At 44.6% G+C, this 144,179-nt stretch overlaps 1 protein-coding gene and 1 long non-coding RNA gene across 11 annotated transcripts; both read left to right on the plus strand.

The window, feature by feature from the left end:
* The first annotated feature begins 362 nt into the window (after positions 1-362).
* On the plus strand, positions 363-24,061 carry LOC131398568 (uncharacterized). Of its 2 annotated transcripts, none has more exons than XR_009216944.1 (3): positions 363-514; positions 16,700-16,821; positions 23,763-24,061. It is a non-coding gene; the product is annotated as an uncharacterized LOC131398568 (long non-coding RNA). The 2 variants fall into 2 exon arrangements; XR_009216945.1 differs by lacking the exon at positions 363-514 and adding an exon at positions 16,422-16,452.
* A 1,239-nt stretch (positions 24,062-25,300) lies between these two features.
* LOC131398566 (ral guanine nucleotide dissociation stimulator-like) lies at positions 25,301-37,820 on the plus strand. Of its 9 annotated transcripts, none has more exons than XR_009216931.1 (4): positions 25,301-25,536; positions 26,034-26,103; positions 26,228-26,591; positions 27,645-27,683. XR_009216931.1 is itself a non-coding variant. In XM_058532233.1 (4 exons), the coding sequence occupies exons 2-4, from the start codon at positions 26,309-26,311 to the stop codon at positions 28,438-28,440; spliced, it is 237 nt and encodes a 78-aa protein (XP_058388216.1). In that variant the 5' UTR covers positions 25,775-26,103; positions 26,228-26,308; the 3' UTR covers positions 28,441-28,605. The 9 variants fall into 9 exon arrangements, 1 of the variants encoding a protein (XP_058388216.1); XR_009216937.1 differs by lacking the exons at positions 25,301-25,536; positions 27,645-27,683 and adding exons at positions 27,866-27,937; positions 37,729-37,820 and having other exon boundaries at positions 25,775-26,103; positions 26,228-26,377; XR_009216936.1 differs by lacking the exons at positions 25,301-25,536; positions 27,645-27,683 and adding exons at positions 27,866-27,937; positions 28,044-28,168 and having other exon boundaries at positions 25,775-26,103; positions 26,228-26,377.
* The last annotated feature ends 106,359 nt before the right edge of the window (positions 37,821-144,179 follow it).

The raw sequence follows: 144,179 nt of genomic DNA on the forward strand, positions 1-144,179 counted from the left end.
GCATCCTTCTTACAGTTTCTCCTCAGCACACACTCAAGAGAGGCCATCTGTCCCTCGAGAGGCTGTTGACCGAAAGAGGCTGAAGAGAGATGTGGAGCCCACCTACAGTGGGGCCAGCCTTGGGCCTGATGAGAGCTTGGCCCAGAGCCCCCACGTTCATCATTCACAATGATGCCTCAGAAACTCTCCCAGAGCCCCTTCACCCTCCAACAGATGTCACCCCGGAGCCAGCCGTGGAAGATGTGCAGGATGAACACAGCAACACCGGCCCCAGGTCCCTCAGCGGGGTCATCCTGTCAGCGCTGGGGCCTAAGAACTCCTGGACTCGCTGCACTCCTACTGCTTCTGGTCCCGGGGGAACAGGAGCACGGGTGCCGCCTGCAGGAGCAGGTGGAGAAGGACAGCGAGCTGAAGAGGGGCAGCTGCCGACAGCCAGGTGCACACGCTGCAGGAGGAGCTGGACGAGCTGAAGGGAGGGGCTCCCTAACTGAGCAGCCTGCTGCCCCCAGCCGAGGTCAGTCCTGGGGCTCAGGGCTCCCCCACTGCCTGCTCCTCATGAGGAGTTTCCTGCTCCACAGCAGACGGCCCCTGAGCACCTCTGTGTGCAGCATGCCTGCTGCTGTCTTGGGAGAAGGCTCTGCTGGTAGCCGCCCCTTGCACACAGGGAGCCCAGGCTGCAGAGCTCACCCCGCTCGCTCTAGGGTGCTCAAGAGGCACCGGTAGTTGTCAGGGTTTAGCAGGTGGGGAAGGAGGCATTGCAGGTCAGCTGGGAAAGCCAGACCTACTCAATGAATGGTGCCTGGATAGTTGGTTTTCCACTTGAACAGGAGAAAATCAGCTTCTGTTGCATCCCTCACACAAATGTAAATTCCAATGAGTTAGGATCTAAATGTGAAATAAAATCGACATAGTAAACTATTGGAAAAGTTATAGGAGACTCTTAACATTATGGGGAGGTGCTTTCCATACATGTTTTAATGAATATCCTTGAACTGAAGTCATTTTGAACATTTTAATAATTTCTTTAAAATTTGAAACATCTTTTTGAGTAGAATACATTCTCTTTTGTAAAAATTAAAACACTAGAGAAATACATAAGCTAAGAAGTGGTAAAAACTCCTATTTCTCACCTACCTCCCAACTTTTATTCCTTGTCGGTAGTAAAATTTGGTGTGTAATCTCCTCCACTGTTTCCTGTGCTTTACCTACATATTTCTCCACCTGTACAAATAGGTTGGATATATTTTTGGTGTGTTTCTTTGCTATGTTTCTGATTTTCCTGCTCTCTTACAGTTTAGTAGTTGTAAACATTGGTTTCTCAATATTCCTTACATATTGAGGGTACCATCTTTTCCCTGTTATACATCCATGGAAAACATTTTCCTACCACATTGCTCATTTAATCTGGATCAGTGCTTGTCTTCCCAGATGTCAGTAACACTTCAAGAGGGAAACGGGTCTATGTGACAGGCTATTCAGGATCTCCGGGACCCCTGGGGCAACAACCAGTAGGACAACCCAAAACAAGAAACAAAACCCATCCCGCATGTTTCCAGATGCATCCTATGGGAAGGACGGCTCCAGTTGAGGACCACTGATGTCCTGGTCAGAGTTATCCACTATGTTCTCCTATCACGTTAAAGCTGTTTCTGTAGTTTCTCGTACCTGATGGTACAATTTGGTGCCTTTGTCTGTTCCTCTTGGTGCCTTTGTCTGTTCTTCTTGGTCAGACTGCCCAAGGTTTCTCACTGTTACAGGTCTTTCCAGACAGCCAGCCCTTGACTCCATTGCTCAGGTCTATGTTGTTGTTCCTGTCTGGTGAATTCTCCCTTCATTCTGCTGTCATTGGTTTTATTGTGGTGTTGTTCTGGCTCTTGGAGGGAAGTGCTCAGCTTGCTGTACAGGTGATATTCCCTGATACCTGCAGTGGAGGCTGTGTCCCTTCTTCCGTCCCCTTGTCCCCACGTCATGGATTTGCCTCATGCTGCTCTCATTGCTGTTCATTTCTAAAGAGTTTCTCCTGTCTGTCTGGATTCCCTCTTTAACCTGAGAGATTTAGAAGGGTGTGGACAGATTTTCAAGTGGCTATGTTGGGGGAGGGGAGCCAATATTTTGTGATTATTTTTTACTTTTATTGCTTTAAGTTCCAGTAATATAGTCACTTATAGATTTCTGCTTTTTGGACTCTTTAGAGATTTCATTGTGGCTTAGCACACAGTCCATTGTGGTGACTGTTTCATCGTGGTTTGAGGAGAATGTTCGCTCTCCACTAGATGCTTACGTTGTCCCTGGGGCTGAGGCTAGATCTAGCTTTTTTGTGTTTGTCAGCAGATCTGTTTCCTAACTTACTGTATCACTTGACCTGTGGCTTTTTAAGAGAGGTAAGGTAGGTTTCCCTGTGGAAAGGGAAGGCACCTCCCTTGGGGTGCCTGTGTCTTCTTGTTTGTCCAGTTTTGCTTTATGTTTCAAGACCATATTGTTAGGTGCATAAGTGTCCCTGACAGTTATCAACACAGAGAACCCCTTTTTGTCCCATTTAAAGTCTTATTTCTTTATCTCCTTATTTTCAACCATATTATATCCCTTTATTTTATAACAATATTTTAACTCAACTTGAGAACCTTCATGTTTTTATAGAGCAATTTGATCTATTTACAATTGTGATTATTGATAAATTGGAATGTGAGTCTACCATTTAATTTAATTTTTAATTTGTTAGGTTTTCTCATGATTTTTCTATTCCTTTAGTGGGTGTCTTTCAGCTTTTAGGAACAACCATTTCTGCCTCTCTTTCTGTAAATGCTTAGAGTTGATCAGTTCCTGTGTTTTACACTCCCAACTCATCACCTTCCGGTCCCCGGCTTGAGAATATCTGATCTTAGTTCTGTGTTCTTATTTTCCCCATCAAGCAACCAGGATTGGATGTAAGTATACGTTTTATTGGTTACTTTGTTCACAACTGTTTATTGTATCCAAATTTTTCCTCCTTTTGGAAAGATTTGATGTTATTTTGGAACTCATATGACAGTGAAATTTTGAGATGAATCGAGTCTGAGATACTCCTTAGGTGCTGATGCTGGGGACCTAGCACCTAAACTCTTAAAGTTGCATTGGTGTGTCAGCAGAGTCGGGATGAGGTCAGAGATGTTTAAAACCGTGGAATTGAATGAGGTTTCCTGGAGACACTGTAGCTGTAGAAGGGACCAGGGCCCAGCCTAGGAGCAGGCAGTGTTTGCAGAGGTGCAGCTGAAGAGGGTCCAGGAAAGGGGACTGAAATCGTGGAGCATGAAGTTGCAGGACCCATGAGGGGAAAGGGTATTGCAGAAAGGAGGGGTGCTCAGCTGGGTGGGATACAGCTCTGATCAGAATGGAGAAAAGATGGCTGGACTCGGCCATGTGGCATCACTGGTGACCTCAGTCTCCTTGAGAGGGTGGGAATGAAGCTGGGTCTAGAGTGAGTGTAGGGGGTCCATGGGAGGGCAGTATGTATAAGGCACTTTATTTAAGAGGTTTAGCCATGAAGGGGAGTTGGGAAAGTGGACAGTAGCCAAAAGAGAGCCTGGGTCCAAGGGAGAGTTTTGTTTGTAAGGTGGAGATGAGCTAGCAGGTGTCTGTGCTGCAGGTAGGACCAGATGGAGAGGAAGAGTGTGCTGGGCCCTGAGGAGGTGCCGGGCTGGGCTCCTGTTATGAGAGGTTTGGGGATTCAATTGTAGATGTAAAAGAAACTTTCCACTCCAAACAAATGGGTTGAAGGTATATTTTATTATAGAGAGGATGGTAAAGGTGATAGTCCGCAAACAGATCTGAATAGGTCAAATAATAAGAGGGAAAAAACACCAGCTCGACTGGAATGGGAAAACATCCACATCAGCTGAGATAGCGGCACATTTGAATAGGTCATATAATAAGAGGGAAAAACATCAGTTCTATCGGATAGGGAAACACCAGATCGACTGAAGGGAAATGACACAAATCAACCAGAAAGAGAAACGCCAGGTTAACTGAAAAGAGAACACATCAGATCAATTACTTCACAATAAATCAATTACTCACAACATCCACGTCCCACTGCCGGGAGAGTCCTGTCAATTGTTTCGGCTGGGCGGAAATCACACGTCCTGGGCAAGGCGTCCCTTCCACAGGTGGAACTCTCACCGGGTCTCAGTCTCCAGCAATTTATATAAGCAGTTACAGAGTTTACAGAGAAAGCATTCAGTGTTCCCATGCACAAATGGTTATCAGTGGCGTACATGCACTGAGCCCCACACTCTGGCTATCGTCTCAGCCCAGTAGTTGTGTACGTGCATTGTTTACCCTGCTTATCCTCCCAGCCCAGCTCAGATGGCTAGTCTGCCCCAGGCTGCAGTGCCCGAAGGGCCTTGAATTTTTTACACATTGCAACTATCTCCATGGGAGAAGGGCCGGTTCCCACCACGCAGAAAGCAGCTTTTATATTTCTTTTTGTGCTGGTGGCTGTAGGTCAATGGAGCAGCCAAACATGGCTGTACTCATGTCACGACAGCTCTGCTGCCTGGCGCCGTGCAGAGAGAAAGAGGACGAGCTGTGCTCGTGGAAAGGGCGCCCTGTGCCTCTGCTCCTGTATTCCTGGAGCATGAGGTTGGCAGTGGCTGGGAGTGGAGGGACGATGCAGAAGGTGTTAGGTGAACGACAGGGGGAGGAGGGAGAGGGAGAGAGGACACCCTGGCTTGGTCTTCATGGCTCACACGGAGTTCCCCACTGGGATCTCTGATCACCAGCTCTTGACTCTCTTTGATGTTTTCATCAAAATGTCGGCTCTCTTGATGGTTCCCAAGGCTATTATGAATTTGTTCATCAATGAAGGAAACTTTGGGTCATGTTTAAGGGATTCTATGTCAAAGGGGCTCTACATGTGTTTATTCAGTCCATCATCTTTACCCAATCTCTTTGTTTTTGGACAGGTTCCATACAACAGAGCAGCCGGGCCAGTGGCCTGCAGGTTCCAGGGTTTGGGAGATTTGCCCTCCAGAAAGCCGGTGCTGATTGGCATTCTCACAGGACGTGGTGCTCTGTCCCAGAGCCCGCTCTAATTCTGGGTGTCATGACATTGTAAATCCTGGGGCAGTTCTGTCAGGGCCCATCGTTGGCATTTCTGTGATCAGTGAGGGCAAACATTTTTCTGTGATCATTATCTGTCACTTCCCTGACTGTTTTGTTGCCTGCCTTGCTCACTGAGCTCTGAACCTTCCTGGTGGAACCAGGACGTTCACTCTTTATCCAGTGTGATTGCACGTTCCCTCAGTGTGCCCCTTGAGTACTTGCTTCAAAAATATCTGTTTTCTTTGCATTCTTTGATTCCTTGTACATATAATCTAGATTTAATCTGGAGCTTTAAAAATGTTTTATTGTGGAAAACCTTGAACATACACAAATTAAACAGAGAAGTGCGATAGCCCCCCATGTCTCTATTACCCAGCTTCAACATTTATTAATATTCTGATATTCCTGTTTCGTCCATATTTCTACCCACTCCCTACTTTCCATTGATTATTTTTTAATTAATAGATTTTTTTTAGGAAAGTTTTAGATGAACAGAGAAATTCAGCAGAGAGAGCAGAGCATTTCTCCCTCTTCCCCCACAGTTTCCCCTATGGTTAACATCTTGCGTGACCACCCGTGTTAGTGCGCTTCATTCCTTACAAGTGAGGAGCTGATGCTGCTATAGTGTTCGTAAGCAAGTCCGTAGTTTACATTAAGGTTCATTGTCTTGCTGTCATGTACTTGGATTTTGACAAATGCATAATCTCATGTATCCACCACGACAGTATCCTACGGAAGAGTTGGATTGCCCTAAAATCCCTGTGCTTTACCTCTTCGTCCCTTGCCCCCCAACTCCTGGCAACACTGATCTTTATACTGTTTCTATAGTTTTGCCTTTTCTGGAATGTCGTGTAATTGGAATATATGAAAACTATGGAACAGTGTATATAGCCTTTTCCAGTTGGCTTCCTTCACTTAGCAATATGTGTTTAAGTGTCCACTATGTCTTTTTGTGACTTGATAGCTCATTTCTTTTTTTTTTCTTTTTGTATATTGAGTCATAATATACATAGCAAAAAATGTTTCATCTTAACCATTTTTAAGTGTACACTTCAATGGCGTTCAATACATTTCCACAGTTGTACAGTCATCACCACCATTCATCCCCATAACTCTTATAAATCTGAAACTCTATACCTATCAAACAATAACCCTCCCTTCTCCCCTCCCCCCAGCCCTTGGCAGCCACCATTCTACTTACTGTCTCTATGATTTGACTACTCTCAGTTCATACAGTATTCGTCTTTTTGTGACTGGCTTATTTCAGTTAGCATAATGTCTCCAAGGTTAATCCATGTATAGCGTATTGGAGAATATGCTTAATTTTTAAGGCTGAATAATATTCCATTGTATGGATATACTACATTTTGTGTATCCACTCATGTGTCAATGGACACTTGGGTTGCTTCCACGTTTTAGCTGTTGTAAATAATACCGCTATGAACATGGATGTACAAATATCTCTTCAAGGCTCTGTTTTCAGATCTTTTGGGTGTATATGCAGAAGAGGAATTGCTGGATCACATGATAATTCTATGTTCAATTTTTTGGAGGAACATCAATACTGTTTTCCATAGCAGCTGCATCATTTTACATTCCTATCAACAGTGTACAAGGGTTCCCATTTCGCTGCATCTTGGCCAACACTTGCTGTTTTCTGTCTTTTCAATAACACTCATCTTACTGGGTGTGAGGTGGTGTCTCATTGTGGTTTTGATGTGCATTTCCCTAATGATTAGTGGTGTTGAGCATCTTTTCATGTGCTTATGTGCCATTTCTAAGTCCTCTTTCGCAAAGGAGTCTTCAAGTCCCTGCCCATTTTTGAATTGGCTTGTTTTTAGTTGCTTAATTTAGGACTTCTCTGTATATTCTGGATACCAGTCTCTTGTCAGAAATACGATTTGCGAATATTTTGTCCCATTCTGTGGGTGCCTCTTGATGTATCAACTTATAAAATTTTCGTGGAGTCCAATTTTTCCATTGTTTTTCTTTTGTTACCTGCGCCTTTGGTGTCATATCCAAGAAATCATTGCCAAGTCTGGTGTCATGAATATTTGATCTTATGTTTTCTTCTAAGAGTTTTCTTGTTTGAGGTCTTACATTTATGTCCTTGATCCATTTTGAGTTAATTTTTGTATATAGCGTTGGATGGGGTCCAGCTTCAAGCTTTTGCATGGGGATATCCAGTTTTCCCAGCACCATTTGTTGAAAAGAAACCTTTCTCCATTCCATGGTCTTGGCACCCTTGTCAAAAATTACTTGACCATATATGTGAGGGTTTGTTTCTGGGCTCGCTATTCTATGCCATTGGTCTCTATGTCTGTCTTTATGACAATACCATACTATTGATTACTGTGGCTTTGTAGTAAGTTTTGAAATCAGAAAGTGTGAGTCCTCCAGTTTTGTTCTTCTTTTGCAAGATTCTTTTGGCTATTCTGAGTCCCTTGAGATTCCATGTGAATTTTAGGACGGGTTTTTCTATTTCTGCAAAAAACATCCTTAGGATTTGACTAGGGAATACATTGAATCTATAGATTGTTTTGGGTAATACTGACTCTTTAACAATAGTAAGCCTTCCAATCCATGAACATGGGATGTGTGTCCATTTATGAATGTCTTCTTTAATTTCTTTCTGAAATGTTTTGTAGTTTTTATGATGTAAGCCTTTCATCTCCTTGGTTAAGTTAATTCCTAAGCCTGTTATTCTTTCTGATACTATTATAAATGAATTGTTTTTGTAATTTCCTTTCCAGAGAACTCATGGTTCGTGTCTAGAAATGCTGCTGATTTTTGTGTGTTGATTTTGTATCCTGCTACTTTTCTGAATTCATTTGTTAGATCAAACGGCTTTTTTGTGGAGTCTTTTGGATTTTCTACATACGACATGATATCATCTTCAAACAGAGACCATTTTACTTATTTCTTTCCAATTTAGATGCCTTTTATTTATTTATTTTTATTGCCTCATGGGTCTGGCTTGAACTTTCAATACTGTGTTGAATAGAAGTGGTGAAAGTGGGCATCCTTGCCTTGTTCCTGGTCTTAGAGGAAAAGCTTTCAGTCTTCCATCATTGAGTATTATGTTTGCTGTGTGTTTTTCATATATGGATTTTTTTATGTTGAGGCACTCTCCTTCTATTCCTAGTTTGTTGAGTTTTTTATCATGAAAGGGCATTGAATTTTGTCAAATGGTTTTCTGCATCAATTGAGTTGGTCATTTTTTCCCCTTCATTTTCTTGATGTGGCTTATTACATTGATCAATTTTTGTATATCGAACTCCCCTTGTATACCAGGAATAAATTTCACTTGGTGGTAGAGTATAATTCTTTTAACATGCTGTTGAATTCAGTTTGCTAGTATTTTGTTGAGGATTTTTGCATCCATGTTCATCAGGGATAATGGTCTGTAATTTTATTTTCTTTTAGTGTCCTTGTCTAGTGTTGGTATCAGGGTAATGCTGGCCTCGTAAAGTGAGCTTGGAAGTGTTCCCTCTTTTTCAATATTTGACAGAGTGTAAGAAGTCTTGTTTTTAATACTTATTTATATGTTTGGTAGAATTCACCAGTGCAGTCATCTGGTCCTGGGTTTTACTTTGTTAAGAGATTTTTTTTTTTAGATTTCTTTAAATATTGGTGACATATAACATAGGTAAGTTTTAGGTGTTCAAGATGATGATTTGTGAAAGGATTACCACAATACGGTGAGTTAACACCTCCATTCCCTCACATAATTAACTTGGTTTTTCTAGTGATCACTTTCAAGATCTACTCTCTTAACAACTTTCAAGTCTATAAGAATATAGTATTGTTAATTATGGTCACCATGCTGTACATTAGATCCCCAAAACTTGTTCATTTTACAGCTAGAAATTTGTGCAATTTGACTCACATCTCCCCATTTCCCCCAACCCCGCGACCCTGGGAAACCCATTTTTGTCTCTATTCCTTTGAGTTGGGCTTTTTTAGATTTCACATATGAGTGAGAATATATAGTATTTGTCTTTCTCCGTCTGACTTATATCATTTAGCGCAATGCCTCAAGGTCCATCCATGTTGTCGCAAAATGCAGGATTTCATTCTCCTGCATGGCTGAATAATATTCCATTATATATTACATGTATACATATATCTCACATTTTCTTTATCTATTTATCCATTGATGGACACCTGGATTGTGTCCATGTTCTCTGTGAATAATGTTGAAATGAACATGGGGGTGCAGATATCTCTTCAGAATAGTGACTTCAATTCCTTTGGGTATACAGCCAGAAGTGGAATTGCTCATTTATATATATTTCTATTTTTATTTTTTTGAGAAAATTCCATATTTTTTCCATAGTGACTGTAGCAATTTACATTCATACCATCGGTGCACAGGGTTCTCTTTTCTACACAGCCTCGCCAACACTTGTTGTCTGTTGTCTCTTTGAGAATAACCATTCTAGCAGGTGTGAGGTGATATCTCATTGTAGTTTTGATTTCATTTCCCTGATGGTGAGTGATTACGAGCATCTTCTCAGGTACCTGTTGACCATTTTTATGTCTTCTTTGAAAAAGTATCTATTCAGGTCCTTTGACCATTTTCATATTGTTTTGTTGGTTTCTTTGCTGTTGAGTTGTAACAGTTTCTTATATACTGTGGATATTAGCCCCTTTAGTTTGCCAATTGTTTCATTTGCTATGCAGAAGCTTTTTAGATTGAAGTCATCACACTTGTTAAGTTTTGCATTTGTTGCTTGCACTTTTGATATTATATCCAAAAAAATCTTTGTCAAGACCAGTTTCATGGGGCTTTTTTCTCTATATTTTCTTCTAGTTGTTTTATATTTGGTGTCTTACATTTAAGTCTTTAATTCAATTTGAGATCATTTATAGAGTGGTGTAAAATAGGAGTCCAATTTCAGTTTTCTGTATGTGGTTATCCAGTTTTCCCAGCACCATTTGTTGTAGAAACTATCCATTCCCCATGGAGTCTTCTTAGCTGACTTGTCAACTGTTAGCAAACTGTATGTGTGTGGTTTTATTTCTGGATCCTTGATTCTGTTCCATTGGTCTAGGTGTCTCATTTTATACCTGTATCATACTGTTTTTATTACTATAGATTTGTAATAAAGTTTGAAATCAGAAATTGTGATGCCTTCAGCTTTTTCTTTCTCGGGGTTCCTTTGGTTATTGGAGGTCTTTTGTGGATCCACATGAATATTAGGATTATTTGTCCTATTTCTCTGAAAAATGCCATGGGAATTTTAATAGGAATTGCATTGAATCTTGAGATGGCATTGAGTAGCATGAACATTTTCAAAATATTAATTCTTCTGATCCATGATCATAAGATATCTTTTCATTTCTTTGTGTCTTTAAGTTCTTTCATCTGTGTCTTATAGTTGTCAGTTTCTAGATCTTTCACCTTCTTGGTTAAATTTATTCATGAGTATTTTACTGTTTTTGATGGTATTGTAACTAGGATTTTTTTCTTTATATCATTTTTAGATAGTTCATTGTTAGTGTAGAGAAAGGCAACCGATGTCTATATGTTGATTTTGTCTCCTGCAGCTTGAGTGAATTTGTTTATTAGTCCTAACAGTTTGGGGAGGAGTCTTTAGGTATTTCTCTACATAAAATCATATCTGCAAACAGAGACCACTTTGTTCCTTCATTTCCAATTTAGATGCTTTATATTTCTTTCTCTGGCCAAATGTCTCTGGGTGAGACTTACAGCAGTGTGTTGAAGAGTGGTGTTGAGACTGGGCACCCTTGTCTTGTTCTTTGTCTTAGCAAGAAAGCTTTCAACCTTTCACTGTTCAATATGATGTTAGCTGTGGGTTTGTTATGTAAACCTTTTATTATGTTCAGGTATGTTCCTTCTGTAACCCTTTCTTGAGAGTTTTTATCATGAGGTGGCGTTGAATTTTGTCAAACTGCTTTTTCTGCATTGAAAGATTATTTTAGGATTTTTATCTTTCATTCTATCAATGCGGTGTATCACATTCATTGATTTGCATCATGTTGAACTTGATCATGTTGTTTGATCCTTTTTTTTGAGTTTAGATAGTTTTGTTCTAATGTGTCTTGGAGAAGAAAGTTTTAGTTTGAAATTTTAGGGTGACCAATCGGCATCAGGACCTTGGATGTCTACATCTCTCCCCAGATTTGGGAAGGTGTCAGCTGCTACTTTTTTAAGTCAACTTTCTTTTCCTTTCTCCCTGTCTTCTCCTCTGGTACTTTAATAATGCTTATCTATTTCTTTTCAAGGTATCCCATAATTCATACTACCTTTCCCCAATCCTATCCGTTCCTTTTTTTCTTTTTGCTCCTTTGACTGGATGATTTCAAATGACACATCTTCTAGTGCACTAATTATTTCTTGTACATGGTTGAATCTGATTTAGAAGGTCTCTATTGAATTCTTCAGTTCAGTCATTGTGTTCTTCAACTCTAGGATTTCTGTTTGTCTTTCCTTAATGCTTTCTGTTTCTATGTTGAACTTCTCACTTGTTCATGCACTATTTCCTTATTTCATTTAGTAGTCTGTCTGTGTTTCCTTAGAGTTTTATGAATTTCTCAAAGAGCATTGTTCTGAAGTCTTTGTCACATAGTTCCTATATCTCCATTTCTTGGTCGGTCATTGGAGTTTTATTCTTTTTCTTTGGTGGTGTCATGGATCTTTGATTATTCATGATCCTTGTGGCCTTCCGTTGGTGTCTGCAAATTTGAGGAAGTAGACACCTCTTCCACTCATTACAGACTGGCTTTAGTAAACCAAAGCCTTCACATTCAGCCCATCTAGGGGTCCTGGGTGGGCCATCTGGTGGTGTCCAGGGGCAGGCTTGCTGCTGGAGCCCTTGAGCAACCTGGTACTGGGGTGAGTGGAAAGCTTGCGTCCACAGTATTGTGTCTGGCCCTGGGCAAAACTGGGACCCTGAGATCATGAGTAGCCCCACTGGAGCCTGTTTTGGCAGGTCCTCATTGAGATCCTGTGACCACAGTAGTCATCCAGGGCCATGAGAGTTGGCCAGTGCTGGGATGATCTGAGAGTCTTGGCTCACGGGAGCCTGCCAGGAGCCTGTGCCATGAAAGACAGTTTGTGCTGGTGTAGGCCAGAAGTCTAGATTCCTGGGAACCTGGGGCCACAGGAGCTACCTGAGATTGCAGGAGCCAGCAGGCGCTGGGTCAAGATGGAAGCCTGGGTTCATGGGAACCTGCCGGTGCCTGGTGCCATGGGAGCTGCCTGGGGCCGCCTGAGTCAGCAAGCACCTGGGTGGGCTGGGGGTTTGGTTCTGTAGAAGCCTGTCGGAAGCCTGGTTCCATGAGAGCTGTCTACGGCTGCTGGAACTGGCAGGTGGTGTGGTGAGCCATGGGCCTGTGTTCCTAGTAGCCCCCGGGGAGCATGGAGCCATGGAATCTACCTGGGGTTGTTGGAGCCAGTAAATGCTAGAGTGACCTGGGGTCCTGGGTTTGTGAGAGCCCAATGGGTGCCCTGTTATGGAAGCAGCCTGTGGCTGTGGGTGCTGCCTGTGGCTGCCTGGAGTAGGCAGAAACTTGGGGAAGCCAGGGTCTGAATTCATCAGAGTCCACCAGGAGCCTGGTGCCAATGACACCACTTGTGGTCACAGGAGCCACCTTGGGCTGCTGAAGATCGCAGCCCCTAGGCTGATATGGGGGCCTGTGTTTCCAGGAGCCTGATGGGAACCTGGTGTCAAGGATGCTGCTTGGGGCCGCCAGAGCTGGCATGCTCCAGGGTGAGCCAGGGGCCCGGATTTGCAGAAGCCTGCAGGGAGCCAGCTAGGTCCACAGGAGTCAGCCTGGGGCTGGGGCAGGCTGGCTCAGGGATTTGTGGTGAAGTCGAGCATTCACTTTACTCTCCTTTCGTTGGGAGGTTTTTGATTACTGATTCAGTCTGCTTGTTTGTTACTGGTCTGTTCAAGATTTCTGTTTCTTCATGATTCAGCCTTCATAGATTGTTTCTAGGAATTTATCTATTTTGTCTAGGTTACCCAATTTGTGAATGTACAGTAGTTCAGAATAGTCTCTTCTGGTCTTTTTCTTTCTGAAGCATCAGTTGTAATGCCTCCTCTTTCATTTCTGATTTACTTTATTTGAGTCATCTCTCTTTTTTTCCCTAGATATTGTATCTAAGGGTTTGTCAATTTTATTTTTTCAAAAAATCAACTCTTACTTTTATTGATATTTCATACTGTCTTTCATTTTTTCCCACTCTCCTCTTGGTGACTTCCATCCTTCTGCTAACTTTGGGTTTCATTTTTTCTTTTTCTAATGCTGTGTGTTGTAAATCAGGTTGTTTCTTTGACATCCTTCTTCTCTTATAATGTACAAGTTTATCACTACAAAGTTTCCTCTTAGTACTACTTTTGCTGCATCCTATAAGATTTGGTGTTTTTATTTTTTCTTTTTGTATGTCTTGAGCTATTTTCTAATTTCCCTTTTGATTTCTTCTTTGATCTAGTGGCTGTTTAAGAGTTTGTTGTTGAACTTCCATGTATTATGAATATCCCAGTTTTCCATCTGTTATTGACTTTTGGTTTCATGCCATTGTCTTTGGAAAAGATACTTGGTATGATTTCAGTCTTCTTAATTTACTTAAGACTTGTTTTGTGACCTAACACGTGATCTGTTCTGGAAAATAATGTGTGCCCTTGAGAAAAGACTGCATTTTGTTGCTGTTCAGTAAAATGTTCTGTGTATGTCTGATAAGTCCATTAATGTTTTCATGTCTGCTGTTTCCTAATTTTCTATCTGGATATTCTATCCATTGTTAAAAGTGGGGTACAGAAGTCCCCTACTATTTGCAAGTTATATAACTGAGAATGCTCTAATATTGAGACTATATAAAGATCTCTTAGAACTCAATTATAAAAAACAAAGAAGTTTGAAATGAAACTTCATTCAAAGAAGTTTGAAATGAAACCATTTTCATTGGTTACCCAATGAAAATGGGTAACTAGCTGCAATGGACATGTCTCCAGGAGAAACATAGATGGCCAATAAGCACTAGATAGATGTTCAGTATCATAAATTATTAGGAAAATGTAAATTCAAAGCATAGTGTAATACTATTTCACACTCAAAATGAAGGCTATACTCAACATAATGGAAAGTAACAAGTGTTAGTAAAGATATGGAGAATGGGAAACCCACATACATTACTGGTGGGAAAGTAAAATGATGCAGCCACTGCAGAAAACAGTTTGCCATTTTTAAAAATCTTAAACCTAGAATTCCCATGGACCAGGAGAGTCACAAGGTAGGTATGTCCAAAAGACCATTGGAAACATATGTTCAAAGAAAAACTTTTCCATGGATATTCAAAGCAACATTATTCACAATGGTCCAAAAGTGGAACAAACCCAAATTTCTATCCAGTTATGACTGCATAAACCAAATGTGCTCTATTCATAATATAGGACATTATAGAGCCATAAAAAGGAATAAGCTACTGCTACATGCTCGGCCATGGATGAACCTTGAAACATGTGTGCTCACTGAAGTCGCCCACAAAGGCCACAGATAGCATGATGCCATTTGAATGAACTGTCCAGAATAGGCAAACCAATAGGGAGAGAAAACAGATGAGTTGTTTTCATGGGCTTGGGTTAGGAGAAAATAGTGTGAATGAGTATGGGTTTGTTTGGGGGTGTTGAAAATGTTCTGGAATTAGATAGTGGTGATAACCACACGACATAATCATTGTACTAAATGGCACTGAACTGTATACTTTAAATGCTTACAACAGTGTATTCTGTGTTAAGCAGATTCTCCATAAAATTTTTGAATTTTTTAAATTAATCAGGGTAATGATTAATTTTAATTTAGTTAATTTAAAGTTGGTTGGGATAGTTAATAAGGGTAATTAATAGAGTTATTAGGGGTAGGGCACATTGTAGCCAAGAGAGTAAATATCCGATGATGGCTATAGTAACAGATCCTATAATTGTACAAGCAACAGTCTAAAATCCAGTCTGTTTCCATTGTCCCCAACTTGGAGAGACCAGCCATGAAAATATGTCAGTGATCTCGTGGGCCTTGGGTATCTTTTAAAAGATTTAGGTAACATTACACAATATTTTAACCTCTTGGGCCATCTGGTGGAGGTAGGTTTGAACTTGTGAGTTGATGTACATTCAGCAAGTGGTTCTAAGAAAGGCAAAAACCCCTCCTTCGTTGGTTGGTATAGACAGTCTAGGGACAGGCCATTCTCTAAAACCATTTAGGCAAGAGACTCATGAGACTGTTCCACAAGGGCTAGGATAGGGTCTTATGGAGTTGTTGTCGATGTTGGGTTAAGGTTTTCGATACTTCTTGGTTGCCTCAGTTACCTGATTTTGTGTGGGTAGGGCCACCGCACCTGTGCCCAGTCCAGTCAGTCAGTCCTAGTAGAAATCAACACCCAGTCCTATAGGACTGACAGTGTCTCTATGGGTTGGTGGTAGCCAGTCAGGGCAGGAACCTCGGGGGACCCGCAACCTGAGGGAAGCAGGCTGAGATAGACACAATGATGCATTGCAGAATATAGCCTGGAGAAATCTGCTCAGAGGGCTGGGGAAGAGAGAGCCTCACTGGGTGAGAGCCTTGTGATATCAGCCTACAGTAAAACCCAAAAGTGGATGCTCCTGGTGTGAAATATTCATTAGGGCCCTTGGAAGTAAAACCAGTAATTTGCACCCATTCACTAGTTACTTATGCTATATGATTTCAGGGGGTATGGTTAAAGTGTTTGTTGGCCAAGAGCTGTTTGGGCCTGGGCACAAAATCACCAAGGTGGCCTCGAAGGCTACCCCAAAATGACCCCTCCAGGAGCAGTTGGGGCAGAAAGTGGGTGGAGCATTTTGAAGGAAGCCTGGGGCAAAGATGTTGTGCGATTGAGTTGGGTACAACTGAGTGTCTCCGCAGGGTAAGCCCTTCAGCTGGGGTACAATAGATGATTGGAGGCCAAATGACAGACCCTGTGACTCCTGATTCCCAGTGCACGGGCAGGCCTCTCAGCCCATTGGACATAAATGGTGGTGGTGTTGTGAAGCATCTTGATGGCAGTGTGGAAAGTATAGGGGACATGTGGTGGGAGACGTCATGATAGTGTCGGGAGGAGCTGTATGTGAGATTACGGTGTTGAAGGGAAAGGACTGGAAGCAGGTGCAGTGGGTGTGTGACCAACAATGGTCAGTGAAGGGACAGCCGGGGTGTAACTGGGGAAAGCAGGGACCAGCAGAAGTCATGTGTTTAAAACAAGACACCAGGCCCAAATGGAGCCGCTTAGGCTATGCCTCACATAAACAAGTCGAGACTTAATTAGACTTTTGGCCCTCCCAGGAATAGAATCTTAAAGCAGTCAATCAGGAATCACCTGATGCGCAGCAGGTAGCTCATCTTCCTGATAGAGCCCTGCCATCCTCTAAGGAAGGTAACCTTGCAGTAACCAACCCGCTTTTTTATCTAGTGTAACTTCCTTGTTCTTGCTCCCTTCTGCCTATAAAATCCTTCATTTTGTAGAACTCCTTGGAGTGCCTTTCTCTCTGCTAGACTGGATGCTGCCTGATTCATGAACTGTTGAATAAAGCCAATAAGATGTTTAAAATTTGCTCAATTTTATTTTGTTTTGTACCAGTTTGGTGGCAGCAGTGGGATCCAAAGGAGACACCTGATGGCTTCGAGGATGAGAAACACAGTCATTGGTACCCTCAAAACCTTTGAGTTCTCCATCTTTTTCACTGTTTCTGAGGGCTGTGGGTAAGTTCCTCTTGGATATGAGATCCACTCTGTTTGCCGTGAGCTCCTGATCTAACTGGCTTTCCAGTCCAGGGTGAGTGGGTCAGTCTAGACTGACAGGATGCTCTAAGAGAGCATCAGTCTTAGCATTTGGTTAGTCAGCAGTGCCAGGCAAAGGCTTAGCGGTTCAGCTTGAGCTGCCAGATGGTTCTGCCAGGAACCCGAGTCCCTGGCCCTTAATTAGTCCACAGTCCCCATTTGTTGGGGTCTGCTGGTTGAGTCTGCAGTCTCCATGTGTTAGGGTCTGCTGCTTCAGTCTGTGGTTCTTGCTAATGGAGAGGAGTGGAAGAAATGTGTGCTCCATGCACACCCAGTCTTTGAAAACTTCCCACGTGCATTTTACATGCATTTTACCCTCTGTTGACTGTAGATGCGTTCTAAGGAAATGGTGAAGGCACAGTGAGGAGGAACTGTGGGTTTCTGCAAGACTACCTCGAGGAGTGCCGCCCCCTCAACCTGAACAGCCACCTGGCACTAGTAGAAATGAAAGACATCCCATCACCGTGGATAGGAAGACTCCTTATTGTGCCGGTGTCAACATTATCCAAAGAGATCAACAAATGCAGTGTAGTCCTTATCAAAATTCCAAGGGCGTTTTGTGCTGAAATAGAAAAAAACCTAACCTAAGATTCTTATGGAGTCTCAAATAAGCCCAGATACCAAAAATAATCTTGAAAGGAGATACTAAGTTGGAGGACTGATTCTTCCTGATTGAAAACTTACTATAAATCTACAGTATCAAAACAGCATTGTCATGGCATAAAGACAGACATATTGACCAATGGAAACAGAATTGAGAGCCCAGAAATTAACCCTCACCCATGTGATCAAATGATGTTTGACAAGGGTGCCAAGATTATTCAATGGGGAAAAGTCTTTTCAACAAGTTGTGCTGGAAAAAGTGGATATCTACATGCAAAAGAATCAACTTGGACATTTACCTAACACTGTACGCAAAACTTGATTCCCAGTGAATCAAATACCTAAGTGTAAGAGCTAATGCTATAATACCCTTAGAAGAAAACATAAGGCAAAACTTGACAAGATAGGATTTGGTAATGATTTCATGGTTCTGACACCCAAGAGCAGCCAATAAAATAGGAAAATACATATGCTGGACTTCATGGATATTAAAAAGTTTTGTGCCTCAAAAGTCATTATCAACAGAGTAAAAGCACAGCCCACAGGATGGGCGACCATATTTGCAAACCATGTATCTGACAAAGGCTTAATATCCAGAATAGATAGAGAACTCCTAAATTCGACAACAAAAAACAAACAACTCAAATCAAAATTGAACAAAGTATATGAGTAGACATTTGCTCAAAGAAGATCTGCAAATAACCAATAAGCATATGAAAAGATGCTCATCATCAGTAATCATTAGGGAAATGCAAATCAGAAACACAGTGAGAGACCACCTCACATTCATTAGGATGGCATCTATCAAAAAAAAAAAAAAAAAGAAGAAGAAAAAGAATAGAATCACTGTTGGCCAAGATGTGGAGAAGTTGGAACCCTTGTGTACTGTGGTGGGAATATATAGTTGCTGTAGAAACCAGTATAACAATTCCTAAAAAAAAATAAAAATATAATTATATAGGACCCAGCAATTCCTCTTCTGGGTGTATACCCCACCAAGGAGTTGAAAGCATGTTCTCAAAGACACATTGCAACACCCATGTTCATGGCATCATTATTCATAATAGCTAAAACATGGAAGCCACCCAAGTATTGTAATCGAGGAAGGGCTCACAGCCCAATGCACCCCTTAGCCAAACGGGATACCCACTCTTGTAGAAGGGAAAAAAGCTTTATTAGGAGGTTGGCCAGCAAGGAGACAAAGGTTAAATCTTTCTCCCCAATGGGCTGTTGAAAAGGGCTTTTCAAGGGCAAAGGAGTGGGTGCAGTAAGTTTGGGAGCAGTCCTAGGTATTTTGTGTAAGCACAGATTTTCATGTTCTGTCACACATCCCACGTTCAAAAGGCAGTGTCCTTAACATGATTAGCTGGGGAGTTCTTGGTCCCCCAGTTCATCCTCCAGTCACTTATGCAGTTGCAGTTTGAGTCTTGCAAGCCATCTTGTTGTCTCATTGGCTCAAAGTAGTTGAAACTTGCTTAAGGAAGAGAAATGGAGTTTCTGAAAAGCAACTCACGGCCCAAGATTAGATCCTTAGTAAATATCATATGGGATATGGCTTAAGAAAGTAGTCTGCAAGGTACTGTTGAGAAAAATCTGGCTGGAGCCCCATTTTATTTTGGGCTTGGTTGTGGGCCTTGCTATGGTATCTGTCCAGGGATGTATGGATGAGCAAAATGTGCTATATACATACAATGGCATATTATTCATCCTTGAAAAATGAAGGAAAGTCTAAGATACGGCACACCATGGATGAACCTTCAAGATATTACTCTAAATGAAATAAGCTAGTCACAAAAATACAACCCTGTGTGATTTCCCTTCTATGAGGTTCCTGAAATCACCAGATTCAGAGAGACAGAAAGTAGAATGGTGTTTGCCAGTGGCTGGGAGGAGGGGGAATGGGGAGTAATTCATGAATGGGTATAGAGTTTCAGTTTTGCAAGATGAGAAGTGTGAAGATGGATCGTGGTGATGATTGCACAGCAATATTAATGTCTTCAATACACTTAAAACATACTTAATGTATCTATGGGGCCTGATGACTTGTCCTGGCTGAGCACATGCTTGTGCTGTTGCACATCTTACCCCTCACTGTACATTTGGGAAACTGGCCTAGAAAGAAGCAGATACCGTCCCAGACCACAGGACGTCGTCAGAGTCCTGAAGACTAGAGAGAGCTCCAGCTTACTTGGCCGAGGCTCCACCCCTTCCCTCAGGTTTCCTTTGGTAATGAGAGGCGTTAAGATCCTAGAGGATTGCTGCCCACCCCTTTCCATATGGGGTCATTTTCCTCTCCTCATCATCACATGTGCACAGGCACACTCACTCACACTTGAATTCTCATATGGAGAACTCGGAGGTGCAGTCAAAAAAGAGCCAACACTGGGCAAGTGACAAGAGGCATGAGGGAGAGAGGTTGGAGGCAGCTCTCCCACGGGGCAGTAGCATCCATTCTCCTCGATTCGTGCGCAGGGGCCCAGAGATGGGAAGAGGAATCCCTAAGGTTCCTAGGTGTCTACCTATTCCAGATCCATCCCTGGCCCAGCCTGGGGATCACAGGACTGGGGTCCTGCAGTCCACCTCTGTGGGCACTCAGAACTGTCATGAGCCCATCCTCCCCTTGTGTAGGCATTGGGAACAGGAGAGAATACTTCAGTGAGGGTCCTCCTGTATAAAGTGGAGTGCATCCAGCGAGTGACTCCAAGTGTTCCATGCACTCACAACATGTCTGTTGGACTAGGTTCTCTGTTGATGACCTACTGTGCTCTGAAACCCTGAGAAAATGATTTCCAGCCCCTGGAGATCCTTTAGAACTGAGGATGCTAGGGGGCTTGGGTGGATGAGAACTGAGGATAAGGAAGAAGATGCCAGAGCACTGGACACCAAGTCTAGAGTCCAGGGAGAAGACTAATCCTTGTTGGACCCTTGCGGTCCTCATCTGGAGGTAAGGGGAACCATTGTCATGGCAGCAGTTAGGATGCGTTAGGAGTGAAGAGGACACCTGGTGGGGAACAGCAAGAGGGGGGCACGGTAGGCTCCCAAGACTCCTCCCACTCCCTCGAAGCTGACAGGTCCTGCTGCTTTACCCCTGGGATCCTGGAGAGCCTCTGCCTTGAGGACACCTGAAGAAAGGTTGCTTTCTGTTTGGAGTTCCTGCCTGGGCAACAGTGCTAGTGCTGGCCACGAGGGGGCGGGCAGCCTCTTGTGTCAGTGGTGGCCAGTGAGTTTTTGTTTTTATTTTTTTTCAGTTGTATTGAGATATACTTGATATACAACACTAAGTTAACATTGCTGTGTGGTATATTTGAAACTTGCTAAGAGATAGATCCTAAAACTTCTCATCATCAGGAAACAATCTTTTATTTCTGTTTGGTGATTGATGTTAACTAAACTTATTTTGGTAACCATTACATAATATATATATATCAAGTCATTCTGCTGTAAACCTGGAATTTACTCGGTGTCCACTGAACTTTTCTTGAGCTCCTGGAGCAGCGAAGAGTCAACCAGAGGTCTTTCTGGCTGTCCCCCTGCCTCAGAAACAACTTGTACCTCCTATTAATAGTGTTCATCTCCAAAATGAAAGTTGGTCAAAAGCAGGGGGCGAGGTGCAAGATCTACCCATGTACTCATTCAGCAGCTGTGCCCTGAGCGCTCATCCTGTGCCAGGTGCCCTGGTGGGCTGAAGTGAAGGATGAAAATGACCAAGTGGTCCCTGCCTGCTGGGAGCTCACAGTCTAGATGGGAAATGGACAAAAGCAAAGACATGAGAAAGAAAAGAGCAAATGCTGTAGAGAAACACATCAGGGGGCTGTGAGGGAGGGCTGGGCATCACTGGGTAGGAGGGTCTGAAAGACCTCACTAGGGTGACTATTTCTGGTACCAGAATGAAAAGAAGGAGCCTGCCCTGCACAAGTCTGGGAGCAGTGTGTCAGGGAAATGGCACCTGAGCTCACAGGCAGAAGTGAGTTTGGCCAGAGGAGGTTAGAAAGGTGGCCAGTGCAGCTGGAGGGAGGCTGGGAGGAGAGAACAGGAGCTGGGGTGGAAGGTAGGGCCAGGGCCTGGTAGGCTGTGTTCGTTACTTTTCCCTCTCTGACTTCATTGCCCCTAACCTTGCATTTCAAAACATCAAATGTTGACAATCTCACAATTTTTGTGGATCAGCAATCAGGCATGTTTTAGCTGGGTGCCTCTGTCTCAGTGAGTTGAACAGATTGGGGCTGTGGCCTCAACTGAGGCTCGACTGGGGGAGGACTGGCCCACAAGGTCACTCTCAGCCTTCAGGATTCATTTTGGATTGAGAGCCTGAGTTCCTTTCTGTCTGTTGGCCCAGGCACTCCCTTGCTTCTCTCCTCAATGTGCCTCACACATTGGGCAGCCCCAATACACCGGTATTTGATTCCTCACTTCCAGGGATTTGACAGAATGAGAGAGAGAGAGATGGCACATGAGAGAGGGAGCAAGAGGAAGTGAGAGACATTTTTAGTTAAAATTTAGACAAGACATCCCATCACTTTGGCTCTTATTATGTTCAGAAGCCAGTTACTAACCACTTTGTGGTTCCACGGGGATGTGTATAATATGGGTGGGGCTTACTGAGTACCACTGTGGAGGCTGCCCACCTCATAGACCAAGATGAGACACTTGGGTCTCATTCTCCATAAAACAGGAAACAATCGAATGGTTTTATGTCACACGATGGCAATATCTGAATTTCCATTAGTTGCAACCCCCTCATGGTGCTGACCTGAAAATGAGGCCAAGTTGGAAATGACTGTCCCAATATCACATTCTTGGAGCCCAGGCCTGTTTTGAGTGGTGTTCTGTACTACATCCCACCCTTCCTTGTTATTCTTCCATCTCTAAGTTTGTGCCTTAGGTACATGTGACACCAGCCCACAGGGGTAATAGATATTATCTCATATACACCGGGTGATGTCCCTAGGAAGTAGATTCTAGGCTGATCCCCATGGTGCAGGTTTAGAGACTGGGGAGGACCTGAGAGGCACAGGGACTATCCCAGGATGAAGAACTAGTAAGGAAAAGGAGGTCTGCATTCATCTCTGTCTCCTTAAAGCTAGGTCCCTAGTTAGGTTTCCAGGGAGCTGTGGGTAGGGCTGTGTAGGCTCATTGTGTACAGTTCAGGAGATGACGTGGGGTCATAGACCTCAACAGATCTTAGAACTCAGGTAACCACGCACCCACAGCACCCCATCCAGCTCACTTGATTGGAGACAGTCAGCAGGCAAAGATGTTTTGTTGTTGTTTCCCAACTTTTGGAGGATCTGGGCTCAAAAAATCCCAGAAAGAGAATCTTTTTGGTAGTTGGCAATGTTGGCTCAGCCCTCATTCTTCACGCCTCTGGGTGTCTGGCAGGAGGCAGTGAAAGGTAACACGCGACAGCCCAGGAAAGGCTAGTGCAGGCCAGGACACAGCTGTGATCCCACCTGATCAGCCCCACACCCCTTGCCCCTCTTTGTGTGTGTGTGTGTGTCTGCATGTGTCTGTGAGGAGGGGAGAAGTCAGGACATAAGGGTCGGGTCATTCCTGAGCAGGAGCTGGTTGTTAGGTGTCGGAAACCTGGTGAGTCTGTCATGTTCATACCCCAGGCCATGCCTGGCAGCATGAGAAGGTGAGCTCCTCTAATCATGATACCGAGCATTAGAGGATTCATCTCCTTCCCTCCCTGACCACAGTTCTTTGCAGGGATGCCCCTCTGTGCGTGAACTGAGCAGCAGACTTTCTCTTGGGGGTCGGCCCCAGTGGCAGTGTGCATGCAGCCCCTGATTCCTTCTGGCCCAGCTCCCAGGCAGTCTTTGCAGAACTCCACTCAAGAGGTTGTCGAGTAGTTGCCCAGTGGTTTCAACTCCACCTACTCACTAGACAAGGGGCAGGTACATGAGGCCACCCACACTTTCCAGTGTTGCTCTGAGATGAGAGCAGGAGCAGAGGGTCTCCACACTCAGAAGCTTGAGATGACGGGGTTGGACTAGAACTAGGGCGGAACCAGACTGGGGCTGTCCCTTTTTCAAGCTAAAGCGGATGTACATGAATGTCACCTTGCCTGGTTAGGAGAGGAGCTGCCGTGACCCTCTTACCCTTGTCCAGTGTGAGCTTCTGGAGGCCACTGAGGCAGAGCCAGAGGGTAAGGGGGACTGCAGGCTGGGTATTCCTGGAAGGGAGGGGGATCTTTCCTGTGTTTAGAAGGACACATGGAAAGTCAGCTATGTGGGTGAACCTTTCTCTTTATCCCGCTCCAGCGTCAGCTGCAGAGCTCCAGCCAGCGGCAGAAGCAGAGCAGTGGGCAGTGGTGGAGGTAGAGCTGGCTCCAGCTCCGTTGACACCTCCTCCTCTAGCGCTGGAGTCAGCGTCCCCTCCATCAGCAGTGGTGGAGCTGGAGCAAGGGCCAACATGGGCTCCAGCAGGAGTGGGAGCTGCTGAGCTGGAGTCACCTGGACCATCATTTCTAGTGAGAAGTCCATCTCCACCTGTGGCTCTTAAGGAGGGTGAGAAGCTTAATCTCACGGCCTTCCCTCTTAAGCTGGTGATGGAGCTGTTGACCGTGATGGATCCGGTGAGCAGCTGGGCTTTCAGGGCGGGATGGGGCAGGCCTTCCCTCTGCCATCGTTGCCCCAGACCTGATCCAGACTGCTATGATCTGGGCCCAAATCCAGGCTCCACCCTTTACCAACCATAAGACCTGGGCAACTTTCTGAACACCCAAGCCTTTGCTGTCCACCTGCAGACCGTGGAGGTGGACATTAAGAGGACCTGCTGCACAGAGTGACTGTGCCAACTCCATGAGGTAGAAGAGATGGAAAGCTGGGTGGGCCCTGGCTCATCTGTGCAGGGAGAGGCTCACTGTGTACAGCCCGGTCCCTGGTGGCCCAACCGGCTGCTCAGGAGGCTCAACAGCCTCAGGACTTATTAGACATCTGATGTGTATTTCACTACAAGGGAGACAGACAAGGCCTGTGGTTGTAGCTGCCACAGGGGGATGTGCATCAGAATGTGGAGTGGGACCAGAGAGGGGATCAGGGTATTGGAAGATGCCCCCTTGGGATGAGCCGAGTTGAGCCACCGTCTGGAGCTTGGAGTTAGCCAGGACGGGCTGGGTCAAAAGCCCCTCTCCCTTCCCTGCCAGTATTGGGTCCTGGGTCATCCTGTGCTGGGTGTCCTCGGGGGACAGAGAAGAAAAGCCAGGGACTGTCACAAGGCTCAGGCCACATCCTGAGCTTTCTGAGCTCCAGCTCTAAACTGTGACTCCTGTGTGGGACTTTGGGGGCTGTGGACACAGACCTGGGGTGTGGCAGGGCTGGGTGACACTCCCCCTGTTCTCCAGGACCTCTTCCGGAAGGTGGTGCCCTCTCCGTGCCTGGGCTCCACCTGGGGCAAGAGGAGCAAGCCCGAAATGAACACCAGACACCTACCGTCCAGGCCACCATCGACCACGTCAGAAGGGTGGCCAGCTTCGTCATCACCCCCTGCCTCAGGGACCCGAGCATGACAGCCCAGGACAGGGTGAGGGTGGTGGAGTGCTGGATCCAGGTGGCCCAGGTGTGCTGTGGGAGGCCCAGTGGAGTCCCTCTCTGAAGCCTTGGGAACTGCCTCTCCACCTTTATCAGCTCCCAGGATTGCAGTGTGTGGTCTAAGCCCTTGCACAGTCCCTAGGCCCTTCCTGCTAGGGGCCCGCTGACTTTGACTCCAGGTCCCAGTGAGAGGATGCTCACTTCCTACCTGGCTCCTTCCCTGGGTTGAGCTAAAATCCTGTTCCCTGTGAGTGTTACTCTTTGGGTCCTAAATGTGCCCTTCTGGGACTCCCTGAGCATCTGTCTCATCCAGGAGGGGAGATTTAAATAGAAGGGGACTGAAGCTAGAGCAAGTGGGGCTACAGTGCCCCACCTCACAGCTCATTCTCTTCCCTTCCCCAGGAGTGCGAGAACCTGAAGAACTTCTCCTCGCCCTGCACTGTCATCTCTGCTCTGCAGAAAACCTCCACAAGCCACCTGAAGAACACACGGGGGAAGTTTCCCGGTGGGTAGGCCTCTCTCCATAGGAGGACCAGGGTGGATGGGGGATCTCCTGTATGTCTGCCATTGGCCCCTCAGTCAGCTGGGAACTCCTGGGAGGTAGCAAATGCTGGGGACCGGGCCTGGGCCTCGGCAGGGGGTCTCTAAACCTCCCGGGGTCCTTAGTGCACCAGTTCTGCTTCAGGACTCGGTTTCCCTAAGTGTCAGGTACTAAGTTGAGCCAAATTGGGCATTTTCAGGTGTTTATAGCAACAAAACTCTATGCCCATTTGAAACTCAAAGCAGTCAAAACAGAGCTGCTCAGTAGATCTGGGGAGTGGAGACCCCAGTGACCAACAGGAGAGCCCCCTCCCAGTACCATGAGACCTTAGCGCTCAGAGGAGCCCAGTGAGAACACTTCTCCAGGCCATTTGAATCTCGGGTTTGCAAAGAAAAGGGATTTGCATTTAGACCCCTCACATTATTCCTAAATTTATCCCTCGTTCTTTCCCCTCCCCTGAGAGAGAGCCCTGAAAATCTTCAGGAACTCAATAGTCAAGACAAGTCCTTGAGCAGAGACCTGATGATCAAGGTAGAGTGGAGGCTGGGGGTCTGGAAAGAGAGGAGGGGTGCGGAGGAGGGGCAATAGGCAGGCTGTGGTTTTGATAGTTTCTCACTTGAACTTTCTCTGAAACATTCCCGTTTATTTCATCCAGGTTAACAAGCAGAGGGATCTGTTCTGCCCATGAGCAGGTGGGGTGCCGTTTGTGGGCAGGAGGCCCTGGTCATGAGACACAATGGTGTTGGCTGGGCTGTTCCAGGAGGAGTTGCCGAGCTGGCGCCATCAACAGGTCTCTGGCTTCCATGTATGTCCATCCTGCAGGATGTAGCTTCTTCCATGCTGTTGGGTGATTGGTGTGGGTTTAGCCCTCAGCCTAAAACTATCCTCAGGAAGCCAGGACCCCGCTGCTCCTTCTATCTTCACCACATCTCCAAGGGGCTGCAGCCTGCCTGCCCCAGGGATGCGCATGGCAGAGGATTCCCATGGCCCAGGTGGACAAACAGGCTGCTCATCCTTAGGTGGCAGATGTGTGTGCATTCTGGGACTCCCCCCTGGACCCCTAGAGCAGTCACTTGAGTGAACCACAGGAGTCTAACCTGAGTGCCTGGTTGGCAATGACATATGCCCCCGGTGGCTTATGAGAAGCGTCTAGGCAACTGATGGATTCTTAGTGGATCCTGCTGAAAGGAAGTTAGGAGTCTCATGTAAACAGGGAATCAAAATGTCCTGTCATCCCCTTCCCTGTTGATCAGAGGTGGCACCTTGGGGGTCCAGTTCCTGAGTGGATAAAGAAAGAGTTCAGGGGCCTGCCCAGTGGCGCAAGTGGTTAATTGCGCGCACTCCGCTGCAGCGGCTGAGGGTTCACCGGTTCGGGTCCCATGCGCGCACCGACGCACCGTTTGTCGACCTATGATGTGGCAGCGTCCCATATAAAGTGGAGGAAGATGGGCATGGATTTTAGCCCAGGGCCAGTCTTCCTCAGCAAAAAAAGAGGAGGATTGGCAGATGTTAGCACAAGGCTGATCTCCTCACAAAAAAAAAAAAAAGGATTCAGTGCAGGGGAATGTCCTGAGGTGTTCCTTGGGGAGGAGAAGGCTTTGGCTTGGCCTCTGGCCCAGCCTGGGTGCCAGACACTCCACGGGACTGGGGCAGGCAGGAGCCACTCTACCAGACTCCCAAGACACCACATCCTCTCCATCCATGACTCGGCCCAGGACCAAGCTTTGAGAGGTCAGGGGACAGGACTGTTTTCAGTGGTGGGGCTGGGGGTTAGGCGAGGATGTTGGAACAGGGCCTCTGGCTGAGAGGGGCAAGCGGCCTCTCCTCTGTGGGCCCCTGAGCAACTCTCTGCCCATGTTTGGGCCTTTGTCTCCTATTGAGGGAAATGGAGGGATGGTGATTGTGTGGTGCAGGCCTCACAGGGTGGTGTTGAGATAAGAGGGAGGAAAGAAATGTGGGAGCTTTCTGCCTGCTCCACCTGGAGGGGTGAGGGCCAGAACAAGGATGACAGTCTTGTGACACTGAGTCCTCATGAGAACCTGTGTGGTAGCTGGAGTTCTCACACTTTCCAGATGAGGAAACAGGCTCAAGGAGGCCAGGCCACGAGCCCAAGCTCACACCCAGAATGAAAGTTGGAGCTGGGCTTGTTCTGGAATCACAAGACCTTGGAGGATGGAATGACATTGGTACCAGTTGACTCAAGTCAGATGTCCAGTGTCGGAGGCCAGTGGTGCTGGAGAGAAATGGGGTGAGGGGAGTATCGCCTCGCTGACACTGTCCTCGACCCTGACAGGAGGGGCCCTTCACGTTTGCCCCCCCAGAGAGCAACCCCCAGAGAGTGCAGGAGAAGCAGCAGCAGCAGCAGGTGAGTGTGCCTGTGGGGGAGGGGCTCTGCGCTCCCAGCTGGAGGCCTCAAATCAAGAGAGGAGGGTCCTTTCTCTTGGTGCCACAGTGCCCAAATCCCCTAGTAGAAGTGACCAAGAGGAGGGCCTGGAAGAGCTGGTGCAGGATGGGTTGTTTTGGGGAGGGCCAGGGAAGGCACACCCTGTGATTTGCCAGAAGCCGGCCCTGGGAGGTGAGGAGGAGGACTGTGGTGTTCTTGGGGTGTGAAGGGAGTAGGAATTGACGGGAGGCTGCTGAGGGTCCTAGGCTGCTCCTCATGGGAACCCTGTGGTGGGCCAGGAGGCTGAGGGTGGGGACTTTTCAGGAGAGGGTCTACATGGGGTCTACTTGAGAGCAAGGGCTCATCCCACCTGCACCCCGATGTCACAGGGTGTCTTCCCCTATCTTGGCAATCTGCTCAGTGACCTGCTGATGCTGCACCTGGCGATGGGTGACTATCTCGAGGTGGGTGAACCTGAGGACTAGGCAGGAAGGACCAGGATTCTGAGCCTTGGGATGTGGGAGCCCCCAAACTGAGCTCTGAGTTCTCAGCACTTGGCACATCTACTCTCATGAGAGCCTCGCAGCTGCTCCTGGGAGCTGGGGCATCAGGCCCATCTTAGGGATGAGTGTAAAGAGGCTCTGCCAGAGACACCCGTTCCAGTTCCCCAGGCTGGGGAAGCTCAGAGCTGCCTGATGGCACAGCTGCGTGAGGTTTTATCTGAGCTGGACTCAGCCTCTAACTCCTATGCTGCCCATGGAGGGACAGAGAAGTCGGGCGCCCCCAACTCAGGCAGCACATAAGTTGCTGAGCAGTCCCCTCTGCCTGAGGCCTCAGCCTCCAAGTCTGTCATCAGAGTTGTGCTGCCAGGTACCTCAGTCTCACTCCCATGTCCTCCTAATCTGGAGCCCAGAGCCCGGCCTAGGTACAAGTCCTGTTTTCTCTGCATGCCTGGCCCCCTCTGGGGACCTGGCAATAGTGCAACACGAGAAGGGGTGGGCATAGGGGGTAGTCAGGCTAGGGGGCTTTGTCTGATGGACTCTGGCTGTCTACCTTCCAGGGGAATGAGATCAGCCTTGAGAAGAGGACTGAGGAGCAGCTGTGGCACTCCCTGCAGGGGAGGAGAAGGAGGTGGAAATCAGAGACCTTCTGGGCAGAACAGTGCCTGGCTTCACCTCCTGTATCTTACATTGTGTGGAAGAGTTTGATAACAGAGCAGTGGGAGACCCATCCAATTGGCGGGTGGGTTGAGGGGAGGATGGCATCAAGGATATCTTCCTGGAGGAGGGGCTGATTATTCCCATTCTGAGAACTGGTAGATCCTGGATGGAACTGGAGGGAAGGATGGTTTCCAGGACTGGTCCCCTGCCCCACTCCTCACCTCCAACAAGGCCCCTGCAGCATCCCCCACCCAGGCCCTGTGTGCATCCTCTCCTTCCCTCTGGTCCCAGGAATACCGAGTCATGAGGAAGATCCTGCTGCTCCAGGAGGCTGCCAAGAATTACAACCTAGAACCCGAGGGAGCGATTTGCGGCCTGGTTCCAAGACATGGAGTTGCTCAACGAGAATGAGAAGTGAGGCTGGGCAGGAGTTGGGTGAGGGCAGGGGTGGACTCTCCCTGTTGGCCAGTCCAGAGAGCCTGTCTCCATGGTCCCCCACTCATCCCCCGGCCTTATTACATGGCGACATCTGGGACACCCAGACTCCAGCTGCTGGGCAGGCAGTGGGGCGACACCTGAGGTGTGGTTCCTGGTAGGCTCACAGATGCCTCTCTGTCCTGTAGCTACAACCTGTCCTGCCAGCCAGAACCCTAGACCTAGTTGGCCTGCAAAATACGCAAGGCCAAGAAGAACCGGCCATCATCAAGGTCTGGGGTGAGTGAGTGTCTGGGCCGGGGTGACTGACTCCTGGGGGTTCAGTAAGGCTTCGGGCTAAGCGTGGCCTTGGGGAGTTGGATAGCTGGCACTGGGATCCCAGCTCCACTATTGACCAGTCCTGCGACTGGGGTGACTCTCTTCAGCTTCCTGAGACTCCGTTTCCCCCTCTGTGAAATAGGTGATACTAAATGATCGCTCACGTGGCAGGGACGAATGGGGTACTGGTGGCTGACAGCACTGAGCACAGGGTCTGAAGCACCCAGTGCAGTGGGGACAGGGTGGGGGGCCATGATTCAGAGGGAGGCCGCAGAAGATAACCCGACTCTTCTACTCAGCCCCCAGGCCCCAACGCCGAACCCCGTACCAGTGGCTGATCACAGCCCCATCCTCAGCAGCAGGGACACAGTTGGGATGCTTGCGATGCACCAGGCCAGCTCCTCCCACTTGATGGGAAGGGGAGCATTGTAAGCTGATTCCTGGGGTCCCCTGAAGCCCAAGAGAGAAGGGACGACCCCATCCCAGCTCCCTGACATCTCTACCTCAGCACCTACTCACCCATTGGGGAGGGCCAGTGGTTATTTGTTGTAAATAATAAATGACATATTTGAATATTATATTAAAGTCCTGTTCCCTTTATAGCTTGGGAGTTGTGGTGTGGTTCTGTCGCTTTCTGTAGGCATGTGAGTGAGACACAGAATCTCACATTTCTCCTTGAATCAAGAACTCTTCTGGGTCATCAGCTTATTTTATGTGGGAGAAGGGAGAAGGGCCAGCCCCTTTTTTGGCTAGTGACATCACTCCCAATTCCCCCTAACTCCCAGGACAAGTTCATTTCAGTATCATTCAGCTGCTCCAGGGGCAGACACGGCCCCCCGCCCGTTCTCTTGGGATTTAAAGGTTGATGGTACTTTCAAAGGCAAAGCAACAACCACTGAAATGTGGGTGTCTTGAAAACAGCACTACCCAGGACCAGGTCGTGCCATAGGCAGGGGGTGCCTTTCTACATTCTGGAGGAAGAGGGAATGTTTTCTGCTTCTCTTGTTGAGGTTTCTTTTGACCAAATTTTAGGAACTTGTAGTTTTCTAGTTCAATCTCTGGAATTGCATCAGCTCTAAGCTGGGAAAACAATGTAAAAAGATCAAAACATGCACTTGGAGAGGACAAGGCCCGAAAAGGTGATTTGCAAATGGACTAAAGGCAGACAGGACTTTCCCTCCTGAGACCCCTCTAGTGCCTCCGTGTTCACTACTGACCTAGAATTGAATCCTGCTGGGATCCTTGTCCAGGACTCTGAATTCTGTTTCCTGCTTGTTTTGTATCCAATGGGAAAGATCTGTGACGCAGCTTTAAGTCTACCACTGGGCCTCATTCCATAAACACGACTGCTCTCTGTGAACCAGGATTTCCAGCACACCTGCCTTCCGTATGCCATTCACTTTAGGGCAGAAATTCCCTAGAAGGCTCCTCCCTGGCTTGGCCTGATGGATCCCGGGTGAGCTCTACTTTACCAGGATAAGGGACCATAATCCTGACCAGTGAGTGACCCCACACTGTCCCTTGCTGTCCAAGGTGATATTTGAGGCCGTGTCATTCTGAGGTCCACGGTCTTGGACAGTCCTCCAGTTTACACACTCAGTGTTGATGTTGCCAACTTGTCCAAATGGGGCAATTGGGCCCGAGCCATTAAAGTGTGTCACTCCTGGGTGGTTGTGTTTTTTTCCCCAGTCTTGTGCTGTGGTTACATTACAACCACCCGATGGGGTGTGAACCTGTTTGGAGCTTTGAAAGATGAGGCATGACAAGGGTGTGGGGTGGTCCAGCAGGAAATGCCACAGAACTGATGATCCATGGTCATGTATGAACACAGCTTTACCAATTAAAATACTGAAATGCTTCCCATCTGGTGGTGAATAGATACTGCTCTGAGCTCACACTGAGAACCCACCCCACGACAAGGGCTTTCAAAGGGTTACCAAGTGGCATTTTGAACCTCATCCCTTGGAAACACCATGTAAGACAAGGGCCAGATGAATCACTTGGCACTTGTGAGTTATCGCCTCCTGTCTGATGGCTGCAAGTGTCACCCAGACACACAGGCTGGACTCTGCCAGGGAAGCCTTCTTAGGACAGCTAGAAACTGAGGATGACTCCTGGTTCCCGGCATCCCAGGCCCTTCCTGACATGGCACAGCCACCCAGGAAAGTGGTTTGGTAATGGAAAGACTGGGAAGGCAATACTTCGCCTCCAAAGAGAAAGAGAAGTGCCAATAGCGAAAGCTTGATCCCTCAACTAGTCAATTAAATCTCAACAAGCAGTGAGTTCTTGTCAGATTACTGATGTCGAAATGGTCTCTTTTGATAATAGCATGATCCCCCAGCTGCCATGTCCATCTTCATGAATCAAATTTCCAACACATATGGATCTAAAAAACTGAGGGACATCTGGTATTTCCTTAGATGCAACTCTGAAGTAGCATGCAAGAAGGAACACAAAAATGGAGACCAAAAGTAAATATCTAATTTGAGAACATAGACATCGAAGTGCTTTTGAAATAATATTTTGGAATCTATTGGAATATTACACAAAAAGAATAATCCACTTTAAGTAGGTTTTACTGTGACTGTATGGGGCAAAACTGAATCATCCCGTGACGTTGATAACTCGCTGCTGACTTGAAAGTACAAATAAATAACATACATAGTAAAGGAAAATGAGAGAACAGCATGAAAAAGGAAGATCTTTCTCTCCTCACTTGAAACTCAACCTCTCACCTCAGAAAGAAATCACTGTGTATATTTTCTGTCACGCAGCAGAGTTTAATAAAAGAAACATATTGGTATATTTCAAAGTTTCAGGAGCTCAAAGCAAGGAAACATTAGGGACGCTGCCAAGAGACCTCACTGAGGTGCCTGCTCCATTTTGTCTGCTGTCAAGACGGCCTTCTTGGCCCCTCACTTTCTCTCCCTCGCTAGCAAGTCTGTCCGCCATCAGTGCTATCACCAGTCTCTCTCCTGTTCTCTTCACTGCCCTTTCCTCCTTCCTGATACCTTCCTCAGTCGCCAGAAATTGTTGGCAGTGGAACTGTGGAATGCCCAGATCAGCTCCTGGAATCATCTCTGCCAAATCTGAAGACCGGCAGGAGTGGGCATGGAACCTAGAGTGTAGACCACCTGCGAGCACACCTGGCAGGGATTCACCTGTATGACTAGGTGCAAGTGTTTCCAACGCTTTGGCAAGACTGAAAGGATTTACTAGTTGTCCTGCACTTCTGCAGGCCTTGAGTCCTTGTGGTCTCTTGGGCCAGCAGACCTGGTGGGGCTCATCCAAGGTGTCCTCCCAGAGACCCTTCATTGCCAGGATGGGATGGAATTCTAGTAACTGGCCTCTTGAATATGTCACTAGACATCCTCAAAGGGATGGAGATGTTTAAACCAGGCTTTGGTTTGGACTGGTTCCCACAGTTATGCTGCTTCCTCTGTGAAGACTTGGCTATCATCTTTCTTTTCCTCTTACCCTACAAAAATAAATCATGAAATTGGGTCAAATGATAAAGGAAGCCTGCCTTTTTAGGACAATTATCCTGGCTGTTTTGTACTTCCACCCTCCCTCGATCCCCTGGGGATAGATCTGACCTGTGTCCTGGGATGTCATCAGGCAGATTTGCATCAAGAACAGAAAGCTCAAGGTCAAAACTCAAGGCTACTCCAGATCATTTCTCCCCCTCCATCCTGTTAAAACCCCCTCCTTGTTTGAGTGTGTTTCTATTCTCTTCTTGTCCTTGTCACTCTCAACCTCATAAGTCCTGGCACTCCCTCTCAGGACAATCGGTCCCCAGTCCTTTACTAGTTCCCAAATCCTACCATTTCTGTGTTTTCTGACTACTCATTTGCTTAATCCATTGACCACTTGGTGTTCATAGAAGTTAAATCAATAGTGACATTATCAACCACCCCCTGTTAGCGACTTACTCCCATATCCCAGATGTTCACATAATCCAAATGGTTACGTTCAAAAGTAAATAATTCAGAAAACATATTCACCCACCACAAATTCCTGATCTCTAATATTTTTATTCAAACACTCATACAGTAGATACCTGTGCCTCATGATCAGAAGTAATGCTAGATCACCGATCCTCACCTTAATTTCCTCCTACACCTATCAATCTTGGATTCCATGGACTATGATCTCAATAATTTCCTTGGAATAATAAAAAATTCATTACCACTCATTTATGTTGTAAACCTCCAAACCCAGAAGATCCCAATTATCTGCCATGCCGCAGCTACTGCTGGTGTTATAACAAGCTGAATAAAAAGCATGAAACATGATCTTTTGGTACCACTGTAAATATAAAACCATCTGCATCAACTGGGAAACATCCATAATGCCTGGAAATTTTGTTCTCTTTTTTTGTGTTGGCTCAATAACAAGAAGACAAATCAATTTAAAAAACGGGCAAGGGACCCGAGTAGACTTTTTCTAATGAAGACATACAAGTGGCCAACAGGTGTATGAAAAGGTGTTCAGCATCACTAATTATCAGGGAATGCAAATCAAAACCACAATGAGCTATCACTTCACACCTGTTAAGATGGCCACTATCAAAAAAACTAAAGATGGCAAATGTTGGTGAGGATGTGGAGAAAAGGAACCCTTGTGGGAATGTAAACCAGTACAGCCATTATGGAAAACAGTATGGAGGTTCCTCCAAAAATGAAAACTAACATATGATCCAGCAATCCCACTTCTGGTATATGCCCACAGGATTGAACTCAAGGTCTCAAAGAAATACCTGCACTCTAATGTTCATTGTAGCTAATTCACAATAGCTAAGATATGGAAGTAATCTAAGTGTCACTGATGGATGAATGGATAAAGAAATGGAATATTAGTCAACCTTGAAAAAAGAAGGAGATCCTACCACTTTTGACAACATTGATGGACCTAGAAGACATTATGCTAAGCGAAATAAGGCAGACAGAGAAAGGCAAATACTCACTTATATGTGGAATCTTAAATAGTCACACTCATACAAGCAGAGGTTAGAATGGTGGTTGCCAGGGGTTGAGGGGATGGAGAAATGGGGAGCTGATGGTCAAAGGATACAGAGTTTCAGTAATCAAGATAAATAAGTTCTGGAGATCTAGGATATGGCATAGTGCTTACAGCTAACAAGACTGTGTTGCATACATCACATTTGCTAATAGTGTAGATATTAAGAGTTCTTACCACACAATAATAGTAATAAAGGAGGTGAGAGAAAACTTTGGGAGGTGATGGATATGTTTGTGACCTTGATGATGGTGACAGTCTCAAGGGTGTATACTTATGTCCAAATTCATCAAGCTGTATATGGAAAAGTATGACACCATCGTTGATTCTTCTGCACCTTGAAATAGGCCGTGTCCTCATCACAAGAGAAAAAAATTTGTAACTATGTATGGGGATAGATGTTAACTGGACTTATTGTGGTGATCATTTCAACATTTATACAAACATTGAATCATTATGTTATACCGCTGAAACTAATTTAATGTTGTATGTTAACTTTACCTCAATAAAAAAAAACACACACACACACACAACAGAAAAAAACATTTTAATATTGTAAATGAGTTCAGTGAATCCCTGAAACTGCCCCATTCCCATAGGGGAGTTACAGGAAGCAGAGAGGATGAAGTAAGATGGAAGAAAGTTGTACAAAACAGTATTCAAATTAAAATCATTTAAGTTGATATCAACTCCTTGTGGCAAAGTTCTGTGAGAACCGATCTTTCACATTTTTCCTGGAAAAGCATACCTTCAGATCCAACCCATAATAGTTTCCTCATTTGATCTAATAAGAAAATTTTAACTTAATAAATAAAACCAAAAGCATCCCTTATGTATGAATAAAGTTAGTGAACTTTACAGAGAAAAGAGCATATTTGCACAATCTCAATAAAGGTAACAGAAGAACAGAATGATGATGAAGTCTCATTCAAGCTTATCTTTGAAAGCCAGTAAAACCAGGTTATCTTTTCAAGAATGTGTGTAGAGCTGACAACCTTGGAAGATAGAAATAGTGGCCTCCTCTGGAGCAAAGGGCAGGCTTGCTTACTCCCCAGTATAATAAAAATAACACCCCTCCCCAGGCCAAAGGTCAGCAGACTTCCTGCCTGTTATTGAAGATTTGAGTTCCTTAAGCTCTGAGTTCTTGCAACCCTCTGCATGTTTCCTGGCCCACTGTGTATCATCCTGTAGGAAGTGGGATTTAGTGAACCAGTGCAAATGTTGATACTCTGGCCACTGCCATTGCTGTGTCATTAAGTCTTGTGTCTCTGACCCATGGGTCTCGTGTCTTTTGCCAGCATCTGTAAGACCATGGTAGCTAACTTATTCGTTTGCAGGTAAGGTAAAATATCAGACCATTCACAGTTCCTGACAAGCCCTTAAAGTAACTAGTAGTCTTAGGAACAGAGAGCTATCCAGAACAATATGCATGGATGGTCCTCATAGAAGACTTCATGCAACCAAAACTTTAATAAGTGTCTCTGACCTCTTTTATTTCTACCTCAATTAGAAGGAGAGGCACCAAGCTATTACAGACCTATGGCTTGTGCAAGCCACCTGGAGACCTAGTGACCAGAAACTTCCCATGGGGAGCAAAGACAGATGGGCATATTTCCAAAATGGACCCATATGCCTCCCGATCATCCAAAAGACAATACATTATCTTAATTTATGATGATTTGAATCATTAAAATCTTGTGATGGGCCAAAGATACACTTCTCAGAGGACTGGGGCACATGGCAGTTGTAAGAAGATTAACACATTTGGTGAATATCAAACTCTGAACTAACTTTAGTGTTCTAATCAATCAAAAGGTACAACAAATTTAATTAGGTAGATTAAATGATATTTAATGGTATGCCTGATTATTACTCTGCAATAATGAACAAGCAGCTCATGTAAATAACTACAATTGGCCTTTAAAATATGATAGGACTGTTTGAGATAAGCTGGAGAGAAGGAAAGGGAGAAATAGATAAAAGCTAGCTGCTCTGACACCACTCTCAAGACCCCTGGATCTACATGTAACCCAGGAGATCGAGGCAGATGGCTGTGTGCCTAGATCCTCCAGCACTGTGGTTCTCAGGGATGTCACAGGGCTGAAGCAGCTTCCTGAATCGTGTTTACACGTCCACGTGTACAATACCCTTGACCATGGGGATGAACCACCATTCAATCATCCCTTACACCCCTCTAATTAACAATTAGATTTCGGAATCATTGTACCATTAAATGATAATTTATTCCTCAAACCTGTAGGATGGCGAGCTAAAAGAAAATGAAATTTCAATGGCTTCTTTTCTTTGAAGGACCAAGATGTTCTTTCACACTTAGAATCCGGATTAGAGGATAAATCCATCAAGTCAATGGAACAACTTAAGAAATGGACAGAGGGATATTTCATTCATATATACACAGTTTGCACTGTGGCAAAAATAGAGTTATATTTAAAAAAATTAGAATCTTTTGAAATTTTACAGATATTACAGACTTTGTTCTGCTTATACTCCCTTTGGTTTACCAAATCAAACTCACTCTTTAATGGGCATTTCTAGCATTGAGTGTTAATAACAGCAGCTTTTTTATTTTATTTTATTTTTTTTTTAGATTTTATTTATTTATTTTTTTCTCCTTAAAGCCCCAGTAGGTAGTTGTATGTCATAGCTGCACATCCTTCCAGTTGCTGTATGTGGCACGCAGCCTCAGCATGGCCGGAGAAGCGGTGCGTCGGTGCGCGCCCGGGATGCGAACCCGGGCCGCCAGCAGCGGAGCGCGCGCACTTAACCGCTAGGCCACAGGGCCGGCCCACAGCAGCTTTTTTAAATTCTTATTTTTCCAAGGTCAAAGACCAAGGGAAGAGGTCGTCAAGAGGTCAAGTCTAATCTATCTACGGATGTGGCAGCCTTAACTATGGATGTTCAAGCCAGACATTGCCAGGAGAACCACATCTCTTCACCCATAGGTGAGTTTTTACTAGTAATCACAGAGACTTGAGAATATCAAAGGAAATTCTTTATTAAGAACCAAAGTTATGGATTCCTATCTTGGGTTCATTACTTTGAATTTTTGACCCAAATCATATACATTTATTGGACCATGTTCAAGTCTATGATCTTTAGAAGATGCAGCCTACAGCTGAAGAGAAACAGATACAACACCAAAATCTTACCCTCTCTGAAGCACAACTGAGAGCCCCTGGAGTAAGAAGTTTTCTAGACAAGCAAAAGTCATTCTTCTTCTGAACAAAGAGAGTAGAGGCTATTCAAACATTCAACTTTAAATTGTTAACATGACTTGTTAGATTGTGATGGAGCAAGCCTCATACCTTCGAAGTTTCATGATTTTTCTCCAGAATACTGAGATGGATGTCCTTAAAGTCCAGTTTCCCCATAAATGTCTATATTCAGTGATAAAATTAAATTCCCTATAAAATAATTCTCCGTGGCTTAGTGGTTAAGTGCTCCACTACTGGTGGCCCGGGTTCATATCTGGCACTAACACCCCGCTTCTCCGGCCATGGTGAGGCCACATCCCACATACAGCAACTAGAAGGATGTGCAATTATGACGTACAACTATTTACTGGGGCTTGGGGGGAAAAAAGGAGCAGGATTGGCAACAGATGTTAACTCAGAGCCTGTCTGCCTAGGCAAAAAGAGGAGGATTGGCATGGATGTTACCTCAGGGCTGATCTTCCTCACACACACACAAAAATAATAATAATAACAATAATAATTCCCATAAAATTGTTAAAAATATATCATAGTCTCTGACCAAGTGGAAACAAGGCAAATTGAGAAGTTGAATAGCAGTGTAATAAACTCCATACAAGGATCTTACTGCATCATTTCATTAGTGAAACTGGACGTAAATCCCATCTCTATCAAAGAAGAAATAAACAGATCATGGTATTCCTGTTCTTTGGAGTACCTCTAAAACTTCTAAAACGCTAAGTTAGAGTGGCGAGCACTGATAAGGAGAGACGTCTATGATATACGATTTGGGAAACAGCAAATTGCAAAATGATGTAGTTATGTCATTTATGTTAAAAAAAAACTTTATGTGTATTTATAAATTCATAGGAAATGTCCAGAAGAATAAGCTGCAACCTCTTAACAATAGTTCCTTCTGAGTAGGGGAGTGAGTTAGCAGGGAAAGGGATGGATGGGGTAGGTTTCACTTTACTCTACATACATCTGGGTAATTTGACTTTTTTTTACAGTATGTATTTCTTTCATAATTAGAAAAATGAGTAATGTGACCGTTTGGTGCAGGGCAATACTATTATGTTCACCAGTCTCTGTACTGTATGTTACTGCACAGCACGGACTGTAGGAGAAAGCCCAGAGGAGCAATGAAGACAAAGAAGACATGACACCTGCAAAAAGTCAGTGGAGTATTTCTCCATAACAAACCTTTCAGGTGAGTGATGGTCAGTATCTTCCACTGCTCCAGCTCTCACAATAAACCTAGAACCTGCCCAGGGTAAGCTGGAGGACCATGCCCGACTAGTCCACTCCCCGCATGGGGCCGATTTGTGCAGGGTGACTGCCATCAAGCAGACAATGGACTCAGGATGGGGCGTGTGCCTTTGGAGAGGCTGGCAGAGAGGCGCAAAGTGGAACACCAGCTAAGTGCACACACCTGAGAGGCCGAGTTCCAGGTGGAGACTCAAAATGTACCAAGAAATTGTGTGAAGTGAAGGAAGCTACTCAACCTCTCTGAGCCTCAGTGTCCCCCCCTGTAAAATGGGGATCACAAGCCTACTTCACAGAGCTGTTGGGGAAGATACATAAAAGTGTCTGTGACAGTCAGTGTCACATTATTAACAAAGTCATCTCCGACTTCAGAAAATCGATGAAAAGAATAATGTTAATGACCAAAGACGAGATGCCCAGCTTCGTAAGCAGCCCCAGCAGCATGAGAATGAGAGGAGCTCCGACTAAGCAGGGCTCTTCACAGCTCCACTGGAGACGATGAACACGGGCTACACCAGGATAAGGGGCTGTTGTACAGTGACTCGTGTAGTGAGGGTGGATCCCTAAAGACACTGTGAAACAGAGTTACACACAGTGGCTCCTAGGGAACAACTACAAAGCAATCAATGCAGCAGATAAGAGTGGGAATGGGGCAAGCAGAGGAGGGTCAGAGTGACAAAATCTGATGGAAGACATTGAACCACGACGAAAGCCCAGCTCTGTCAACAGCTGCTGTGGTTGTGCCAGGAGATCAAACGTCTGAGACAGCCATTGTGGGGACTGCTGGGAGCACAGTTGTCACTGCGGCCACACCCCAACAGCAGTGCATCAGAGCACACACACCCTGAGACTTTCCTCTCCATTAATCTTTGTTTTAAGATGATGAATATCCTCATGTTACAATGTCTCCTTCCAACACTTGTGGACCAGTGTCATCAGAACCCCCTGAAGAGGGCACAGGCCAGAGTAGGATGGAACACTGGGGCCTGGGGGAGCGGCACTGCACCTGACTACACGGACTATCACCTGGGCCTATTGAACACGAGAGAAGCACCCGAGGATGTGGTCTAACGAGACTTCTCTATCTTGCCACATTCAGAGACACTACACACTTTCTCATTCTTTCTTTACAAAAATGTTAAAGAATTCATGTGTCATTAATTCATACAGAGGCAAATTCTTGACAAAGTGACAGGGTCCAGTTTCCATGACCAGGTTTTTCAGTTGTTTTGATAATATCCCACATTCAGGCATCGGAAATGTAACCTATTGGGATGTGTAATATAACTGGGACTTTTTTTCGTGTAGATCAACGCCCAGATTTTTAGGGACGACATAAATCATGAAAGCTGCTAACCATTCCTCCACAGGTTTCAATAAGACTTTTAAGTTAATTTACCAATCTCAGGAAAAGAGAATTTGGCAATTCAAGGTTATTTTTCTGCATTCAAACGTACAGTACAGGCAAGAGAATGAGCAGAAAAAAATTAACAGGCAGGTCTTGCTTGCATTTTATCTTTTGCAAATAAGCAGGATATTTTATGCTCTGTTCCTTTCACTGCTGTAATCAATTTTTAAAGAATACGGTACATCTGACTATCCCTAGGCGTGTTTATCTGGGAACCTTGCCTGAATCCAAAGCAGAGATGTTAAAGCTGACGGGTTTCAAATGCTGCCCAGGTGCTGTCTACCATGAACATCCCTCTCCCAAAGCTGGACCACCGGTCTCTTCCTGAGGGATCAGAGTCACCACCCCTGTCCCTGAGAGACTGGCCACTCAGGCCTGAGCTGAGATTAGGTGATCAATCTAAAGGGCAAAATGCTTAAGCTTTTCTCATCTTAAGGTTGCTGTTTTGGAGGCCACTGCACTGGAATGTGTTGGTGAAAATAGCCTAATAGATACTTACCTGGGAATTGGGTTGTTCTCCTCTGCTCTTAGCGGATCCTGGGGAAACCAGTGATTAACCTCACAGATACCTTAACTTCCACACCTGCGACAAAGACAAGCAACAGCCAATGTTACCACCCAGCCAAGCTCTAAAGTTGTACTTGCAAGAGGGGCCACAAGGGGGAATCTCTCTCAAAAGCTGATGAAAGGATGGCACTTTGGCTAGAGAAGGCAGAGGGCAGCAGGCAAAGTGGAAAGTTTCTGGGATGTCAAACCAGTTCCCATAAGCATTTTAGAGAAGCACCTGGCCCTGGACTTGGTAGGAGGCTGTGGAAAGACCCACAGACATGCAGGTGGGAGGAGGAATCAAGCAACGGAGGGAGGCGGTGTGGAAGAGGCACGAGTCCAACTTCTATTTTGGACAAAACCAGTTGCACGCTGCAGAACCTCGGCTGCCCATGCAGCCGCCACATCCTCCTAACTCCCTGGTCCCGCTCATCCCGTGGCATCCCTCCGGGATTCAGTCCACATGCAGCGGGTGCAGGACCAGAGTCCTGAGTCAAGGGCAGTTTGGCCCTCGGCCAAGCGCACACCACCCTGCTCCTCCCCCCAGGGTTAGGCACCGCCCCCATGCCCACAGCCTTCTGGGATTTGTAGTCTGGCCGTCCTGCAAGCTCCCAGCCGGTAGCGGTTAAGAGACAAAAGCTCCCAGCATACACAGCTAGGGGCCCCAACTCCCACCTTGTCCCCTCGCCCCTGGTCTCCATCCCTCTGCTTCTCCACCCCACTCTCTACCCCTCCTCTTCTCTATACCATGACCACTCTCCATGCCCTGCCCACCCCCCAGAGTATGCGCAGTGTGGTTGGGCTGCATCCCTTGAGGCCGGCACTCAGGTAGGGGTGGGGCTCACCAGCCTGGCTATTGCTGAAGATGCTTGCAGCCCTCGTGGAAATTTCCTGGCCAGTATTTGAAGCGTAAATTCTATATCTAAAATGGAAATACTGAGTGCCTGGGATTCTGGAATTTGCCTTTTTAAGGCCACCTGTCCTACCATCCCCTCCATCCCTCCAGGTTGCCATGGTCCTCCCTCTGGTTCCCGTGGTCAAGGTCGCTGCAGAGATCCTTCCCTTTGACCTCGCACACCCTAAGGGCCCATACCCATCATAAAAACTCAAAGCCATGACACTTGCCAAATTGAGGCAAAAATGGAAAGACCCAGGGGGACACACAAGGATGAGGGCATTAATAGATACTTGAAAGTATTAAAATCCATCTGATGATGTCATGAGTGAACGTGTTCCACTTTAAAACAAAACACTGCTGTTGTTCTGAGATATTGAGTTAGGATCTTTGCGCAAATATGCAGGATTTAAAATGTTTATTGATGTATAACATGAGTACAGAAATATATGCAGAAGTCATCCATGTAAACCTCAAAGAATTATTACAAAGTGAACACACTTGTGTGACCAAGAACTAGCACCAGCTTCACTCAGGCGCCAACAATCCGTTTCTCCCTCCTTCCTCCCAAAAGGTAACTGATATCTTACCAGCAAACACTGTATATCGAGTTTGTCTTCTTATATAAGTGTTTTATTACAGAACAATTTAAACAATATACAAAATAAACAAAATAGCATAGTAGGCCCCTCACCCAGCTTCAACAACTACTAATTGTCTGCCAATTTTGTTTCATCCACATTCCATCCCAGTCCCACCTCACTTTATTATTCTTTTAGTCCTTTGTGTGTGTGTGGGGGGGGGTAAGATGTACGCACACTGAAAGGCACAACTCTCAACTGTACAGTTTTGGCAAATAAACATGTCCATATAACCTTCACCCCTTTAAGAATAAAATAGTTCCATCACCCCCAGAAAACGCCTTCCTGTTCCTTCCCAGGCAATTTTATCTTTCCCCCGAGGCAACCAATGTTCTGGTTTTTTCATCATAGGTTCATCTTGGCTGAAATCATCCCAAGTGTTTTGTTTTCTGTCCAACTTGCCTCCCTCAGCACGAGGTTGATGAGACTCACCCAGCATGTGTGTGTCAGCATTTGCTCCTTGGCATGGCTGAGGGCATTCCGCTCTGTTGTTGCCCCGCAGTGCGCTCGTCTTGCAGGTCATCTCCTGTGAACATTCTTGTACAAACCCTTTTTTTTTGCTGCTTAATTCCTTTATTAGCATTTAAGTGACACACCTTTGCCTTTTTAGTGGTTGGTCCAGATTACAATATGCATCTTTAACATATCACAGCCTACCTAGACTTAATAGTGCACCAGTTTAATCAATGTAAAATATAGAAGCCTTGCTACAGAACAGTTCCATTTACCTATGTCTGTCCATTATGTTATTGTTGTCATAAATTTTACATCTACCCATGTTATAAATCCCACAATACAGTGTTATGATTTTTGCTTTAAATAGTCATAGGTCTTTTAAAGAAATTAAGAGAAAAAAGTTAAGTATTTGGAGGGAGATCCTTTGAGGCTCTGCAAATGTACTGTCTCTTCTTTAAGGTTCACCCACAGTTTTTGCATTCATCAGTCAGTCTTGCCCACAGTAATTATTACTGTGGTGTTCTAGTGGCAATTTTCTATTTCATGCTATCCAGCCACGTTTATTATTTGGAATTCTGTGAGGAAGATTTCCCCCCCTCCCTCTCCCTTCCTTCTTTCTCTCCTTCTCTCATTCTTTTTTTTTTTCTCTTTCTTTCTTCCTTTCTTATTTAATCTATTTTATATCAGTATAGACTCATGCATATTTATTTTGTTCTCTGGGTAGTAATCCAATGCTACCATTATTTATTTTGTTGCTCACAATTTTCCAGCTTGAGCCATTGGGAAGTCTTTCAGATTGATTCCTTTTGACACATCTCATCATTTTCTGTGTTTTTTTTAAAGCACTTTCCTACATTCTGGCACTACAAGATGTTCCAGGTTCATCTTGTATTTTCCATCTCCAGCCCTAGAATTAGCCACTTCTCCAAGAAAACCTGGTTATTTTTATTGGAGAATGATATAAACGCAGATCTGGGAGCTAGGTGTGCTCATTGATACTAGAGTGTAACTGCTTCTAGACCCACTCAGCAGAGCTTGGAAATGCATATATGAATATAAACTCAGGTATACACATCTATCTATTGATCTATCAATCTATCTATCAATCTAACTATCTATCTGGATAGATATATTAAAAGAGACATGGATTCATATTGATACTTCCGACTCCAATCCAGCACCACAGATTTTATTCTAGCATTCTCCTTTTGTTTATATGTAACTTCTTTTACCAACAGTGAGAAACTTAACTCCAGTTATCTACAATATATTTACAAATGTGTCAACTATTTTCAGAATTGTTAATCCATACCCTTATGAAAAACACATTTATCATCTAGTGTACAGTGTTTGTGTCCAGTACTTTAGTTTTACAGTATCCCATCAAAACACTGTCTTCCAAAGTTACTTAGGTCAGGACCTTTCATCTCCACCCCTTCTGTGTGATTATGTCACGTGCTTGTAATACAGTGAGATTCATTTGTCACTGCATTCCATCTGAGTTCCCCAGCATCCTGATTGATTTTTAAAATTTGCAGAGTAAAATTCACTCTTTGCGGTGTACAGTTCTTTGGGTTTTGACAACTTTATTGTCGTGTATCCATCTCCACAGTACCATACAGAGCTGTTTTATTCACTCCCAAAATTCTCTCATACTGTCTCTTTGTAGTCAACTGCTTCCCTCACTCCATCCCTTGGCAACCACTGATCACTTTCCATCCTTGTAATTCTGCCTTTTCTAGAGAGTCATATAAATGAAATCATATACCAGATAGCCTTTTGAATCTGGCTTCCTTCACTTAGAGAAATGCCTCCAAGATTCATCCATGTTGTTGTGCGAATCAAGAGTTTATCCTTTTTATTGCCAAGTACTATTCTAATGTCCCGATGCACCACAGCTTCTTTCTCCACTCACCTGATGAAAGACATTTAGTTTATTTCCAACTTTTGGCAATTATGAATAAAATGGCTATAAAGATTCACACAAAGGTTTTTGTTTACATATTAGTTTTCAATTTGTTTCAGTAAATCTCTAGGAGGGGGATATCTGAGTCATGTAATAAATGTATGTTTAACTTTATAAGAACCTGCTAAACTGTTTTCCGAATGCAACTATCATGTTGCATTCCCAGTTCTAGTTGCTCCTAGTCCTCACCAGCACTTGGTATTTGCAATTTTATTTTTTATTTTGGCCATCTAATAGGTGTGCGGTCTCTTATTGTGACTTCTGCTTCCTTTATGAAAGTGAGCTCTGCTAAATATAGAATCCTGTGTTGACTTTTGGGTTTTCATTCTGCACTTGAAAGATGTCATTTTGTTATTGATTTGTCTCTTTTGTTTTTGATAATGTATCATCCATCATTCACATTATTTCTCCCTGTATGTAACGTCTTCCCATGTATATATGTATTTCCTTGACTGCTTTCAAGATTTTCCTTTTATCTTTGGATTTTAGCAGCTTGACTATCACATGCCTAGGTATGTTTTTAATTTGTATTTTATTTTTTAGGTTTCCTGACCCTCTTGGATCTAAAATTTTAGATTTTCCACCAAATTTTGAAAGTTATGTTATTACTGGTTGATTTGCCTTTCTGCCTCATTTAATTTTTCTGTCCTTCCCCTCTCTGCTGGGGACTCAATCATCTCACAAGTTGTAAGGCTCTCTTCATTTTTCTTCAAAATTTTTACATTCTTTTCTTCAGGCTAGATAATTTCTATTGCTCTATCTTCATGTTTCTTCTACTGTTTCTCATCTACCGGTAAACTCGAAAGTATTTTTTTATTTCATCTTCTGATTTGGTTCTTTTTTGTAATTTCCATTTCTCTGCTGAGTTTCAACATCTGTTCATTCATTATGAGAATATTTTCCTTTACCACCTTGATCATCTTTATAATAGCTATTTTCTTATCCTTGTTTGCTAATTGCAACAACTGGGGGATAGCTTCTACTGCCTGTTTTTGCTCATATATGGATTACATTTTCCTATTTCTTCAAGTCTCATGATTTTTCAAAATTGTGTACTGGAAACCATGAATGATAGTTAAAGAGCCTCTGGATTCTATTGTATTCCTTTGAAGAGTGTTGTTGTTTTTCTAGCAGAGAGTTAACTTGGCTGGACTGAAACTCCAATCCTATCTCCTTTACAGTGAGCATAGCTGAAATCCTCATTCAGTTCTTTCATCTTCCAACTGTTGTTTTTACTCTAGGCCCTCTGGAGCCTACCCTGCATGTGTGTTGTTCAAAGATCTGCCAATTTGGTGTGTGTGGGGGTGAGACATTCATATATATTTTGAGATTTTCTTCTTTGTGGGTCCCTCTCTTCCAGAATTTCTCCCCTAACTTTCCAGCTACTCTGACAGCCCCAAAATACATCCTGTAACATTACAAGTAAGACTGTAGTTTTTCCCCTGTCTGGACCATGTACAGATTTTGGAATGCTTTGAGGCAAAAGACTCAAGCTTGCAAATATCTCCTGGTGCAATTCCCATCATTTAAGGGAAGACTCCCTCTCAGTTCTGCTTGCTTTTGGAAGAGATTTATACATACACACATATACACATTTATTATATGTGTATTACATATAGATACATGATTCTCTATAAATATATATAATAATTTATGCAGATTTTATCATTGTTATCTGTGAGAGTGTTAGTTCAACATGCTACTCCACCATTACTGGAAGCCAGACCTCGGTTTTGTTTCTTTTTTGCATTTTATATAAATGGAATTATGAAATATATAGCCTTTTGAATATAATTTCTTTTATGCCACATTATGGTTTTGATATTTATCCATGCTATTGCATGTAGCTAGTGTTTGTTTATTTGTTAAAAATAATTAATTTTTTTAAATGGTCATAAAATATGCATAACATAAAATCCACCATTTTAACCATTTTTAAGTGTACAGCTCAGTGACACTCAGTACATTCACATTATTGTGTACTTATAACCTCCAACCATCCACAGACCTACTTTCACCTTGCACTGAAACTTTGTGCCCATTAAGCAACAACTCTCTGTTGTCTCTCCCTCTTGCCCCTGGGAACCACCATTCTCCTTTCTATTCCTATGAATTTGACTACTCTAAGTACCTTATATGAGTGGAATCATACAGTATTTTTCCTTTTGTGGCTGGCTTTATTTCACTTAGCATAAAGTCCTTAAGGTTCATCCATGTCATAGCATGTGTCAGAATTCCTTCCTTTTTAAGGGTGAATGGTATTCCACTGTGTGTATCCACCACATTTTTTTTGTCAATTCATGCGTTGATGGACACCTGGCTTGCTTCCAGCTTCTGGCTATTTTGAATAACACTGTTAACAACACGGGTGTACCTATATGTGTTTATACCTCTGCATTGAGTTCTTTTGAGTGTATACCTATAAATAGTGTTCTGAGATTCATTTCCTCCCATGTGGGAGGGTTCCCCAGACCTCCAACAAGCAATTCTTAGGATGTCAGCTGGTCGTCAGATAATTCAACTCAATTTGATTCTGTCAACCCAGAGATACATCAGATTCCACAGGTTGAGGGCTCAATCCTATAGGACTGCACACCCACCCTACCTCACCTCAACTTCAGATGCCAGTTAGAAGCCCAGGCTGTTACCTGTACTTCTGACTGACTGGCTATAAACCAGAGGTTCCCACAACCTCCTCCTTGGGTTTGATTAATTTTCTAGAGTGGCTCACAATACTCAGAGAAACATTTACTAGATCACTAGTTTATTATAAAAGGATATAATTCAAGAACAGCCTGATGGAAGTGGCTCATAGGGAAAGGTATGTGAGAAAGGGCACAGAGCTTTTATGCCATCTCCAGGTGCACCACTCTCCAGGCACTCCTTGTCATTGGCAACCTGGAAGCTCTGTGAACCTCCTTCTATTGGGATTCTTATGGAGGATCCCACATGTAGGCATGATCAATTATTAACTCAGTGTCCAGCCTCTCTCCCCTCTCTGGAGGATAAGGAGTAGGGCTAAATATTCCAAGCTTCTAATCAGGGCTTGGTCTGTCTGGTGACCAGCCCCCATCCAGGAGCCATCCAGGAGCCCACCCAGAGTTGCCTCAATAGAACAAAAGATTCTCCTAGTGTTGTTATCACTTAGGAAATTACAAGGGTTTTAGGAGATCTGTGTCAGGGATGGAGTCAAAGACAAACATTAGAACAAGAGATGCTACTAGTGTTCTTTTCATATAGGAAATTACAAGGGTTTTAGGAGTTCTGTGCCAGGAACTGGAGGAAGAGACCAATAAATATATTTTCTATTATTTCAGAACCCATAAGTGGAATTGCTAGATCATATGGTAATTCTATTTTTAATTTTTGAAGGAACTACCATACTGTTTTCCACAGTTTTATATTCTCACCATCAGAGCACAAGGCTTCCAATTTCTCAACATTCTTGCCAACATGTTATTTTCTGATAGTAACTATCCTAATGGGTGTGAAGATGTATCTCATTGTGGTTTTATTTTGCATTTTCCTGATACTTGGTGACGTTAAGCATCTTTTCATGTGTGTACTGGCCATTTTTTTTTCTTCTTTGGAGGAATGTTTATTCAAGTCCTTTGTGCATTTTTAAATTGGGTTGTTTTTTTATTGTTGAGTTGTGGGAGTTCTTTATATATTCTAGATATTAATCCCTTATCAGATATGTGATTTGCAAATATTCTCAACCATTCTGTGGGTGGCCTTTTACTCTGTTGATAGTATCTTATGATACAGAAAACTTTTGCATTTTGATGAAGTCCAATTTGTTATTTTTTTTGTTGCTTATGTCTTTGGTGTCATATTAGAGAAATCACTGTTGGCAATGGCATTTGGATACAATGACACAAAGATTTTACCCTGTGTTTTCTTCTAAGGATTTTATAGCTTCAACTCTAACATTCAAATCTTTGATCTATTTTGACTTAATTTTTGTATATGGTGTAAGGTAAGCATCCAACCTCATTCTTTTGCATGTGGGTATCCAGTTTTCCCAGCACCATTTGTTGAAAAACTTATCCTTTCTCCAATGAATGGTCTTTGCATCCTTTTCAAAAATCATTTGACCGTATATGCAAAGGTTTATTTCTGGGCTCTCTATACTATTTCATTAGTATATTGTGTGTATTTATGCCAGTACCCCACTGTTTTGATTACTTTGTAGTAAGTTTTGAAATCAGGAAGTATGAGTTCTCTAACTTTCTTCTTCTTTTTCTAGATTGTTTTGGCTATTCAGAGTGCCTTGAGAGTCCATAGACATCTTAGGACAGATTTTTCTATTTTTGCAAAATCATCATTGAAACTTTTATCTTTTTGAATAAGTTGATTCTTAAGTATTCTACTCTTTTTGATGATATTGTAAATAAAAATGTAAAGTTTGTAGATTTCTTTTTCAGATTGCTTATTATTAATGTATAGACGGACAACTAATTTTTGCATGTTGATTTTGTATCCCAGTACTCTGCAGAATTTATTAGTTCTAACAATTTTTTTGTGGAATTTTTAGGGGTTTCAACATATAAGATAATATTTGTAAACAAATATAATATTAATTCTTCCTTTCCAATTTGGATGCTATTTCTTTCTTTTTCTTGCCTAATTGCTTTGTCTGGAACTTCTAATACCATGTTGAATAGAAGTGGTGAATGTGGGCTTTCTTGCCATGTTCCTGATCTTAGAGGAAAAGCTTTCAGTCTTTCACCCTTGAATATGATGTTCTGTGTGAATTTCTATATATGGCTTTTATTATGTTGAAGTAGCTTCCTTTAACCCTGAAGGATTTTTAGTGTTTTAACATGAAAGCATGTTTAGTTTTGTCAAACGCTTTTTCTGCACCCATCGAGATGATCTTTTTATTTTTTCCTTCATTTTGTTAATGTGGTTTACTACATTGATTCATTTTCATATATTGAAACATCCTTGCATTCTACGAATAAATCTCACCTAAAAATGATGTATAATCCTTTTAATATGCTGCTGAATTTGATTTGTTACTATTTTATTGAGGATTTTTGTATCAATATTCATCAAAGATATTGTAGTTTTCTACAATAGAAATTGTACTTTTCTCTTCTATTGTATTCTATTGTAGTTTTCCATTTCTGTAGTTTCAAAGACCTGTCATTTTATTTTCTCTTAGCATCTTTGGCTCTGCTATCAGGATAATGCTAACCCCACAGGATGACTTTAGAAGTAGTCTCTCCTCTTCAACTTTTTGAAAGAGTTTTAAAAGAATTGGTGTTATTTAATTTAAAAAAATGCTTTGTGCCCAGGAATAAATTCAGCATAAAATAAATACAAATAAATATTTTTTAAAAATGTGAAAAAGTTGTTTTCCTAAAATAAGTTAAAAATTAAGCAAGTAAATCACTTACCACTTTATTTCTTAAAATTTTTAACCTAATAATAGGCATGAACAAATTGTTAGAATTAAAATGACTCAAGTGTTCATTTTCTTCATTGCAAATTTTCTGAGAGAAGTATATGGTGCCATCATGTATGACATCTTTTATGAAAAAATGGTCATTTTTTGTAGTATTTGAGAACATTATGAATTTTCCCAGTGGCCTCTGATATGCAAAGTTATCTTTTCAACATATATGTCTTATCATCATCCTTACCAAATTAACAAACTCTGTCAGGTGCTAATTAATCAACTACTTTTCATATGATTCAGGTTCTCCACTATTAATTTCCCTAACCATCAGGAAATTCTACAACTTCTCAAGATTAAGAATTTTACCTTACACTGTATTTCTCTCATGTGTTTTAAAACATCCAAAAATCATTGATAAACTGACCCTGCCCAAACTAAAGCATGGTAAATTATAAAAGATCGTCTCCGTTAAGTGGGGAAGGATTTCAGGTTGAACTTAATTTTATAAGTGGTCAATTTATTACAGTGTATTTTTCTCTTATGTATTTCAATTCTTTTTTTAAAAAAGTGATAGTTGAGGGCACTTAGATAATAAAAAGTTGAGAAAATAAGGAACTGATATACTTTGTAAGCTTCAAATGTTTTCAAGCATAAGATACAATAAGAACTAAAACTAAGAAATGGCAGAGGAAATAGAGATAAGAGGATGAAATTGCAAAACTGAATCTATAATAATATCTCAATGGATAGCGTTGTGGTGCCAAGAAGGTGGTGAAGTCAAAGAATTCGTAAAGATGATAATAAACAGACTGCAAAGAAAAAAGATCGAAATTTTTATAGAGAGAATTTTTACAGCGATATTACAAATAGAGAACAGGGAAGAGAGGTTGGAGTGAGAGACTATCTGCTTGTTAAATTACTCCCACTGTAGAGAACAAAAAACCAATTTGCTGAAATCTTTGTTTCCCTCTATGACCCTATCTTTATCTGTAAAATCTCAGCTCTGAATCAAAGTCACAATCCAGCTTTTCCATCACTGGGGAACAGAGCATTTACGCTCATCTGAAACCTCATCTGCCCTGCCTGTGAAATAAGGCTGGCCATCCATTCTCACAGAGGAGCCAACTGGAGGTAGGATTTTTGGTTCTGAATTCAGCTAAACATCTTCAAAGAATTGTATCTGGCCTTCCTCATCCAAGGCTATCAGTGAAGGGCTGGCTGGCTTTCAGAGAAGACCAATTCACAGTCAGCTGAGACATTTTCTGTTGAGCTTTCTAGAGAAGGCTGCGGGGCTTGTCAGTAAGAGTTGAATCTGTACGGGTTATATTTTTTAAATTTTATTCATAAATTTATAAAGAAATTTATATGGTATTACTTATTATCAAGAAAAAATGTTGTCTATTCTCTGGTCATTTAAGCAAAATCCTCCTCTCAGGGCCCACCCATGGACAAAGCCCAGATTTAATCTCCAAGCATCTGCCAGGCACACTGTGGTCAGTGGGAAGGCCTCAAGTTGGCAGCCTGTTCCCTTGTGTCCTGTGCTGGTACTTAATCTTGCATCTCTTCAGTGTACAACTAGACAGAGGCTCAAAGGACTTGACATTGGAGAAATGTACTTTTCATTGTCTTTAGACTTCTACGCTTTTCAAAAAGACTTTCAGCATTTCCAGTAATTGTGCAGCAGTTTACCCAACACTAAGGTTCTCACTTTAAAAATTAAAATAAACTTTGAAAAGGAAAAAAGTGATCTCTGCAATTTTGTACAGAATCTATATAATGGGTGTATCCTTATAAATGGAGGAAAGATAACAAATTTAACTCTTTTGGTTAGTTAACAAAGTATTATATTTTATATATTACCAATTTTGAGATTATTTGTATTTAAAAATACGGTTTCAAACCTCTAAATCATTGTAAGTGGTAGAGTCTGCCATCTGCTTTGGCTGAACAATTATATACAATAAGTCAGCCAAAACTCTTCCATTCCTGTATAATCATATATGTGGGTGGTATTGGTTGGTTCTTATAGATTGTTTGAACACATGCATATCACAAAATACAAGTGGCCATTAAAAATTAAAATGTTCACCAAATACAAGATTATCTGATTCCTAGAAAAAGAAAACAATACTGTAACATTAAGGCTAAAACTATCAAAAAGGAAGCCAAGATACACTCAAGTCAAGCTTTTGCTGAAAAGTTAATTGGCTCATCTTTGAAACTTTGTCATGTTTATTGTGTAAGCAAGATACTTTCAGAGCCGAGAATATAGAAAGTGCTTATTGGTAAGTTAACATTGTGATCATTTATTTTGTAAATGTTAATATGTTAATATGTTAATATTCATTTTCTACTATATTCAGATTTTGAAGTTCTGCTAAATCTAAGGCCACATTACTGGCAAGTTGGGATACCTCTAGACATCTGAAAAATATGAGTCCTACACAGAAGCATATAAATTCTCTCTTCATCATGTTCTAAATTCTAAAACATTCTAAGGTTTTGGAACAAACCAATGGCATTCCACATTTACAGTAAGGCTGCATGTGCCATACATGATCCTATAGGAAGAGAAATCCAGATTTTAAATAAAAGAGATTGTGAACAAAAAATAAAGTATATTTTCACGTCTGAAAGGGGATTTCAAGAAAGAAGGGACTCTCAGAACATGTGGTAAGTGGTAACTAAGTTACCAAAGGGTCTCTAAAAGAGAACATATTGTGGAAAAAAGAGCCTAAACGCAGAGAGCTAAAATGGCATCTCTGGAATCCTTATGATGAAACAGACGCTGAACTACTTTTTCCTAAAATTTAAAATGCATCTTATCCTCTAAACAAATACCACCACGCTGCCAGGGAGCTTACCTGGGCATGGTGACGTGTTGGAATCATTTTTCTAATTCATTGGTTCTTAAACTTGATGGGCACTAGAAGCACCTGGAGGCCGTGTTGAAACCCAGATTGTCGGGCCCCACCGCAGAGTTTCCAGTTCAGCAGGTCTGCACCAGCACCTGAGAATTTGCATTTCTACCCAGTTCCCAGGTGATGCTGATGCTGCAGGTCCAGGGACCCCACTTTGAGAACCACAGCCTAACTTACACCCTATATATGGTTACCAAATCCATTATTTCATCCTTTGGCTGCTACTTTTCCTTTATCACATCAGCACCTTAGCTCCGAATCTCCTCACCTATCAATGGGAATACTTGGAGAATTTAACAGCTGGTCCTCCTTTCCAGCTCAGTTCTCCTTTTTCCTCTCAATACTACAATCTCTTGTCAGGTAATTGTTCCTTAAACGTCAGTTCATCATAGATCTTCCTTGCTGAAAATCTCATGGCTCTTATGCTGAGCACAAGACATTTTAAATTCTCTACTTGGCTCATACGGTTTGTAATAGCCTGTAGAATGTGGACACCCTGTTCCCTACACTACCTACTATAAAGAAGTACGTGAGGATTACATAAGATACAGTCAGTTCTCGTTATGCACAGTGTGACATTCTATAAAGTCGCTGTGAGCACTGAATCGGTGAATATGACCCACTGCTCCTATGGGAAATGCAGGGTTAGGTTGCTGCAAGCCTTAGTCACAATTTATTCAACTGATCAATACATAACCTTGTTCTCTGTGTGTTTCTCTTTAAAGTCACCTTATTTAATATATATTGTTGATATATTAACTTTGAACTCACACCAACAGCACTGTAACTCGTCTGAAAGAAGATTGTCCAACACACATACTTTCTCTGTAAAGGTACGTCACAGCCTCCTGCCCTGAGGAACACCAGGCAATATTGCAGCACTACACATGGGGGACATATTAAACAGCAAAATCATCAACACAAGGCACAAAAAGATAAGAAATGAGGCACTAAATAGATTGCAAGAGGGACACTTGTTTACAGTGTGGGATGAAACGAGGGCAGAGCGTCACCTGGTTCCCCCTCAGCTGGGAATGTGCACGTCCAGTGAATCAAATGTTTCCCCACTTTGTGCATATCTGCAAATGGACATGAAAGCCCTGTGGGTGTTTATTAGGAGGCTGCCAGTACATTTTAGCTAGTGGGCAAGTGTGCAATACGGAATCCACAAATAATGAGGATCACCTATATTATGAAAACATCTTTTCAAAACCAGAGTATTGCTCAGATATAAGAGCAATAATGATAACTTAAGGTAGCTAACATTTTAGTGCCTACTATGTCCCAGGAGCTCTTCTAAGTACTTTACATAAGTTAATGCATTTAAATCTCACTAAAACCCTATGAGACAAGAGTTATCAGTAGCCGCATTTTATAGATGAGGAAACTAAGGCTCAGAGAGTAAATACTTTGCACCTGTTCCCCAGTTAAAAGTGGAATAACTGGGATTTGTGCCCAGACAAACTGGTCCAAAGCCCACAGCCTCAACCACTATGGTAGGAATGTGAGTGGATTTTCTACCACTCCCTGAAAAGCCCCTTCTGCTCCAGTCAGTGTGGTCTCCCACATACTTATTCACTCATCAAACATTTTCTGAGTGCCCCAAAAGTGTCAGGTACTGTGTTTAGATACTGGAAGGACTAATAGAATGTCGACGCAAATAATCCAACCAATATATAAATCAAAATTGGGTTGAGTTTATGATGAGCCAAACTTTGAGGGTCATAAAGCCCAGGAGAGTCCTTTCACAAAGAAATGGAGGCCCAAAGAAGTGAGGTGTACAGAGTGGTTATATACCATCAAAGACCATGTATCACATGTGATTGCAATGTCCCTTTTACAGTAGTCATGATGTTGACCTGTCAGCACGTCGATTGATGGACACAGTGGGCATCAGGTCTGCTGTCTCCATGGGCGGGGCTGTTGTCTCGAGTTGGGTGGTCACAGGATGAGCACAGCAATCAAATCCTAGCCTAGGGAGAAATGCTTATCCTTAAGGAAATGCCAATGTGGGGGAAGTTGCATTTACAACTTAAGGACATTGCTTTTGTCTTTGGGACATGTTAATTGCTTAAAGCGGATATACAAAGGATGAACAGAGGCTACAGGCCCCTTTTAGGAAAAAAAAAAAAAAAGGTTCAGGCCCAATTAGTTTTACACCAAATAGCTTCCTCATGTGCCCCAATATATCCTATTGCTTGCCATTTATTCATCAAGAAGAAGGATAGTCTCAGCTTTAAGGAGCTCACTGTCTATGAGACATGAATAAAACTACAGTTATGGAAAAGTAGATAAGTACAGGGTCCCAGAGTGGGTACATCAAAAGGGGTCTCTAGATGGAGACCTCTCAGGAAAAGTGTCCAAGAGGAAGGAACATTTGACATAAGTTTAGATTAAGAAATAGGAATTAAGTTGATCAAAAAAGGGAGTAGGAGGACAGAAGAAACACATATAAAAAGACAGATATAAAGGATGCTAAAGCTTTCAGAAAATGGGGGTATTTTTAAGGCTGGAACAAAGCGAACATGTAAGACACAGTGGGTGATGAGGCTAAAGATGAGGACAGCAAGGCAAAGCCTGCGTGTCCAGCTCAGGAGTCTGAATGATCTCACGGATGCTCTGAGCAGTCATTGAAAGAGTCTAAGCAGATGTCAGATTTAAGCAAATTTGGATTCTAGAAGGTAACTCTGGAGGCATTGTGGAGGAAAGATTAGAAAAAATTAAGACTGGAAGTAAAGGGACCTGTTGGGAGACTGGGCAGCGATCCAGATAAGATAGGCCTTGGCTCAGGCGGGGGGTCTGCAGGTGGAGGAGGCCAGGAGGTGGGAAGCAGTGCTGGGCTCCTGGAGGAGGAAACTGAGCTGCCTCTCAGTCAGGGGAAGACTCTGCCTGTCATGGCCTCCCCACCTCCATGCCCAAATGCCATGTTCCTTTCTACGTCTGTACCTTTCCCCTCTTCCCCCATCTGAAATCCTCACTCTTTCTTCCCTCTACCTGCCCAAAAGTGGTCCCTTTGAGGGCTTGATCTAGTCCACCTCTCCTAAGAGGCTGTCCTTAATTACAATTTCTCAATAACATTCTCATTTTTTTAATTTCTATAATACAACATACACTAAATACCTTGGCAGAATCTAAATACATCTTGCAAACCATTTCATGTATGTGGACAAGCTTGGAACCTTATAATTCTTTGTATTTCCTTCAATAACTACCACAAATACCTTGCACATATAGGTCAACGGATGTCCAGTAAAGTTCAATAAAGAAGAAGCACCTTTTATTAGCTAAGAACTTTTATGAGCTCAGTTATTCCTTTAGATCAGCTGCTTGAACCATTTGTGTTTCTCCACAGGTCAACAGTGTTGCCCAGAACAAATGAATTTTACACCTTCTCAAACTCAATAGAGCAAAGATGGAACTTCATTCCCCCTGCAAGCCTTACTGCCCTACAGAAAAGCAAAAACAACGTGTGACATCTAATTCTTTCTCCACATTCTCATCCTAAATTGCAACTGTTTTCCAGATGCTAACTGGTTTTCATTCTTAAAACTGACAGAAAAGTTTCTCATTATTTCCTTTTCTTTCTTTTTTTGTGAGGAAGATCAGCCCTGAGCTAACTTCCGATGTCAATCTTCCTCTTTTTGCTGAGGAAGATTGGCCCTGGATTAACATCTGCGCCTATCTTCCCCTACTTTGTATGGGATGCTACCACAGCATGGTTTGACAAGCGGTGCATCGGTGCGCGCCAGGATCCGAACCTGTGAACCCGGGGCCGCTGCAGCGGGGCATGTGCATTTAACTGCTGTGCCACAGGGCTGGCCTCTCTCTTTATTTCTAAAGCTGAAATGTTTAAATTGTTCTCTGGGCTAGTTGGAGTTTCCACAAAATGAAAACGCACATTCCAGAAAAATCCTTATCTTTCCAGGATAATCCTTAATATATTATGGTAAACACCTTGGCAGAATGTCACTGATTTTCAATGTCAGTGCCTCCACAAGGGTATCTTCGCATTGTCTCCCCTCCCAACCACCTCTCACTTTGCCCCTCCCCAGGCTCATGGGCTCAAAGTGTTTACTGAGCACTAAGAATGAGCAGAGTCTGAGGGAGACTTCAAGGATGACTAAGCCATGGTTTCTGACCCCAACCATCTCTCTCCATCTCTCCTTTAACCTCTAATTTTTTTTACTCTGGTTTCTACTTTAGTTGTTTACTTGTCTTGTGAATTTTTGTTTTGTGGTTTATAATTACCATGTAAATCCATATTACTTTTTGCCTTAGAGTTTAGAAAGAACTTACATTAAACAAGGTTTTTTTCCCAGCCCTTTGATGTGTCTAATACCTTCCAATGCAATTCAGGTGGCTTCTTGCTTTTACGTCTCCATCATTATTCCTTCAGAATTATGTTCACCCCACACTTGTGATCTGACCGATGCTGCTTTACACTTTAAACTTTTCTATGCCAAGATTCACCTGAGGAATCCCTCAAGCACCATCAGCTAGGCGACCGCACATTCCTGACATCTGTTTCCTTGATTTGTTCCTAAATAAAGATGTTACTTTTTTTGTTTTGTTTTGTGAGGAAGATCAGCCCTGAGCTAACATCTATGCTAATCCTCCTCTTTTTGCTGAGGAAGACCGGCTCTGAGCTAACATCTATTGCCAATTCACCTCCATTTTTTTACCCCCAAAGCACCATTAGATAGTTGTATGTCATAGTTGCACATCCTTCTAGGTGCTGTATGTGGGACACGGCCTCAGAATGGCCAGAGAAGCGGTGTCTCAGTGCGCACCCGGGATCCAAACCTAGGCTACCAGTAGCGGAGTGCGTGCACTTAACCGCTAAGCCACGAGGCCAGCCCAAGGTGTTTCTGAAACTAATAAAAAATTGTACCAAGTGGTCATTGTATAAAAAGCACTACCACAGATACCTTCAAGAGAACAAATGGAAAAGAATATTCAATTCCTCAGATAGGTTTGCAACCAAATGAGGCATTGAGGGGACCAGGGGGCACTGATAAGAGCAGTGATCCTAAGAGAAGAGTTTTAAGTCAATTTCAAATGAGGTTAAAACTGGAATGAGATAATATTTTACCAGTTATCTGAAATCATAAACATTTTTCTGACCTTTGAGAGTTTATTTGCATATAAACTGTACATGTGGGGTAAGAGAGTGCTGATATTGTTTAATTTCTTGTTATTATTCAGCACTTTGTAACAGATGTGGCTATTCACAATTAATAAATATCATAATGTGGAGAGACCCAACTTTCAACTGCCTGATATTATCAATTCTTACACAAAGCTAGAGTTTTATAGATCAAATTTCATTCTAGTTACCTGTCAACTAGTCCATTTATCAGAAAGATGCTGAGTTTTAGGAAAATACTTCAAAACACAAATTTTGTATGTAATTTCAAAAGCAAAAAATGAGTTAAAAACTGGGTGGTAACCAGTTTTGCTACAATATATTAACCTTTAACATGGGAGCAAACATTTTTAGAGAATATAATTGAAATTTGCCTATTTGTATATTGTAGAATGTTAAAGGATTTACAGTTTGAATAGTATTTCAAATACCAGAGAATAAAAAACAGAATTGATTCAGTTTTGTAAAATAGTTTTTTAGACATAGCAGATTTTCACAGCATATTACTTGAAAATAAAATAATCAATTAGTGATGTTTAAGCAATGCGGTTTTATTTTAAACTTGCTCATTCCATAGGAGCATCAATAAAAGCCCTCCAGGGGTGGCTGACGCTCTTTCCCTCCACATGAGCACCAGCTGCGTTTGCTTTAAGCATCAGACTCTCAGGCAACACCATAGCCCTCAACTCCGTTTAGTTGAGAAAAGGCTTTATGAGTCGTGTGTTTTTTTCTAGGGGTATGGAGCTCCCAGACTTATTAACTACAGGGAGAAAGTAAGAGTCAGAACACATTCAATAAACTCCAGTGTGCTCAGGTGAGAGGATAGGTGCCTGAACTCACATCTGAAAAAGAACTTAGAGGATGCTTTCTGACTCTGCTTCGTGCCTTTGACTAAGTAATCCTGGACATCGCCGTTACGGCCACAGAATAACACAGGCAGCCTTGATGGACCAGAAATCCTCCTTTGTCCATCATTTGTACAGAGCAAACTGGCTTAAGACCTCTCGTTTCCTGCTGCAGTGGTAATTTACAGAGATACAGAACTGCCATCTAGTGACTAAGAAGAAAACAGCAAGGTGCTTTACATGGAAAATGAAATTGTAAGTTTTTTAAAAAAGAACAGTGCAGCACTAAAGTTGGTAAAGTTGACACAATGTGACACATGAAAGTTATAGTAAAACTGAAAAATGTGTAGGTGAAGTAATCAGTTGTTCTCTCTGCCTCTAAAACATGTCTTGACATCTGACTCATAAATAGTTTAAATATAATAGAATAACTTTGGAAATAAACTTCTCATCTCATCTCATTCAATGATGCTGGCAGGAACTGGTATTAAATAGCCAGATGGTGAATACCAATGTTGAAGCACCATTTTTATCACCGTGGAGAGAATAGAGGCATAAATCCAAGAGACTGATGTTCAGATCTTCCCTCTTACCCTTGATCAATTTTGTAAACATGGTCTTATTTTGTTTGTGAGGAAGATCAGCCCGGTGCTAACATCTGCCAATCCTCATCTTTTTTTGCTGAGGAAGACTGGCCCTGGGGTAACATCCATGCCCATCTTCCTCTACTTTATACGGGATGCCACCACAGCATGCCTTGCCAAGCAGTGCATCGGCACGCGCCCAGGATCCGAACCAGTGAACCTCTGGCCGGCGCAGCGGACCGCGCACACTTAACCGCTTGCGCCACCGAGCAGGCCCCTAAACATGGTTTTATTTATCAGTTAAATATGAATTATAATAGTTACTTTAAAGGATTACTGTAAGAATTGCATGAGGTAATACAGTAAAGGAACCGGTGTAGAGTGATAGTTAATTCTCCTGCTCTGTCTCTCTTCTATGAAACATGCACAAATCATCTAAGAAGAGAACTCGTCTATACAATAAATATATGACAAAGAGTCAATGGCTCCAGAAGTAAGGGCCACCATTGTTGAGGGCTTAAGCTCAAGTGCTTCCAAATACTGTTAACTCTCAATTAATTTTATGTCTTCCAGACACTTCACTGGCTAGAAGGAAAGAAGGTGAGAAATTTAAATTGATGTATTTCACCCTTGAATGGCCAAGCTGTAACATCAGGTGTTTTAAATCACCTAGTTCATCAGGTTTTCTGCTTATTATTATATATTTTACCATGGTTCACAGCCCGAGAAAAATAGAAAATCATTATAATTTTGCACACATGAATATATATCTTGACTATTACAGCTGGAATCTTAATGTATAGAGCAATGTTGTGCATGTTTTGTCCTTGTTGATAGTACAGAATATTTTTGTCCAGGTTTTCTTTGGCATTATCATATATAATGAAGAACTCAGTAACATATGCCCTGGAGATAAGGATTTAGAAAAATCTAACATACTATCCTAGTCATGCCTCAAAAAAAAAAAAAATATAAAAATAATGAGAGAATATTTTGAAGGCATTATTTTTCTTAATTATTTCCAACTTTATGTCCATTTACTTGTTTTTAATCATTCTGCATCCTATTCGTTATTGGCTAATCATCTCAAGGTAATTAAGTAACCCTCAGCTGAGTCCACCATGCCTCTTCAAGTGCCCCAGTCTGATGTTGGTTTCAGCTCTGACAAAAGAAGCTGGGAAAACCTGTTTTGTGGCAATATTCTTAAGGATATCTTTACTCTTACAATAATAGCTATATTTTTGAAAGGCACCAGTGGATTATAAAATCAAGTACTCGACCAATGTCGTATCCTCATTTTCCCTCCAGGGGGAGCACAACTTTCATGTGTAATGCAGGGCTGCTGCTTTATTGTTTCCTTTCAAGATATTTTATTACTTGTAAAACATGTCGATGTAAATAATCCATAATCAATCTATAAATCAAAATTGGGGCGAGTTTATTATGAACTAACTTTTGAGGACCATGGCCCTGGGCCTTCCTTCCCTAAGGAAGGAGGGGCACCGAAGAAGTGGTGTGTACAGAGTGGTTATATACTGTGAAAGAGTATGTATCACCTGAGATTGCAATGTCCCTTTTACAATAACCACAAGATCGCCCTGCCAGGTTGCCCTGCCAGAATAGCTATTGATGGACACAGTGGGGAGGGCGTGGCTGGTGTCAGGTCTGTTGTCTAGAGCTGGGCGGTCACAGGATGACTGCAGCAGTCAAATCCCAGCCTAGGGAGAAATGCTTATCCTTAAGGAAATGCCAAGGAGGGGGAAATTGCATCCTTATCTTAAGGCCATTTACTCTTCTCTTTGGGACATGGCAAAGCAGATACACAATGCAGGCGACAGGCCCTTCTGGAAAAACAAACCCAGGCTGAATTAGTTTTACCCCAAACGGCTTCCTCATATGCCCCAATATATCCCATTGCTTGCCATTTATTTATCATTTTCCCCTTTTTGATCTATAATATTTTGATAGAAAGCATTGATGATCAAAATATTGTCCGTCAGCCCCAGGGTGGTTGCCGCCTGCCCTGGGTCCATCACGTCCCTCGGTGCAAGGATTTTATCTCATTTATTTGCCCACTTGTCCCCGTTGGGGGGATTTAATTGAATACAGTGGACAAGAAAAAGGTATACATATATTAATAGAGGAAGCATTTCATGGGTTTTGGATTTATTTTAGGTTGTTGCACAAACATTGTGTATGTGCTTTTTATCACTCCTTGTATTTACGCTACGCACAATTATAAAACAAGTACAATAACAATGATAATAATTTAACATCTTTGAAAAGATTATTTTAAAATGAGTTCTTAGGCGTAGTCCTTATCAAAAAGGGAAGTTTGTCCTAGGTTATAAGATCAATCGACCACCTCAGCTTTCATTACTCCAGCTTACATGACATTCTTACAGCACTGAGTAAAGAAAACAGCAATTAGTTTAAATGTTATGGCTAGTACAAGAATTTCAAGAAGTAATAGAAATAGGAATTGCAATCCAGATCAAAAAAGGGAACCAATACCAGAAGGGAGCCAACCAAACAACTCAAGACTGAGCGCAGGATCGCTTAAGGCATTCACCTGCTTTTTCATGTGCTTTAGCAGAGATGACACATTGGAAGACTCGTCAGGTATGAAAACACAGCATTCAGTTTGAATGATTGTACATGTACCACCTTGGGATGTAGTTAAAATATCTAAGGCCATTCTATTTTGAAAGACAGTCTTTTTATTAAAGACATTTTAGTATTTAATAAGGCAATTCCTGCTTGACTGTCACTAAGGGCTTCTGTATGTGATGTGACATCCTTTAGTCCTAAAAAAGGAACAAATATAGCTAGCTGCTCGGTGGTCATACCAGGAGAACACTGAATGAGCCCGTCTGGCCTTAAGCAGAGAAAGGTTGGCAGCAGTTGTCACTGTGAATCCTTCCCTGCATTTAAGGGAAGATCGGGTGCAGTGTTTTAGCCATCAGGCCAGTAGTCAAGGCCAGAGATTTGTTCTATACAACCATTAAGTTATATTAGGAGCCACCCGATAAATGCCTGGACATTAAGACCAGTCTGTTGAAAATCAAGCACCTTCCTTAAGTATGATAGTATTCTGAAAATCTTAACTGTAACAATTATAAAATAAGTATACAGTTTAAGCATAACAAAGGTTTAAATGAGTGGATTTAAGGTTGGGAATACAGGCCTGGTCCGGAGTCTTGGGACAGCTGTCTACAAGTGATGTTGTCTTCTTCTCATCCTGGTTTGGAGATATTCGTATTGGCCAGTTGAAGTCAGCTTTCAGAAATAGGAACTGTAACGCACTCAGATACAAAAGCCTCTTTTTAAAACAAGAAATGTGAATCCATGAGTCTATGTCTTTTGATTCTGCAGCTCACGAACTGGTTAAAAGTACCTGGTATGCTCCTTTCCAATGGGGCTGTAGAGTCTTTTATTTGATGACTCTTCTGATAAATAAATTTTCTAGGTTATCATCCTTAAGGTCTGGGAGGGCTCTGTAAAAAGAATCGGCTACCGACTTCTCATATATATGTTATGTGTATATATATATATATATTTTTTTAAGTGTCTCAAGGAGACCTTGGCAGTAATTAAGATATTTTCTTTACGTGAAGTTGATTCATACATTTCTTTATCTAATTGCATAGGCTGTCCAGTTATTATTTCAAAAGGAGACAGCCAGTGTTTAGTAAAGGGCGTAGATGTAAGATTGAGGAGCAGTAGTGGAAGAGCTTTCAGCCATGAGATGAAATGTTCCTGAAAACTTTGCCAATTGAGTTTTGATTGTGCCGTTAGTTCTTTCCACCAATCGTGAGGATTGGGAATGTTAAGCGCAGTGGAAATGCTGTATCATTGGCCCAATATTAAAATAGACTAATTATTTGTCCAGTGAAATGAGTTCCCTGGTCACTATGTAACTCAGCAGGAATTCCCCAAACAGGAATTATTCTAATAGTAATTTACCTACTATTAGAGCCATTGCTCTTCTGCAAGGAAAGGCCTCAACCCAATGTGAGAACACGCAGTCATTACAAGATATATTTATCCTTGAGATGGTGGCATTTGGACACAGTCCGATTGCTATACCTCAAAGGGTCTCTTAGTAAAGGCAAAGTGGCCTTGTGATTCATGTAGTAGTTTCCCTAGATGATATTTTGGGCATATAACACAATCAGTATAGCTTTATGAGCCGCTGTGGGAGAAGGTTTTTAAAAGCATTGCTCTTCCCACAAAATTATCTTTTCAGGTGCCCAATGGGTTAATTGGTGTATATGCTGGAGCAGTGGCAATTGTGCTCCAATAGGTACTATGGGTTTTTTACTGGATGCAAACCACATCTGTGAGGGGGTGTCAAAAACTCCCCCTTTTGACTCCTATATGTGTTTCTCTTCTTCGGTGGTGATTTCTTTCAAGCCTGTGGAAAGAAGTCTTTTATTGGGTTAGCAGAGTTAATAGGAATAAGCAGGTGTGGGAGGTCAAGATTTGGCCACCCTGAAATGTATCTCTTTACCTCGATTGTTTTCTCTGACGGACATTTGACCTCCCCCACTAACTGCCTAAAGAATTTGACATAGTAACTCTTTCCCGTAACAGATCTTCTATCTGATGGTTGTAATATAATGTAAAATAGATGTTACAATAGGAAAGACACCAACAAGCCCATCTTATCAGAAGTTCTGTCTCTCTCTGGCCACATTATCTGGATGGCCCTGTGAGGAGTTGCCAGACAAACATTTACATTTATAAGGGAAATCTCCATTTGTAAAGCTCTCTCTCTCTCTGTATTGGGAAGGGGGGGGATGTCATCATTTCTAGAAACTTATCAATGTGGAAGGTGAGGCCTTAAATCTGCATAATAACCTCACTCTTGTTTACAGAGCTTTAGTGGCCATCTCCTGTAACTGACACCCCCCACCCCCAACATCCTCCTCTGTCTTTACATAAAGACGGTATTTAAGATGAGAATTTCTGCTGTTGAGAAACACAGTGTCCCTGGTTTCTCCCATGTATACATGTTATTATAGTTGGTATTATTTTCTCCTGCTAACCTGTCTTGTTATTTATTTGGCCAGCCATAAGAACCTTAAGGGAAAGGGCAGAGGGTGATTCTCCCTCTTCCCCCACATAGGCATTCTCGAGGCTGGACAGCATATCCAGCTTGGTAATATCTTGTTTATCACTTAAGTAAGACCCATCTGTAAACCAAATTAAATAGAATGCAGTCGTGGCCCTTCCTCTTGTAATGTTGGAAGCAAGATAACAGGGTTAAAATAGTGAGTAATATTTACCTACGCAGTATAACCTAAGAAGTTTTCTCATTTACTTGACAATGCTGCCCGTGCAATTTAGCATACTTAACAAGGCTAGTTAGTTTAGTATCTCCTTCTTTATAGGAAGAGATAAAATTTTCTTGAGAATTGCCAGGGCCCTTTGAAAATTCGCAAAGAAAAAGGTTATTAGACAGACTTTATTTAGGATATGAGTTTTGGGGAGATTGTCAAAAATATAGAAGGGTTTCAAACACTTGGTCCGACAAGATCAAGGAGTTGCTGCTCTTCTCGCAGTGAAACCATGCTTAGTTAACAAACAGCAGTTAAACAGTCAAAAAGACCTTAATAGAGAGACCTCAGTCTTTTGAACTTAGGAAATTACCTTAACAAAAGAGATCTTTGTTATTTAGATAAACTTAACTCAAAGGTGAAGAAAAATCTTTTTATGTAATAACTTCTATCAAGAGTAGATTAAGAGTAGAATAGGGCCAGCCTCGTGGTTTACCGGTTGAGTGAGCACGCTCCACTGCTGGTGGCCCTGGTTCGGATCCCAGGCGTGCATCAACGCACCGCTTCTCCAGCCATGCTGAGGCCACGTCCCACATACAGCAACTAGAAGGATGTGCAACTATGATGTACAAGTATCTACTGGGGCTTTGGGGGAAGAAAAAAAAGAGTAGAATAAAATTATCCTTTTAAAAGGAAGAAGACCAAATTTGAATTTGTACCAGCTTACTTTTGATATTAAAAATCATTTACTTAATTGGATTTAGTTTAATCTTAGCCAACTTGACCATATATAAAACTCCTCAGGGTTTCTCTTCAACAAACCTTCTATAACTTTTTGTTTACATTCAGAATTTGTGCCATGCGCTCCTTTTTTTCCTTCTAGTACTTTTCAGGGCAAATTTATCTTTCGTAACCAAACAAAAATATTTCCATTTTTCATATCTTCTTAATGAAAACACACTTCTTACTCTCCTTGAATACAAACATATTTTTCTTAATTTTTTAGTAGCTTAATCACATCTTAGAAATTTTTAACCCTTAGAAACCTTAATTTTTAAGTAAAAACTAAGTAAGCAATTATAAAATTTCTTTTACCATAACATTTCATGTCTTGACAAATTTATATGGACACTTTTTATAATTTTGGGAAATGTTACTTTATAGTACAATCTTTTAAATAAAACACAAGTCATGTTTACCAATACACCCAAAACACTTTTTAGTTTTTCTGTAATAAGCCAAACGTAGATAAACCTATATTTAGCAATCAATGTCTAATATTTTATCTTATTTGGAAATGATCTAGATACTCAATGAATATTTTTTTTTTCCTGAGGAAGATCAGCCCTGAGCTAACATCCACGCTAATCCTCCTCTTTTTGCTGAGGAAGACTGGCCCTGGGCTAACATTTGTGCCCATCTTCCTCCACTTTATATGGGACACCGCCACAGCATGGCCTGACAAGTGGTGCATTGCTGTGCACCCAGGATCCGAACCCGAGTCACCAGCAGCGGAGCATGCGCACTTAACCACCAAGCCACGCGGCCCGCCCCTCAATAATTATTTAGATTGCCTACAAGACTTTATGAGACATTAGATAATATTAGGCATCATTTACTATTTTTGAGACCAGTTTTGTAATAGAAATAACATCAGTTTATCTGACGAATAAAGGCTGCATATCTGCATTATATCCAATGCTGAAAACTAACAAGCTTAAATAAGCTTTTATTTACCAAAGATTATTTCATATCACGTTAACTGGAAAAACATTTGGATTTAGAAACAACTTTTGTAAGTGCTTACTTCAAGTTAATTGAATAGACCTCTTGATTTTGACCAAACCCTCCGGAGCTAAAATATCACGCACATATAACATACATGAAAAGACACACACATAAAGAACAGACAGATGCAAAAAAGATTTTATAGCCGCTGTTTTAGAAAATTTAGCAGTTTCTATCTGCAGAAATCTTCTTAACCATTTTTTTTCTTTCAGTCTTAGGCCCCCTGCTGTCTTAGCACTTGCGAAAGTCTCCTGGGTTTAGAGGCCAGGCGGCCCAGCCGGGAATGGTCCAGCAAACTCAATTTCCCACTTCTCTTTTCTTTTATTTTGCTACAAAGTCTGAACCATTTCTAGGGACTGTGTAGCGGGTCAGGAGTGTACTGCTTGTGAGTGTTACTCGCTAAAGAAAGGTCGTAATCACTCTCTTACGTGCCTCTGTTTCTCCCGCCTGCAGTCTAGGTACTGCCATGGGGGTTTGGAGCTCGGGTGACCAACCCTCCTGTGCGGGTCCCCGGACGAACCTGTGATTAATTAACATGAATGGTAGTGGAGCTCCCTATAGGAAGGACCGTTACACGTCATGGGGTTCCCCTCTGACACCCCTGATGAGATTCTCAGTTGCCTGAGAATGCCCGAAAGGCCGGGAGGAGCAATGTCCCTTTTCTACGGAGCTGAACAGATTCAGTCTCTCATTTCTCTATCAAGCAGTTTTGTTCATACTTTATAAACATAATTCTTCCCAATTTTAAGCCATATTAATAAGTCACCCTGCCCCATTCACTCCAAAATTGCCCCCTAGTCTCCCCAGGCCTATGAAATTCCCTTTACATTTCTCTTTCCTAGGAATTCCTCTTTAGGTTCCTCTGACCTAGGGAATGTACCAGTACCCCCTTAAGACACCTAGCCTTAAGCCTTGAAAACAGCTCAAATAAATTATTCTTAAAATAAAGAGGTCTAGGTTTCAGGAGAACTCACTGGTATCACCTGAAGAATGCAGTGATCTGGGGGGCACAATGGGCCCCTATTGGTACCCAATGCCAGTTCAGTGTAGATTCCAGGTGGTCTCTGGTGGGTTTCTCTGAAATCCTGCCATGACTACACCAACAAATGTCTACGTAAATAATCCGTAACCAATGTATAAATCAAACTTGGGGTGAATTTATTATGAGCCAACTTTTGAGGACCATGGCCCTGGGCCTTCCTTCCATAAGGAAGGAAGGGCACTGAAGAAGTGGGATGTACAGAGTGGTTATATACCATCAAAGAGCATGTATCACATAGGATTGTAATGTCCCTTTTACAATAGCCACAAGGTCACCCTGCCAGGTTGCCATGCCAAGATAGCTATTGATGGACACAGCAGGGAGCAGGTCTGCTGTCTCCATGGGTGTGGCTGGTGTCAGGTCTGTTGTCTGGAGCTGGGGGGTCACAGGATGACTGCAGCAGTAAAATCCCAGCCTAGGGAGAAATGCTTATCCTTAAGGCAATGCCAATGAGGGGGAAGCTGCATTCTTATCTTAAGGGCATATACTCTTCTCTTTGAGACATGGAAAAGCAGATACACAATGCAGGCGACAAGACCTTTTGAAAAAACAAACTCAGGCCGAATTAGATTTACCCCAAATGGCTTCCTCATATGCTCCAATATATCTTATTGCTTGCCACTTATTTATCAAGCTCAGGGCGTGTCTTTCAAACAAATCATGGAGAATAGCATGAAGTAGTCACTTACCAACAGATGTCACTGTGGCAACAGAATATTAACAAGTAGCCTTCAAATATAACCATTTTCCCAAATATTGTATTTCACTGAGTTAATCAAAAAGAGATTCTTCTTTCTTATACTCACAAATCTCAACTCTGAACTTAATACTAGAGGTAGCCAATTTTGAATAAAGACCTTTAACATCAAAGCCAGCCAATAGATCTTGTTAAAGCAAATCCAAACTTGGGAACACTTTTGTTTTCAGTCACATGCAAATCCTCTCAAACTCAAGATAAGGTCCCGGCTTTGTGAAGATGGAGAAAAGCTTCTCTTCCTCTTTTTCTATTCAGATAGTGCAGGGAAGAGCCCAAAAGATCTCCTGGTGGAACACGAACAGTTCTTTACATTAGAAACCCAGGCAGTGTTTCCTAGCTTCTTTTCTCTAGACTGAGACCTGCTGACCTGCCCAGAGGAGAAAACTTCTGGGCTCCAACAGTAAATAAGACCATATGCAGTTTACCACAACAATGAACTACAAAGATGTATCAGGAAATATTTTGAACACCCATACCTAAGCTCTCAGTTTCCCTCTGTCTAATTCCATGGCTGCCTGAACTGAATTCATTCTCCATCCCCATCCCTTTTGTGATAGTTTTTATCTCCTTGAATCAGCATGTTATAACATCTAAGAGAAATTTATCAAAACACTTTCTTCAAAATAGCTAGCTGAAGTATAAGAGTGGTAGAGGGTCAAGATTTTAAGATGAATGTGATGTACAGAGTAACTGTACTACAAAATAAAAAGAAAATGAATGAGAACAATAAGAGAAGGAAGAAAAAATTGATAAGGAGAAGGAATATAATAGAGAGTAAAAGTAAGAAAGAGAGAAAAAAGAAGAAAGAAGGTGTAGGAAAGAGAAAGAGTCAGGAGAAGCATGAGAAATGGCAAAAAGGGGCACTAGCAGAGGGAAGACACCATGTTCAGAGAGAATGACAAGTCAACTGGCTTCTGATCAGGGCTCAGGTCTAGAGTCACTGGGCTTCATTTGAGAACTCCACTCAGTTCTAACATCCAGAGAATGATCACGCCTCATGCAAACTCTGATGACACTGATTACCAGCGCTCTCCTCTCCCGGGACCTGCTGGAGCTTTGGGAACTGCCTCTGTCAGCAGCTCTGGGACTGACAGAGTCCCCATTAAATACTCATCAACTAGGAGGGTGGGTTTTTTTTGAATTACTTTTTTTAAAAATTTTATTTATTTATTTTTTCCCTCAAAGCCCCAGTAGATAGTTGTATGTCATAGCTGCACATACTTCTAGTTGCTGTATGTGGGACACGGCCTCAGCATGGCCGGAGAAGCGGGGCATCGGTTCACGCCTGGGATCCGAACCAGGGCCACCAATAGCGGAGTGCGTGCACCTAACTGTTAAGCCACGGGGTTGGCCCACGACTATTGTTTTGAAAGAGTAACCCAGAAAGAGCTCTCTCAAGGGTACATTTAATCCTGCCAACTCCTTCACTCAGTCATCTGAAGAATTAAGAAACTAAACTTTTTTTTTTTTTTTAATTACTGTGAAGAAAAGTAGGAGAAAACTTTTCTGGCAAAATTTTAAATGTTCCATCTCTTTGAAGTTACCTCACAAAATTCTGAGCATAATCTAAATTTCTGGGCTCCCTACAGTTCCAAACATGTTTCAGAAATGATCTCTTTATCATGACAACGTAAGCCTATGCCTTATAAAACAAAATAAACTTGGATGAGTTTTATCTTGTAGAGAGAAGGCAGCAAGAAAAAGAGTAGGATGTGCCCTTCTACTATGAAGGAAAATAAATAAAATCATAAAAATATACAAAATATGCCTCTAAAACTGAATGAAACGGTCTCTAAAGAGTTTTACATTTTAAGTAAAAATCCACCTATTCGAAATTATACATCAGTGTGTCTAAAATCTAGTCCACTTAATAGAAGAAGAATTCATTAAGTTTCATTTAAATAGCATGACTTATGATTAGCTGCATAATAAGTGGTAGATATTTTAATTCAGGTATACCATGTCCTTCCACCAATGAAGGTGGGCTTAAACCTATAATTTTCCTAAAAGGGGCCAACCGGATGTTCTGCTTATTTGATTACTTAATAGTATGGATCTGCTCCTCATTGCCAACGAAGGATGTCTACACACAGGCTTTACTTGCATATGTAATGGGAAATGCAGACTGAGTTTACAAAAAGAAAAATTGAAAATGGAGCATTGTCTTTAGGAGATGTGGTCAATCTGTTCAAGAACATTTTCTCCCTTGGTCAAGTGAGAAACTGAGAGAGAATGCTGTCGGCCTCTTCCTTGGCCCTTCATAGAATTCTGCATTACCTCAATTGAACGTGTCCTAAAGTGTTTGAACTAAACTCTGAAATGAGTTGATGATACTGTATTTGTATTACATCACACAGAATCTCTTTCATTAGGCACCATTCAAAACACTTTTTGGGACATTAGAGGCCAGAAAAGTTTTGCTTCTCTGAGAGACTGTTGCTTTTAATCTCATGGACAAGAGATGATAGAAAATTGTTCCCATTTCCCTTTCTACTTTAAACCTGAGGGATACATTTCCAACTACCTTTAAAAACTGCAGGTCCTTCTGAAACACATTTCAGTGCACTGGCTTACTTCAGCTTCATTTCATTGTTCCATCCTAAATTCCTTTCAGTTTGATCTATTTTCCTTTGTAATCCTTTTGTATACCTAGATATTTAAAAGCTGCTCAAATCTATATTGGAGAAAAGTTGGGTTACAGTTCTTTCAGACAGCATGTAAACCCAATTTTTAGGGTTTCTACACAAAAAGTTTCTGCCATGTTTCTACCAGCTCTCCTTCTATATTTTTTCCTCCAGAATTTCCTGTGACAAAATTGCCTTTCTAAAAGCCAGTCCTCTGTTCATTCTCTTGGCCAGTCACATTTCCATAGAAAGATAAAGGACTGGATTTTCCAAAGATGCAACAAGAATGATCAAGTCCTGATCCACACCTAGATATGCTGTTCCTGTTCTCCAAGAATTTTAAAACTAAAGTTAATTTTCTCTTTCACTTTGTCTATATCTATTAAGTAACCTTGGCACTGAGCCCCTAAACTGGTCCACAGACTACTTGAGGAGACACAAAACTCTCTCTCAAATGCTTGCATTCATGTGCTTAGTAGGTATTTTATTTATTTAGATCTTATTCCACAAAAGAGCTTCATTTATTCACTCAAATACTTAAGTATACACTATGTGCCCAAAGGTCTTGAAATGTTGGCAGTCTGCAAGGAGAACAGATATATATGAACAGATAAATTACACTACAGAAATAATTTGAATGAAAGAGATATGAATAAACTGCCGTGGGACTCCAGGAAAAGAACCACCATGGGGGGTGGACAGGGTTTGTACCATCTAAGCAAAGGAAAATGAAGTTAGAGAACATAAAAAGAAAACAAGATAAACGGAAAGATTTTCGTCTTATTAATGTTTCTGCCACCAACTTTTGGAGCACACTACTTGCTGATGTCCTTTCTAGCCAATCTTATCCTTCAGCAGGCTTCTATAGACTTCAAAAATTCGATTGTACCAAACTGGGCTTCTCCGTGGAGTCAATGCCAACTACGTAGGGAGTCAGGAGGGGAGCAAAAGATTCACAGGACTCTGCAGGCCTTCTGCAGCTCACTGGTGGGAAGGGGCACCAAGGCTTCACCTTGGCCTCTGTCTCCAAGTTCACATAAAGGAGGGTCCGTTCCTTCCTCGATATATGAAGGTGGAGATAAACATCTTTCTCAGACGGGATTATAGAAAAATTAAAGTGAGAACCATGAAAAAGGCAGAAGAGGTAGCACCATGAATCTGAAGAAACTGGACATGTGAATTAGTAAGCAGTAGGAAGAAGAGCTGAAGACAAAAAAAAGGCAAAAAGCAAGTTCTCAATTTTCTAAGATGGAAATGCAAGTCTTTCTTCTTCAAAAAGAAAAAAGTCATTGAACCCTTTCTTCTAAAATAAAATTGAAAGGGGTCACATGTTGCAAATACTGGTTTTAACCATGATGTCACTACACAATAACGTGCAGCAATCAGTTGTTAAGTGCACTGCAAATAGTTCATTACTTAATAATTATGTTATCAAAGTTTGCAATTGATATATATATTTTAGTAAATAGTAGACTGTGTGCAAAGTTGTCACTATATTATTGATAGTGTCACTCTTACAAATGAAAACATGACTAGGAGGGAAAAGATGGTGTGACCTCAGATTGCTAGAGTCACAGCAAGAAAAGTCAAGAAAGTGCCATCAGGTCATTTGGAAAAAATGACTCTATATAGCTGTTGGGTTTATAACAGATCAAGTTGAGAAAAACAAGTCACTACATTAAATTATTTTCTACTTACCTCCATCACCCTCTCCAAGAACACATATTTTAAAATGAGACAATATATTACATAAAAATTACTGGCTCTCTCATTTTGAAAACTACATCATATAATGAAGAAAAAACTAGGTTACAAACATCCTGTTATCAATTACAACTACCATCTTTTACCAAACTAAAACTCTAATTATCACTAATTAACTTTCAATCTAGAGCTCCTCCAGTATACTAAATCAGTAACTTAAAATGTTTGATAACTTTTTTTAAATTGCCCTAAAATTTTAGAGGATAATATAAATATATCTCTTGCAAAAGTTGAGAAAGATAAAGACACTAGGAAAGGAAATGATGAAAATATTACCCCAATCAATGATGTAAAACACAAGATATGAACAACTGTTAAAAAGAATTCTCTATGAAATTGATCAATTCTACTATCTCTACACCTGGTTATTTCCTATCAGTCATTTGATGCATAAACAAATAGAATAGTGTATTTAATGGGATCAATTCTTTTAGTTGTGTGCTTTTCCTTTTAAAACTTCATATGCTTTTATGTGCTTGCTTTATTTTCAGGTGGTGTCACATTAGAACACCCTCATCTCTGAATATCTTTGCATTATGGAACTCTACCTTGGCCCTTGATCAACTGTACTCAGAGTTATGATAAACTCAGAGACCTACATGAAACAATGTTTCCTACGTCTTATCTCCCATGAGTTGTTCATGTCAGGGAGTATAGTCCACCAAGTGAACACTAAGCAGTGTCTGAAAAGCATTGGATACTAAAAGGAGGACATGCAGGGTTGGGTGTGGGCCCCCATTCAGTGCCTTAGTGCAAAGAAGGAAGAGGTAAATGCATCCCTCCAGAGACTGGGATAAAAACAGGAGGTTATGAGCACGAGGCTCCCTCTGAAGGCCTTGAAGCAGGGACCTGGAATAAAACTGTTTACACTGTGGATCATTGTTGGTTTTACAGGGAACTCATGAGGAAGATAAGGAGATGAAATAATGATAATTATAATAACAGCAGCAAACACTTCTACTGAACCAGGCACTGCAATCTGAATGTTAATTCTGTGCTTGAACATACATTAACTCCCATAACCCTCAAAATATCCCGACGTAGTAGATGTTGTGCTTCTCATCATTTCATAGATGAAGAGACTGGGTACAGCGGCTAGAAAACTCAGCCAGGTTACAAAGCGGATACATGGCCGAGACCAAGCTCAGTGCTCTTCTGTGATGCTCTTGGACTACAACTCCAAGTGAAGTCTCTAACGACTATCTTTCTCTCTATAATCCAATGGGGGAAACATCAAAATTCTTAACTCTAACACCCATGCTATCCTTTAGGAAAAGTTAGTGAGGAAGAGATTCATGAATAGTAACAATGCCCTTCTATTTACTCTTCACTTATAGATCAGACATCAATATTCCTGATCAGTCCAACAAGAAGAAACTGGGACTTTATTATGCCAAAAAGAAGAAGAAATAAGGAATAAAACAACGAAATTCCTTTAAACATCATTACACAAATGTGATTCTTAATTCCATATGACAAATATAAAGTGCTTTCCTGGTTTGGGGCTCAATATAAAGCTGATGTTAATATCACGCTATCTTCCCAGCCAATAACACAAAATACTTTAAGACAACAAAAGGGAGAAAGACAAAAAACAACCCAACAGAAAAATAAATATTACATCTGAACGCTGTAGAGTTTTTTAAAATATTACTTAAATGTTAGATTTAGTAAAATTTGTATCTCTATCTTGCCTCTCCCAGTTATCTCTGAAGGTAAAGAAAAGGACTAAGAAAGGCACAAGGAAGCCAGTTGGGGAAGCAAGTCAGCGGGAAGAGGTGAGGTGGCCGCCCCTCTGCAGACAACAGACAGAAATCTCCCCTGGGAGCCGTCTCAGGCCTCACAAGATGTGGAGCTTTGACCTCGGGCAGTGGCTACAGCTGGACGCCAGCAGCAGTGCTTCTCAGACTTCAGTCTACACGATAATAACTGGACAAGTCCAGTGTCCCCTTCCCCGGAATTCTAACTCAGCAACTTTGAAGTTGGGACACGAGAATTTTCCATTTAACAAGCCTAAGAGTGATTTTCCTTGAGTTATTGGCAGATTATGACCAAAGGCATACCTTGAAGAGAAGCGCAAACTCACTACCCAGTATGCACTGCACAGATACTTTGTGTCACACACTCTCAGAACATTCCCTGCCCCAGGGGTCCCACCTGCTTCAGCATCCTAGGGCCTGTGTTCTTCATCAGGAGGTTCCGACGGTGGCAAAACAGACAGGACTCACCTGGGAAACTGCCCTTCTGTGTAATTCAGTGAGTGCGTGGGCTGCCTGCAGCCCAGGTGTAAAGTGGGTCTTGCTACATTTAAAAATAAATTTCTTTTTAATTTTATTGAGGTCATATGGCTTATAAATGTGTAAATTTCAGGTGTACATTACTATATTTCAGTTCTGTATAGACTGGATCATGTTCACAGCCAATAGTCTTGTTTTCATCTGTCACCATACATATGTGCCCCTTTACACCTTTCCCTCTTTCCCTCTGGTAACTACAACCTGTACTCCTTATCTATGTGTTTGTTTATTTTCCAAATATGAGTGAAATCGATCAGTATTTTTCTTTCTCTAGCTGACTTGTTTCACTTAGTATAATACCGTCAATGTCCATCCATACTGTCACAAATGGCATGATGTTGTCTTCTTTATGGCTGAGTAGTATTTCATGGTATATATGTATATATATCACATCTTTATTCATTCATCCATTGATAAGTCCTTGAGTTGCTTCCCAGTGTTGGCTATTGTGAATAATGCTGTGAAGAACATAGGGGCGCATACATTTTTTTGAATTACTGACTTCATATTCTTCGGATAAATATCCAGAGGTAGAATAGCTGGATCTTATGGTATTTTTATTTTTAATTTTTTGAGTAATCTCCATCCTTTTTTCCATTGTGGCTGCAGCAGTTTGCATTCCCACCAGCAATGTATGAGGGTTCCCTTTTCTCCACATCCTTTCCAACACTTATTATTTTTTGCCTTTTTAATAATAGCCATTCTGATGGGTGTGAGGTGATATCTCACTGTAGTTTTGATTTGCATTGCCCTAATAATTAGTGATGTTGAACATCTTTCATGTGCCTGTTGGCCATCTGTATAACTTCTTTGGAAAAATGTCTTTTCATATCCTCTGCTCATGTTTTGATCAGGTCGTTCATTTTTTTGTTGTGGAGTTGTATGTGTTCTTTATATATTTTGGAAATTAACCGCTTGTCAGATATATGATTTGCAAATATTTTCTCCCAGTTGGTAGGTTGTCTTTTCATTTTGTTGACACTTTCCTTTGCTGTGCAGAAACTTTTTAGTCTGATGTAGTCCCACTTCCTTATTTTTTCTTTTGTTTCCCTTGCCTGACAAGAGACAAAGACAGACATTATATAAGGATAAAAGGGACATTCTGCCAAGAAGACATAATACATTAATATACATGCACCTAACACAGGAGCAACAAACTATATAAAGCAACTATTATCAGATTTAAAGGGAGAAATTGACAGCAACACAATAATTGTAGGGGACTTCAACACCCCACCCACATCAATGGATTGATCATCCACACAGAAAGTCAACAAGGAAACAGTGGCCTTATATGAAACATCAGACCAGATGGTCTTAATAGATATATATAGAACATTTCATCCTAAAACAGCAGAATACACATTCTTCTCAAGTTCACATGGAACATTCTCAAAGATAGACATACGTTGGGAAACAAAGCAAGCCTCAATAATTCTAAGAAGATTGAAATCATATCACGCATTTTTCTGACCACAAATGTATCAAACTAGAAATCAACTACAAGAAAAAATTGGAAAATTCACAAATATTTGGACAGTAAACAATATGCTACTGAACAACTATTGGATCAATGAATAAGTCAAAGGAGAAATCAAAATATACCTAGAGACAAATGAAAATGAAAAACAATACATGAAAACTTATGGGATGCAGCAAACATAGTACTAAGAGTGAAATTTACAGCAATACAAGCCTACCTCAAGGAATGAGAAAAAGTCCAAATAAACAATCTAACACAGTATCTAAAAGAACTAGAAAAAGAAGAATAAACAAAGCCTAAAGACAGTAAAAGGACAGAAATAAAAATCAGAGCAGAAATAGATGAAAGAGAGGCTAGAAAAGGAATAGAAACGTTCAATGAAACTAAGAGCTGATTCTTTGAGACAATAAGTCTCTTTCTTTAGAGGTAGAGATGGCTTGTGGGCCGAGATTATAAGATCAGAAAATCCAGACACTCAATCGGAGAACTCCCTGAACTTTAGTATTTTTTAAGCAATTTTTTAGCATCTTTAATACATTCAAATATGCTGTCCCTTTAACATCTGTTTGAATACGTGTGGCAAAGTCAAAGGACAGCGTATACTAGGCACCACAGGATGATAATATCTTCCCTGCCTTCAACAACAAAAGGTCCAGGAAACTGAGTTATCTTGGGTCCAAGTTGGGAACTGTTTTGGAGAAATATAGTGAAAAAGTAAATAAAGCAGACAAGAATAAAAGAATTGGACAGGGATCTGCTGGCAAAGAAAACTTTTCCCAGCTACAGGCCAATAGAATCTGGACAGAATGAGAAGGCTCATAACTACACGTGGCACCAGGGAATAAAGTGGAAATCTCACAAAGGAGGCCACTTTGAGGCCTATAAACACCTTGCAAAGCTACTCATTAGGGTTTCAGAACAACAACATGTTTAGGATGTGTGTGTTCAATATCCGCACGTCCCGGGTTCTCCTCATGATATCTGCCTTACCTATATGTATATTTCCCGAAACCTTTGTTGATTATAAAGCAAAGTGAAGAGAGTAAGAGTGTGGCAGAGGTAAAGAGCAAATTAAAAACAAAAAACATACTGTAGTCATCATGTTGAGACTATAAAGTAAACTGAATTAACTGATGGACAGGAGATGCTCTTTCTGTAATTTTTTTTAACAAATTAAGAAATTCATAAAATATTCTTCAGCATTAACGGTAATATACAACGCATAGATGAGTTAGTTCAAGCTTTACCTTCAGGGACAGTCACTGACCCTTATAGAGAATTCAGATTCCAGGGGTCAGCTAGCCTTGTATCAGAAAGTGTCACATTTCAGACCTGGCTGTGCGTTTCAGCTATTCACGTCTCTTTAAGCTAGTCATAGCTTGATAAGCACCACAGGCTTTGCTACTTAGCTTACTGAATATCAGAAATAGCTTTTCATTGGTGAAATGAGTGGTTCGTTTAATTAGCATGAATTTAGAAATGAGATCTCATTGGTGAAACTGAAGGGATTCTGTATATGTGGATTGGCAAAAACATCAGAGAATATCCTCATACTTAGAGGAAGAAGGTAAGACTCGGGCAAGGGAGGATGTCAGGCGTGATGTCCTGACAGTGCTGCGCCAGCTGCTGGTTTAGGAAAATGTCTCCCTGCCTGTTGCCAGCCATTAGGCACAGGATCCTGCCTCCTTCATATCTGTATCATGTGAACATTTCATGGAAGGTGTAGCTGGGCATCTATCTGGGTAGCAAGCTGCACATCCCCTGATGAAGGGACTCTTTCCTAGAGCACTTCATCATCCTAATACAATGATTCCATTCAGTCTTGGACATCGCTGGCTCCATATAAAACAAGCGGCACCAACAGGCAAAGTGATAAATGGTTTCACTTAGGATTCCACGTTCACCCCAATACAATGTATGCTATAAGCACTCTATACAACCCCATATAAACTATATATATATGGAAAGTTCAGTTGGTCCTCCAGGCTTTCAGCCACACCCCAGGACTCTCACACATTACAGTGATGTGATGTAATCTCAAAACATCTCCTTCACCGCATGGCTCCAGTAGCAGAAAATAAGGAAAACACAATTTCTTTCATGGCTTTTTAGTGTCTAGAGATGCCATCTCTTCAACCAGACTATCACTTATATTTTTCTACATGCCTCCCGTCCACCCCCCAAATTCGTTTCTCTCTGTTTCCTGAGTCAAGCTCCACTCCACTAGAAGGCCCTCCCTGGTCCTCCCCTCACAGAGTCTCATCAATCAGTAAAGTCAGGTTGAAGCCCCAGCTCACCTGGACCCCTCCGGAATCAGCACACAGACACGGCACACCTGCACCCTTCGTTTTGACAATAGTGTTGTGCTGTCTGGAAGGGTGGTGGCTTAACACTTTCCTGAGTGTATCTCATCTTCCCTCAAATGCACTGAAAGTCTCTTCAGCACGAGAAGTGTGCACACTTGTCCTGTCAATCCCCCCACTTTTGACAATTTCATGATGACTGCATAACAGCCACTTAATGTCTATTGAATGAACACGCTTGTCAGGTAGAAAAATAAAAGAGATGGCTTGTCAATATGAGCAGCAGCTGTAGCTGGTAATCTCCTTTTCCTCATTTGCTTAACAAGGGACCAAAAGATACCCACACACTTTGTGGGTTTCATTTGAAAAACCAAGGTAGCAAGTTATCAATTATATCGAAATCTAATGGCAATTACAGAAGATAAAGAAAAATACTGAGTAGACAAAAATCCTAGGATATCATCAATACCAGCACCCAGACAGATCTCCTAACTTTACAAGGCCTCAGCGTTCTCATCAGGAAATCAGGAATGATACCCGCCCTAGCCCTGTTCATGGGGCTGGTGTGAGGCAGGAGCGAACACTATGTGGAAAGAGCTAAGACGATGACAGCTGTTATTCAGAAATAACACACCAGGAGTACCACTCGTTTTGACATTTTAAAAACCTATGTTTAGGGCCGGCCCCGTGGCTTAGCGGTTAGGTGTGCAGGCTCCACTGTTGGCGGCCTGGGTTCGGATCCCGGGCGCGCACCGACGCACTGCTTCTCCGGTCATGCTGAGGCCGTGTCCCACATACAGCAACTAGAAGGATGTGCAACTATGACGTACAACTATCTACTGGGGCTTTGGGAGGCAAATAAATAAATAAAACTTAAAAAAAAAATCTATGTTTAGTTAGAATAATCACACATTATTTCCTGTGTTTAAAAAATCCTCTTCAGAGGAATTCAACATCATCACCATATGTCCACATCAAGGTCTCTCCAGAACCAGTGCTGAATCTTTGCTTTATTGTGAGAAGCTAGTTGAGCAAACTTGAGTCTCCAGAGCTTTCTTGGCATTTGTGCTGATTGTCGCTGTTTGGCATTCAATTAATAAATTTGCTGTGACATTTCCTCGACCATTGAGGCATGTCTTTTTCTCTACTGTGTTTCTGTTTAGCATTTCAGAAATGTAGTTATTGGGGCCAGCCCTGTGGCTTGGCAGTTGGGTGCGCACGCTCCGCTGCTGACGGCCCCGATTTGGATCACAGGCGGACACGGACGCACCGCTTCTCCAGCCATGCAGAGGCCGTGTCCCACATAGAGCAACTAGAAGGATGTGTAACTATGATATACAACTATCTGTTGGGGTTTTGGGGGGGGAAAAAAAAGGAGGAGGATTGGCAATAGATGTTAGCTCAGAGCTGGTCTTCCTCAGCAAAAAGAGGAGGATTAGCATGGACGTTAGCTCAGGGCTGATCTTTCTCACACAAAAAAAAGAAATGTAGTTATTTTCCAAGTAGGGTAATAAGCTTCTTGTCTGCAGACACTATATCCTATAACTCCAGTTTTCCCCAGGATATTACATATTCCGTATACATAACAGACACACAATGAGTACTAAGGAACTGATAAATAAATGGCACGCAATAGGATATATTGGAGCACATGAGGAAGCCACTTGGGGTAAAACTAATTTGGCCAGAGTTTGTTTTTCCAAAAGGGCCTGTCGCCTGCATTGTGTATCTGCTTTCCCATGTCCCAAAAAGAAGAGAATATGACCTTAAGATAAAGATGCCCTCATTGGCAGTACCTTAAGGATGAGCATTTCTCCCTAAGCTAGGACTTGGTTGTTGCAGTCATCCTGTGACCATCCAGTTTGAGACAACAGACCTGACACCAGCCAAGCCCATCAAGACAGCAGACCTGCTCCCTGCTGTGTCCATCAATTGCTATTCTGGCAGGGCAATCTGACAGGGCGATCTTGTTGCTATAGTAAAAGGGACATTACAATCCTATGTGATACAAGCTCTTTGACAGCATATAACTGCTCTGTACACCCCACTTCTTTGGTGCCATTCCTTCTTTAGGGAAGGAAGGCCCTGGGCCATGGTCCTCAAAAGTTGGCTCATAATAAACTCACTCCAATTTCGATTTATACATTGATTATGGATTATTTATGTAGACGTTTGTTGGTGTAGTCATGGCAGGATTTCAGAGAAACCCACCAGAGACCACCTGGAATCTACACTGAACTGGCATTGGGTACCAATAGGGGCATATTGTGCCCTCCAGATCACTGCATTCTTCAGGTGACCCCAGTGAGTTCTCCTGAAACCTAGACCTCTTTATTGTAAGTCAACATTTCAGAGTTTATTTGAGCTGTTTTCAAGGCTTAAGGCAAGGTGTCTTAAGGGGGTACTGGTACATTCCCTAGGTCAGAGAAACCTAGGGCAGAATTCCTGGGAACGAGAAACCCAGGGGGAATTTCCTTGACCAGGGGAGCCTAGGGGGCACTTTTGGAGTGAATGGGGGAGGCTGACCTTTTTAATTTGGCTTAAAATTGGAAAGAATTATGTTTATAAGGTCTGAACAAAACTGCTTGATAGAGAAATGAGAGACTGAATCTGTTCAGCTCCGAAAAAAAGGGACATTGCTCCTCCCGGCCTTTTGGACATTCTCAGACCTGAAGCTGTAAAACTGCTAGAAGAAAACATAGGCAAAAGGCTCCTCCACATTGGTCTTGGCAATGATTATGTGGATATCCCACCAAAACTGCAAACAGCAAAAGAAAAAATCAACAAATGGGACTACATCAAACTTAAAAGCTTCTGCCCAGCAAAAGAAACAACCAACAAAATCAAAAGGCTGGGAGAAAAGTTTTACAAACCATGTATCAGATAAGGAGTTAAATATCTAAAATTTATAAAAAAATTATACAACCCATAACAAAATTTATAAAGAACTCATACAACCCAATAACAAAAAAGCAATCCAATTGAAAAATGGGCAAAGGACTAAGTAGACATTTGTCCCAAGAAGACATCCAAATGGCCAACACGTACATTAGAAGGAGCTCAATGTCACTAATCATCAGGGAAATGCAAACCCAAAGCACAAAGAGCTATCACCTCACACCTGTAAGGGTGGCGATCATCAAAGAGACAAGAGATAATAAGTGTTGGCAAGGATGTGAAGAAAAGGAAACCTTTGTGTGCTGTTCATGGGAATTTAAATTGGTGCAGCCACTATGGAAAAGACAGTGGAGGTTCCTGAAAAAATTAAAAATAGATACACTTCAGTGTATTTATCCGAAGAAAATGAAAACACTAACTTGAAAAGATATATGCAACCTTGTGATTATTACAGCATTATTTATAATAGCTAAGAAATGGAACCAAATAAATGTCCATCAATAGATGAGTGGATAAAGAAAACGTAGCATGGGCCGGCCTGGTGGCATAGTGGTTAAGTGTGTGTGCTCTGCTGTGGTAGCCCGGGGTTCAGATGCCGGGCGCGCACTGCCTCACCGCTTGTCAGGCCATGTTGTGATGGAGTCCCATATAAAGTGGAGGAAGATGGGCACGGATGTTAGCCCAGGGCCAGTCTTCCTCGGCAAAAAACGGAGGATTGGCACATGTTAGCTCAGGGCTGATTATCCTCACAAAAAATAAGAAAAGAAAATGTGGTATATGTTTACAATGGAATATTATTCAGCCATAAAAATGAAAAAATCTTGCCATTTGCAATGTCATGGATGGACCTTGAGGTCATTGTGGTAAGTGATATAACTGAGACAGAGAAAGACAAATACCATTTGATCTCAGTTATACATACAATCTGGCTGTGCAGTTGCTCATCAAACTGCCACTGGCAGGCCGAGTCAAGTACCGATTTTCTTTAGTGAATCCAAGGGAATGCCTCTCAGAAAAGGCTTTTAACTGCAGTGTCTTGGAATTTATGTGTGAGACAGTCTTAATTCCTAGAGCTGAGGGAGGTTCTGCACAGCCTCAGATCCAGAAATGGAAGACAGAGATAGTTTGGCTCAGCTCTAGGGACAAGTCTCTAAGGGCTCTGCAGTTTCTTGCCAAACTGCCACTGGCAGGCCGAGTTGAGAACTGGCTTTCTTTAGTGAATCTGAAGGAACGACTCTCAGAAAAGGCTTGTAAGTGCAGTGTGTCTGGGAAGTTATGTGCGAGAGAGCCTTAAGACCTAGAGCTGAGGGAGGTTCTGCACAGACTCAGTTTCAACAATGGAAGACAGGGAGAGTTTGGCTCAGCTCTAGGAGCAAGCCTGTAAGGGTTCTGCAGTCTTCTTGCCAAACTGCCACTGCCAGGCCGAGTGGAAAACAGGCGTTCTTTAATGAATCCGAGGGCACGTCTCTTGGAAAAGGCTTGTAACTGCAGTGTTAGTGGTGGCTGTGTGCCTTGGCAGTTCTGGTGAATGGCTGAAATTCAGTGTTCAGATTATTCAATGTCATGATTTGGGATGTTCAAACAGAAATGGAGCCCCCTGTTCTGTGCCCAGATGGGAATTTATAGAGATATCACAAAGAGAAGTTCAAATTCAATATACAAAATTCAGTTGATTTTCTATATACCAACAAATAATTGGAATATGAAACAAAACCATTAACAATACACACACATACACAAAGAAATCCTCAAGTGTAAATCCAATAAAATATTTACAGATATCTGTGGAAAAAAATATGAGACATTCTTAAAAACAATAAAAGAAAAAATAAATCGATTGAGATATACTCCTTGCTCATGATCAAAAGTCACAATATTATTAAGATGTCAATTCTTCTTAAATTGATCTAAAGGTCCAGTGCAATTCCAATAAAAATCTCACCAAGCTATTTTGTAGACATTGACCAACTCATTTGAAACCTTGAGTAGTCTAGACAATCCTGATGAAGAACAAATTGATGAACTCACACTTCTCAATGTCAAGATTAATTACAAAGTCAAGAGACTGTGATATTTTACAATACTACAATAATCAAGAGACCGTGATTTTTTTTAATAATTTTATTTATTTATTGTTTTCCCCCAAAGGCCCAGTAGATAGTTCTATGTCATAGCTGCACATTCTTCTAGTTGCTGTATGTGGGATGCAGCCTCAGCATGGCCGGAGAAGCCATGCATCGGTGCACGCCCAGGATCCAAACCGTGATATTTTAAAATGAATAGGGCCGGCCCCATGGCTTGGCGGTTGGGTGCACGCGCTCCGCTGCTGGCGGCCCGGGTTCGGATCCCAGGCGCACACCGAAGCACTGCTTCTCTGGCCATGCTGGGGCCGCGTCCCACGTGCAGCAGCTGGAAGGATGTGCAGCTGTGACATACAAATATCTACTGGGGCTTTGGGGGAAAAATAAATAAATAAAAATTAAAAAATAAATAAAAAATAAAATGCATAGACACAGAGGTAAATGAAAAAGCATGGAAAGTCCACACATAGACCTCTGCAAATACAGACAACTTGATCTTGGTCAAGACAATAAATGCACTCCAACATAAAAAATAATAGTCTTTCAGGTCTTTAGTCTTTTAGTCTCTAGTCATCATCAACCATGGTGATGATAAAAAAGGACGACCCTATGGAAATAAATGAACAAAGACACCAACTTTGCACCTTAGACATAAATTTACTCAAAATCACTCATCAACTTAAATATAAAATGCAAAACTGTAAAAATCATACTGGGAAACAGGAGAAAATCTTCATGATATACAGTTTGATGATTAGTTTTCATATACAACACAAAAAGCACAATCCATGAGGAAAATAATTGATCATGTGGACTTGGTTAAATTTAAACTGTCCAATCTGGGAAAGGCGGCATTCACAGAGTGGAAATACAAACTCCTGACTAGGATAATACATTTGTAAAACACATATCTGCAGAAAGACCTGTATGCAAAATATTCAAAGAACCAATCAAATGCTGCAACAAGAAAACAAACTCCCGAAATTAAAATAAATAGACCAAAATGTGAATAGACAAGTTACCAAAAATATATATATACATGGCAAATAAGCAAATAAAAATTGCTCAACAACAAGGAATTATTGGAAAATAAAATCTATTATGCATTAAGAAAAAGCAAATTAAAACACCAATGAGATACTCTACTCTTCTAGTAGAATAGCTAAAAAACAAAAACTGACAATACCAATTACTGGTGAGGGGTTAGGACAATAAGAAATCTCATTCACTGCTGATGGGAATACACACAATACAACCTCTTAAGAAGACATCTTGCTAATTCTTGTGAAGCTAAATATAGTGTCACTATATGGTGCACCAATTGTGCACCAGTGTATTTCTCCAACTACTGTGAAAATATACATCCACACACAGAACCCTAAGAACATCTAAAAAGCAGCTTTATTCACAGTGGCCAAAACCTAGAAGGAACCAATATGTCCTTTAACAAGTGAATGACACCCAAGCGTGGGACACTGAGTGAAGACACTTGAGGCACACATGGGCTACAGGCACAGGGTAAGGAAACACACGAGTTCAGACAAGGGCTAGAGGAACAGTAGATGAAAACACTGGTTGTCTAGATAGGCTGGAGGCACAGAGAATGTAGACAAACACGAGCTGGCATGGGCTGAAGCACAGCGGACAGGCACACTCAGGGGTGGAAAGGGATGCAGACACATGGAGTGAGAGAGACATGTGAGGTCTGGTATAAAATGTGGGCACAGGAGATAGAAACACTCGAGGAAATGTGTGCGCTGCAGGTACATGAGAGAATTACATTAGTTGTCTGACATGGGTTTTAGAGAGAGGGGATGGAAACTCATATGGGTTGGCAAGGGCTACAGGAACAAGGAATGGAGAATTTTGAGAGGTGGTATGGACAGAGGGGAGAGAAAATCTTGACAAAACAAAAGGGCAGACATGGGCTGCAGTCATATGAGATGGTGACATTCGACACAAGATATGAGCTTCAGGTAGAGGGACGGAGACACACAAAGGCTGGCATGGTTGCAGACCATGGGCTGGAGACGTTATGGGGCAGACATGGCTTGCAGCACAGAGTTTAGTAATACACTAGGGAAAACAAAAGATACGAGCTACATCTGTGTGTAGCCTTAAATGAATGTATGAGTATGGAAGAAAGACAGGAAATCCACAATCTCAGCTTCTGTCCCAAGAATTAAAAGAGAATAACACTGGAAAAAATACAGATAGGAAACAATAATAAAGACAAGAATCAATGAAATAGAAAAATACTAAAGAAATAAATCAGGCTAAAAGTAGTTATTTTTAAAATATTAATAATGTTAATAAACCACTAGCAACACTGATTAAGGAAAAGAAAAAGAAGTGAAACACAAATGACCAGTATCAGAAATCAAATAAGAAGTATTGTCTACAGAGTGCTTAGATCTTAATGAGATACACCATTTTGTGAAATACTTAGCACTACGAATTAGACAGCAAAGGTCAAAATTCACTTTATAAAAAACCCATATACTGAAACTGACACACAAAAAAACATAAAATAGGAAAACTGACATATCTACTAAATAAATTGAATTGTTAGAACGTCAAGCCAACTAACCAACAAGAACAACAAACACTTTCCACAAGCAAAACTCTAGGTCTGGGATCATTAACTATTCCAGACAGTAGAGGGAGGGAGGAAGGAAAGGTTCAGATTCCAGATTAGACTGAACACAAAAGTAGTATAGATTTTATTCACATTGAGTACAGTACAAAGATGATTCTTTACCACACAGGACCTCTGAAGTCACCTTTCCACTATACTACCCAATAAATTGAACCTAGAGAAGAACTGGAGAAAAAAAGCACAACACTTAATAAATATTTTTAATACAGTAAAGAAACTGAGGTTATCTAAACAGAAGAGGAAAAGGTTAATAGGTGACAATTACCATCTTCAATGTATGAGGAAGTCCAGAGAAGGCTAACTTTAAAAAGTGGATATAAAGTGAAAATTATTTAAATAACATGAAGAAAAATTTTATCATATGGCAAAGTAATATAGCAGACAATCAACCAATCAATAAAAAACCAATTAATTAATGTATATCATTGATTAGTGATATCAGAACTGATTTCTGGAGGTTGTGGAGTTTTAGCATGCCAATGAGATCAAGAAAATAAGTATTTTAATTATTGTTATTGATTATAAAAATCAGAAGAAAACAAACTTCTTTGTCCAAAGACATTTCTGCAAGTGAAATTGTCTAAAAAACTGACAGCTTGCCTCCTCTTTTAACCACTAAACCATAAGAAATGTAATACCGTGGGCAAACACTTGAGCACTGTCACCTGCACAAGTCCCCAGCGCTGTCACCCCATCAAGGCCACAGATCAGGGTGAGGAGTTGGCGGAGGGGAGACGGCTTCACACTCAGCGTCTTTCCTTCCTGGGTCAGAACTCGGTCCCAGCTGCTCGCTGTCTAGTCTTCTGGGGAAGCAGAGAATTCTTCTGGGGACACGACACACTTCAGGTGTTAAGGATGTCATCATTCTTTTTTAAACAAATGTTAGATCATGTGACGCACTTCTCAGGACAGGAGGAGCCGCCTCAAGGGAAGGCAGATCTTCTCCAGGAGCTGACGGTCATCCAGGGAGAGCAGAGTCAAGGGCTGCAAAGCGCCAGCCAGCTCCTGCTCGCGTCTCATGGACACCTCGGTAACCACGCGCCCATGCCCAGGCTGTACCCCCCCCCCCAGCCGTTCTCATTGTAGCCTCAGAGGCCCGCGCATGCGCAGAACCGGCGCTCAGAGCGGCAGAGGGGCCGCGAGCTGGAGAGGTGCGTGACGCGTGCACTGGAGGCAGGGTCCCTGGTGCGGAGGTGGCGGCTGCGCTGGTTTGTGTGTGGGGATTGGCAGTTTCTGGATCCTTCTTCCAGGATTTTCAGCGCTGTGGAGCTCTCCTTTCTGCAGTGTGGAGGAGCGCTGGGCAGGAGGCGGCGCCGAGGTAGGCGGTGGGCGGTGGGCGGCGGGCTCCGCGAGGAGATCTCCGCCGCTGATGGCGGGAGCGCGGTGGGGGGGGGGGGGTCGGCGGATGGGGACGGGGCTGCTGGCGGGCTGCCTCAGGCGGGGGAGCCAAACCTCTGTCCCTTGGAGGAGCAGAGGAGCGTCGCCTGGCCGGCGGGCCCCTTTGCCTTGGCAGGGCCCCACCTCGGCAGGGCCTCCTGCCCACCCAGCGGAGGTGCTGGGGGCGGCAGGGAGTCGCCTGCCCTCTGTGTGCGCCCTTGAGTTCGCGCTCCCCCAGGACCCCGTCTAGGCCAGGTCGCGACATCCCGGGGTGAACACTTTCCTTCAGAAGACAGCCAGTGGTCAGCGCTCCTCTGCCTGACTCCGCGCAGGCTATTGGGCTCCTCACTGCGTTCTTTAAACAAATAAGCGTTCCTGCTTCCTTGGGACCACATTTATAGAAAAGCCTAATCCCATTAATGGTTTCTGATAATTGACTCTATATTTGCAAGGGGAACTTTGAAGCCTGTGAATTGTTGTAAACTGCATTTAATGAAAGGAGCTTCAAACAATCCTTGGTGAAAATTATGTAACTTCCTAATAATAACTCACCTTTGGTTAAGATAGATTGATGACTGATCAATTGATGATTGACATAATGTGTATGGAATTTAGGTTTCAGTGGAAAGGTTTTTCTTGGCAGTTGGTGCTAAAATTAAAATCGGATAAGGAGGAGGTTTTTAGAAGTAGTATGTAGTGTGTGTTTTGTCTCCGTACTCATTTAGAATCGTAAGAATTTAGATTTGGAAAGCCCATAGAACAAGAATTTTGAAATTTTGATTTGACTGACATGGTGAAAGGTCAAAAGGCCAAATACAGTAGGATTTCATTTATATGATATTCTAGAAAAGATAAACCATAAAGAAAGACAACAGATCGTTAGTTGCCATTAGTTTTAATATTTAGTTAATTATTTAATTTAATAGTTTAATCATTAGTTTTAATATTTCTGATTAAAAAAATACATTTTAATGATAACATCCTAATTATGCTTTTGGATGATTACAGAAGTTAATAACCTATTAAATTCTGCAGTAGGAACAAATAACTTGTTATTGGTGTCTTTGAAGTGTAAGTATTGGTGGTACTGAAATTTTTAACTAAGCTTTTTGGATTCTGAACTACTGGTTTTTTTACTAGATCATGTTGGACGTGGCATATTACAAGTTTCAAAAGGCTCTTTAAATTATTGTAGCAGGCTGAAGCTATTAAATTGTAATGTAAGAACTTTATAGATGAAACAGGCAAAATACAAAAAGCCCTTCATCATTTTATCTTTGTTAAAAAATCAAGTAAATCTTATCATATACATGAATGACTTTTGGCTAGACAGACTTGAACTTGACAAGATGGACTCAGTAGTATGGGGAACTTGTTTTGGAATTTTAAAATAGGAGAAGACATATTAGTTTTAGCTGAGGGTGACCCAAGTCAATGTGGTGGGTTTAGCTGCTTATATGCTCTTGCTGAGTTACGATCTTGATTAAAAAGCTGGTCATAGACACACCAAGAAATTTGGACCATTTTATGTATCAACATACTAAGAAGTCCTATTTCTCTGATAGTTTCTGATTTCAGGGTATCTGGGAAGAACAGTTTCTCAACATAGGTACTTTGGAATATAATTTTTGATAGTTGGCTTATTGAATCATAGAATCGTGGAGATGGAAATAATTTTAGTGGTTGTAGAGCCTAAACTCTTCATTTTCCAGGAAATGGAAAGTGAGGTTTCTTGAGTTAAGTCATCCATAGTCTGACTGCTACTTAGTGACAGAGTTGGAAGTAAATGCTCGGATGCTTGTCTCCAGATTCTTAGTACAGTGCTCTCTGTGCTGTATACATACTATTAAGGAGACAAACTAATGAGTTGCCTTCTCAGATCATATATGTAGCCAGCAGGGTTGATTCTTTCCCATATGTATTTTTTCCTTTCTTTTTAAAATAACTACTAATGACAATTAATTCATTCTCCTACCATGTCTAATGACTATCCTTATGTGTGTCTCCTTGAGCACACATGGATTCCCTAGAATGGACACCTGCCTGTGAGTGGATTGCTGGGCCAAAGGCTGATGTGCATCGGCAACTTGACGAGCTGCAGCCAAATCATCCTCTGAAGTTTTAACAATTTCCATTCCCACCAACAGTGTATGGGTCATCCTTGCCCTGGGAATTGTCAGATTGGCATTGTCAGATTTTTAAAGGTTTGCCAATCTGATGGGTGAGCAATGATGTATTTGTTTTCCTCTTGTTACAACTGTTTTGACAAATGCAGAGAGCTGTGCCACTACCACATTCAATATACAGAACAGTTCCAGCACCCAGAACTCCCTTCAGCTGCTCTTTTGTAGTCAACTCTTCCCCCACCCTTAACCCCTGGAGACTAACGATCTGCTGTCTTTCCCTATGGTTTGTTGTCCTTTCTAGAATATCATATAAATGGAATTCTACAGCATTTGGCCTTTTGAGTCTGGATTCTTTCATGTAGCACAATACATTCATTTTAGTGTTCATCCATGTTGTTGCCTGTATCAGCACTTCCTTCTGTTTTATTGCTGAATGTAGTATCCATTGTATGAATGTACCACAGTTTATCCATCCACCAGTTGAAGGACATTTGAGTTATTTTCAGTTTTGTCTTTTTTGACTATGAATAAAGCTGCTATAAATCTTTGCAAACAAGTTTTTGTGTGAACATAAGTCTTCTTCTCTTGGGTAAGCACTTAAAAGTGGAATTGCTGGGTCACATGGTATGTGTATGTTTAACTTTATTTTAAAAACTGTTTGTGTAGCAAAGTCATGGCCCACAAATGTGTCTTAATCCCTGGAACATAGGAATATATTAGTTTACTTGGCAAAGGTGAATTAAATTTGCAGATGGAAGTAAGGTTGCTAATCAACTGACTTCAAAATAGGGCGATTATCCTGGATTATCTAGGTGGGCCGAGTGCATCACAAAGGCCCTTAAAAGGGAAAGAGAAGCAGCAGAGTAGAAAAAGATGCAACAAGGGAAGCAGGGCCAGAGAGATGCAGAGTTTCTGGTTTTGAGGGTGGAGGAGGGGGGCCACAGCCTAAGGAATGTGGTTGTCTCTAGAAGCTTGAAAAGGCTAGGAAATGGATTAACCTTTAGAGTCCCCCAAAAAGAACCCAGCTCTGCCAACACCTTGATTATAGTCCAAGGAGACCCGTGTCAGACTGTTAACCTACAGAACTGTAAAACAATAAATCTGAGTTGTTTTTAAGCCATGAAATTTGTGCTAATTGGTTACAGCAGCATAACAAACTCCACTTTAAAACTGTTTTCCAAAGAGGCTGAACCACTTTGTGTTCCCACCAGCAATGTAGGAGTGTTCCAGTTACTTTCCATCCTCATTAACACTTGGTATGGTCAACCTCTTTAATTCTAGTCATTCTAATAGGTACGTAGCAGTATGTCAATGTGGTTTTTATGTGCATTTTTCTCATGATTAATGACATTGAGCATCTTTTCATGTGCTTATTTGCCATCTGTGTATCGTCTTTAGTGAAGTCTCCAAATCTGTGCCCATTTTAAACTTGGATTTTCTTATTGCTGAGTTTTGAGAGTTCTTTATAGTCCTGTCAGATATGTGATTGGCAAAAGTCTTCTTCCAGTCTGTGGCGTGCCTTCTCCATCCTCTCACCAGTGTCTTTGGAAGGTCTGTGTAATGTAACTCGAGAGGCTCCACATGAACTTGTCTTCCTTCCTTGGGAAACAGAGTGAGGTTGGAGCACCTGAGTCCAATCAGACGTTGATCAGAGTTGGGGCTGGGTCTCACTTTTAGTAAACCCAGCCCTTCTGCTTTCCCCGTTCCAGTTTGCTGTGCTCCTCTCCCCCGCACAAGGGTCTGGTTCTAAGTCTGGTAGATCTCTCTCTCTTCAGGTTTGGGAGCCCACAGAAAATTCAGCTACTCCCTTCAGATATCTCAGCGCAGCTCTGCAGCCTCCTACCTTACATCGCTTCACAATATGGCACATTCCCTGAAGGTCAGACTAGCAGTATGTTGGACTTAGGCCACTTCCACCACTTCTGGACGTTTCACTTTGTTTTGTGGAAGCTTTTGGCCTAGTTCCTCAGATTCCTGTGTGGAACCAAAACTTAGCACATGTGCTGTGAGAAAGAGTAGTTGTGTGTTTGCAAGCCCTCAGGTTTCCTCTGCCACACCAGTCCTGCAGAATCACTACAAGTTTGGCTAGTTTCTCTTTTCCCTAGCCGAAGCTCTGACTGAGCAAGCCAGATCCTCGGCAACCAGCTAGAATCAGAAAACGCCTCCAGGGGAAAGAAAGATAAATATCCTTGCTCACATAAAAGACTTTTTCTTCTTTCTGGAATTTTAGTTGGTTGATTCTGAAGTTGTCTGATGCTCTAAAAATATATTTATAATTTATCTGCCTGTGTCCAGTTTTGCAGCAAGTGTGCTTTCCTGTCCTAGTCTCCTCTAAAACAGAAGTTCTCTTGTCATTAGTTTTTAACTCCATCTGTTATACATTGTCAATATTATTATTGTTTGGTAAAGTCATGCTTTCAATGATTTATTCAGATGTTACCCTTTTTTATCCTCAAGATCCATTTTTACCTCTTAGCAAGTTCTTCTATCAGTTTCTTTCTTCTTAAAGAAGAAAGTTTTCACTTTTTAAGTTTTTTTCCTTGAGGAAGATTAGCCCTGAGCTAACATCTGTGCCAGTCTTCCTCTATTTTGTATGTGGGTCACCACCATGGCATGGCTGATGAGTGTTGTAGATCCACTCTTGGGATCCAAACCCACGAACACAGGCCTTGGAAACGGAGCGTGCTGAACTTAAACCACTACACCAGGTGGCTGGCCCCCTTAAAGTATATTCTTTAGAAGATCCTTAATGAGCATTTGTTGGTGGTAATACCCTTAGTAAATGTTTGCATAAAAATATCTTTAAGTCACCCTAGTTCTTGAGGTATGGTTTGATTGGATATACACTGAAAGTTCTTTTCTCTCTGTACCTGGAAGATTTATTCCAACTCTCTTTTGCCTTCCATTGTTAAGAAATGTATCATAGGTCTAAATGTAAGTCTCTGTAAGTGTTCTGTTCCTCTGTGGAGCTTCGAATATCTTCTTTTGTATTTAGTGTTCTTTGGTTTCCCTGGATGGATCTGGCTCTAGATTTTTTTTTTTTTTTAGTTGTGCTTGAGATGTATTCAGCTGCCTGAATCTAGAGTAGGAGTCTTTTATCAATTCTGTAAATTACTGTTATTATGTCTGAATATTCCTTTAAATCATATATATATTTATATTATTTAATTCAAATATATATAAACATACTTATACATATTCATTATATATTCATTAAATATATATTTATATTATTTAACTCAATATATTATTCAGTCTAGTGATTTGTATTATTCAAAAAATATACATATATTATTTATATATGTAGATTCCTGTACTTACTGTTTGTACTGGGAGAAACACAGAAGAGATAGAAACAGACTGGATTAGTCTTGTCTGAACTCCTATCACGTAGGACTTGAATCATTCAACAAATGAGCCATTAATGGCGGCTATACCACTGGGATCACTTCTCCTTCCTTACCATCGCCTCCCCTCTGTGCTCCCACTCTAGTTCCAGGGCAAGTTACCTGTGGCTCCTGAGTGCTGCTCCTTGGCCTGGAAGGGCCTTCCTTCACCCCATCCACCCTGTGAGCTCACCTTACCCTTCAAGACTCGACTCCAGTGATGCCTCCTTGGGAAGCCCTCCCTGACGTTCTATCTCCCCAGACCTGCTCTAGGCCACCACCCTGCCTCCTGCCCACGTCCATCACTGCCTGGCACCTTGCTGGGCCCCCTTGTCTGGACTTCATGTCCAGCCCAGCCCCTCAGGAGGGGAGGAAATGCTTAGGCTCAGGGCAGTGGAGCAGATTCCTGGACTGTGGTGACACTGCCCACCCCAGGAGAGGTCATTCTTTGGGCCTCTTCCAGCTTGGGCCCAATGCAGCTCAGGGGGAACCAGGACACAGGGAGGCTGGCTCTGGGCTCAGCAGATCACAGGGTGGGCCTAGGGAAAAGGCACAGGGGGCCACACAGAGGGGCTCGGGGCAAAACTCCAAGTCGACGATACCCTTGCTAAGGGCAGCAGGGGCCAAAGGCAGCTGCGCAGGCCGCAGGACGTGCTGGCGAGCCATTCATCTGCTCAGAGAGTCCCAGGGCTGGATAGAAGGAACTCAGGAGGCCCATCTGAGGTGGAGGTCACCTCGGGGGCATGCAAGCAGAAGCTGAGGGTCCCACAGCAAGTGGAATCTGAAGAGGTGACCCTCAAACTCCTTGCGGCTCTAACGTCTCCGAGTTGGAAGTCAGTCCCCTCAGTCACAGCCTCTAGCTGCCCCCTCACAAAGCTGTGCCTCTCAAACACAGCTCCCAAGGAGAGTGGAGGCTGAGGGTGAAGGCAACCTCCTACCCCTGAGAACCGTTGTGATCACAGCCTCCCGCAAGTGGCCAAGGATGATGAGCAAGGGACAGAGGGACTGACCCACATGACTTCCCCTCGGATGCTGAACATGCTTGTGATTCACCAGGCCAATCAGTATCTGTCCCCATCCTCCACTCCTCTCTCCCCAAAAGGACATGTCAGTGTTTACTATGACATCCACAGACACATCAAGGGCATCTGGGAAGAATCATGTGTACATCTGGAGAGAAGGGCACTGTGAAAACCAGTAATATCTGCATCCATGTGTGCAGATACTGACATCCACATACACCTGTCACATTCCTCCAGCAGCCCTGGAATACTCTGCAATCACACTGGCAGATTTTGGCACATGGTAGCCAAACCAACTTGTGGTGTCCCCAAGTGCCACCACTGCTGGGGCCTACCATGAGGGTGAGAGGAGGCAGGGTGCCATGCCCCATCTCACAAAAGTCTGGCTGGTGTCCAGGAGGGTCTCACAGCCTTCGACAATCATGTCCCCCATGGCTATGTTTTCCTGGATGCTCTGTGTTTCATTTACTTCATTGTGCATTATCGTGTGGAGAGAGAAAATGTCAGAGACAGGCTGCCCCCACCTCTCAGCGAGAAGGTAATGCCAGGCCTCTGGCCAGACCTAGGAAGAAAGCCTAGGATTCTCAGGTGGATCCTGTGTTCACAAAGGGGGAGAGAGCATGCATATTGAATGCCCGCTCTGCAGGGCACTCTAGGGGCATGATCTCCCATCATCCTTTTGATAGCCCAAGGAGACAGGTGTTGGAAATGTAAATAGAGATTAATAGCTAGAAAGCAGGTCTGATTTAAAAGTGTGAACCACGTGGAACAGAGATGGCAAAACTGGGAGGACAGGAGTACTGGAAACAACCTTTCTTCATTACTCTGATCTCCACACCACTACTGGGCTTATCTCCATCCATAGAACTCCACCCACCCATCCTTCCTCAAGGCCTTTGCACTTAATGTCTCCACCCCTCCCCCAATGCACTTTATACAGTTGCTTCCTTAATGTTTGGGCCCTGGAATGACTTAGTTTTGGAGCACCTGGCAATCCAGCTGGCTCACGGAAAGACTGACTCCATTAGGCTCCAGCATGTCTTGGGGGGAGCAAGACACACCTTGCCCCTTAATCTAGAAAGAAGGACAACTCTCTTATTTGTCCTGTTCTGACTGCCGCAACACCCCTCCTCCAGGAGGTGGCGCCATTTAACTGCTTTTTAAAAATAGCATTGGCGGTGGGGCCGGCCCCGTGGCTTAGCGGTTAAGTATGCAAGCTCCGCTACCGGTGGCCCGGGTTTGGATCCCCGGTGCTCACCAACGCACCGCATCTCCAGCCATGCTGGGGACGCGTCCCACATACAGCAACTAGAAGGATGTGCAACTATGACACACAACTATCTACTGGGGCTTTGGGGAAAAAAAGGAGGAGGATTGTCAATAGATGATAGCTCAGAGCCGGTCTTCCTCAGCAAAAGAAAAAAAGGATTACCATGGATGTTAGCTCAGGGCTGATCTTCCTTACCAAAAAAAAAAAAAATAGCAGTGGTGGGAAAAGAAGCCTGTGAGTTACCAACTTTGCTAAGAGCCTTGGTGGGTTTTCAGGAGTCTTAGGAGGTTAGTAATCATGTGGGGAGGAGCTTCTGGAGAAATTACCCCACCTACTCCAAGAAAAGCACAAAACCTCTTATTTGTCTGCTGATGCCTCAAATTCTACAACCACGACCAGATCACCAAGAGGGCTGGTTAATGTGTGTGGTAGTAGACACTGTCCAGTTTAACCCTCCCAGCAATGAGAGATGACACTGGTCGAGCTGCATCTCTAATTAATGAACTCAGCGTGATGAGCAAATTACTGGGCCCCTCCGACCCTCAGTTTGCTCACCTGTAGAAGGTCGGAGTGAGGATGGAAGAGAATGCATTTCACTTGCTGACCTCAGGCCCAGCACATGGCAGGCGCTTGAGTAAAGGGCCGTGATCGCTGTTGCTAGTATCACTGGTTGCAAAGGTGTTATTATAAAACTATTATTATCCGTTGTTTTCTGGTTATCAGACTGGGACATGGAGATGGGGTCTCTTCCTTAGGAGCCTCAGTCTGTCTCTCCCAGCAATGCTCTTCTCAGCAGCCCAGGCCCTAGCCCTCTTCTGGAAGGGACGGGGCACAAGGAGGCACCTTTCAAGGATATGCTAGTTCCCTGGATAGGGATTCATATTTGGAGGTGAGCAAAAGTAAGCAGAACCATTTCTTTTGACGAGGGTGGGGATTTTGCTGAGGAGGGCTGTATTTGCTACAAACAAGGGGGCGATCCCAGAGTAGCAACACTAGTTTCACTGTTAGACAAGTGCCAGCTGCAGCTGCTCAGGACTCCTGCCAGCCCCAACTGGAGTTTGTACTGAGAGCCACACCGTCCAGGCAGCTGGGGAGGAGTTCCCAGGGCCACAGGCTCCCGGGGGAACTGGAAGTGACGACCTGGGTTACAGTGAGCCCAACAGATGAGATTCAGGAGAAAAAGCGGGACAAAGGCCAGAGGTAGGAGAGACCCAGCCCCAGGCGAGGAGTGTTTCTGAGCACAGCCAGAGAGGGTTGGTTGTCTGATGGCTTCATGCCTGGCTGGGAGCTTTCCTCAGTCCCCCAAGGGGAGAGAGGAGCATGAAAGGGCTGCTTTCAGGGCAATGGGAAAACTCACTTCTGTGCCATTAAGGTTGTGTTCAGGTCAGATGCAGGTGATCAGGTGGAACAAAGGATGAGTAGGCTTTGGGAAAGGGGATCAGAATCTTAGGATAAATGCCTTGGCACCCATGTGCCTTCCTCGCAACTGCCCGCACCGGGACAGGGCATCCCACAGGGATGAGGAGCCTCGCTGGAGCCCCAAGTCTTCTCCTTGGGGAAGTGTGCAGGATTTGGCTCCTTGGGGTATGAGAGGACTGGGGTCCCCACCCCAGAATGGTTTCTGTTAGTCTGCAATCACGCTCTGATTACATCTGCTCCCTGAATGAACCTCCACTCCGGGGCCTGTGCTCTGCCCTAGTCCAGGCTGGTCCTCCCACTGCCAGGCTGGGAGACATGGCCCTACTGGCTGCCTTTTGCTGGACACGGAAAGACATTTAGGGCACTGAGTGGTTGGCAGGGCTGGGGACTGTACCCCACATGCTGCAGAACCACACTCCCTTGCAGCTTCTGGCAGCCCATCACTGCGTATGAGGCTGCTCATCATCTCTTGGCCTCCATAAGGTGCAGACCCCAGGGCTCAGCTCTTGGTACGCACCTCGTTCCTGCCTAAACTCACTCCCCTGGTGATCGCACCACTCATGTGACTTTAAATAGCACCTCTGGCCTGATGGCTCCTGAATGGCTCACTCCCTTACACTCCAGACCCAAACGTCCTCCTCCCTTCTTGTCCTCTCCACCACTGTTGTCCATCTCAAGTTCAACACGCCCCCAGTAAAGCTCCAATGAAGCAAGAAAGACTTCCCCTCCATACCTGCCCCTCCTGCACCTTTCCCCATCTTGGTGAGCAGCAACTCCAACCTTCTGCTTGCTCAACCAAAAACTCTCGAATCACTCTTGACTCCCATCTTCTCTCTCCCCACATCTAATGCATCAGAAAATCCTGTTGTTTCCATCTTCAAAACACACCCAGAATCTGAACCTCCTGCTCACCTTCATACCACCACCTGGTGCAGGCCACCGTCAACTGCTGCCTGTGCTGTTGTAGGCGCCTCCTCCCTGATCCCTCTGCTTCTGACCCGGCAGAGGAAGTTTCCCCCTGGGCTTTGGGGACTGAAAGAGGGGCAGCAGAGGGGCCTTGACCAGAGGGCTGGGGCCTCTGACACTGGACAAGTCATGGGCTTGTCCACCCATGTCACTGCCTGCTGTTGACTGCAGCCTTTGGCACTTGAAGGCCCATCACCCAGGACCCCCTCTGGGGCTCCTATACCACAGGTTGTGACACACTGGCACTGGAGAACAGAGGAAGTTGGCAGAGTGCCTGTGAGTCCCTTGGCGGATCCCCACCTGGCAGGCGGGCCCACGTGAGTGCTCATGGCCCTTCCTCGAACCCTATCTGTGCCAGGGACAGCACACCACCCACACAATCCCACCAAGTGCCCCCTGGGCTTGAGCTATGAACTCCTCAGATTGCTCTGTGTCCGTGCTTCCAGGTGGGACAGGCTGGGGGTCCCCCAACACCCACCCCTTGGGATCCTAACCAGAACATGACATTTTACCATCTGGGGCTCAACAAACTCCCACTGGGGAGCATCCTCAGCCCTGGCCTGTCCACCAGGGGGGGCACCTGGGAGCTGAGTTCACCCAGACAGCACCCCCAGTTTAGCCCTGGCGTTCTCCAAGCTGTTGGCTCGATGTGCTCGTGAAAAGTGGGCCAGGATCTCGTGCAGTGTCAGAATATGCCTGGGAATCTGCAGCAGGGAGAGGCAGGGGGACAGGGACAGAGGCAAGGATGGGGAAGGACAGAGGGACAGGGAGACAAAGGCAAGGAGAGAGACAGTGATGAAACAAGTCAGAGATATAGCAACAATGGAGAGAGGGAGAGAGAGACACCAAGTGGACGGAGAATGGTACTCGCAGCTCCCAGCACTCCCATGAGCAGGGCTGAGGACGGACACCCACAGCACTTCTGATCTCAGACTCTAACATGGAGGCTCTTCCAGGGTCTTGTCTGGGCCAAGAGCCCAGAGCTTGAGGCTCTAAGCCGGCAAGCAGAAGGGCCTGGAGGTGGGCTCAGGACCAGGAGCTCCCCCTCACCTTCCCACACTGCCTGCTCTGTGAGGCTGGACAGGCCTGCGGTCCACTGGGTCAGGGGCTGGCTGTAACTTCATTCTCCAGGCAGCCCAGACCTGGGGACTGTTAGGGCCTGGGGCCTCCTGGCCATGGCCCCCTGGTGCCCCCAGTTGTGGCTTCCTCCCAGCTGGGGCCGTCACTGCCATGGCCCCCCAGCAGGCTCCCCAGCCATGCGCCCTCAAGGACAGGGCTAGGTGCCAGCTGGAGCATGGGGTCAGTGAGGAAGGTCTCCAGAACTATCTCCTTGCAGTCAGTTTGGCCTCATAGTGCTTCAGCAGCTTGTCAAAGTCACTGTTCTGCTTGCAGTGGGCCAGGATCTGCAGGCTGTACTGGTGGCTGGAGACCAACTCCTGATAGAAATTGACCATGGGCAGCAGGATGGCCAACAGGTCTGCTCGGTGGGATGTCCCACAAGCCCTTGGTCACCCAGCCCCACCCACGGAGGTCAGGGCCAGGCTCAGACCTCCCACCCAGAGACACCCTTGCCTTTGTGGATGACTCTGGCACCACTGCCCTATCCAGGGCCAGATAGGTGGCCTCAGGCAACAGGACAACATCAGTGTCACAGATCTTTATAGAGATGGGGCCCCGACTAGTCTGACTCCTGTGTATTGGAAGGTCGGAGGGGGCTGTTGTGGGTGCTGTGGTGTGCCTCGCCGCCTGAAGGGTCTGAAGGGCCACCCAGCTCTGGAGCTTTGGGGGGGTTGGCTGAGGTCTCTGTGGTAAGTGAATTGCAGCTCCACATCCCCCTTGGCCCTTTCCCCCCCATGAGGCCTCCCTCCCAGAGTGCCCCGCCAGTGACAGAAGTGACCCATCCAAGGTCATAAGGTGAGTCAGTAGCTGGCTCGGAACCAGGTCTCCTGAGTCCCCCATTCCAGTGCTTCCCCCACATGACATTCCCTCCCGAGTCTCGTCCCCTCAGCTGCCTGTCCACTTATCCACGTGTCCCTGTCCTTCCATGCCTCCCAAGGTTCAGCAACTTGGGTCTGCTGCTAGCCTGCTCTGTCCCAACCTCTTGGAAACACAGTCCCCTGCCTTCCAGCCCCCGAAAGCCCAGCCAATCTCCCCAAACCTGCCCTTCAGTACTTGATTGGCAGGGATGGGTCCACTGAAACTCCATTGAAAAAGAGAAGCATGCCTCCTTTGCGATAAACTCTAAGTGGGAGCTTACACAGGGCATTCCACTACCCAAGGGACGGCACCTTCAACCACGTAACTACAGGAAGTGCAGACCTCGTCTTTCTAGGGCCGCTTCCCATTGTGACCTTGGGGAAAAGCGGGGCTCTCTGACTTAGGGAAAGTGAACAACAAAATGTCACACTCAGTGTGGGAGAGGCGCAATGCAGGGGTCCTGCTGTGCAGCCCTCGGGGCCGTCAGGGCGGTTCACCCCGCTCGGAGAGCAGTGACGCAGGGTGGACGGAGTGGGAGCCTTGACCGTGCTTCTACCTTTTGTTTCAGTCATTCTACTTTTGGAAACCTGTCCCAAGGAGACGCTCTCTCATATGAACATTTCAGATGCAGAGATGAGTGTTTCTAGTAACAAAAATTTGCAACAACTTTAAGAGCCAAGGATGGGAGATGGCTGCATGGATGATGGCATGCTCACAGGTACTGGGGCATCATACAGCCATCAAAAAGCATACTTTCAGCATGAGAAAACAATTGTGCTACAATCTTAAGTAAAAAAAAAAAACACATTACGATTCAAATTCAATATTCATATGTGTGACATTATGTAAATAAAACGGGGAAAAATCCCAAGATCTGTGCATAGAAAAAATTTGAAGAAAACACAACAAAGTATTTACAGTGGTTATCTTTGAGAAACAGAACTATGGTTGATACAGCTTTTAACATTTTCTGCTTCTCTAGATTGTCAGATTTTCTCAAATGGGTTCATATATATTATTTTTAAAAGGGAAATGTAGATAAGAAACTAAAAATATATCTCTTCCTCCTAGAAAAACAGCTTTTGCCAACTTGTCTTTCCTCTTCTGCTCCCTCTGAGGGATTCTGTGTTTTTAAGGGGCCACTGTTACACTCGGGGAGGATGGAAGTGCCGCCAGCCTGGAGGAGTGGGCCCTGGAGAGGGACTTCTCAGGTGGAGGCCGGAGCAGGAGGCCTGGGGACCTCTGCCAGGGCTGCCTGCTCATCCAGGCCCCAGTGGGCCAGCTGGAGACGCAGGCCTTCAGCCCTTGGTAGAGATCTGGTGCAAACACACCATGGCCTCACTGACAGAGGAGGCACAGGGTAAGCTCTGGCCACGGAGTTCCTGCCCCTCCAAGGGGCCCTCACCCCCAAGTCCAGCAGAGCTGAGGGGACCAGGAAGAGGGCAGGGGCTGCCACCACCGGTGAGACTCTAGCAGCAAACACCTTTCTCAAGTGACACCTTATGTGAAAACCCCATCAGCGGGATGGACTATGTAACTTGTGAGGCCCAGTGCAGAGAAAATATGCAGGACCCCTTCTTTAAAAAATGACAAAATTTCAAGATGGTGACAGCAGACCACTAAACCAAACACAGACTTTTGTAAACATGGGTCACACGCCCCAGAAGCTGGCAGAGGACGGGAGCTGCTCTCACTGCCAGCCCTCCTGGCACCCTCAGTGCCCACCTGCTGGGGTAACCCTAAGGGATCTTAGAGGAACACAGGGCTCTGGAGAATTCAGAGGAAATGCCACTGATGATGTGAAAAGAGCTAGGGCTTGAGACCCACGCAGAGCAGGCTCAAATACTCCTTATGCTGCTTCTCAGCTGTGTGACCTCCAGCAAGATGCCTAACATCTCTAAACCTCAGGCCTTTCCCGTAAAATATGAAGGTGAAATGAGGTCACCCCTGTATGTAATGGGAAAATTTGAGGGCTTGGTGCAGAGAAGGTGCTTAGTAAATGCTAGCTCTCCACCACCCCCTTTTGGGGGAAAACTTAGGAAAGCAAAAACACCCAGATTCTCCCAAGCACATGCCCTGTCACCACCTAAAGAGCCCTGGGGATCATGCCTCCTCACTGGCAGCTTAACACCAGGCTGGGTAATGGGTCTCTGAGCACCCTCCAGCCACATTGCTGTGGCTCCCCTCCCAGCACCCTTTTCCCCGCCCATGCTACCCGGCCAGCCAGCTCCAGAACACAGCCCGAGTCTCCTCTCCTAGGATGAGCTGTAAGGATGCCAGAGAGACTTTTGCTACTTCCTGCAGCCCCCTCCCCTCCCAACTGTTCCTCCTCTGCCCCTGCTCAACACCCTCAGCTCCTACCACCCTGGAGACCTGGGAACCTCCCCAATGTGTCTGGGATTTGAGCTGAACGACAGAATGGAAGCCAAAGGGACTCTGTCATACACCCCATTTGTGGACAGGCAAACAGGCTCAGAGAGAAAGAGTGAAACCCCTGGGAGTCAGGGCAGCCCCAGCCTAGAAGCCTGTCCCCCTCTTCCTGCAGTGGTCTCTGTCTTTCTCTGCGACATCAGATGCCCCTCCCTGGTCCCTTTCTCCACGTGTGTTCTCTGCTCCATCTCTCTGTGATGACCCAGCACTTTGGCTGTTGGAGGTCCCTGGTGTTGTCCTCCTTGGGGAGCTGTCACAGGGGACTGTGCCCTCTCCCAGCAGTTTGTGCACTGAGGGCAAACCCCCACCCTGGGGTCTCACTGAGTACAATAAGAGCAGGGGGTGGAAGGTGCTGAGTGGGCGCAGGGACAACCCTGAGCTGTGTGGCAGACGTCCAAAGATAGTAGCTCAGGAAATCACAAACATGCCACAGAGCCAACTCGCCTCCCTTTTCAGGGCATGTGGCTTTGTCCCCTCAAGACCACTTGCTGAACTGCAGGATGAATGGGCTCTGACCATTGAGCCTATGGAGCACTTTGAGAGCAAAATGGGACAGTTACCCAATCTCCACTTTCGGGTTGCTAAAACTACCCCGGCCTGTGCTTGAAGAGCTGCTGAAAATATCTAATGGAGAAATATTCAGGGCTGATGCAGGCTTTTCTGTTTTTTCAATTCTCTGAGAACCTTGGCACATGAAATAATGGCTGTTCTTGGATCTGAACTCTAAAGAGCTAAGGGACTCACACAAACACGCTTGTGGAGAGCTCAGAGACCCGTGGATGCCCAGTCAGCACCCTCACTGCCCTCATGTCAGCACCCTCATCCCAGTCTGCTCTCTTGGCCAGTTCTGGGATTTGCACGCGGTATTCTTTTCTCTTTAGGATGGCAGGGTGTGTGTGTGTGTGTGTAAATGTAGTCTGTATGTTAAACTGATGGAGCTCTTCTCAGAGACATCTACAGGACACCTACTCCCCAGGGACCAGAGCAAAAACCAGATGCAGTCAGGTCAGGCTCTCTGCTCCCTGCAAAAGCAGCACTGGCAGTCTGGGAGCCTAATTTAAGGATCGGGGCGGGTGGGCAAAGCTCTGGAAAGCTGTGAGCCTGCGGACCCTGCAGAAGCCTTGGGACACGGCCCACTCCTGCTACGAGCCAGTGTCAGGTTGGCGGGAGGAGCGCCAGCCCCACTGACCTCGCAGAGGCTGCCTTTCCCTTATCCTGCAGGTCCCTTCTGGGGATGCATTTGCTTTGGATCTGGGTTGGCTTTGCTAACATCCAAGCCTGCTCAGTTGACCTTTGTCAACGATGGTCATGGAGAGTTGGGACTTTGGCTTATACCCCAACTCTCTGGCTACAGTCTAGCTCTGGCTGCCCAACCTGGCCCAATGCCTGGCATCTCAGCTGAGCCTTGCCCACTTGCCACCCCACAGTCTGGCCTTCTTGGCCCATCACAGTCGAACCCTCGTTTGCCACACCCCTTAGGTGCACTGCTCGTTGGCTCCTGCCCCACCCCGCTCCCCTCTCTAGAGACAGTGTCTTTAATCCAGAATTCATTTAGTCAGTGCAGTCATTGACGGAGGAATTAGTCCATGGTTTTCTCTCTTTTGTTAGCAGTCAAGGTTTTGCTAAAGATCTCTGTACTTCTTTCTTTTTAAACAGCTGCCACACAACTCAGTTCTCTCTCCTTCATTCTCGATTCCCTCTGACCTGTTCCAAGCCTAAGAGATGCCCATCTCTGTCTCCCTTTGTGCCAATCCTGTCAGCATGTCCTGATGGAGTCTCTGTGGTGGGCACCATGCTGGGCACGGGTGAAACACAGCCAGAGGTGGATAAGTCAGATCCCTTCCCTGGAGGAGCTTCCAGCCTAAGAAGCGGGTCAGATACCCACAGAGGTAACTTATACTCCAACAAGGTGAGGCCAGACCAGAGGTGCACACCTCCTGCAGTGGGAGGGTCTCACCATGGAAGCCACAAGCGCTACCCAGAGGTTTAGCAGGACAAAAAAGGAGCCCAATTGGGCTGGCCTTGTGGTGTAGTGGTCAAGTGCACACGCTCTGCTGCTGGCGGCCTGGGGTTCTCATCCCGGGCCTGCACCCATGCACCGCTCGTCAGGCTATGCTGTGGTGGCATCCCATATAAAAGTGGAGGAAAATGGGCACAGATGTTAGCCCAGGGCCAGTCTTCCTCAGCATCAAGAGGAGGATTGGCGTGGATATTTGTTGAAGGCTGATCTTGCTCATACACACAAAAAGGAGCCCAGCAGGTGTGTTATAGAATGGAAGGAATTGGAGCAGAGGGGATGGTGTGAACAAAGATGCAGAGTACGACAGGGTGTTGAGTGCAGGGCAGCAGGGGTGGGGATGGCAGGAGGAACATGGGAAACAGGACTCAAGGCACAGAGTGGGCCCTGCAGAGGGGCTGACTGGGGAGGGGTCAAGGCGGCCCTCTTCATGACAAAGTTGGTTTGCAAACCTGATTCCTCGGCTACAGTTTTACCTTAAACCCTGAATTAAGATCTCTGCAGTTTCTTGCAGAGTCAGGCTTCCAGGATTCTGAGTGCTTCCAAGCCAGGAAAATACCACGACCATCTCTAAACTCCTACCCTGCCTTCTAGGGTTGCTTGAGCAGTCCCAACTTACTTCCAATCATAAATGGGAGAAAAATAGCTATTAAAACAATGAAATGGTGACAAACTGAAGATTCTAGAGGAGGGGAGGATTCTTCTCAGAGGAGGATGCTCCCTTTGTTTTAGATGGTCCTTGGAGCTTTGTGGTTACAAAAGATGAGGTCCAAGAGGCCTGTTAGGTGGGAGAGAAGAGACTGAGCAAAGCTGGATAGTTTTGCTTAATAAATTTTGTGCAGACTTTTATTTATGTGTCATCTCCCATTACCTCTAGGAAGAGATGGCTATGGGTAGAGGCTCCAGGGCTGGAGAATATAGAGGGAGTAGAGACAGGGCCGATGTCCTCGAAGTGTGACCTGTGAACAGCCCGCTTAGAAGGGGCTAATACCTGGTTTAAAGCTTCGCTGTTGCTGCCCTGAAATTCTTAAGAGCACTGCACTTTCATTTTGCACTGGGCCCAGCAAAGTATTTAGCTGGTCCTGAAAAAAGGTATAGAGAATCGTATATTGTTAAATGATTAACCACCAGCTCTCTCAAATAAAAACTCTGACTGGTAGCACCGGCCGATTTCCATGGTGTAAACATTCCTACCTTGGCCCATTTTAAGCTACCGAAGGGTGAATAACAAGCTTGCAAGATTCTTGAAAATTTCACAAGTGACTTGCAAGTTGGTATGAGCCAGCTCCAGCACATCATTGGACGGGGACGAGGGTCTTGGCAGATAGAGGGATTATGAACACCCCCACCACCAACAAAATGGCAGTTGGGAGCGTGTGGAGAGAGGCCAGTGTGAGGAGAGGAGGTCAGCAAGAAATCCCTGTAGCAGGAAAGGCTGAGTGACAGGAGGGCAGGTATGTCTTCTATTCACATTTAAGCTGTTTTCTGTTTCAGTACTGGAAAACCCCTTGACTGTATCTAAACCATTCAGAAAGTCTGGTCCATACTTGGCTGGTGTCAGGGGCTTGGGGACTGAAGGAGGAGCCAGTTGGGTGTCATTAGGGCTTTCCTGGATACTCTGGTTCTCCTCCTGGTACAAGGCAGCACTGTACAGCCCAGGCCCCTGAAGTCCGGGTGTGGTCATGTGACTCACTTTGTCCAGTGAAACATGAGCAGAGCTGTCAGGCATGATTTGTCATGATCCTTCCCCTGCCATGGGACTGGTGAATTTCCTGATGGTGGAGCCCCATCAGACTGAGTCCCTGTCTCTGAGTGAGAATGTTGTGGAGCAGAACACACAATGGACACACAATGTGAGAGAGAAAGCAATCTTTGTTGTTTATGCCACTGAGATTCGGAGGCTGTTTGTAATTGCAGCAGAATCTAGCTCCACCTGATGGGCACGTGGAGTGACCACACAGGGGCAAGGAGCAGTCAAGACTGAGTGAAGACAGCCACTGTGAGAAGTGATATTAGAAGTCAGGAGAGCAGAATTGGAAACCAGACATGGCTAGGAAAATGGAAGACCCTGAAAATCCTCAGGAATATGTGGGATGGGGTTTGAGGAAGTTTTCTGGCTATCAGGTGGACCATGAGAGCTTGACGCCATCCAGGTGACACAGTGGTTCCTGAACATGCACCTTTTAGATGGCCTATCTCCCCAGCAAGGAAGGAATCAGTTGTGGGGCAGGTACAGGTCAAGGATCTAAAGCCAGGAGACCCAAGGTTAAGCCTGGATTCCAGCGCTGGAAGTGACCTTGGAGTGACCTTGGATAAGTCCCTTCCTCTTCTGTGGACATCAGAGTTCTCAGATCCCTCCCATCTCTGACGTTCTAAGACACTCTATCTTTGTCATGGGCGTCACTCATCACTTACTTGTCTCCTTGGCACCTCCTGCCTACCTGATGGCCTACTTCCTGGGAAATGTGCTCTGTTTCACCTTCCTGGAGCCCCTCCAGAGCACACAGTTGCCCTCTGCCCTGCAGGATGTTTATGTGTGTGTGTGTGTGTGTGTGTGCGTGTGTGTGTGTGTGTTAGAGAGAGAGAGAGAGAAAGAGAGAGACTATAGCCAGAAAGCTTTACCAAGCTGATCTTTTAAAGTCTTGTTTAAAGAAATCGTTTGCCCTGGAGAGTAATGTACTCAGTTGGAAACATTGTTCCAAATTCCCACCAAAAAGGCCTCTGATGCCACACTGACACACACACACACACACACACACACACACACTTTCACTCAAAACTGACCAGTTTGGTGCTCTCCAGCACCAGAGAGGGCCCTGCCCTTTGCACCCACCCCTTCTCTGGCCTATCAACCCCCGAAACCTTTCAAGGTCATATGCGACATGAACCCGCACCCTCTTTGGCCATAAAGTGACTCATTTTCTACCTGGGTTCACACCGAAAGCTCTATTATGGTGCCAGTCACTTTACCACAATCAGACCTTAAGTGTAGAAACTTCCATCTCTTACTGCCTACCACAGAGCCTGATGTCCATTCATTCATCAAGCCCCTACAGAGTACCTACTATGTGCGAGGCAGAAGGGACACAGTGATAAAGGACACTCCTGCCTTCGAGGAGGTCCCACCAGGCTGGATGGGGGACAGACACCCAAGGACCTGGCTCTGACGTGGCATGCTGAGGGTGGGAAAGCCGAGGGAGCAGGGGACGTGGAGCACATTCTGTGATAAGAGTCCCCAGGAGGAGGCATTCGAGCTTGGTAGGATTCCACCAGGCAAGAAAGTGTGGGGGTGGCAGGAGCACTCCAAACAGAAACCCCAGCATGTGCCAAGGCCAAGAGGTGCACAGCTCATGACCAGGGACACTGGCTGGAGCCCAAAGTGATGCGGAAAGAGGAGCCTGGGGCAGAGGATGAGGCAGTGGTCAGCTGATCTTAGGCAGTTAGTGAACGAGTGATTGAGTGAATGAATGACACCCTTGATCATGAAGCCACTAATCTGGTGCTGGTCCCTAGACCTATTCCCTGGTCCCTAACAAGGACTCAACTTGGCTTCAGGGATATGTGTAGGGCTAGGATAGATCTCAGAGTGAACCAGATGGTTTAGACATGGGACAAGCCCTCATCACAGGAGCCATGTGAGAAGAGGCTACGAGTGGCAAGACTGGCAAGTAGACACTCAGACCTGGGTTCTAGTCCTGGCTCTGCAACCTCCCAGCTGTGTGAGCTTGGGCAGGTGACTTGAGTTCTCTGAACCTGCTTCATCTTTTGATCTTATGAAGATGGCTATGGGGACTGACTAAGGAAGCTTGTCTGACAGTGCCTGGTGCAGGGTAGAGGAGGTGTGTGGAATCTTAAACTTTTGTTCAAGCTCAAGTTCCAAGCTGATGTGACCATTAGTTCAGAGCTTGGCAGCGGTACCATAAGGTGGAATTGGAAACTTTGGATCTTTGAACATTCCAGGCAGAGCTGGCTTCAAGGGCGTGTGATGGGGTCCTATGCTCAGAAGGCCCCATGCTTGGGGCTTCAAGTTCTGCAGTTGCCACCCTGAAGTTTTTAATCATTTCTCTTTGAATTTATTTTCACGAGTAAAATCTGATGGAACAATGGAGCACTCCCCAGGGGCGTGGAGCCTCAGCCCTCATGTGTTACTGCCTCCTGCTGCCTCCCTGGGATGGTTTCTCAGCTGCTCGCTCCCCAAACCCCAGAACCATGACCTCGTCTACCCTCTGTCTGGGAGGAAATGGGTTGAGTCAGCCAGGAAGACACACCTCCCACTGTGAGTCACCCTCCACCCTCTGCAGGGGCCTCGGGGTAAGTGCAGAAAGGGTGAGTGCAGTGCACACCCGATGGTGTCTCAGGGCAGAGTGAGAAGACAGTGTCTGGCACTAGGTGGGTGACTCAGCACGGGCATCTTACCCACCCCTCATCTAGGTACCAATTGTATCATGGCACAGAGGTTAGAGGAGGTTGGAGGTTGAAATTGGGGGGTCGCCTGTCTGCCATGGGTGGGTTGGTGGGCTGTGAGAAGGAGAGGTCGACTTCCCCGACTCCACCCAGGGCCTTGCATTTTTCCCTTGCATCAGGCCCTACAAATCATGCATCCGACCCTCGTTAGAATCTATGTTTCCATTTTCCCATCCTCAGCTCAGAGTCCACGGTCCTCGTGTGATGTGGCCAAATGGCTCTGAACATCTGGTGAGCACGGTGAGATGAGGGGGGAGAGGCAATCACATCATTCGGTGCTGGGGTAGACAGCTGGTGAGGGGCGTCTAAGGGACAGAGAGCCAGCGCCTCCCAAGTTTTAATGTAAATGGCAATCGACTGGGATGTTGTGAAAGTGCAGATTCTGATTCTGGAAGTCTGGGCAGGGCCTGAGATTTTGCATTTCCAACATGCTCTTGCTTCATGGACCACAGTTTGAGTAGTGAATTTCTACAAGGCTTAACCTAGGAGCAGCGTGGCCTCCAGACTCATGCGCGGTAAGCCCCTGTAGGAGCTCTTACAACAGGCAGAAGGAACGAATGCTTGGAACTGAGCCAGGATCCCACACTATGACGACCTACCCGGGACTCTGTGTCCCTGGACTCCAGCTGATAATGTGGGAATGCTTAGTCAATGTGGTCATCAGAAAAGTAACTAAAAACTCGCCCATAAATAACCTCACTCAATCCTCACAACCTGGCCAGGCAAGTATAAAAAGGCTGTTGTATAGATGAAGGAATGGAGGCACAGAGGATGGGGGGATGTACTCCAGGTTGCAACTGTCAAGTGGCAGAGGTAGGATCTGAACTCAGATCTAACTAAAGCCCTTCCCACTCTGCCAGCATCACTAAATTTAAGTTTCGAGGCTGGCATAGCTGTGACTGGAACCTGCTCCCCCTGCTCGTCATGTGCCCCCTGGTCCTGCAGGAGCCTGGAGTGTGAGGTGTTGGGCCTGTGCCCTGTGTCCCCTGGCCAGCCTCCTCTGCACCCCTAGCCAGCAGTCACCTCTGCCTTCAGCCGCTCGATATTGATCTCCCCATCCTCGATCTGCTGCCGTAGCTGCTTGGCCACTGTCTTCTCGCCTCCACGATCTGCAGCAGGTGCAGGTACTCCTGCATCAGCGCTTCATGCTCCCTGGCCAGGGTCTGGTAGCTGTGGACAGTCAGACGTGGTAAGACACTGTCTTCTTGTACCCCAGAGATCCAAGCAAAAGTGGGGCTCCCCCACTGACTGCTATTAGAAGATCCTGACTCCCAGACATGGTGCACAGGGCCTTGACCTGGCTGCTGTGTTGTTACCGACTGCTCTGGCCCCTTCTCCAACTCCTCTCTCACACTCTGACCTCTGGTCCCTCTAACTGATCCTGTTCTCTCTCCTCCCCATCCAATCCACCCCCAGGCCTTTGTACAGGCTCACTCTCTTGTTAAGGGTAATGCATCTGGTAACTTTAAGTTAAAGTCAACTCTCAAATGGAAGAACAAAGCCCAGAGGACAGCACATATGTTTACAACACGGTTCACTGAGTATTTTGAGCCCACTGTTGAGACCTACTACTCAGAGAAAGAGATTCCTTTCAAAATATGACTGCTCACTGGCAAGTGCTGTGATTCCCATGGAGAGACTGATGCTGGTGTGTGCCCCCCTCCACACACACACAGAAGTTAGGAAAAGTCTTATGACTCGCATAATAGAGGTCTCTGAGGAGAGCAGGGCCAGAATCACATGCAGCTCTGAAATGGCTTGAGGGAGCAAAGAAAGGAGCCTGGCCTGGGTTTTTATTGTGGTTTGGGGTTTTAAACAAAAAATCTTCAATGAAATTTGTCAAAGATGGTAACGCATATTTTATTCAGAACCACTGTGATACGCAGAGACCCCTGTGATGTGATTCACAGCGGGGGAGAAATGAGGTTGGGCTTGACTCTAAATGCAGCATGGGCAAGTGGGTTTTCACAGCCAGGCAGCATGGTGGGGGTCAGGGGATGGAAAATTACTAAGAGAAAGTCAAGTGTTGGGGTTTCTGGCTAACCTGACCTAATAGGATTCTTACCAGAGACAGGCCAGAGTGATCAGACACCACCTGAGGGATGGTGGAGGAGGAGGAGGAGCCTGAGCAGATCTCAAGTGTGATCAGACATTCGTGTGTGGGTTCTGGTTAAACTGACTTTGCAAGGTTGTTGCTAAAACTGGATTTTACAAGGAAGTGCACAGACAGGCATACAAGAAGGTTCAGGGGCCTGACTAAAGTTTGGTCAAAGCGAAAAATCTTTGCCAGGGCTGAGACCAGGGCAAGACTTCTGCACACAGACAGGGATTGTGTGGTTGGATCCAAAGCCAATGTCAGAGAACAGAGCCTCCGGACTTGTTCCTCAGCTTGTCCAGGTGTGGACACGAGAGGAAGAGGGAGAGGAGAGGCGTAAGTTGTCAGCATACATCAAAAAGTGCGGAGTCTGACCGCTCATTACAAGGACAAACATGCGTACAAAAATATGCATTCACAATGGCTTGTTTTTATAGAAAGAAACACCAACAGGAAGCTCAAGAATGATCAGAACTGTGCACTGGGGGTGGCTGGAGGGGACCCAGAAGTGTTGGCAGTGACTCTTCTGAGGTTAGACTTTTCTATCTTACAGATTTATCTAATATAAATAGAGAAATTTACACATACCATGTTTTCCCATTTCATAGCTTTTCTTTAATTTAAACTTCTGTACATAGGAAACCATTCTAAGATTTAATTCCTTTAGCACACTAATGGTTACAAAAGAGTAACCATACGAAATGACATTTTCATATCTCTCGCTAAGTAAAAGGACAAGCTGCATCCTAGTTTGTCCTCCACTGCATCTCACACAGGCAGGATTTTCAAGAGTCAGTGGCACATTATAATGCAAGAGGGGTTTGGGATTAGCTCGTTAAACATAGTGGGATTAGTTTGATTAATTTTCTTCACATCAATTAAAATAGAAATTCCATTGTTTTAGCTTTTTAAATCTCAATGTTCTCTAGGGACAAGCACATGCAAACACTGATGTAAAAATGAAAATGCACCTGAAAACTTCAACACATTCATTTCACATCTTGAGATTCTTTTGCCTAAAAACAAAAACTCTATTTAGTTCTACAATTTTCTTGCCTTACTGACATTATATCTCTCCATCAATTCACATTTTTAATCCCAAGAAACTCAAAATGTTATTTCTCATACAGGAAATAAAATTACAAAGAGCTAAGGGAAACCAGAAATATAGGGCTGCACTGCTCAATCGATACAGGAATCCAAAGCAAAGAAACACAAATATTGGGATCAGCACAGATAAGCTGCCTGCTTCCCACAGGACAGAAGGAAAGCAATATGCAGAAAGTTAAACACATTCTAAACTCTCCTGGTAGAGACAGAAGCCCTGGAGTGGGTCAGTCCCTGGTGCAGAAGGGTGGCGATACCTGAACAGCCACAGGAATGGACTCTGGGAGCTCATACACCCTCCCCTGCCTGGGAAGGAAAAGAAGGGCTCCCTCTCTCAGTTTCCACTCTCACAAGTGAGGAGACTCTCGACAGGATGCAGTTTAATGTTGTAACTCAAATGAACCCTAAATTCATAAACTCTAATCCAGACACAGAACTCCTGACATTCACAGACTTTCTCAATGTGAACAAATTACACTCTGCGGGGCCCCTACACTGTGGGTGTAAAACTCCACCCTACGTGTAGACACAGGCTCAAGGGAAGCAAAGGGACAACCTCAGGAAGGGCAGCAACTCCCTCCCCCTGTGCAGGTGCCTTCCCAGCTTTCCAGGGCTCTGTAGCTTCTCTCAGCAGAAAGCCTCCTTCTGCAGTGAGTATGAGCAGGGAGGACACCCAGGAAGAACGTGTGGGCCTCAAGTACTTCTCTGTGCAGGCTCAAGGGGGGCTTATCTTAGAGACCCTGACCCCAGGCCTCTGCTCCCAGTCACGTTGCTTTGGACCACAGTGACCTTGTAAATGGCAAACCCAGTGTTTGAAGAATCCAGCAAATTCACACAAACCTACACTTTAATGGAAAGGAGAGAAGAAAGTTGTAAAGCATTTTTCTAGTTCAACAAGAAAAGCCACATGTATTTATTACTTTCAGAAAATAATGTTAATTAACTATTTCCGTGGAAAGACATTGTTTTATAAACAATTAATCATATTACAACTTGCTGTGCAATTGTAAGCCCTGGAATTCCATTTGAAAATACTGCATCACAAGGAAAAGAACAGAACTAACAATATGACTACACACGCTCAGGGGAGGCAGAAAGGGAAACAAGAATTTTTAACACATACAATGTAATACTAGAATCTTTTTTTTTCTGAAATTTACCTATTTCTTGCGTCTTTGGAAATATTTTATACTGCTTTTCAAGCCCACTGATTACATAAACTTTAACTTTTGAAAACCTAAGGCTCCACTAAGTGAGTAAATCTTTTCAAGGTGACAAACCCAGGGAGGGGCAGTGCAAACAGGCCAGAACACCCAAGAAAGTTGGCACAGAGGAACCTCCACTCCAAGGCCTTCCCATAGGATGTCTGTGCCAGGAGGGAGCCTGGGAGGGGCACAGGGAGTTCATACGACAGATTCCAGGTGGCCATTCTCTGCTCTCCTCTCGTGGAAAAAGCCACAGACAAACTATAAATCTCACAGTCAACTCAGCCAAAACCAAACTCCCACAGCTCCCCACCAAGCAGGACCTCTCCAAGTCTCCCCAGCTAAGTTTCTTGACTCAGGCCATAAACTCAGCACCGACTTCAAGTCCTCCCTCCCCAGCCCCACCCCTCCCCATCTGTACACAGTCCTACTGTCTCGATCTCCAAACACACCCAGAATTCAACCTCCTCTCCCCACCCTGACCTACATCTCCAAGGCCTCTTGCCTGGCTTATTGCAACAGCACCCTAACTGGTCTCCTTGCCTCTGCCCCGGCCCCTCTGTGGTATGTTCTCAACAGAGCAGCCAGATCAAGTCTGCTAAACCTATGTCCAGCCATGTTACTCCTGCTCTCAAAACCTTCCAAAGGGTCACCATCTCATTCAGAATAAATCAATGCCCGAGTCCTCGTTATGACCAACAAGGGCCAACGATTGGGCCAAAATCACAACTCTGCTTTCAGCTCCTGCTGCCGTCACCGGCTGTGCCCTGGCCACACTGGCCTCCTTGCTGCTCCCAGAGCAGGCCACCTGCTCTTCCTCCTGCACTGCTTTTGGAGCTTGTTCAAAATCTACCTCTGCGGTGAGACCTTTCCTGGCTCTCCTGGCTACAACTCCACCCCCCTCCAGCCTGGCACACATCACTCTCCCACATGAGCCACACCATTGGTGTCACATCTAGAACGTCACCCAGGGCATGCTTTTTGTGTTTTGCTCACTTCTCTGGCACCAGTGTCTAGGACAATGCATGAACCAAACCTTGCGCTCAATAAGAAATGTAGCTTAATGAATGGATAACTATAAAAACTACCAGGAACTGCCTAACCCTTGGGCAAGGGAGGCCGAATCTGTAAGAACACCAGGGGCCAGGAGAGGCTGATCCATTAATCAGCCCTAAAAGGACGCACAGCATCATGTTAGAAAGAAAACTCCCCACCCCATCCTACAAATACTGTACATGTTCTTATCAGCATCAACAGAGGCCTTCAAACACAAACACCTTTTCTACTTTGAAGCAGCCTTCCGTGTCTCATTACCACTCATCGCATGTCTTTTCCTGACTTTACCATGATGACTTTCATATCTAAGGTAATATGACTGATATTAAACTGTGTTTTCTACCTTAACCAAGTCTCTCCTGGGAATGGTCGTAGGTATGTAAGCGGTAATAACCTGAGAACAGATGGAGAAGTAAATAATTCTATTCCTTCCCCCACCGTGTGCCCCCAGCAAACAGTGCATCACTGTCTGATTCTTTATCTTTTTTAAACAAAAGTCACCAGAAATACATCTGCTGAACATGCTCCTTTGGAAGTCAGCCACCTCACGTTTAAGTGGCCAGATGCCACAAACCATTGAAATATTGCCTACTAGTCTACTGTACCGTTCCCAAACTGAGATTTCAGTAAATTTACGTTGCAGCTGCCAGGAAAAGAAAAAGGAATTAAAAACAATGCCACCCTGCCGCCTGGTCAGCCTGCTTCGAGGTTCAGCCTGAGGCAGGCGGCACTCTGTGCTCAGGCCCTCTGGGCCATTCCAGCAGGTGAGTCAGCACCGGGCACTGTGTGGCCTTGGTCTGTGCCACCATCTCTGCTCTGGGTGCCTCGGGCCACTACGGCCTCCCCATGGCCACCAGCACCCACCTTATGGCCTCCACCACCCTCTCAGTCCCACCCCATGACCACCGTGCTCTCCATTGATTTGGGCTGAGGCCTACAATGTCGGGAAACAGGGTATTCTGGAAACGCTCTTCCTTAGGTCACTATCTTCTGGCATTTGCTGTGACTTTTCTGCTCTTTTGATGGCAGTGAGCCTGCCTTGATCTCTGTGATCAGGAATGTGGCTGAGCAAAAGCCGCTTGTACCTCCGGGATGGACGCACCTCCCAGATGCTCTTACTAGACGGGTCCTGGCAGTGCAGGGAAAGGTGGCTCTGCACTGGAGGTGAGTCCTGGAGAGGCATCTGACAGTGGACTCTGCATTTGACAGCATCCTGGGTGGTGGAGGGCGTGGCCCACTCCTCACCCGGGCGTTTACCCTGGGGACTCGGGGAAGGGGCTCTCTCTTCACTTCTTCCTTGGGCTCCGACAGCATGGTGAGGAGTTTGCCTGTCCCCTGGCTTGGCTCCCTTCATGAGGGCTTCTGGAATTCAGCCAGTTCAGTGAGTCCTTTCCTGCGCACTCCGCACTGGAGGTCCCAAAACAGTGCACTGAACACATTTTACTTTGAAAATCTCCTGGCAGATCCTTTTGTTTTGCATTGCAGGTTCTTGTTGTATTTTGAAAGAGCTGAATGCCACTTGTCTGTAGAATTATTGAAGGTTTACAATGGTTTTTTCTAAGTCGGAAGTTGTTACAATCTATCCAAAGAACTAGTAATGTGAGCTTGTTTCAGAGGTCAGCCACCCTGCTTTCTTGACAGTTCCTTCAGAGCCTGTGTCCCATAAGTTTTGTTACTGTTTTTGAGAATGAGGCAAAGCACTGCAGTGAAGGTTGCTCTTGGCATGTGTCATTGTTTAACGTGGTCTGGGGGCAAAGGAGGTGGTGGTCCTTTGGTAACTAGTCACAAAGCATTGAGAAAGGTTAGAAGGTCATGTTGCTTGGAACTCCCTGAGGACCTAGTATCCACCTGGTCTGGTCCACAGCGGACTCAGGGGGGCTAGATGACCTCAGGTGGAGCAGAAAGCCCTTGAGAGAGACCCCCCAAACCCCCATGTGCAGAGTTTGGTCTAAATAGAGAATTTACCTTAATGAGGAGAAGAGATGATGAAGTGTCTTGGTCAGTACCTTGCAGGGGCTTGTTGCTTTGTACAGAGAACAGCTTTCCTCCTGGTAAGGGGAGGACAGGAGGAACACGCAACCACAACCCTTGGGGCTGACCTTCTCCTGGCGGCAGTCCTGCATACCTCAGCTACTTGAGCAGAGCTGGGGCCAGACGCCCCGCTGAGTGCCTGGGAGGCTCTGCTGTCCAACACCTGGCCTGGTTTTGAAATAGGGGGACCAACCCTCGCCATTTTAGCACTGCGTCCCATGGACAGCAGGAGGGTTGGGTAGCCATGAGCTTCTAGAAACTATTTCTGAGGCTTCCTGAAGCCTTTCCTGTTGTCTTGATGCCATCCTGTGCTATCTGCCCGAGTGTCTGTGTCCCTACAGGGCACTTACCACAGCCTGGGAGGAGGTATTCACCTTTCTTCCTCCTCTGCCTTAGATGGTCAGTTTCTTAAGGTAGACAGTGGGTCTTTCATCTTTCTAGTCCAGTAATAACTTGCAAGCAGAAGGTGCTTCTTAAATCTTTACTAAAGGTTTAAATGGGTAAATTGGCTACAGGTGTCGGTGTTCCCCAAAACACTTGTTTTGTTTCTATACTTGATTATTTTAGGGGTAGACATTTAATCCTTTCTTTCTAGTTACTTTTTCATTTATCCTTGCAGGCTCCACATAAAGTGCTCAATGTCTGGTTCAGTGGTTAAAAGCTGTTCACAGGGATGACTGGACCCCACTAAACATTCTTTCGTCTGTAGTGAACGTTTCACCAAAAAAAGCTCTTGGAAAGGCTGGATGGTCAGTATTACATGCTCAAGCCATGGCCGTGCCCTCCATCTTCCACCTGATTGAGAAGGGGGGGCTGAAGTCCGTGGCTGCCCCAGGAGAAAGGACACCAGGAAGGCCACCGGGGACCTAAGGAACATGCGAGTGAAGCAGATGGGAAAGGAGCTGCAGGTTCATCGTTGTCCTTGAGGGAAAACCTGAGGGCCTAGCAGGGCTCCCGCAAGTTGAAGCGAGCCACTGTGCAGGGTGAACCTGCACCCAGGGCTACCCAGGAAGCCGCCAGTCTGGAGCAGGTGCAGAGTCTCTGGAAGGAACTCCAGGATACAGTGTGGCCTCCACAGCATCAGGCAGCCAGGGAGATGCAAACATGTCTGCTATGGATGCTGACAATGAGACCCCCCTCCTCCCTGCCAGGGTCTCTTAGGTAAGAGTGGCATTTCCGTGGATGACTTTATCCCTCTGGATCTGGGGTGTGCAGATTTATTGGCTGGCAACTTTCTTACACTTTCTTCTCAGAGCACACTCGAGAAAGGTCATCTGTCCCCCACGAGGCTGTTGACCGAAAGAGGTTGAAGAGAGATGTGGAGCCCAGCTGCAGAGGGACCAGCCTTGTGCCTGACTAGGGCTTGGCCCAGAACCCTCAAGTTCATCATTCACAATGATGCCTCAGAAAGCCTCCCAGAGCCCCTCCACCCTCCAACAGATGTCACCTTAAAGCCAGACACAGAAGCTGTGCAGAGCAAGCACAGCAACACCGGCCCCACGTCTCTCAGAAAGGTCATCCTGTCAGCACTGGGGGCCCAAGAACTCCTCAACTCGCTGCACTCCTACTGCTTCTGCTCCCGGGGGAACAGGAGCACGTGTGCCACCTGTGGGAGCAGGTGGAGAAGAATGGCGAGCTGAAGAGGGGCAGCTGCCGACAGCCAGGTGCACACGCTGCAGGAGGAGCTGGACGAGCTGAAGGTAGGGGGCTCCCTGCCTTAGCAGCCTGGTGCCCCCCGCCGAGGTCAGTGCCCGTGCTCGGGGCTCCCCCACTGCCTGCTCATCATGAGGGGTTTCCTGCTATGCAGCAGACTGCCACTGACCACTTCTTTGTGCAGCATGCCTGCTGCTGTCTTGGGAGAAGGCTCTGCTGGTAGCTGCCCCTTGCAGACAGGGAGCCCAGGCTGCAGAGCTCGCCCCGCCAGTTCTAGGGTGCTTGAGAGGCAGCCGTAGTTGTCAAGGTTTAGCCGCTGGGAAAGGAGGCATTGCAGGTCTGCTGGGAAAGCCAGACCTACACAATGAACGGTGCCTGGATCCTTGTTTTTCCACTTGAACAGGAGAAAATCAGCTTCTGTTGCATCCCTCACACAAATGTAAATTCCAATGAGTTAGGATCTAAATGTGAAATAAAATCGACATAGTAACTATTAGAAAATTTATAGGAGACTCTTAAAGTCATGGGGAGGTTCTTTCCATTTGTGTTTTAATGAATATCCATGAACTGAAGTCATTTTGAACATTTTAATAATTTCTTTAAAATTTTAAACATCTTTTTGAGTAGAGTACATTCTCTTTTGTAAATATTAAAGCACTACAGAAATATATAAGCTAAGAAGTGGTAAAAACTCCTATTTCTCACCTACCTCCCAACTTTTATTCCTTGTTGGTAGTAAAATTTGTTGTGTAATCTCCTCAACTCTTCCCTGTGCTTTACATGCATATTTCTCCACCTGTACGAATAGATTGGATATATTTTTGGTGTGTTTATTGGCTATGTTTCTGATTTTCCCGCTCTCTTACAGTTTAGTAGTTGTAAACATTGGTTTCTCAATATTCCTTATGTATTGAGGGTACCATCTTTTGCCTGTTATACATCCATGGAAAACATTTCCCTACCACATAGTTCATTTAATCTGGATCAGTGCTCGTCTTCCCAGATGTCAGTAACACTTCAGGAGGGAAACGGCTCTATGTGACTGGCTGTTCAGGATCTCCGGGACCCCCAGGGCAACAACCATTAGGACAACACAAAACAAGAAACAAAACCCATCCTGCGTGTTTCCAGATGCATTCTGGTGGAAGGACAGCTCCAGTTGAGGACCGCTGATGTCTTGGTCAGAGTTATCCACTATGTTCTCCTATCACGTTAAAGCAGTTTCGGTAGTTTCTTGTACCTGATGGTACAGTTTGGTGCCTTTGTCTGTTCCTTTTGGTCAGACTGCGCAAGGTTTCTCACTGGTACAAGTCTTTCCAGAGAGCCAGCCCTTAACTCCATTGCTTAGGTCTGCATTGTTTTTCCTGCCTCGTGAATCCTCACTTCATTCTGCTGTTGTTGGTTTTATTGTGGTGTTATTCTGGCTCCTGGAGGGAAGTGCTCAGCTTCTTCATGTAGAGTTGATATTCCTTGATGCCTGCAGTGGAGGCTGTGTCTCTTCTGTCCCTTCGTCTCCACACCATGGATTTGGCTCATGCTGCTCTCAGTGCTGCTCATTTCTAAAGAGTTTGTCCTGTCTGTCTGGATCCCCTCTGTAACCTGAGAGATTTAGAAGGGTGTGGACAGATTTTCAAGTGGATAAGTTGGGGGAGGGGAGCCAATATTTTGTGATTATTTTTTATTTTTATTGCTTTAAGGTCCCGTAATATGGTTACTTATAGATTTCTGCTTTTTGGACTCTTTAGAGATTTCACTGTGATTTAGCACACAATCCATTATGATGACTGTTTCATTGTGGTTTGAGAAGAATGTTTCCTCTCCACTAGTTTCTTATGTTGTTGTCCCTCAGGCTGAGGCTAGATCTAGCTTTTTTGTGTTTGTCAACAGATCTGTTTCCTAACTTATTGTATCACTTAAGGGGAAGAGGAAAGTGACTGAATTGACTTAGTATAAGGAAATAGGAGGCTATCAGATAATGGACTATCTCATACACAAGATTTTTTGCCCAAACCTCAAGGTAAACACTAAACAAATAATCAAAGCAAAACCACATATGATAAACAAAGAGAAAACTAGAAGAATCATAAGACAGAACAACCAAACTGAATTGGCAGTCCAAAACAAATGGGACAAGAAACAAAGGAAATGCAAAAGAACCAGAAAATAAGTGACAAAACAGCAACATTAAGCCCTCATATATCAATAATTACCCTAAATGTAAATGGATTGAACTCTCCAATCAAAAGATACAGAGTGGCAGGATGGATTAAAAAGCAAGACCCAACAATATGCTGCCTTCAGGAAACACATCTTAGCACTAAAGACAAGCACAGGGTCAGAGTGAAAGGATGGAAGACAATACTCCAAGCTAATGGCAAACAAAAGAAAGCAGGTGTTGCCATACTCATATCAGACAAAGTAGACTTCAAGATAAAACAGGTTAAGAAAGACAAAGAAGGGAAATATATAATGATAAAAGGGACACTACATCAAGAAGACATATCACTTATAAATATATATGCACCCAACTTAGGAGCACCAATGTACATAAAGCAACTATTAACAAACCTAAAAGGAGAAATCAACAACAACACAATAATAGTAAGGGATCTTAACACCCCACTTACAGCAATGGATAGATCATCCAGACAAAAAGTTAATAAAGAAATATTAGACTTAAATGAAAAACTGGACGAGATGGACCTAGTAGACACATACAGAGCACTCCATCCAAAAACAGCTGACTACACATTCTTCTCAAGCGCGCATGGAACATTCTCTAGGATAGACCATATGTTGGGAAACAAAGCAAGCCTCAATAAATTTAAGAAGATTGAAATCATAACAAGCATCTTTTCAGACCATAAGGCTATGAAACTGGAAATGAACCATGAAAAAAAAACTGGGAAAGTGACAAAAATGTGGAGATTAAACAACATGCTACTGAACAACCAATGGATCATTGATGAAATTAAAGGAGAAATCAAAAACTATCTGGAAACAAACGAAAATGATAACATGCCATATCAAACCATATGGGATGCAGCAAAAGCAGTCCTGAGAGGGAAACTCATAGTGATACAAGCTGCTATTTTTTTTTTAAGTAAACACTCTTTTCCTTTATCCCTGTCTTCTCTGGTACTTTAATAATGCTTATCTATTTCTTTTCATGGTATCCCATAATTCACACTGCCTTTCCCCATTCCTATGCAGTACCGTTTTTCTTTTTGTTTCTTTGACTGGATGATTTCAAACGACACATTTTCTAGTTCACTAATTATTTCTTGTACATGGTTGAATCTGATTTAGAACCTCTCTATTAAATTCTTCAGTTCAGTCGTTGTGTTCTTCAATTCTAGGATTTCTGTTTGTTTTTCCTTAATGATTTCTGTTTCTATAATGAACTTCTCACTTGTTCATGCACTGTTTCCTTATTTCATTTAGTAGTCTATCTATGTTTTCTTAGAGTTTTATGAATTTCTCAAAGAGGGTTGTTCTGAAGCCTTTGTGTCATAGTTCCTATATCTCCATTGCTTGGTCGGTCATTGGAGTTTTATTCTTTTTCTTTGGTGGTGTCATGAGTCTTTGATTATTCATGATCCTTGTGGCCTTCCATTGATGTCTGCAAATTTGAGGAAGTAGGCACCTCTTCCACCCTTTACAGACTGGCTTTAGCAAACCAAAGCCTTCACAGTCATCCCATCTAGGGGTCCTGGGTAGGCCATCTGGTGGTGTCCAGGGGCAAGCTTGCTGCTGGAGTCCTTGGACAGCCTGGTCCTGGGGTGAGTGGAAAGCTTGGGTCTATGGTATTGTGTCTGGCCCTGGGCACAGCTGGGACCCTGAGATCATGAGTAGCCCCACTGGAGCCTGTTTTGGCAGGTCCTCTTTGAGAGCCTGCAGCCACAGGAGTCATCCAGGGCCATGAGAGTTCGCCAGTGCTGGGATGAGCTGAGAGCCTTGGTTCATGGGAGACTGCCAGGAGCCTGGCGCCACGAGAGACAGTTTGTGCTGTGGTAGGCCAGAAGTCTGGATTCCTGGGAGCCTGCTGGGATCCTGGGGCCACAGGAGCTGCCTGAGGCTGCAGAAGCCAGCAGGCACTGGATCAAGATGGAAGCCTGGGTTCATGGGAACCTGCCGGTGCCTGGTGCCATGGGAGCTGCCTGGGGCCGCCTGAGTCAGCAAGCACCTGGGTAAACTGGGGGCCTGGTTTTGTGGGAGCCTGCAAGGAGCCTCGTTCCGTAAGAGCTGTCTACAGCTGCTGGAACTGGCAGGTGGTGTGGTGATCCATGGGCCTGAGTTCCCAGCAGCCCCCTGGGAGCCTGGTGTCATGGAATCTACCTGGGTTGCTGGAACCAGCAAGTGCTGGAGTGACCTGGGGTCTTGGGTTTGTGGGAGCCCACTGGGGTCTTGGGTTTGCCCTGTTACAGAAGCTGCCTGTGGCTGTGGGTGCTGCCTGTGGCTGCCTGGCATACGCAGGACCTTGGGTGAGCCAGGGTCTGGATTCACCAAAGCCCACCAGGAGCCTGGTGCCAAGGACACCACTTGTGGTCACAAGAGCCACCTTGGGCTGTTTAAGATGGCAGCTCCTAGGCTGAGATGGGGCCCTGGGTTCCCAGGAGCCCGGTGGGAGCCTGGTGTCAAGGATGCTGGTTGGGGCCCCCAGAGCTGGCATGCTCCAGGGTGAGCCAGGGGCCTGGATTTGCAGAAGCCTGCAGGGAGCCAGCTAGGTCCACAGGAGTCAGCCTGGCACTGGGGCAGGCTGGCTAAGGTCAGGCAGAGTGGAGAAGTCCCTTCTCATTGGGAGGTGTTTGATTACTGATTCAATCTGCTTATTTGTTACTGGTCTGTTCAAGATTTCTATTTCTTCATGATTCAGCTTTTGTAGGTTGTTTCTAGGAATTTATCTATTTTGTCTAGGTTATGCAATTGATGAGTGTACACTAGTTCAGAATAGTCTCTTCTGATCTCTTTCTTTCTGAAGCATCCGTTGCAATGCCTCCTCTTTCATTTCTGATTTAGTTTGAGTCATCTTTCTTTGTTTTCCTAGATATTTTATCTAAGGGTTTCTCAATTTTATTTTTTCCAAAACTCAACTTTTACTTTTATTAATCGTCCATACTGTCTTTCATTTTTTTTCCACTCTCCTCTTGGTGACTTCCATCCTTCTGCTAACTTTGGGTTTCATTTTTTCTTTTTTTAATGCTGTGTGTTGTAAGTCAGGTTGTTTCTTTGACATCTTTCTTCTCTTGTAATGTACAAGTTTATCACTATAAATTTTCCTCTTAGTACTATTTTTGCTGCAGCCTATAAGTTTTGGTGTGTTTATTGTTTCTTTTTTTTTTTTAAAGATTTATTTATTTATTTTCGCCACAAAGCCCCAGTAGATAGTTGTATGCCATAGTTGCACAGCTTTCTAGTTGCCGTATGTGGGACGCGGCCTCAGCATGGCCAGAGAAGCGGTGCGTCGGTGTGTGCCCAGGATCCGAACCCGGGCCACCAGCATCAGAGAGCACGCACTTAACCGCTAAGCCACAGGGCCGGCCCATATTGTTTCTTTTTGTGTGTGTGTGATGAAGATTGGCCCTGTGCTAACATCTGCCAATCCTCTTTTATTTTATTTTATTTTATTTTTTGCTGAGGAAGACTGGCCCTGGGCTAACATCCGTGCCCATCTTCCTGCACTTTATATGGGATGCTGCCACAGCATAGCTTGCCAAGCGGTGCGTTGGTGTGCACCCGGGAACTGAGCCGGCGAACTACGGGCCGCCGCAGTGGAGCGCACGCACTTAACCGCTTGTGCCACCCGGCCGGTCCCTATTGTTTCTTTTTGTATGTTTTGAGCTGTTTTCTAATTTCCCTTTTGATTTCTTCTTTCATCTACATTTTTTGTGTGTGAAGAAGATCAGCCCTGAGCTAACATCCATGCCAATCCTCCTCTTTTTGCTCAGGAAGACCGGCCCTGAGCTATCATCCTTGCCCATATTCCTCCACTTTATATGGGATGCCACTACAGCATGGCCTGACAAGCATGGGTTGGTGCGTGCCCAGGATCCGAACCCAGGCCGCCAGCAGCGGAACACATGCACTTAACCGCTACAGCACCTGTCTGCACCCTGATCTACTTTTAAGTTTAAGAGTTTTTGTTGAACTTCCACATATTATGAATGTTCCAGTTTTCCTTCTGTTATTGACTTCTAGTTTCATGCCATTGTGTTTAGAAAAGTTACTTGGTATTATTTCAGTCTTCTTTAATCTTGTTAAGACTTGTTTTGTGACCTAACATGTGATCTGTTCTGGAAAATAGTCTGTGTGCCCTTGAGAAGAGTGTACATTTTGTTGCTGTCCAGTAAAATATTCTGTGTGTGTCTGATAGGTCCATTTAGTAGTTAATGTTTTCATGTCTGCTATTTCCTGATTTTCTGTATGGATATTCTATCCGTTAAAAGTGGTCTTTGAAGTCTCCTACTATTTGCAACTTATATACGTGAGAGGGCTCTTATATTGGGTATATATAAAGATCTCTTAGAACTCAATTATAAAAGACAAGTCAATGAATCGGGGTAAGCAACTGGAATAGACATGTCTCCAGGAAATACATAGATGGCCAATAAGCACAAGATAGTTGCTCAGTATCATTAATTATTAGGAAAATACAAATTCAAAGCACAATGTGATACTATTTCACACTCAAAATGAAGGCTATATTCAACATAATGGAAAATAACAAGTGTTGGTAAAGATGTGTAGAAAGGGAAACCCACATACATTACTGGTGGGAAAGTAAAATGATGCAGCCACTGCAGAAAACAGCTTGTCATTTTCTAAAATCTTAAACTTAGAATTACCATTGACCTGAAGAGGCCCATGGTAGATATGTCCAAAAGAGCAAACTTGCCCATAGACATTCAAAGCAACAGTGTTCACAATGGTCCAAAAGTGAAACAAACCCAAATTTCTATCCAGTTATCACTGCATAAACCAAATGTGGCCTATTCATAATATAGGATATTATAAGCCATAAAAAAGAATTAAGTACTGCTACATGCTCGGCCATGGGTGAATCTTGAAACATGTGTGCTCACTGAAGCCATCCACAAAGGCAATAGATAACAGGATGCCATTTGAATGAAATGTCCAGAATAGGAAAATCCATAGGGGGAGAAAACAGATGAGTTGTTTCCATGGGTTTGGGTTAGCAGAAAATAGATTGTGAATGAGTATGGGTTTGTTTGGGGGTGTTGAAAATGTTCTGGAATTAGATAGTGGTGATAGCCACACGACATAATCATTGTGCTAAAAGCCACAGAAATGTATACTTTGAAATACTTAAAACGGTGTATTCTATGTTAAGCAGATTTTCCACATAAAATTTTTGAATTTTTTAAGTTAATCAGGGTATTGGTTAATTTTAAGTTGCTTAGTATATTTAATAAGTGTAATTAATGGAGTTATTAGGGGTAGGGCAAGTTGTAGCCAAGAGAGTAAACACCCGACGAGGGCTATAGTAACAAATCCTATGACTATACAAGCAACAGTCTAAAATCCAGTCCATTTCCATTGTCCCCAACTTGGAGAGACCAGCCATGAAAATAGGTCAGTGACCTCGGGGGCCTTTGGTATCTATTCAAAGATTTGGGTAATATTATGCAATATTTTAACCTCTTGGGCCATTTGGTGAAGGTAGGTTTGAACTTCTCTGTTGATGTACACTCAGCAAGTGTGGTTCTAGGAAAGGCACCAACCCCTCCTTCCTTGGCCGGTATAGACAGTCTAGGGCCAGACCATTTTCTAAAACCATTTAGGCGAGAGACTCATGAGAGTGTTGTTCAGGGGTTAGGATACGTTCCTATGGAGTTGTTGTCCATGTTCTGTTAAGGTTGTTGATACTTCTTAGTTGCCTCAGTTTCCTGATTTTGTGTGGGTAGGGCCACCGCACCTGTGCCCAGTCCAGTCAGTCAATCCTAGTAGAACTGAACACCCAGTGCTATAGGACTGACATTGTTTCTATGGGTTGGTGGTAGCCTGTCAGGGCAGGAAACTCAGGGGACCTGCGACCTGAGGGAAGCAGGCTGAGAGAGAAACAATAGTGCGTTGCACAATATAGCCTGGAGAAAGCTGCTCAGAGAGCTGGGGAAGAGAGACGCTCACTGGGTGAGAGCCTTGTGATATCAGCCCACAGTGAAACCCAAAAGTGGATGCTCCTGGTGTGAAATATTCCTTAGGTGTCTTGAGGTAAAATAATTTGCACCCATTCACTGGTTACCTGTGCTATATGATTTCAGGGGGTATGGTTAAAGTGTTTGTCGGCCAAGAGCTGTTTGTGCCTGGGCACAAAATCACCAAGGTGGCCTCGAAGGGTACCCCAAAATGACCCCTCAAGGAGCAGTTGGGGCAGAAAGTGGGTGGAGCATTTTGAAGGAAGCCTGGGGCAAAGATGTTGTTCGATGGAGTTGGCTACAACTGAGTCTCTCCGCAGGGTAAGCCCTTTAGCTGGGGTACAGTAGGTGATTGGAGGCCAAGTGACAGACCCTGTGACTCCTGATTCCCAGTGCACGGTTAGACCTCTAAGCCCATTGGACATAAATGGTTGTGGTGTTTGTGAAGCATCTTGCTGGCAGTGTGGAAAGTATAGGGGACGTGTGGTGGGAGACGTCATGATAGTGTCGGGAGGAGCTGTGTGTGAGATTACGGTGTTGAGGGGGAAGGACTGGAGGCAGGTGCAGTGGGTGTGTGATTAACAATGGTCAATGAAGGGACAGCTGGGGTGTAACTGGGGAAATCAGGGACCAGCAGAAGTAATGTGTTTAAAACAAGACACCAGAGCAGGCCCAGCTGTTAAGTGCGCACGCTCCACTACTGGCGGCCTGGGTTCGGATCCCGGGCGTGACCGACGCACCTCTTCCCCAGCCATGCTGAGACTACATCCCACATACAGAAACTAGAAGGATGTGTAACTATGACATACAACTATCTACCTGGGCTTTGGGGAAGGAAAAAAGGAGGAGGATTGGCAATAGATGTTAGCTCAGAGCTGGTCTGCCTCAGGAAAAAGGAAGAGGAGGATCAGCATGGATGTTAGCTCAGGGCTGATCTCCCTCACAAAAAAAAAATAAAATAAAATAATGAAACAAGACACCAGGCCCTAATAGAGCCACTTAGCCTAAGTCTCACATCAACAAGCCGAGATTTAATTAGACTTTTTGCCCTCCCAGGAATAGAATCATAAACCAGTCAATTGGGAATCGCCTGATGAGCAGCAGGTAGGTCACCTTCCTAATAGAGCCCTGCCATCCCCTAAAGGAAGGTAACCTTGCAGTAACCAACCCTCTTTTTGGTGTAGTGTAATTTCCTTGTTCCTGCTCCCTTCTGCCTATAAAAGTCTTTCATTTTGTACAGCTCCTTGGAGCTCCTTTCTCTCTGCTAGACTGGATGCTGCCTGATTCATGAACTGTTGAATAAAGCCGATAAGATGTTTAAAATTTACTCAGTTTTATTTTGTTTTGTACCAGTTTGGTGGCAGCAGTGGGATCCAAAGGAGACATCTGATGGCTTAGGGGATGAGAAACACAGGCATTGGTACCTGCAAAACTTTTGAGTTCTCCATCTTTGTCAATGATTCTGAGAGCCGTGGGTAAGTTCCTCTCAGCAAGTGCTGTAGAGAAACACAGCAGGGGGCTGTGAGGGAGGGTTGGGCGTCACTTGGTAGGAGGGTCTGAAAGGCCTCAATAGGGTGATATTTGATGGGACCAGAATGACAAGAGGGAGCCAGCCCTTCAGGGGTCTGGGAGCAGTGTGTCAGGGAGATGGCACCACCGGTCCTGAGTCTCACAGGCAGAAGTGAGTTTGGCCAGAGGAGGTCAGAAATATGGCCAGTGCAGCTGGAAGGAGGCTGGGAGGAGAGAACAGGAGCTGGGGTGGAAGGTAGGGCCAGGGCCTGGTAGGCTGTGTCAGTTACCTTTCCCTCTCTGACTTCATTGCCCCTAACCTTGCTTTTCAAAACTACAAATGTTGACTATCTCACAATTTGTGTGTATCAGCAATGAGGCACGTTTTAGCTGGGTGCCTCTGCCTCACTGAGTTGAACAGGTTGGGGCTGTGGCCTCAACTGAGGCTCAACTGGGGGAGGACAAGCCCCCAAGGTCACTCTCAGCCTTCAGGATTCAGTTTGGACTGAGAGCCTGAGTTCCTTTCTGTCTGTTGGCCTGGGCACTCCCGTGCTTCTCTCCTCTATAGGCCTCCACATTGGGCAGTCCCAAAACACTGGTATTTGATTCCTCAGTTACAGGGATTCGACAGAGTGAGAGAGAGAGATGGAACATGAGAGAGGGAGTAAGAGGAAGTGAGAGACTTGTGTAGTTAAAATTTAGACAAGACATCCCATCACATTGGCTCTTATTATGTTCATAAGCCAGTTACTAACCACTTAGTGGTTCCACGGGGATGGCTATGCCATGAGTGGGGTTTACTGGGTACCATTGTGGAGACTTCCCACCTCATAGGCCAAGATGAGGCCCTTGGGTCTCATTCTCCATAAAACAGGAAACAGTTGAATGGTTTTATGCCACAGAAGGCAGTATCTAAATTTCCGTTAGTTTCAAACCCCTCATGATGCTGACCTGAAAATGAGGCCAAGTTGGGAAGTGACTGTTCCAATATCACATTGCTAGAATCCAGGCCTGTTTTGAGTGGTGTTCTGTGCTACATGTCACCCCTTCTTGTTATTCTTCCATCTCTAAGTTTGTGCCTTAGGTACATGTGACACCAGCCCACAGGGGTAATAGATATTATCTCATATACACCGGGTGAGGTCCCTAGGAAGTAGATTCTAGCCTGATCCCCATGGTGCAGGTTTGGAGACTAGGGAGGACCTGAGAGGCACAGGGACTTTCCCAGGATGCAGAACTGGTAAGAAAGAGGAGGTCTGCATTCATCTCTGTCTCCTCAAAGCTAGGACCTGAGTTAGGTTTCCAGGGAACTGTGGCTAGGGCTGTGTAGGCTCCTTGTGTACAGTTCAGGAAGTGACATGAGAGAGGAGGGTGAGCAGCCCGGGCTCAATGGGCAGCTCTGGAGAAATCTGATTGAGGTAAGGGTCCCAGGTAAAGGAATCTTGAAAAATGACCCCATCTCCTTGGTCCTAGGCCTCAACAGATCTTAGAACTCTGGTAACCAGGCACCCACAGCCCCCCATCCAGCTCACTTGAATGGAGACAGCCAAGAAGCAAAAATGTTTTGTTGTTGTATCCAAACTTTTGCAGGATCTGGCCTCAAAAAAACCCAGAAAGAGAATCTTTTTGATTGTTGCCGATGTTGGCTCAGCCCTCATCCCTGACGCCTCTGGGTGTCTGACAGGAGGCAGTGAAGGGTAACATGGGGGAGCCCAGGAAAGGCTAGTGCAGGCCAGGACACAACGGTGATCCCACCTGATCAACCCCACACTCCAGGCCCCTCATAGTGTGTGTGTGTGTGTTTGTGTGTCTGTGTGGAGTGGGGAAGGCAGGGTATGTGGGACAGGCCATTCCTAAGCAGGAGCTTGTTGATAGGTGTCGGAAACCTGGTGGGTCTGTCACGTTCATACCCCAGATCATGGCTGACAGCATGAGAAGGTGAGCTCCTCTACTCATATATTATTGAGCCCTAGAGGTTTCATTTCCTTCCCTCCCTGACCAAAGATCTTTGCCAGGATGCCCTCTGTGCCTGAACTGAGGAGCAGACTTTCTCTTGGGGGTTGGCCTCAGTGACAGTGTGCAGGCCACCCCTGATTCCCTCTGGCCCAGCTCCCAGGCAGTCTTTGCAGAACTCCACTCAGGAGGTCCTCGAGTAGCTGCCCAATGGTTTCAACTCCACCAACTCACTAGACAAGGAGCAGGTACATGAGGCCACCCACACCATCCAGTGCTGCTCTGAGATGACAGCAGGAGCAGAGGGCCTCCACACTCAGGACCTTGAGATGATGGGGTTGGACCAGAACTAGGGTGGGACCAGTCAGGGGCTGTCTCTTTTTCAAGCTAAAGGGGACGTACATGCAGGTAACCTTGTCTGGTTCAGAGCTGTGCTCCCTTGACCCTATTTCCCTTGTCTGTTGTGAGTTTAGGAGGCCACTGAGGCAAAGCCAGAGGCTAAAGGGGACTGCAGGCTGGCTATTCCTGGAAGAGAAGTGGGATCTTTCCTGTATTTAGAAGGACACATGGAAAGTCAGCTATGTGAGTGAACCTTTCTCTTTATCCCGCTCCAGAGTCAGCTCCAGAGTTTCAGCCAGCAGCAGAAGCAGAGCTGTGGGCAGTGGTGGAGGTAGAGCTGGCTCCAGCTCCGTTGACACCACACCCTCTAGCACTGGAGCCAGTGTCCCCTCTACCAGCAGTGTTGGAGGTGGAGCAAGGGCCAACATGGGCTCCAGCAGGAGTGGGAGCTGCTAAGTTGGAGTCACCTGGACCATCATTTCTAGTGGGAAGTCCGTCTCCACCTGTGGCTAAGAAGTGTGAGAAGAAGCCCAACCTACGGCCTTCCCTCCTAAGCTGGTGGTGGAGCAGTTGATCGTGATGGATGCAGTGAGCAGCTGGGCTCTGAGGGTGGGGTGGGGTAGGCCTTCCCTCTGCCATCGTTGCCCCAGACCTCATCCAGTCTCCTATGATCTGGGCCCGAATCCTGGCTCCACCCCTTACCAACCATACGACCTGGGCAACTTTCTGAACCCCTAAGCCTTTGCTTTCCACCTGCAGAGCGTAGAGGTGGACACTAACAGGACCTGCTGCACAGAGTGGCTATGCCGGCTCCTTGAAGAGAAGGAAGGGTGAGCAGGGCCTGGCACATCAGTAGTGGAGGGGAACTCACTGTATGCAGCCAGGTCCCTGGTGGCCCAACCGTCTGCTCAGGAAGCTCAACAGCCTCAGGACTTATTAGACACCTGATGTGTACTCCACTACAAGGGAGACAGACAAGGCCCGTGGTTGTAGCTGCCAGGGGAGAATGTGCATCAGAACGGGGAGTGTGACTAGAGGGGGATCAGTGTGTTGGAAGATGCCCCCTTGGGATGAGCCGAGGTGAGCCACCATCTGGAGCTTGGAGTTAGCCAGGACGGGCTGGATGCAAATGTCCCTCTCCCTTCCCTGCCAGTATTGGGTCCTGGGTCATCCTCTGGGTACCCTCAGTGGACAGAGAAGAAAAGCCAGGGACTCTCACAAGGCTCAGGCCACATCATGAGCTTCCTGAGCTCCAGCTCTAAACTGTGACCCCTGTGTGGGACTTTTGGGGATGTGGACACAGAGCTGGGGTGTGGCAATGTTGGGTGACACTCCCCCTGTTCCCCAGGAGCTCTTCCGGAAGGTGGTGCCCTCTCAGTGCCTGGGCTCCACCTGGGGCAAGAGGAACAAGCCCAGCAATGAGCACCTGGCACACACCGTCCGGGCCACCATCGACCACTTCAGAAGGGTGGCCAGCCTCGTCGTCACCACCTGCCTCGGGGACCCGAGCATGATGGCCCAGGACAGGGTGAGGGTGGTGGAGCGCTGGATCCAGGTGGCCCAGGTGTGCTGTGGGAGGCCCAGTGGAGCCCCTCTCTGGAGCCTTGGGAACTGCCTCCACCTTTATCAGATCCCAGGATTGCAGTGTGTGGTCTAAGCCCCTGCAAGTCCCTAGGCCCTTCTTGCCAGGGGAATGCTGACCTTGACTCCAGGTCCCACTGCGGGGATGCTCACTTCCTACCTGGCTCCCTCCCTGGGTTGAGCTAAAATCCTCCTCCTTGTGAGTGTTACTCTTTGGGTCCTAAATGTGCCCTTCTGGGGCTCCCTGAGCATCTGTCTCATCCAGGAGAGGAGATTTAAATAGAAGGGGACTGAAGCTAGAGCAAGCAGGGCTCCAGTACCCCACCTCACAGCTCATTCTCTTCCCTTCCCCAGGAGTGCAAGATCCTGAAGAACTTCTCCTCGCCCTGCACTGTCATCTCTGTTCTGCAGAAAACATCCATATGCCACCTGAAGAACACATGGGGGAAGTTTCCTGGTGGGTAGGCCTCTCTCCATAGGAGGACCAGGGTGGATGGGGGATCTCCCGTATGTCTGCCATTGGCCCCTCAGTCAGCTGGGAACTCCTGGGTGGCAGCAAATGCTTGGAACAGGGCCTGGGCCTCAGCGGTGTGTCTCTAAGTCTCCTGGTGTCCTTAGTGCACCAATTCTGCTTCAGGATTCGGTTTCTCTAAATGCCAGGTACTGGGTTGAGCCACATTGGAGATTTTCAAGTGTTTATAGCAACAGAACTCTATGCCCAGTTGAAACTGAAAGTGGTCAAAAGAGAGCTGCTCTGTATAGCGGGGGAATGGAGACCCCAGTGACCAACAGGAGAGCCCCCTCCCAGTCTCACAAGACCTTAGCCCTCAGAGGAGCCCAGTGAGAGCACTCCTCCAGGCAGTTTGAATCTCTCAGGTTGTCAAAGAAAAAGATTTGCACTCAGACCCCTCATATTATCCCTAAATTTATCCTTCCCTCTTTCTCCTCTCCTCAGGGAGCGCTCTGAAAAACTTAAGGAGCACTATAGCCAAGACGAGTCCTTGAGCAGAGAACTGATGACCAAGGTAGAGTGGAGGCTGGGGGTCTGGAAAGAGAGGAAGGGCCACGGGGGGAGGGGGACTGGGCAAGCTGTGGTTTTGATAGTTTCTCACTTGAACTTTCTCTGAAACGTTCCCATCTATCTTGTCCAGGTTAACAAGCTTAGGGATCTGTTTGGCCCATGGGCAGGTGGGGTGCCGTTTGTGGGCAGGAGGCCCTGGTCATGGGACACAGTGGTGTTGGCTGTGCTGTTCCAGGGCGAGTTGCCGAGCTGGCGCCATCAGCAGATTTCTGGCTTCCATGCACTTCCGTCCTGCTGAATGTAGCTTCTCCCAGACTGTTGGGTGGTTGGGTGGGTTTATCCCTCAGCCTAAACCTGTCCTCAGGAAGCCAGGCCCCTGCTGCTCCTTCTATCTTCACCATGTCTCCAAGGGGAGAGCACACTGCCTACCCCAGGGACGGGCACAGCAGAGAATTCCCCTGGCCCAGGTGGACAAACAAGATGCTCATCCTTGGATCTGAACAGCTGGACCAGAGACAGATATGTGTGCGTTCTGGGACCCCCCCTGGACGCCTAGAACAGTCATTCGAGTCAACAACGGAGTCTCACCTGAATGCCTGGTTGGCAATGACATATACCCCAGGTGGCTTATGAGTAGCGCCTAGGCAACTGATAGATTCTTAGTGGATCCTGCTGAAAGGAAGTTAGGAGCTTCATGTAAACAGGGAAGCAAAATGTCCTCTCACCCCTTCCCTGTTGATCAGAGGTGGCACCTTGGGGGTCCAGTTTCTGAGTGGATAAAGAAAGAGTTCAGTGCAGGGGAATATCCTGAGTGGTTCCTTGGGGGAGGAGAAGGGTTTGGCATTGCCTCTGTCCCAGCCTGGGGGCCAGACACTCCACGAGACTGGGGCAGGCAGGAGCCATTCAACCAGACTCCCAAGACACCACATCCTCTCCATCCACGCCTCGGCCCACGACCAAGCTTCGAGAGCTCGGGGGTCAGGACTATTGTCAGTGGTGGGGCTGGGGGTTAGGTGAGGATGTTGGAACAGGGTCTCTGGCTGGGAGGGCCAAGTGGCCTCTCCTCTGTGGCCCCTGAGCAACTCACTGCCCCTGTTTGGGCCTCTGTCTCCCCATCAGGGAAATGGAAGGATGGTGATCGTGTGGTGCAGGCCTCACATGGGGGTGATGAGGTAAGAGGGAGGAAAGGAATGTGGGAGCTTTCTGCCTGCTCCCTGGAGGGGTGAGGGCAAGAACAGCGATGACAGTCATGCGACAGTGAGTCCTCAGGAGAACCTGTGAAGTAGCTGGAGTTCTCACACTTTCCAGATGAGGAAACAGGCTCAGGGAGTCCAGGACGCAAGCCCAAGCTTACACTCAGAGAGTTGAAACTGGGCTTGTTCTGGAATCACAAGACCTTGGAGGGTGGAGTGGCATTGGTACCAGTTGACTCGAGTCAGATGTCCAGTGTCGGAGGCGAGTGGTGCTGGAGAGAAATGCAGTGAGGGGACTATGGCCTCACTGACACTGTCCTCGACCCTGACAGGAGGGGCCTTCCACGTTTGCCCTCCGGAAATCAACCCCCAGAGGGTGCAGGAGAAGGAGCAGCAGCAGCAGCAGGTGAGTGTGCCTGTGGGGGAGGGGCTCTGCGTTCCCAGCTGGAGGCCTCAAATCAAGAGAGGAGGGCCCTTTCTCTTGGTGCCACAGTGTCCGAATCCCCCAGTAGAAGTGACCGGGATGGCCTGGAAGAGCTGGTGCAGGATGGGTTTGTTGTGGGGAGGGACAGGGACCACATACCCTGTGATTTGCTAGAAGCCTGCCCTGGGAGAGGAGGAGGAGGAGTGTGGTGTTCTTGGGGTGTGAAGCAAGGAGGAATTGAGGGGAGGCTAGTAAGGGTCCTAGGCTGTTCCCCGTGGGAACCCTGGGGTGGGCCAGGAGGCTGTGGCTGTGGACTTTTCAGGGGAGGGTCTGCAGGGGGTCGACTTGAGAGCAAGGGCTCATCCCACCCGCACCCCAATGTCACAAGGTGTCGTCCCCTATCTTGGCACTTTCCTTGGTGACCTGCTTATGCTGTGTCTGGCGATGGGTGATTATCTCGAGGTGGGTGAACCTGAGGCCAGGCAGGAAGGACCACGATCCTGAACCTTGGGATGCGGGAGCCCCCGAAATGTGCTCCGAGCTCTCAGCACTTGACACATCTCTCCTGGGAGCCTCGCAGTGGCCCCTGGGAGCTGGGGCATCAGGCCCATCTTAGAGATGAGTGAACAGAGGCTCCACCTGAGACACCCATTCCGGTTCCCCAGGCTGGGGAAACTCAGAGCTGCCTGATGGCACAGCCGCGTGAGGTTTTATCTGAGCTGGACTCAGCCTCTAACTCCCATGCTCCCCATGGAGGGAGAGAGGGGTCGGCCCCCCCCAAGTCAGGCAGCACATAAGTTGCTGAGCAGTCCCCTCTGCCTGAGGCCTCAGCCTCCAAGTCTATCATCAGAGAGGGTTGTGCTGCCAGGTCCCTCAGCCTCCCCCCATGTCCTCCTTCTCTGGAGCCCAGAGCCCGGCCTAGGTCCAAGTCCTGTTTTCTCTGCATGCTCCGCCCCCTCTGGGGACCTGGCAGTCGTGCACCATGAGAAGGGGTGGACATAAGGGGCTAGTCAGTCTATGGCATTCTGTCTGATGGACTCTGGCTCTCCACCTTCCAGGGGAATGAGATCAACCTTAAGAAAGGGACTGAGGTGAGCAGCTGTGGCACTCCCTGCAGGGGAGGGGAAGGAGGTGGAAATCAGAGACCCTCTGGGCAGAACAGTCCCTGGTTCCACCCCCTGTATCTTACATTGAGTGGAAGACTTCGATAACAGAGAAGTGGGAGACCCATCCAATTGGCGGGTTGGTTGAGGGGAGGATGGCATCAAGGATAACTTCTTGGAGGAGGGGCTGATTATTCCCATTCTGAGAACAGGTAGAGCCTGGATAGAACTGGTGGGACGGAGCGTTGCCAGGACTGGTCCCCTGCCCCACCCCTCACCCCCCACAAGGCCCCTGCAGCATCCCCCACCCAGGCCCTGTGTGCATCCTCTCCTTCCCTCTGGTCCCAGGAATACTGAGTCATGAGGGAGATGCTGCTGCTCCCAGTGGTTGCAAAGAATTACAACCAGAGCTGGAGGAGTGATTTGGGGCCTGATTCCAGGACATGGAGCTGCTCAACGAGAATGATAGTTGAGGCTGTGCAGGAGTTGAGTGAGGGCAGGGGTGGACTCTCCATGTTGGCCAGTCCAGACAGCCTGTCTCCATGGCCCCCTGCTCAGCCCCAGGCCTTATTGCTTGGCGAACTCTGGGACACCCAGACTCCAGCTGCTGGGAAGGCAGTGGGGGGACACCTGAGGTGTGGCTCCTGGTAGGCTCAGAGGTGCCTCTCTGCCCTGTAGCTACAGCCTGTCCTGCCTGCTGGATCCCCAGATCTAGTTGGCCAGCAGAATATTCAAGGCCAAGAAGAGCCCGCCATCATCAAGTTCAGGGGTGAGTGAGTGTCTGGGCTGGGGTGACTGACTCCTAGGAGTTCAGTAAAGCTTTGAGCTAAGCGTGTCCTTGGGGAGTCCGATAGCTGGCACTGGGATCCCACCTCCACTACTGAGCAGTCCTGTGACTGGGGTGACTCTCTTCAGCTTCCTGAGACTCCGTGTCCTCCTCTGTGAAATAGGTGATAGTAAACGATTTCTCCCGTGGCAGGGACAAGTGGGGTACTGGTGGCTAACAGCACTGAGCACAAGGTCTGCAGCACCCAGTGCAGTGGGGACAGGGTGGGTGGCCATGATTCTGAGGGAGGCCCCCCAAGATAACCCGACACTTCTACTCAGCCCCCAGGCCCCAATACCGAGCCCCATACCAGTGGCCGATCACAGCCTCATCCTCAGTAGCCGGGACACAGCTGGGAAGCTTGCGATGCACCGGGCCAGCTCCTCCCACCTGACAGGAAGGGGAGCATTGTAAGCTGATTCCTGGAGTCCCCTGAAGCCCAAGAGAGAGAGGACGACCCCATCTCAGCTCCCTGACATCCCCCAGCATCTATGAACCCATTGGGGAGGGACAGTAGTTATTTGTTGTAAATAATAAATGCCATGTTTGAATATTATATTAAAGTCCTGTTCCCTTTACAGCCTGGAACTTGTGGTGTGGTTCTGTCACTTTCTGTAGGCATGTGAGGGAGACACAGAATCTCACATTTCTCCTTGAATCAAGAACTCTTCCGGGTCATCAGCTTATTGTATGTGGGAGAAGGGAGAAGGGCCAGCCCCTTCTCTGGCTAGTGGGGACAATCCCAAGTCCCCCTAACACCGAGGACCAGTTCATTTCAGTATCATTCAGCTCCTCCAGGTGCAGGCACAGCCCACCACCCCTTCTCCTGAGATTTAAAGGTTGAAGGTACTTTCACAGGCAGAGAAAAAAACCACTGAAATGTGGGTGACTTTAAAACAGCACTACGCAGGACCATGTCATGCCACAGGCAGGGGCTGCCTTCCTAATTCTGGAGGAAGAGGGAATGTTTTCTGCTTCTCTTCTTGAGGTTTCTTTTGACCAAATTTTAGGAACTTGTTTTCTAGTTCAATCTCTGGGAATATATCAGCTCTAAGTGGAGAAAACAATGGAAAAAGATCAAAATGTGCACGTTGAGAGGACAAGACCCGCGGAAGTTCATTTGCAGATGGACTAAAGGCAGGCAGGACTTTCCCTCCTGAGGGCCCTCTAGGGGCTCCATGTTCACCTCTGACCTAGATTTGAATCCTGCTGGAATCCTTGTCCAGGACCCTGAATTCCTTTTCCTGCTTGATTTGTATCCAGGAGGAAAGATTTGTGATACAGCTTTTAAGGCTACAGCTGGGCCTTGTTACATAAACATTACTGCTCCCTGTGAACTAGGATTTTCAGCACCCCTGCCTTCCTTATGCAATTCCCTTTAGGACAGAATTTCCCTAGAAAGCCCCAAACCTCCTCCCTGACTTGGCCTGATGGATCCCGAGTGAGCTCTACTTTGCCAGGATAAGGGACCATAATCCTGGCCAGTCAGTGACCCCACATTGTCCCTTGCTGTCCAAGGTGACTTCTGAGCCCGTGTTCTTCTGAGGTCCATGGTCTTGGACAATCCTCAAGTTTACACACTCAGTGTTGGTGTTCCAAACTCGTCCAAATGGGGCAACTGGGCCCAAGCCCTTAAAGTGTGTCAACCCTGGGTGTCTGTGATTTTTTCCCCAGTCTTGTGTTGTGGTTACATTACAACCACCTGCTGGGGTGTGAACCCTGTTTGGAGCTTTGAAAGATCAGGTATGACGGGGTTGTGGGGGGCTCCAGCAGGGAAAGCCACGGAACTGATGATCCATGGACGTACATGAACACAGCCTTACCAATTAAAATACTGAAATGCTCCCCATCTGGTGGTGAATAGACACTGCTCTGAGCTCACACCGAGAACCCACCACATGACTAGAAGCTTTCAAAGGGTTACTAAGTGGCATTTTGAAGCTCTTCCCTTGGGAACACCCTGTAAGACGAGGGCCAGATGAATCGCTTGGCACTTGTGAGTTATCGCCTCCTTTCTGATGGCTGCAAGTGTCATCCAGACACACAGGCTGGACTCTGTCAGGGAAGCCTTCTCAGGACAGCCAGAAGCTGAGGATGAATTCTGGTTCCCGGCATCCCAGGCCCTTCCTGACACAGCATAACCACCCAGGAAAGTGGTTTGGTAATGAAAAAACTGGGAAGGCCATACTTTCCCTCCAAAGAGAAAGAGAAGTGCCAACAGTGAAAGATTGATCCCCTAAATAGACAATTGAATCCCAACAAGCAGTGGGTTCTTGTCAGATTACTGATGCTGAAAAGGCCTCTTTTGATAATAGCACGATCCCCCAACTGCCGTGTCCATCTACATGAATCAAATTTCCAACACATATGGATCTAAAAAACTGAGGGAAATCTGGTATTTCCTTAGATGCAACTCTGAAGTAGCATGCAACAAAGAACATAAAAATGGAGACTTAGAAGTAAATATCTAATTTGAGAACATAGACATCGAAGTGCTTTTGAAATATTTTGGAATCTATTGGAATATTACACAAAAAGAATAATCCACTTTAAGTAGGTTTTACTGTGACTGTGGGGAAAAACTGAATCATCCCGTGACGTTGATAACTCTCTGCTGACTTGAAAGTAAAAATAAATAATGTGCATAGTAAAGGAAAATGAGAGAACAGCATGAAAAAAGAAGATCTTTCTCTCCTCACCTGAAACTCAACCTCTCACCTCAGAAAGAAACCACTGTCTATATTTTCTATTTCACGCAGCAGAGTTTAATAAAAGAAACGTATTGGTATGTTTTAAAGTTTCAAGAGCTCAAAGCAAGGAAACATTAGGGACGCTGCCAAGAGACCTCACTGAGGTGCCTGCTCCATTTCATCTGCTGTCAGGACGTCCTTCTTGGCCCCTCACTTTCTCTGCCTCACTAGCAAGTCTGTCCGCCATCAGTGCTACCACCAGTCTCTCTCCTGTGCTCTTCACTGCCCTTTCCTCCTTCCTGATACCTTCCTCAGTCGCCAGAAATTGTTGGCAGTGGAACTGTGGAATGCCCAGATCAGCTCCTGGAATCATCTCTGCCAAATCTGAAGACCGGCAGGAGTGGGCATGGAACCTGGAGTGCAGACTACCTGCGAACACACCTGGCAGGGATTCACCTGTGTGACTAGGTGCAAGTTTTTGCAACGCTTTTGCAAGATTCAAAGGACTTACCAGTTTTCCTGCATTGCTGCAGGCCTGGAGTCCTTGCGGTCTCTCGGGCCAGCAGACCTGGTGAGGCTGGTCCAAAGTGTCCTCCCAGAGACCCGTCACAGCCAGAATGGGATGGGATTCTAGTATCCGGCCTCTTGAATATGTCACTGGACATCCTCAAAGGGTTGAAGATGCTTAAACCAGGCTTTGGTTTGGACTGGTTCCCACAGTTACACTGCTTCCTCTGTGAAGACGTAACTATCATCCTTCTTTTCTTCTTACCTTACGAAAATAAATCATGAAATTGGGTCAAATGACAAAGGAACCCTGACTTTTTAGGACAATTATCCTGGTTGTTTTGTACTTCCACCCTCCCTCTGTCCTCCAGGGATAGATCTGACTTGTGTCCTGGGATGTCATCAGGCAAAGTTGCATCAAGAACAGAAAGCTCAAGGTCAAAATTTAAGGCTACTCCAGATCATTTCTCCTCCCCCATCCTGTTAACACCCCTCCTTGTTTGAGTGTGTTTCTATTATATTCTTGTCCTTGTCACTCTAAACCGCACAAGTCCTGACACTCCCTCTCAGGGCAGTCGGTCCCCAAACCTTTACTAAATCCCAAATCCTACCATTTCTGTGTTTTCTGACTACTCATTTGCTTAATCCATTGACCACTTGGTGTTCATAGAAGTTAAATCAATAGCGACATTATCAACCACCCCCTGTTAACGACTTACTCCCATATCCCAGATGTTCACATAATCCAAACGGTTATGGTCAAAAGTAAATAATTCAGAAAACGTATTCACCCATCACAAATTCCTGATCTCTAATACTTTTATTCAAACACTCATACAGTAGATACCTGTCCCTCAAGATCAGAAGTAATGCCAGATCACCGATCCCCACCTTAAGTTCCTCCTACACCTATCAATCCTGGATTCCATGGACTATGATCTCAATACTTTCCTTGGAATAATAAAAAATTCCTTACCACTCATTTATGTTGTAAACCTCCAAACCAAGACGTTCCCAATTATCTGCCATGCAGTAGCTACTGCTGGTCTTATAACAAACTGAAGAAAAAACATGAAACATTATCTTTTGGTACCATTGTAAAAACAAAACCATCTGCATCAACTGGGAAGCACCCATAATGCCTGAAAATTTTGTTCTCTTTTTTTGTGTTGGGTCAATAACAAAAAGAAAAATCAATTAAAAAATGGGCAATGGACCAGAATAGACTTTTTCCAGTGAAGACATACAAGGGACCAATAGGTGTATGAAAAGGTGTTCAGCATCACTAATCAAGGAATGCAAATCAAAACCACAATGAGCTATCACTTCACACCTTTTAAGATGGTGATTATCAAAAAAACTAAAGATGGCAAATGTTGGTGAGGATGTGGAGAAAAGCAACCCTTGTGGGAATGTAAATTAGTACAGCCATTATGGAAAACAGTGAGCTTCCTCCAAAAATGAAAACTAACATATGATGCAGCAATCCCACTTCTAGTATATACCCACAGGAATTGAAATCAGGGTCTCAACGAGATACCTGCTCTCTAATGTTCATTGCAGCTAATTCACAATAGCCAAGACACGGAAGTAACCTAAATGTCACTGATGGATGAATGGAAAAAGAAATGCAATATTAATCAACCTTGAAAAAAGAAGGAATTTCTGCCATTTTTGACAACATGGATGGACCTGGAAGACATTATGCTAAGTGAAATAAGGCAGACAGAGAAAGGCGAATACTCACTTATATGTGGAATCTAAAATAGTCAAACTCATACAAGCAGAGGTTAGAATGGTGGTTACCAGGGGCTGGGGGGATGGATAAATAAGGAGCTGATGGTCAAAGGATACAAAATTTCTGTTATCAAGATAAATAAGTTCTGGAGATGTAGGACAAGCATAGTGCCTACAGCTGACAAGACTGTATTGCATACGTCACATTTGCTAATAGAGTAGATATTAAGAGTTCTTACCACAGAATAATAGTACAAAAGGAGTTGAGAGAAAACTTTGGGAGGTGATGGATATGTTTGTGGCCTTGATGGTGGTGACAGTCTCAAGGGTGTATACTTAGGTCCAAATCCATCAAGCTGTATATGGAAAAGTAAGACATAATCGTTGATTCCTCTGCACCTTGAAATACACCGTGTCCTCATCACAAGAGAAAAAAATTTGTAACTATGTATGGGGATGGATGTTAACTGGACTTATTGTGGTGATCATTTCAACATATATACAAACAATGAATCATTATGTTGTACCCCTGAAACTAATATAATGTTGTATGTCAACATTACCTCAATAAAGACAATATAACAGAGAAAACCATTTGAATATTGTAAATGAGTTCAGTGAATCCCTGAAACTGCCCCATTCCCATATGAGAGTTACTGGAAGCAGAGAGGATGAAGTAAGATGGAAGAAAGTTGTACAAAACAGTAATCAAATTAAAATCATTTAAGTTGCTATGAGCTCCTTGTGGCAAAGTTCTTTGAGCACTGATCATTCACCTTTTCTTGGAAAAGCATACTTTCAGATCCAACCCATAATAGTTTCATCATTTGCTCTAATAAGAAAATTTCAACTTAATAAATAAAACCAAAAGCATCCCTTATGTATGAATAAAGTTAGTGAACTTTACAGAGAAAAGAGCATATTTGCACACTCAATAAAGGAAACAGAAGAACTGAATGATGATTGATTCTCATTCAAGCTTATCTTTGAAAGCCAGTAAAACCAGGTTATCTTTTCAAGGATGTGTGTAGAGCTGTCAGCCTTGGAAGACAGAAATAGTGACCTCCTCTGGAGCAAAGGGCAGGCTTGCTTACTGCCCAGTATAATAGAAATAACACCCCTCTCTGGGGCAAAGGTCAGCAGACTTCCTGCCCATTATCAAAGATTTGAGTTCCTTAAGCTCTGAGTTCTTGCAACCCTCTGCATGTCACCCGGCACACTGTGTATCACCCTGTAAGAAGTGGGATTTAGTGAACCGGTGCAAATGCTGATACTCTGGCCACTGCTATTGCTGTGACATTAAGTCCTTTGTCTCTGACCCATGGGTCTCATGTCTTTTGCCAAGATCTATAAGACCATAGTAGGCTGACTTATTAACTTGCAGGTAAGGTAAAATATCAGGCCTTTCACAGTTCCTGACAAGCGCTTTAAGTAACTAGTAGTCCTAGGAACAGAGAGTTACCCAGAACAATATGCATGGATGGTCTTCATAGAAGACTTCATGCAACCAAAACTTTAATAAGGCTCTCTGACCTCTTTTATTTCTACCCCAATTAGAAGGAGAGGCACCAAGCTATTACAGACCTATGGCTTGTGCAAGCCACCTGGAGACCTAGTGACCAGAAACTTCCCATGGGGAGCAAAGACAGATGGGCATATTTCCAAAATGGACCCATCTGCCTCCCTATCATCCAAAAGACAGTACATTATCTTAATTTATGATGATTTCATTCATTAAAATCTTGTGATGGGCCAAAGATACACTTCTAAGAGGAGTGAGGCACATGGCAGTTGTAAGTAGATTAACAGATTTGGTGAATATGAAACTCTAAACTAAACTTAGTGTTCTAATCAATTATAAGGTACAACAAATTTAATTAGATCAATTAAATGATATTTAATGGTATGCCTGATTATTACTCTGCAATAATGATCAAGAAGCTCATATAAATAACTATAATTGGTCTTACTTTAAAATATGATAGTCAAGACTTTTTGAGATAAGCTGGAGAGAAGGAAGGGGAGAAATAGATAGCTGCTCTAAAGCCACTTTCAAGACAGCTGGATCTACATGTAACCCAGGAGATCGAGGCAGATGGCTGTGTGCCTAGATCCTCCCTGAACTGTGGTTCTCAGGGATGTCACGGGGCTGAAGCAGCTTTCTGAATCGTGTTTACATGTCCATGTGTACAATACCCCTGACCATGAGGATGAAACACCATTCAATCATCCCTTACACCTCTCTAATTTACAATTAGATTTCAAAATCATTGTATCATTACATGATCATTTATTCCTCAAACCTGTAGGATGGCGAGCTAAAAGAAAATCAAATTTCAATGGCTTCTTTTCTTTCAAGGACCAAGACGTTCTTTCACAGT

This window comes from Diceros bicornis, chromosome 35 (genome assembly GCF_020826845.1).
Source record: "Diceros bicornis minor isolate mBicDic1 chromosome 35, mDicBic1.mat.cur, whole genome shotgun sequence".
NCBI lineage: Eukaryota > Metazoa > Chordata > Mammalia > Perissodactyla > Rhinocerotidae > Diceros > Diceros bicornis.

What these genes read in the sequence shown, in the direction of transcription:
- LOC131398566 (XM_058532233.1), top strand. Translation starts at nt 26,309, where the DNA reads ATGGTGTTGGCTGGGCTGTTCCAGGAGGAGTTGCCGAGCTGGCGCCAT. An exon ending in AACAGGTCTCTGGCTTCCAT is followed by an intron (nt 26,378 to 27,865) that starts GTATGTCCATCC and finishes CGACCCTGACAG; the next exon opens with GAGGGGCCCTTCACGTTTGC. An exon ending in AGAAGCAGCAGCAGCAGCAG is followed by an intron (nt 27,938 to 28,344) that starts GTGAGTGTGCCT and finishes CCGATGTCACAG; the next exon opens with GGTGTCTTCCCCTATCTTGG.